Genomic DNA, 112,347 nt, shown 5'->3' with positions numbered 1-112,347 from the left:
GTAATAACACGCACTTCCCAATGGAAGCTGTAGGAGGCTTTAATTAGAAGTGAAGAACTCATTCCAGCTAATCCAGCCTCCTGTTTATTGACAGCTTTTTACCAAGTGGATGACAGGTGTATAGAGCTGTCTTTTCAGACTTACGTGATGGCAGCAGAGACCACGGGAAAAAGTGGTTCGAGTGTTCCCCACTAAGATGCTAAGATCTAGAGTGTTTGCCATGGCAAGTTGGCTGACACTTTCCGAGATAAGTATTCCTTTGGCAACGTGGGTAAATCTGTTGAGAATATAAACGATTCTGTTTGTTGTAATCCTTGATGGAGGGTACCATGAATCTGACAAAATGTGCAGGTCATTTGTCACAAATGCTAATATAACCATAAGAAGATCGTACGCAAAAAAAAAACGTGTTTTAATCCGTGGCAAAGTGGCGCTGAGCCTACAGTTTATTTTGGTAATCCCTTTGTCGGGCTCCAGGTGTACCCGCCTTACCGCCCCCCTAAATTTGTGGGCTCGAGGGAGGCAATCGAGTAGTCAACGAGACCACGTCTTTGTTTCTCTTACTTTTGACCTGTAATGAGGTGCGCGCGCTGTGCTGCAGATGCTGAAGGGTTAGTTCGCTTTGACGTCACAGGGCGTGGCCGTGACGCTGTTTCTTCCTTTGCGCTCCACGAGAAAGACACTGTAAGGTCATGTTTTAACTGTACAGTTTCAAGTTCGGTGGATGAGGGTCTATTTCAGCAGGTGAGTCCAAAAGATGAATCTGTCAAGAATAATTTGGCAATTGCAAATAACTAAAGTGTACAGCGGGAAGGGATTGAAGGAAATACTTAATTAAAGTAAAGACACGGAAGAAGAAAGTACGCTGTGGGATCTGCACCGCCCCGCTGTCCTAGCAACTGAAGCTGCGCGGCTGTGCGCTCACGGCGACCGCGCTCTCGTCCACCCGTAGTTGGGGCATTTCTTCACTCCACGGCGTCTGCAGCCGAACTTTCCACACCTGTAGCGGTCCTAGTAGCTGTAGTGAGGGAGGGAGAATGAACATGTGTTGCAGACAGTATTTTCGGAGTTTTGAGTTATTGCAAATAATGCCGGCGTCGCGTGCTAAAGTAAAATAAAATAAAGGCATTTGGAGCGTCTTGAGTCGACGCCGATACTTCATGGAGTTGTCAGCTACAGAATGTCTCATGCAACACTGTCTCTTGGCGGCACAATTCTGTGCTGCTTGAATTGAGTTAGCGCGCCTATTTTGTTTTTTAGGCGACTTCTTGATGTGACACCGTACAGTGCTGTAACGCGAGGTAGCTCGTCACCCTCGCCGAACCCGACTTGTTTAAGTCTAAACTCGAGCCCGCATTGTTATAATAATGGTGATGTTACCGCGGTAGAAGTCGGTCTATTGACGAATGACCTGCTGCCTATGTTATGGACGACAGAGCTACTGCACACTGTACGTTGGACTTAGTATTTCGCAATTTATCAGCATGTACTGCCTTTTGATATACAAGTGACACTACATGATTTTGGCTAAGGTGCCACATGAGAGGTTGGGCATCAAATTAAAAGAAGTGGGAGTTCAGGGTGATGTTTTTAGATGGGTGCAGAATTGGCTCAGACACAGAAAGCAGAGGGTGATGGTGCGAAGAACCTCATCAGAACTGGCTGATGTTAAGAGTGGTGTTCCACAGGGGTCAGTGCTAGGGCTGCTTCTATTTTTAATATATATAAATGATTTAGATAGGAATATAAGTAACAAGCTGGTTAAGTTTGCAGATGATACCAAGATAGGTGGATTAGCAGATAATTTGGAATCCGTTATATCATTACAGAAGGACTTGGATAGCATACAGGCTTGGGCAGGTTTGTGGCAGATGAAATTTAATGTCAGTAAATGTAAAGTATTACACATAGGAAGTAAAAATGTTAGGTTTGAATACACAATGGGCGGTCGGAAAATCGAGAGTACACCTTATGAGAAGGATTTAGGAGACATAGTGGACTCAATGCTATCAACTTCCTGACTGTTCAGAAGCCATTAAGAAGGCTAACAGAACGTTAGGTTATATAGCACAATGTGTGGAGTACAAGTCCAAGGAGGTTATGCTCAACCTTTATAATGCACTGGTGAGGCCTCATCTTGAGTACTGTGTGCAGTTTTGGTCTCCAGGCTACATAAAGGACATAGCAGCACTAGAAAAGGTCCAGAGAAGAGCAACTAGGCTGATTCCAGGTCTACAGGGGTTGACTTATGAGGAAAGATTAAAAGAGCTGAGCCTTTACAATTTAAGCAAAAGAAGATTAGGAGATGACATGATTGAAGTGTTTAAAATTATGAAGGGAATTAGTACAGTGGATCGAGACTGTTATTTTAAAATGAGTTCATCAAGAACACAGGGACACAGTTGGAAACTTGTTAAGGGTAAATTTCGCACAAACATTAGCAAGTTTTTCTTTGCACAAAGATCGATAGACACTTGGAATAAGCTACCAAGTAGTGTGGTAGACAGTAAGACGTTGGGGACTTTCAAAACTTGACTTGATGTTTTCTTGGAGGAAATAAGTGGATAGGACTGGCGAGCTTTGTTGGGCTGAATGGCCTGTTCTCGTCTAGAGTGTTCTAATGTTTCTCTGTACGCTGTCACAATAGATTTAAAATTAAGCAATCATTATGTGATTTGGTGCATGTATAAAAAAATGTCTTTTCTAAACAACTCATGCAATATTTTATTAAACCCCTTGACTTAGAGCTTGAAGTCTATACTTTTCACATCTTGACTGCTTTGTTTCAAATCCATTGTGATGGTTAACAGGGTCAAAATTGTCTAAAAGGCAAGGTTTAACGGTCTATTGCTGTAACAACCACAAAACATCTGTATTGTCTAAAATTGTTAATGTCTAAGATAGTAGATAATCTTCCCAGTTTTGGCTATCCAACTGAAATCATGACTTAAAAGAACTCAAGAACAACATAAATGAATCAGTCTCTGTTGTCTTTACTCAAGTAATTTTAGTAACTCCCAGAAAGGTACTGATAAAGTCAGGTGAAAACTGCTAATCACTAATAAAGACTTAAGTGTTGACTGAAGGCATCCCAGAAAAGTGCCTGGATGACCCTCAAGACTAGTGAAAAAATGTTGTTTTATGGACAGACAAGATTTTGGCTTGCGTGGATTCTAGTGTATCTGCAGAAAAGTCAATACAGTATTCTTCAGTAATTTCTTAATGCAAACACAGTAGTGGCAATATTGAGGTTTGCGGATATTTTTCTGCATCTGGACGGAGATGGTTTATCTTCAGTGAAGCGACTGTGAATTGTGTATCGTAGTATTTTTTATGCATCAAGGCTGGGTTATGTAGTGGAACAATCATCTTAAGCACACAAGTATACGTTACAGTGGTGAAGTAAAAAAAGGAATTTAGAATTGTTTACGGTCTACACTAAAATCTCTTTGAGATTCTGGGACAGGACCTCAAATGAGCAATTCATTGTCATTTGACTAAAATAAATCTGAGGTGAAATTATTATGGAAAGAGGAGTAGGCCAAAAGCACCAGAGAGCTGTGATATTCCGATTAATAATTGACAAAGACACCTATATGTACAGTAGTTCCGAGTACTAAGACTGACTTAATTATTGAGGCCACAAAGACAATTATTTTTTTTATGTAAATCTCATGTTTGCACCTACAGTATATGTTAAAATTTATATTGATTAATGTTTTCTCTAATCCAGCCTTGTACATACTAATTGATGACACTGACATTTTGCTTTCCTTTAAATAACTGTATTTTAATTATATTTGTTATTTTTATGTTTATATTGTTTTTCGTTTTGCATCTAATTATATTATTTGTCTGTATTCTTCATTTCTTTTTTCCTCCAGTAACTGTTGATTGAGTTCCTTGTTTAAAACATCCTGATAACTGTGTTTGAGAATAGTGAGGTTTATATTATTCACTTTGGTTGGACACTCAAAATCACTGGTGTATTTATTATTTAATATTTTTCTTTGCCACTTATTGTCTGTCTTTTGGAACATGAAAGGACTATTTTTTTGCCAATATATTGCACATCTGGAGCAAAATGCATTGTTGTTAATGTGATATCAATTTTTTAATCAATTTATCCTGTAGTGGGATGGTGGCACAGAGGTTAGCTCTTGTTACCTCACATTCACAGTGCTAGGTGCTTTAATCATTATTCATGTAAAGTTTGCTTGGCTTTTTCCTGTAATGTACTCCAGTCTTCCTCATTTTTAGTACAAGTGTATAGAGAAAAAGTCCAGGAGGTTACCCCATTCTGACTTGCAAAGTTGCCTCTGTCATTTTATGAAAGCCTTATGTGGAGTAGTGTGCTGTATGGGAGTGAAACGTGGCTAATGAAGGCAGAATATGAGGAAAAGCTGGAAAGAACAGAGCTAAGAACAATCGGTGGAATACGTGGAGTATCTCAGAGTAAGAGTTATTACAGAAATGGGGGGTTTTCTGCTGTAGAGAAACAGAGTAAAGTAGTTTGTACATCTGGAGTAAAAGGGTGAGGATGATTGGGTGAACCAAATTAGAAGTGTAGGGGTTTAGACACAGAGGAGGTCCAGAGAAATAGGATTGGAGGTGTCCCTGGTTGACATAAGATTAATGGTTCTCGCCACAAAGGATTCCCAGGACCATGATTGGAGGCGATTGGCTAACCGGGATCAATAAATAAAAACAGTGATTAAACAGATGATGCTGACTCCAATACCACAGATATTTATACTTTTTAGGTTAGTGGACAATTGGACTTGGTGGTGTACTGGTTTTCTAACCAAGGTTATTTCCTGCGTTGCATATTCATACTAAAGTTGGATTAAGCAGCTTCAAAAATGGATGGATGGATGAATGGGCCATTAAATTGTGTGTTTTAACATGTGGGTTGCAGAGATATGTCACTGTTACCGTATATATTTGTGTGTCATAAAATCAAACCCATTCAAAAATGCAACACTTTTATTTTTGTATTTTTATATTTTCTTTCTTCCTCCAATCTCGCATCAGTTTCTCAGACACATCAAATTTTGTTGCAGCAGCACAGCTACCAATTTCTTTCAACACTTCAACGACGTTTAATTTAAAACCAGCTTCATATTTTCTTCTGATCGAATGCTCCATTGTAGATAAGGGATGCTCTTATGATAAAGGTGTGAGATACACAAAACAGTGCAAACGTCGCTTCGGAATAGTTTGGGTATTACCATGTTGTCACGTAGGCACAATACATAGAAAAGAAAAGGCAGTGTACTCCGTGGTTATTTTTTCAAGTGGCGGTTAGCATATCATAATCTGTTGGACCAATAACGTGAATTTTCCGTATTCGACTTATATGACCGACATTATAAAATACCGGAAATTATATGTTAAAATCAAGCCCGACTTATCCACTGGAGAACTTGAATGCTAGTATACATCTACTATATATATATATATATATATATATATATATATATATATATATATATGCGTAAAAAGTGCAACGATTTTATGTCACATTTTTTGTCACTTTTTAAATCTGGCTTATTTTAAAACCTACTTACAGTATATATGTTTGGTATCATTCTTTTCCCATTGTATAACCGTTTTAATACGGGGTTTCGGAGGAGTGACCGTGTCTCCTTGGGGTGGGTTCAGCCCCCCTTCTTCATAATGCGACTGGCAGACATACGAAAGTGGCAGGCGCATAGCGCAGGCCGGGGGTTGGCGAGTGAAGAGAGCAGGAGGCCAACTCCCTAGTGGTAAGTATAAAGTGCCTGTGATCACAATTTGTAGTGTAACTGCTGGACACAACATAAATACATTCCAATTTTATCAGGCAAAGTGCTAGCCTCTTGAAATGTACAACAGTACATGTATTAAAAATTACCACTATGATTTTTAAAACACTCAATGAACATGCGGTGTGATCTAATGCTTCAGTAATTAAACTACTTTCATAAAAGTGCGTGCCTCAGAATTACGTATGGTGTTGGTGTGAGAGGAGCTGTAACAGCTGAATAATTGATCCCCTCAAATCTATACTTAGCATAGCACTGGCCATTTCATTATACATCAACTCAAGAATGATCTCCAAATTATTAATTTTAGTGTTCCTCCGAATAGCCTTCAAAGAAATGTGTTAATCAGAAAAACATCAACATATTTACATCAGACAAGCCCATTTGCACATTTGCTGAAATTCTTCTGTATCTGTTCTTAATGTGGCAGTATTAGAAGCAATCCATCCTCGAGTATTCCAGTGAAATGTTCATTTGTGAGATGTCACAAGTAGAGTAGAGGCTTTTATTACATACCAAAAGCACAGCTTGTAAATATTCCTGTGCCAAAGTGTTCACTTGAACAAGACCTACTTTTTTGGTTGTTTAGAAATAAACTTAACAATCACATTTACAGATACAGTGCACCAACATTGTTTTGATCAATAAATTAAACCACCTAATTAAAATTCTGATATTCAGCCAACTTTACTTTAAAGTTATTGGAGGTTTCTGTTTGACTTCTTTTCATTGTTAAATGAAATTGCACCCAATAAAAGTGCATCTCATACAGCATATTAAGAACTTGCTTAACCCAGTCTAGTGTCATGGGGGGCTGAACCCTATCCTGTCAGTATCAAGTGCAAAGGAAGATGGCGTGTCGGGTCCAACACACCCAAACTCGCTCATATAAGGCTAATTTACAGTTTCTAGTAAAGCTAACCTTCAGGAGTTTGTGATATGTAAGGAAACCAAAACATGTTGAGAGAAATCTATGCAGACATGGGGAAACTGCAAATTCTGAGCAGGCTGTGACTTTGAGGTACTGTATTTGTATTAGAGCTGTGAGATAGCAGTGCAAATTCTAGTGCTACTGTGGTGGTGATTTATTTATGCCTGAAAAGTGAAAATTCATTGCAATTTAAAGTGGAAGTTTCCCTCTTTCTTTTTCAGTAGAGAATAAAAAAAATAGTTTATTTTTACATTTCTCATGTTTGTTTATTTCAGTATTTTAAGTGTTAAACTGAATGAACCTAGTATATTAAATACCCTGTTACTAGTGGTATATTTATCCACTCTTGTATACAGTATTTCCTAATTGCCTGCAGACTATAATTGTAAAAGTTACATCTGGGCAGTAGGATTGACTTAGAATTTAAAATTGAAGTCATCCTCTATAGATCTGTGTATTGGGTCTAATTGGTTCAAATGAATTTCAACCTTTTAAAATGTGTTATTTTTCTTATTGTTGTAAAGCAACTTAGTTTTAAATCACAATTTTTACAATATCTAGACTGTAATAAAGGTGTAAGACATTTTAACTACTAAAATTGAGACAGTTTAACCATTACATTTTTTTTTTGGTAATCCTATTTCAGTATGTTATTTTTATTACAATAATGTGTGATGTGCAGGGGGCACTCCACCTCCCCAAACTCGACACAAACACTGGCTCAAATTTTGCACTGCACAAATGTTTTATTTACGTGGGAAACACTTCCCAAATCATTTTCCTCAATACCAGTGCAATAAAAGTGTTCAGCACTGTCTTCTTTCTCTTCTTTTTCTCTCTCATCTCACTGCCTTCACTACTCCTTACTACACCTTTCTCCTCCTCCTGCATGCATTGTCTTCTCCCTCCCAACTCTGGCTCCAGGAGCAGTGGCCATTGGATCCTTTTATGTAAGTACTTCCGGTGTCCCGTAGGCTTTGCCTGTGAGCACTCCTGTGAAAGGTGGGAACCCGATGAAGCAGAGCTCTGCAGTCCCTGCAGAACTCCCAGGCAGCACCCCCAGAACTCCAAGTCCAGGCAGCTCTGTGGGGATCCGGGCAGCTGTAGCAACCCTGAGGGACTGCCATCTAGCAATCCAGAGGAAATAATGCCCTGAATACGCTTTCTCTTCTAGTCCTTCCATCAAGAAGGGCCGGGCAAGGGCTCTGACTGTCCACCACAAATATTAAAATTAAAATAAGTATTCTGATTGTATTAAATGCACTGACACATACAATGGACTTTTTCTTTCCTTAATCCCGAAAGAAATACCCTTTATGTGTTAATTGTGTTTTAAACTAAATAACCTATTACCAAAGTATTTTGATGTTAGAGGGAGTAATAGACATAATGTGGTTAGGCCTTCCCCAGTGAGTCTATTTTAAGCTTAATGTTTCCAGTGTGAATTTTCTTGTGTCTTAATAGTCCTCAAGGTCCAAGCATGTTGCAGGTGTTTTTTTTTTTTTTTTTGCAGCCCTTGTTAATAAACAATGAGTTAATTTATATGTGTTTGTACTTGTTTCTACATTCATCTGGAGGATTCAGTGTGAAAATTAGAAAAGATGGGTAATAATGTCATGATATGTAGTTTACAGGTTTACTCACACTTTCTGACTTGTTTGTTGATAAGATGCTGTTAGTAATGTTCATATTATTTTTAAATGAGTGTGTTCCTTTTTTAAGATGGGAATTTTTTTTTAAAGACCAGTCATAGGTATCAACTCTGTATTATATGTAGCTGTGTCAGTATCTGTAACTATTTGCATAAAAATCTAAAGCGTTTCCTTCTATAAACTGATTTTGTTGTGCACAATTCTAATTTAATGAATGGCAAATTACTTTTAATTAGTTAGTTGACAAGAGAAAATTGAAACATTTAACTTAAAAGATGCAAGCAAGTTTGACTTAATTTCAAGATTTGTAGGGAAAGACTACAGTGGTAATACCGACACAAGGAAAATACATGATAGGAAATCACATTGTGAGTAAACAACAACAACATCAACAACATTTATTTATGTAGCACATTTTCATACAAATAATGTAGCTCAAAGTGCTTTAAACATTTAGGAAAAGGTAAAACTGTTAATCAAACTCGTAATCCAGAGTCCTTTAAAAGAAAACCTATTCAGACATGGGGAGAACATGCAGACTCCCCACAGACCGTATCTAGGCTAGGATTTAAACCCAAGATTCTGTAGCTGTCAAGCTGCAGCAGTAATCGCTGTATTCCCATGCTGACTTTTGTTCATTTACAATTTTCACCTGTAACTATTAGTCAAAGTTTATTTTCTATAGGAAACTGCTTTACAAACCGTTGAATAATACATTTCAGATCAACAAGATGCATTAACTTTTACAATGGTTTATTTCATTGATTGAATATATAATAGTCATCTATACATCTTTGACTATACATCTTTGTTAATAAATTAGTAAACACAGGTTTTTTGTTTTATCACAAGTTTTCACCCATTTCTGAGATTGTGTATTTCCATAGTTATGTAACAGGGAGCGGGGTCAAATCTCTGAAGCACTGTAATCTGAGGCCCAGTCTCCTTTTATATGTTAAAACTTTAGGATATTTGTAGTATGTATCACCTGACAGTATAAACACCTCTTTATTCTGTGTCTGTCTCTGTTTAATGAAGAAAAAGCTGAAGATTTATGACTTGGCAAGAGTCTGTAATAATGATAGCATTAAACTAAGTATGTGAATACATCATATCCAATGTCAATATTAAGACTTTATTAAATTACAGCTTGCTAATAATAAAGCTACAACACTCTTAGTTGGTACAGTTAATGGAAAGAGAGCATTATTCAAATCATAGTTTTTATAGCTAATGTAAAAGGTTGTCATTCTACTGTTTAGCCTGCCTATTTTAAAGGGAACATATTTTTTTAACATTTAACATGAGATGATATTCTATGGTATGTCACTTGCAACAGCTGTGAACACTGTGTTAATGACTAATGTGGATTTCATCACGGCACAGGGCATCTGTACATCAGCCTATGACCACAGACACAAGCCAAAAGCATCATTATTTGTTGTACACAAAAGTCTGTGATGTGCACATAGTTCAAACTTTGTATTCTGATCTGCTTTTTTCTCTTGCAAATTTCCTGATCTGTGTCAATAACTAATGTAATTGATTTTTTTGTTCTATATTCCATCATATAACACCCACATATGCGATCTTGAGTAACAACTTTAATATTTGATTTCCTTGGTGGCACAGTGTTTAGCGCTGCTTATTTAAAGAGATTGAGAAACTAGGTATGATTGACAGACTAGTCCCTACTTATGTGGTATTTGCACTTGTTTGGTTTATTGGCTGATGAGTCTGTATAGTGAGTGTACCCTGTGATAGGCTGATACCTCATTCAGGTTTGGATTCTGCCAGTTTTCTAGATTAAGTGGGTTCACTAAGTGGATGGATGGCTGATCATTCTCAAGTTTCCTGCAGACTGTTCTCTGATTTCTTGTTCCCATCTGTTGCAGTCGACTAGGCAAATTTTAATGTTAGGGTCCACAGGATTCATATAGGGATGTAGCCTTCTAGGTTATGGTGACAACTGCAGGGTACAAGTTAAGCATCATATTGTAGCTCTTACCTGGGGATTCCCAGGTTACCTGTAAGGTTTAATCCTCTAGTGTGTTTACAGTTTGACGTGAACTATTCAAAATGATCTTTGTCTGGCATGCCAACTGTGGGAACCACTTATGGTTATTCTCACTAGTTACCTACTCCAGCTCATTTGGCTGCACCGTATTCAGTGGGACAGCTATGTGGAGAAACCACATTTCTGCTGATTGTACATGTGGTTTTGTGCTTTCCATTAGTACTTGTACTTTCCTTCCTTTCCTTCTTTCATCTTTTTTCTTTTGCTAAGAATAAGTTGAACAGTGTGCTGCGACAGCCTTCTTAACATGCATCTGTTAAGGCTTTCCAGAAAATCCCTACTTTTGGCCATAGCTTTGGCCTTTGCTTCATTTTAAGTTCTGTTTCAAATATTAACACAAAAATAACATAACAAAATACAAGAAAATCAATATGTACACAGAAATGTATGTATGTGTATATACACAGTACTGTACATATATACATTTATATATGTATATATTGTAGTGCCCCTGGGTCCAGACCTGACAGGGACATACTTCACAGCTGTCTGAGACCTTTCAGAGATGGCGGGACAGCCTGTAGAAGATGTTATAAAAGTTGTTCTGTGAGTGGCGCTTTGTGTATGAAGACACAGCACTTGGAGAGCACTTAGGACATGGATAAAGAATCAAAGCAGCTGGGAGCTAATGGAGCTACAGAAACACCTGAGTGGTATGGTGGAAGTTGCTGCTGAAGTAGTTAAAGGTCTTTTTTAGGACCACTTGCCAGCAGTTGGTTTAAAGTGGCTAATTCCATTCCTCAGCCTCTTGCACACTATGCATATCTATAGAACTTTTAAATATGTGTTAGTACTTTGATGTGCTTAATAATACTTAAATAAAAAGTATTTGGCAATGGAAAAGAAAAACAATTTGCAAAGTATTAATGAACAGATAACAACAACACATTAATCAATACAGATATTTAGTTAGTAGAGTCCTTATATATAGTATTCTTAGTCTTCAAAGATGATTATGATGATAAGGATTATGATGCCTGGAGGACAAAAAAATCAAGAAAAAACCTCTAGTTAAACTGGAGAAAATAAAAACAAAATCTGGAGTTCCAAAGGCAAAAGACTGCCCAGTCCCCCACTGGTAAACATAGGATTCAATCCAAGGTATCAAAGGGCAGCCAGACTCTTGCGTAATACCTGCCAATTAATTTAATAAAAAAATAAGCAAATATTCTTCAAACAATTTATAAATTTCTAAGCAATGTACATTTATATTTGCCTCAATTCTACTGTATATAAAGTAATAGCTTTTTTACTTAACTTCCAGAGGATGCATTCTGCTGCCATTGTATGCTAAAGTGTTAAAGTTTTGGAATATCAGTGCTCATCATCTACACAAGAACTGTTTTTGCTACCATACTAGATTCATTTTAAAAGATATGACAGAAACTGGTCACTGTTTAAAGTAGGCAATGGAGAAAGAAGCAGTTTAGAATAGGGCAGGTTTAAAAATTAATGTAAATAACAGCCAGCTGTAAAATGTCTGGTCAACATGAAATAAATGTGGAATAGTATCAGTAATAACAACAATAATATTGCTTGTCCTAATGCTAGAAGTGTTCTAAATAAAACAAATCAATTCAGGCTATATATAGTAGTACATAAATATGATGCTGTACCAGTAACCAAAGCCTGACTTAGTCCTAGGGATTGGAGCGAGTATAATATAAATTAATACGTTATTTATAAATAAGAAAAATTGTAGACACAAATCTTCTTCAAAAGAGTTATGTATCACATCTTTTTGAGGGTATCTGGGTTTTAGTAGACAGGTTCAAAAACAGAGACATGGTACTCCGAGTATGTTATAGACTTCCTAAATACAGATAATGTTGTCAGTGTACAACATTAATGCTGTAACAACATATAAAAGAATCATATTTAGATGGAGATATTTTATTAATTGCCGTTTTAATTGTTTAAATACATAAAAAGTGTGAACATCCATTGGTTAGTTGAAAAGGAACAGGAGTTCATAGATGTAATCAATGATTGTTATAACACAGTAAGTCAAAACAGCAACTAAAAAAATGTAATAGAAAATGAAAAAAAATATGTTGTAATAATCGGGACAGAACACCCAGAAAAGCTCTATAACATATACAAGCCAAATAACTTAAGATCTAACTATAGGGGTTAGATAGATAGATACTTTATTAATCCCAAGGGGAAATTCATATAATCCAGCAGCATCATACTGAAAAACAAAAAAAAAAAACAATATTAAAGAGTAATAAAAATGCAAGTAAAAACAGACAATAACTTTGAGTAATGTTAGCATTTACTCCCCCGGGTGGAATTGAAGAGTCGCATAGTGTGGGGGAGGAACGATCTCCTCAGTCTGTCAGTGGAGCAAGACAGTGACAAAAGTTTGTCACTGAAGCTACTCCTCTGCCTGGAAAGGACACTGTTCAGTGGATGCAGTGGATTATTCATGATTGACAGGAGTTTGCTTAGTGCCCGTAGCTCTGCCACAGATGTTAAACTGTCCAACTTCATTCCTACAATAGAGCCTGCCTTCCTCACCAGTTTGTCCAGGCGTGAGACGTCCTTCTTCTTTATGCTGCCTCCCCAGCACACCACCTCGTAGAAGAGGGCACATGCCACAACCGTCTGGTAGAACATCTGCAGCATCTTATTGCAGATGTTGAAGGACGCCAACCTTCTAAGAAAGTATAGTCGGCTCTGACCTTTCTTACACAGAGCATCAGTATTGGCAGTCCAGTCCAATTTGTCATCCAGCTGCACTCCCAGGTGTTTATAGGTCTGTACCCTCTGCACACAGTCTCATCTGATGATCATGGGGTCCACGAGGGGCCTGGGCCTCCTAAAATCCACCACCAGTTCCTTGGTCTTGCTGGTGTTCAGGTGTAAGTGGTTTATATGAGCATGAGAGGAGTGGTTAAAAAATAAATTAGAAACCGTGAAAGGCAGTTAAAGAAGAACATTGAGAAAAGTGCAAAAATCAACAATAAGTTGCTTTTTTCATTATTTTGCCAGTCAGAATTTGTTGAAGAAAGCATTAGTGTGTGTTATGATTGGTAAATGTTAAAGACAAAAGACAACTGCTTTTAATTGATTCTGATTTTTGTCAACGGACTCAAGCCTTCTAGTATAGGAAATATTAATGAAGTGCAAAATCATTTGGAGATTACAGAGTGGGAATTATTACAAGGATTAAAAAGGCTGAAATGAAGTAAATCACAAAGACCAGATAACCTATAACCAAGTAGGCTAGTCATAACATATAATAACCTTTAAAGTATATTTACTAAAATTTTTCCCACTAAGCAAAAGATGAAAATAAGTTAGCAAATGTCATCTCATTACTGTATATAAAAAGTTGATCAGACTGATCCTTGTTAATGTAGGCCAGTGTGCATAGTGTGCATCACTGGTATGTTAATGAAAGCAATTATTAAATTTGAGTGAGGCATGAAGTACCCAAAAACATACTGTGGGCTTTGACAAGAAAGGTTGAGTTTCACTAATATGCTGGAATTTTAGGAGAAAGCAAAAAATGTATTTTAATAATAGTGGTGCATACAATATTATCTACCTTGGATTTAAAAAAAAATGCTTTTGATAAGTTACTAAGTAGAAGGCTAGTGCATAAAATAAAAGTTCTTCAATAATTTAAGATATTTTTCCAAGTGAGGTGATGTATAAGATTAAGTCTGCAGATCATACTAAGCTAGGTGGATTGGCTGAATCCTTGCAGATGGACCCAACAATTCATACACAGACACAAAGAATCAAATGGCTACAGCCTAGGTTGGCCAAAGACTCTCAGAATGTATTTCATATTTTGATAAGTGATATTGTTTGCCTGACACAAGCAATTATGCTTACAATTTTATGAATTTAAAAATGTCTCATGGCCAAAAACAAATCATTTGATTTTTCTGTGGTTCTTTAGGTGCCAGATGAAAAGTTGAAATTTGGCATTCCTTCAGTAGGTGAAAGTATGGTGTCAACAGGAGCTTTTTAGTTTTTTTTTTTTTCAGGCATTGGAAATCCTTTAATCATAAATTGCCTTCCTTATCATACGAGATTACATCTACAAGAAGAAGAGTTTGTTTGACATGGGTTTTTAGGGAGGAGTACAAGTAAGTCTGTACGGAGAAAAACTGATGACATACAAGAAAAAAAAAATCTATTTAAATTAAAATTTACTCATAATAAAAAAATCCTGTTATAAAATGCTTACATCTAAATGCAAGGAGAGTTAGAAGCAATAAAATAGTAAATGTAAGAAATATATGAACATCCATCCATTCTCCAACCTGATATATCCTAACTACAGGGTCACAGGATTCTGCTGGAGCCAATCCCAGCCAACACAGGGCTCAAGGCAGGAAACAAACACCGGGCAGGGCGGCAGCCCACCGCAGGGCACACACACCCAAGCACACACTAGGGACAATAGGATCGCCAGTCCACCTAACCTGCATGTCTTCGGACTGTGGGAGGAAACCCACGCAGACTCGGGGAGAACATGCAAACTCCATGCAGGGAGGACCCGTGAAACAAACCCGGGTCTCCTAACTGTGAGGCAGCAGTGCTACCACTGCGCCACCGTGCTGCCCCATATGAAAATCATAAAAGTATAATGTCTGTGAATATGCATCATTGCGGCCAGCTGTGAACATTAATAATACATTACTATGGATTGTGAGTCCAGTTTCTCTATTTGCATGCATGCTCAGCTTACATACATGTCCATTTATTTTCTAACCCACTCTGATACCACAACTTGAAGCCCTTATTTGGAGAGAAAAATGCAGATAATCTTTGAAAAGGGACAAAAGACAAATGAAGGATTAACATGTTGACAATAATAGTAATTCCCTAACCATGCATTTTCTCCTCTTCCTTTTTTAATTGTTTTATTTAAATTGCATTAATTAGGATGTTTTATACAGTAGTTGATTTCTAGCCCATTTGCACATTCCTGAATGTTCTACCTTCCACAAGTGTCATGTGTACAATGTAAACCAAGATGGTGAAATTCATTACTTTAAGCAGTAATTGCAAACATTTTTAACCTTTTTATGCAATTTAAATTAAGTTGGTGTAAATTGCTATTTTGTTTAATCACAATACTGATGTCAATGGTGTAAAGCTGCTTTGGCAGGTGTTGTTTGTTTCCTTGATGATGATGTGCATTCAGTCATCCATTTTCTAAGTCAGTTTTCTCATAATACTGGGTTGTTGTGTTCTTCTTTTTGAAGTTTTCATTATTCTTTGCTCAGAAGCTTACTTCCTTCTCTTCATATGGGAGGCTTGTAAGGATGGAGCTTCCCCAGGTAAGAACTCTTCTTGCAAAGGATACCATTCCATCACAAGGCATGCTCAATCAGACTGGATCATTTTGAAATCTTCAATTAATTCAAAGCAGAAACATCTTTGGGATCCAAGAGGAAACTGGAAGACCAGGAGAACAGCCATGGAGATCGATGGGAAATGTGCAAGTTAAGACAGTGAGCAGCTCAGTATTTGTAGTGCTAATTACTAAACCATTCTGCTGCTCATTTTCAAACATTTACCAACTATAATCACCTTTGCTTGAGGTTCATGTTTTGGTGCAAGTGTCAACACAAAAATAACAAATGTTCTGTTTTTCACAAGTGTGTAGCTGCATTTGCTGCCTGGTGTCCATTGTGACCCAGGACAAAATGGTGTATTCCTGAACTTCCATTTTCACAAATTTGCAGGTGCAATGTTGAAGACTCACAAGAAAAGAGATGTGACACTGCTTAGTGAGGAAGACACATTGTGTTGCTGTGAGTATGTTGATCAGCATGGTCAGAAGAACCATGTAATGGCATGCTGCTGTGATTGTGAGGAACTTGACCAGGTCTGTGACAGGTGAGTACATGCTTCATATTAAACCAAATTAGAGTGGTCACCAGGCTATTAAATGGATAGCTTTACAATATCTGGTGCTCTTCAGTTCTTTGTAAACATTATTTTTTGTATGGAGTCGTAGTGCTTGATTGAAAATTGAGCTAATGTCAACAATTTCACAAGCAGATTTTTGCATGCAGCTACACTTACTTATTCTTCTTGCTTTCATGTTGAGTACTTTAAAAACTGGGTAAGTTGAGAATATTCTTGTATTCTGGTATAAAAAAAAAAAAAAAATTACCCAGACAGGTTTTGTGCCTTGTCTTTTTCAAATTGCAACTATTTCCTAATTGTATGTAGTGAGTTTTACAAAGTTTGTCCATAATGTATTCTGCTGCAACAGTGTTTTATTGCCACTAATACCATATAAAATAACTGAATTCAAATAAGAGTATTGTATCTTCAGCTGTAAATAAAATTTGAAGTTTCTCTACCTAGTTTGTAGTAGAAGTGGCAAAAAATTAGATGTGTCCAGCACTTTATCAGTTACATAATGTAGGCAAATAATTGATTATGCAGAGAGAAATGGAAAAAATCACAATGTTGGAATTGTTTATAGTCTCCACCAGTTGTTACGTAGTTAGGGCATGAATTTATGAATATACTGTAATTCAAAGCCATTATCTCTGTACAGTGAAACCTACTTGAGTGACTGCTCAAAATTAATATGTGTGATGTATATACATTACTGTATCCCAACATACCTGAACTGCTCATCTAAGGGCAATCAGCTATCCATCCCTCACCTACAGAGAGCAATCCACTCTTCTGCAAGAAAGAACAATGACCTCAGACTTGCAAAATACTCAAGTTTCTGTTGAAGGTCACAGTCAGACGAGGCAAAGGGAACTACATCACCTACATAAAGCAACAATGCTACTCCTGGCCTTCCCAACTGGACACCTCCACATCCTTGGTCATGCCTTATTGTCCTGTCCATGAAATCCACAAACGGGAGCAATGACAAAACACAGCTTTTCTGGTGTCCAACACCCACACTGAATGAATTATATTTAATGCCTAATATTCAGGCACAGCTTTCACTATATTCATATAGGGAACAAATAGCATGGAAAAGTGGCCCCCACTACCTCATATTCCTGCCACGCTTCCAAGAAAACATGCCAAGGGAGGAGAAACATGTTCCTTTTTACTTACTAACATATTTTCCAAATACTTTCCAAGCTGACTTTAGATCTGTAGCGGTAACAGTAGAGAGGATTTTAGTGGCTAGCGTTCTGCCATTTCAAGACAGTTCTGTGCATTGTATGGAATGCTATATATATATATATATATATATATATATATATAAAGACTTGATATTGCACAGCTGTTAAGAGATGTCTAGGATAATTTCTTTTTTCTAGAGAAAAAGAGGAACAATGAATTAAAAAATTATTGCTAAAGCATTCTTTCTCTCCAGTCCTATTTGAAGAATTAACCTATTTAAAATGACTCTTGACAGCTCACTGCTTCTGATTAGTCTGGGTTTGTTCCACATAAATAATGATCATAAGCTCAACTCTTTTATTTCTGTTCACTTTGCAGGTGGCTTAAATGTGAGGCCCTGCCTCCCAATTCCCTAAACCGTGTTTTTGAAACACTGGCAGACAGATGCCGTGTACCATGGATCTCGGGAGCCCAAAAATTGGATCTGACCGTGTTGCCTCCCCTGTTACTGCTCCCTGTATCACTGCACATTGCAGCCCTACATTTCCTGCTGGCTCTCATTATCCTAACAACACTTCCAATATGTATACTGTGGTATTATTACGTTACACATCGTCAAAAGGGCCACACTCTGTTCTTCTTGAGCCTCGTCCTTTTTTCTCTAGGATACATGTACTACCTCTTTGTTACTGAGGTTGTTCCAAGGGGTGATGTCCATCTGATGCAGTTAGCAGCAGTGACTACTGGATTAATCTTGACATTGTTGGCTCTTGCACGGACTAAAAGGGATCCTGGTTACCTCCGAACTATCATGCATGCTAATGTTCACAGCACAGTAAGGTACTATCAAAAGCAGTCAGAGAGAGTTGGCAACACAGCTCCTAATGGCATTCATCATAACTTTCAGTTGTTCAATGAGTCACTGACACCACAGAACAATGGCAATAATGACAAGAAGAGTTGGTGTCCAGCATGTAAAATGTCTCGGCCTCCCAGGGCAGGGCACTGTCGGATTTGTGCTTCCTGTGTACAGCGGCTGGACCACCATTGTGTCTGGTAAATGACAATATCTTCTATATGTTTGATTTATAATTTCCCCTTACTTTCACACTGTACTTTTAGTTTCTGCTGTCTTAGAAAGCTAATTACTTGGTAATAGGGTGAGCACTGTCCAGTTATTAAGCTAATTTCAAAAAGCCTTAAGGTTCCATGCAGTCATCATTAACCTTTCAGTTTTTTGTCACAGAGGTTAAACAGCAAAATGGATTATTGCAGACTGAGCGAGCAAATAGCGTGGAGTTTGGGTGGGATAGCATGTAGCAGTTATTGAGTGGTTAGAAGCGTTTCACGGTGCCGTAGTTTACTGGCATTATTGGCTAGGATGGTATGTACATTATGTCCATTATGGGCACTTCACAGAATTCTTCCTTCTTAAATTAAATACATTCGCATGGTAGAGTGTAATGACTACATTATCCACAATCACTAGCTCAGGGAGAAAACAATTCCTTCTTTTTAACAATCATTTAATCAGATGGAACACATCCTCTTTTTTTTTTCTCCTTCTGCAAGTCTTAGGGGCATTTCTTATTACAACTAATAATAGCTGCCCATATTTCAACTCGGCATCTTACATTATTTTTCATTACCCCACTATTACTTCATAAGTAGATACACAACTGAGGTCTTTCTTTTGTTTGTTTGACATTGTAGATGGGGTACATACATTTTTGTTAAGTGGATTATGTTATACCCACCCCTTCCTTTTTTAGTGTCCGTTCCTGAGGTCAGGTGGTTTCCATGCTTTCCTGCTTATAACTAATTCAACAGATATTTTTTATGGGACAAATCAACCCCTTTTCTTTGCTACTGATTGGGGATGGGTGAGAATTATTCATTCCTTATTTTTATAGTTTTCTCATTTTTGAGGATACCCTTAGACAGTGTGGGGTAAAAGAAAATAATGAGTAACGTCATGCCCTATACTCTTCATTTCATATTAACTGTCATTTAGTTGTGTATTTTCTGTTTGCAGGATTAACAACTGTGTTGGACAAGCAAACCATTGTGCCTTCCTGCTTACTTTGTTTTTCTTCCTAATGACCTCGGTGTATGGAATCATTTTGACCCTTGGCTCCATCTGCAGGGGACAGTCTGTGTTGTTTGCCCTGTTTTACTGTCCCAGAGTATATGACCAATACAGGTAAATAAGCACAAAACAGTTAAATTAAATAAAAAGCTTACTTAAGGAGACCAAGTGTGGAGTTGTGAATGTGTGACAGGGGACTATTACAACAAATAGAAACTGGCCTCAACTGTGATCAACCACTAGGTGTGAATGTTGGCAGCAACAATTTCCAGTGTTTGCATGATTTTAAGAATAACAGAAGCTGTTTACTACTGAGGTCTTGATATGATTCTATTAATAAAGCAGAAGTGTTTTAACATTAGGCGATTTCATGATAACAAGGTGGGCTTCTAGTAAATTAAGGGCGGAAGTTGTAAACAGTCTGTTGGAAAATAAATAGAGACTACTGAATCAAGATACTGACAAAGAGAGAGTGGATTGGGGCTGGAGTCAAACCCAGCAGCTTTAAGCACAAGGCAGGAACTAATCCTGAATGAGACAGCAGTTTATTGCAGTGCTGATGTACACACAAATTCATTCACACAGTCTTTAGTTTCACCTTTTCTTTCCTGTGACATCTGTTTCATTCCTCAAGTCTTTCTTCTCCTGCACCTTTCTGCTGTTCCTCTTACTCCTTTCCAGTAGACTGTTCTCTATAGGCACTGCTGTCGTCAAATTAGCCTAAGCCTATTGATGGAAATCTTAACACTCAATTTTTGGAAATCTATCTTTCTTTTTAAGTTATTACTGGTCAGTGTTGTGCTTTGCTTCTGTACATGGTAGTCCTTTTTGTGATTTGTTCACACCCATAAGAAAAGTGCTTTTATTCTTATAATATTTGTTATGGTTTTATATTGGTTAGAACAACTTTGTATTGGTTTAATTTTAATAATAATAACAAAATTTATTTATATAACACCTTTCCCATGTTTTTTTTACAAATAAATACAAGTCTTTGAGATGCAGAAGAAAATGCAGTGTACCAAGGAAAAAATCTTAGCAGCAACACTTAAAACTTCATCAGAGTGCTGTCAGGTTGAGGGTTTGAAAGCCTCTAAACTTTTCATTGTGTTCCTGATTCTCTTGTACATTTTGTGATTTTTGCCTTCTTAACTTTAATGTTTGCATTGCCTGTGTTACTTGATCAATCTGTACACCAAATGTCATTATGCGTGACAATATTCTGTTCTGCAACCCACGCTCTTTTGTGAGCAACTTAACAAAAGGGATGATGATGATGCAAGAGTTACAAAGTATAAAGGATCTAACTCATGGATAGAACTTTTGTTCATTTACTTTATGATGTAACTTTTAAAGATAATTTGATACATTAGAACCCACCTAAGTTTGTCAAAAGGGAAGAACAATTATGTATGAGATACCATTTTGTATATAAGCCATTCTTACCTGTGGATCCGCTGTATACTGAAATGCTTGCATTGGTGTCATATTTTTACATTATACACAGAAACGCTTATACTGAAATGCATGCACTATATAGTGAAGCATATACACTGCATCCTAAAACCCTTAAGCAATTCATGTGACAAAGTGCACGTAGAAAGAAAAAGCCATATAATCCACAACAAAAGTGGCTCCATTTTGAAACATACACTCTGCTTGCAATCAATATGAATGATGTAATTAAATTAAATGAACATGTTTCTAAGAAACTTACAATACCCTCCATACTGTTTTGGGCAAAGACACATTTTTCTTTTATGTGCCCCTAAATATGACTGCTTTTAATATACATCGTTATGTCCCAAACATTATGTTGCCCCAAAATGGGGGGGACCATGTATAAAAAACGTCATTTCTACATGGTGTGACTGAAATGTATAAAAATACTTTTAAAGTCTACAATAATAAAAATAGTAATGCATTTTATTTATATAGCACCTTGTGTACTTGAATCAAGTTTGAATTGTTTGATTTGTAATTTTAAACTGTGGAGTGGAGGGATAAATAAAGAAAAATTGTGTCTTTTTCCCAAACATTATGGAGGGCACCATGTACCGTAGATCCCGGAATACAGGCCGACCCGGTATATTAGCCGAACCCCTTCTCTACCTACTAAATTACATGTATTTGCCGATGACCGGTATTTAAGCCGACCCCCTTCTCCAAGCAAAATTTTCTAAATTTCCTTAAAAGTGTCTCTTCAGGTATATTTATAACTAGCAAAATACCCGCGCTTCGCAGCGGAGAAGTAGTGTGTTAAAGAAGTAATGAAAAAGAAAAGGACACAGTTTGAAAATAACGTAACATGATTGTCAATGTAATTGTTTTGTCACTGTTGTGAGTGATGAGTGTTGCTGTCATATATATATATATATATATATATATATATATATATATATATATCTATACATATACACATATATATATATCTACATATATACACATACATATACATACATACATACATACACACACATATATATATATATATATATATATATATATATATACATACACGCACACATATATAAACATATATATACATATACATACATATCTACATATATACACACACAGCTATTTCAGATCAGTGCAATACGCTGCTTGTTAAAACGGATAACTCCTGCTCTTACGCAAGTCTGCGTGGATATTATGAACTATCGTATTTGTTCAAGTTCTATTTAAATTTTAAATAGAAGGAATTTTTATTTAGTCGACAGAAATATCTTTGGTAGGAATGGTAAAAACAGACAGGAATATTATTCGTGAATAAATCAACTCAAACCTTAAATAACTTAAAAGAACAAACATTCAAATTTCTTTACTCTTATGTAAATTTATATAAAAATAAACTTAGATTTTAAATATCCCAAAAGATTTTGCTCTCCATAAAAATATATCCTTTCAAAATTATACAAATTCAAATATGAACATGCTGCATAACAAAACCTGGAAATATAAATAAAATGTGTTCCTTTCAGCAATAACAAATCAAATCATTAAGTTGTCTTTGCTCATATGTCATTTTAGAGCTGGACGCCTGGCATCTATTTTTGGCAACAGGTTCGTTTATGTTTGGTGTGAGGTTCTGTGTTGTGGAGATTCTCAGGATGGATTGCAGGTGCTCATCAGTGAGGCGACTCCTGTGTGCTGTTTTGTTATTCTTTATCACTGAGAAGAGCTTCTCACACAGATATGTGCTACCAAACATGCACAAGGTTCGAGCCGCATGTAGACGGACTTTTTTTGTTCTTCAAAGTCACCAAAGCGCCGTGCAAACTCAGTGCGCCGGTTTATCAGCAAAGTGCTATTTGGGAACACCGTAGTGACGACTTGGTTTAACATTACTTGGCAACAGGGAAAGTTGCACTGGTGCATTTGTGTCTCCCATAAAAGCAACTTCACTTGAAATCACTTTGTGATTGTGCACGGTAAAACGTCCGCTGAAGTGTCAGATTCTTATTTAATTCTTCTGCTTTCTGTATCTTCTGCATTGCATTCAGGTCTTTCAGCCTCACTGATGAGCACCTGCAATCCATCCTGAGAATCTCCACAACACAGAACTCCCTGATGTTTTGTCTCATAGTGCCGTCTTAGATTAAATTCTGTAATTACAGCCACATTAGCTCCACAAATGAGACACACGGGTTCAGTAAACATATACTCAGCCTCCCATCGGTTTTAAAGGCTCTATTTTCAGAATCAACTTTTCTCTTCAGCATCGTGTGAGCTAGCTTCGCAATAACTTGCAGCATCATAAGCTAGACTTGATTAACGCGTAAGTGTTCGGCAAGGCAGCTGAAGCGCTGCATTATGGGATCTGTAGTTTATTGTGTTACCAGCGCTTCATATACCCGGGCTTTAATAACAATAATACAGTATATAAAATGATCTTGCGGGCGGATGTGGCCCGCGGCCCTTGAGTTTGACACATATGGACTAAATAGAACTTGAAAAGATATATTTTTCAAATGTGATCGCGCAATTCAGATAGAGTTGACGCACTACAGCCTGCATGCCTCAATAAGTCATCCTCCCTCGCTCTTACTTTTTACCGCTCATCTAATGAATACACTGAGTATGGCTTTACCAAAACAATCATTGATGGCGAATAAAGTATCCATTATTCGAGTATGTAGATGGGGATGTATATATTCTTATATATATATATACCCGCGAATTGCAGCGGAGAAGTAGTGTGTTAAAAAAGCTAGAAAAAGAAAAGGGAACATTTTAAAAATAACGTAACATGACTGTCAATATACAGTATTTGTTTTGTGAGTGTTGCTGTCATCAAGGATTTGATTATCATTATTTCTTTCAATCAGGTTCGTATTTGTAGGATGTGTTGTGTTCAAGTTACATTCCGTGTTTGTCAATCGCTGTAAAGATGACAGGTTTCATTCATCGATTCGCTTCTTACTGCATCAATAAACAGCTCGCTTCTTCTTTATCTGAGACCTGACACACTGCATGCACGGGTTTTTTACACTGTCTTCCTTTAGCGGACATTGACTTTTTCCAACGTGTGCTTTGTTTCCGCAGTAGTTGGATTTATGAATATGCTTGTATGTATCAACGCTTCATATTTTTGCTGCCTTTTCAATTGTGTAATTCGGTTTTGTTCAGCTTTTGGAACTGTTGCTTTTATCTGTGCACTGCGTCAGTTCACGTGAGCCACTGGTGTACATGCATCGAAGGTTCCCAGCTGTGCTGGTGCCATCTCGTGCTATGTCCATGGCTGTATTTAATGTTACCTTAGTCCTGGCACTTAAAACTTTCTCTCGCAGTTTCGCTGAGTTTGTGTCAAACACCACCCTGACCATCTCATCTTCCTCTGCATAAGCACAGTCCTTCACCCGTGAATATTTACCCGTGGCAGTTTGCTATTGGATTGCCGCTGACGGACGGCCTTATATGGGTGGGCACTAAATTACAAACGCCAGCGGCAGCCTGTCTATGAACTTAATTTAAAGTGTAGGTTTACATCGTGCTTTGTTTCCGAAGTAGCAGAACTCATGAATATGGTTGTATATGTCACTCGCTCGCTTCTTATTGTTTCGCTGCCTTCTCAATTATATAATGCATGTTTTCTTAAGCGCTTTTTTGAGGTCTTCCTGGTTTTCTATGTACTGCGTGATTACGTGGGAGGCGTGATGATGTCACAGAAACTCCGCCCCACGGCGTTGAAGCTCATCTCCATTACAGTAAATGGAGAAAACTGCTTCCAGTTATGACTATTACGCGTAGAATTTCGATATAAAACCTGCCCAACTTTTGTAAGGAAGCTGTAAGGAATGAACCTGCCAAATTTCAGCCTTCCACCCACACGGGAAGTTGGAGAATTAGTGATGAGTCAGTGAGTGAGTGAGTGAGTCAGTAAGGGCTTTGCCTTTTATTAGTATAGATGTTTATCGGCGAGAATTTGAGACTGACGGCATTTTTGATATATAATATAATGTGCATAATTTACCAAAACACCAATAATTTTTCTAATGTACTAACTAAAAAGTTATAAAAAGTGCCTAGCCTACTTCAATTAAGCTAGGAGCATGGCGGCCGCATGGTCGCAGCGGCTCAGGACTCTCCTTTTCAGTGCACTTTTTTGTTGTTTTTGTACTTTTTTTTTGTCCTTGTTTGTGCACAATCGGTTCGGCGAACATCCGCAACACCATTCAGAACCTTATAGACATCGGTGTCCAGAGCCAGACATCTGTTTCGAGTGTTTTTCATCACACGCACAACATCCCAGACAACATAACGAGACCAGCGGGCTCTCTGTGGATTGTTGTCGGGTCTAGGAGACGACACAGACGGAGGAGGGAAAGAAAGCAGAAGCGGGCCGCAGATCCGCGTTATGCTAAAGCTAAAAACAAACATACAAGCCCTATACAGAACTTTTTTCTGCACTGAAGGAGCTGCTTTTAATCTCATTGTAGATGTGTATAGTGACAATAAAAGGCATTCTATTCTAGAAACAATTTCATACTGTACTCACCATTTAATTTGACATCTTTGGGCTGCAGGAAGGGAGGAGATATTTCCACACAATGTCCATCTTCGCTTCGATTCGATCGCTTTTTACCTTCTCTTCCTTCCTTAGCAATTATGTGTCTTGCTTGCATGGTCTTAATGAATTATATATATATATAGGTAAATCACTGCAATGAAGGAAATTACATCCACAAACACATGTATCTGGCTCCGACTGACGCTACTAACGCTCTCGGTTGTTTGTTTACAATCGCGCAAGCGGATACACGTGACCGCATTCGTTTCGTAACGCAAGATGTTGATCGTAAATCAAAACAAAAAATTTCATTTTAAACTTCCCGATAATTTATTATAAATTTTATTAATAAAATCAACAACTAGAACACTTTTTTGAATAAATTCTTTATTTAATTTAAAGTACCGGCATGCAAAGTTACTTCTTCATCTGAAAGATGGCTCTGTGGTTTCGTCATTATTTACTTCCGTATTCATCGGCAAAACCGACATTGTGCTGGAAATCTTGAATCTGAAACGATACTCGTTGTATAAACCGACCCCCAAACTCCAAGCCAAAAATCTAGGACGAAATTCTCGGCTTATATAACGGGATCTACGGTATATGCTAAAAAGTAGATATGAATAACATATGTGCAGATTCAAAATGGATGTATTCTTTCAGAGTGAGATGAGGGTGGTGGGGGAGTTCTCCATAAAGTTTAGAGTGCCACAAAAGCAACTACACATAATGATGATCTGGTGGAACTCTCATGAAGCGTAGAATGCTCTGGGGAAATGAAGCTTGATAATGATAATGGGGGGACCATTGAACGCCACTAAGCAACAAAGCACAGTTAATGGGCTCTGTCCACAGTAAAGTGACAGGATAACACCTATGTTCAAAAATGCTGCATAGCACTGTTAAAATTGCAGATGACTTGTATGTTGTTGGAATGTGACTGCTTAGGGTTAGCAAAAGCAGCTTCCTTTTCACTAGGTGCCCTTTTTGCAATATGAGCACAGTAAATAGCTCTGATTGTTAGGAAAACAGGACAATGCTGCAAATTGCTTTCTTATGTTAGCAAAAGTGAACTAAAATACAGTTTATACATCATATTCATCACTTTTGAGGTTTAATACGTTGGTCATGTCAACGCACATTATAATAAAAGCTAGCTGATATAACAGAATTATACTCACAAGTCATCTTTTAGCTGGTTTTCCTGCATTTCTGTATGTGACATGGGGTACCAAGATATCTCATTATGTATATGCAAATGCTCCATAATCCCAAAATATTTCAAATCCAAAATACTTCTTTTACCAGGCATTTCAGATTAGTTGATACACAACCTCTATTATATGAACCTGACCTCTTAATTAATATATAAAGCAAATATCCTAAAAAGGACATCCAACATATGAATGGGGCTTGAGCTCATAGATTATTAGACTGTGATATTTAACAAATGACCAGATAATCTTGTGTGCAAAAGTCAAAAACTTTCACACAAAGTGAATCACTGATGTTTTTTTTCTCATTCCTCTTTAGAAAAATATGTCAGCTCTGTGTGGTTTCAAGGTTGTTACATAAACGGTCTCCTTCCACTCCTGCTCCAGTATTTCAATAGAAATTAGGTCAGGACTATGGTTTGCTCATCCCAGAATCTGACGCTCTTCTTCCAACTTTAGTGGAACGTATTTAAACAGAACAGATCATTGTCTTGCTCAAACATCCATTTAGTCCTCAAGTTTTCTCTGAATTATTCTTTGACAGTTCTCAGAATTAATTATTTCCTCAATGATGTCTACACTTTAGTGCTAGAAAAAGTCAAAAGAAGAGCGAATATGCTGATTCCAGGGCTACTGGGAATGAGTTATGAGGAAAGAATAAAACAGCTGAGCCTTTTCAGCTTAAACAAAAAGAGATTAGGTGAAGACATGATTGAGGTGTTTAAAACTGTGAAGGAATTTAGTACAATGGATTGAGACTGTTATTTTAAAATGAGTTTAGCAAGAACATGGGGACATAGTTGGCAACTTGTTAAACGTAAAATTTGCACAAACATTAGGAGGCTTTTCTCCACACAGAACCACAGACACAAGGAATAATTTGACAAGTAATGTGGTAGACAGTGGGACTTTAGGGACCTTCAAAACTAGACTTGTTATAATTTTGGAAGAATTCAGTGGATAGGACGGCGAGCTTTGTTGGGCCGAATGCCCTCTTCTCATCTAGATTATTCTAATGTCAAGTTGTCCAGGACTACAGTAAGAAAAACAGTCTCATATAAGGGCTCTCCTACCACCATATTTGACAGTCAGAATCAAGTTTTTTGGTGGTAGTCTGTGTTGGCTCTTCACCAAACATTGGGACCTTTGTTGTGCCCATGAAGTGAAATTTGGACTAATCTGTCCAGAGAATAAACTTTCAGAACTCTTGAGGTTTGTCCAGGAGTTTTCTGGCAAAATTCAGATGGGTTTTGTTCTATTTCTAACACAAGACATCTTAATGGTGATCCTACCATAGATAACATTTCTATTCAGAGTTGTTCTTATTGTCAGAGTTGTAGATCTCTGGATATTTATTTTAGGATTACCTTTTAACTCTTTTATTATTGTCCATGTGGCTTTTGGTCAGATTTTAAGTGGTCATCTGGTTCTTGGAAGGGTTGCCATTGTTTTAAATGCCCTCCACTTGTATACGATTTGCCTTGTCCAGGTTAATGAGCAACTGCTAACCTTGTCCTAAACTCTGATGAAGTTTTCTTAGCAGTAGAGTGTTGTACTGTGTTAGCCATAGATTGATAACAGGAGAAAGCAGCATGAAATGACACCTTTTATTGGCTAACTAAATAGATTACAGATGCAAGCTTTCGAGGCAGCTAAGGCCCCTTCATCAGGCAAAGTGTGAAGTTTCCTTAGTAAGGGAGGCATGCTATACTATTAGGAAAATGTAACTTCTTGGGTTAACTTCTTAGATGTTTTCTTTCTAGAAACACTCTAAATTTGTGAATAATTGTATTGTATTAAAATATATTATATGAATAAATATATCATTCATTCAACTATACAAAGAACCATTTTAGATGGGCCACTGTATTTGGATAGTTCTCATGTTTTGGTGGGGGCTTGAATGCCACATTTCTTGGATTGTTTTCAAAGCATACTATTTGCAATGTTATTTGATTTGGTTCATTGAATGGTGTTGTTGTGCAATGTTTAGTTTTGAAATAAAAGGAATTTTAAAAAGAAGCTCCACCTATATTGCTAAAAATAATAAAGCTTCAGAAAATATTACATGTGTTTGTATGCATTTTTGGTGAACAAGACAAATTAAAAATAAAACCACAGTGCAAAACTTGTGAACCTGGTAAAGAGCTTCTGACTTTAAATTTGCAGTGTAGGCTATCAGTCTGTACATAGTCAAATTTATGAGCTATTTTAGCCCAGATCCATAATGGAAATGGTCTCTTATCATTGATATGTGGAGATAGACTTGTGACTTCTATGCTTGGCCATTTCACTGGTCATGTGTTCAACCATAGAAAGACCTGATCTCAATTTTTTTTTTCTTTCAGCTCTGCACTCTGCTTCACTTGTACCTGGTACTCCACCATTGTGACGGCAGGAGTGCTGCATTTGTTTGTCATACAGCTTATTAATGTGAGCTATAATGTGACAGAACGGGAAGCTCGCATTGCACTTAGGCAGAAAACTGCTCGCAAATACCTATGGGGACTAATCATCGACACAGGCCTTTATAACCTGGGCTTTAGCCATAACTGGCGTGAGTTTCTGACCATGAGTGTCTCTGCTTTTCCATCTAAACTAAGCCTGGAAGATGTTGTATAAATGACAACGAGACTTTTCTGGGGTACTATGGTTTAAAGTGGTCTTAACTCATTTAACACTACAATGTAAAGCTACTGCAGACGTTTGCTTCTGTTGGGAGCTCTGCCTGACTTGTGTAGCCACAGCGATACAGAGTTTGTTTGGGAGAAAAAAAAAACATGTAAGTAAGGGTACAGAGTGCACTATTGAATGTTTAGATGACAGAAGTACAGTATTATGAAAATTGTATCTGCCTTGCTCTACAGAGAAATCTAACTAAGAGGTTATGGCTTTATAGCAATGTGAAAGCAGCAAACAAGGAATTGGGTAGTGTTGCCTCATTTCATTGCTAGACTTATTAAAATATCACAGAATTCCCAGCTGCAAATTACTTCTGAAACATCCGCTTACCTCTCATTTTGAAGTACTGGTAGTGAAAAGTGTGACTGTGTTATTTTAAAGGTAAACTGCAACATTTATTTATTAGGCTAGAAACCCAATGAAACACTAGCTGAAGAAACAGCAGAGGCCTCGTTTCTGAGTGGCGCTACAATCAATTGGAAACTACACATTTTGAACGTATTACATCTGAAATGCAATATTTCCTAGATATGTAATGTATCTTCATTGTCAATGCAATATCACTGTATCAGTGAAAACAAAGAGCAATACTTGTGCTATTCATTCGTATTTTGTGGAGCAGACTGACCATTTACGCAGGCTTTTATGTAACTGCAGAAAATGTAAGGAGAAAGCATTGATTGCACAAGTCACCCAGACCTTTATAGAAGCCACCTGTCGAGCACTGAAGCTTCAGGTTTGTTAAAACGTTCTGCCACTTATCAAACAGTTTTTAAACTGGCTCACCTTGTGTCTTTCTCAAGTTATGTCAGTTTTTTTAGTTAATCTGTTTTTTAATTATTTTTCCAAGTATGTTTTTTTTAATCCCATAGAGATTTATCTTCTTAACCCAAAGAGCCCAATGGCATTTTAATGTGTTCTATTACAGTACAGTATGTCAACATTTTACAATTCTGGACCCTGAGTGTCTGCTGGTTTTCATTGCTAATTACTAAATAATAAACCAATTTCATATTAACAATCAAGTAAAAAATGTTTGGACCGATGACCAGCATTCATCTGTGCACCTCACCAGAATATGTTGTCATATGGAAGGAAAAAAAGTAAAGGCTCAGAGACTGTCCAAGTGGCACTGTGTTAAACGGAGACCGCGGGATGAAGGAGTCAACAGGCATTTTGGTTACTCACTTGTAGCATTACACAGTCAATTTGGCCCCCATACTTGAGCACAGATGTATCTGCTTTTGGACAGTGAGCAAATTTCATTCCATTTTAACAAAAGAACAGACAATTTTATATTCAACCAATTCAGATGGTGACTGCTGAGTATTTGTACTGGAACATAATTATACAATAAACTGTGACATAAGCCAGTTGTTTTAAATCAGGAGATTATATGAATTTCACACTCATTTGCAACTTAAACCAGAAACAGTAAATTGCTAGAACCAGAACTGTACAATACTCATATTTGTAAGATTTCATAATATTGCAGGACAATCATGACTATTGCAGGTTTTCTGGGATGTTCCAAGTCCCTGAAATGCATAGAAACCCTTGTCATTTGAAAATGGAAATGTAAAGCACTTCTAAAATGAATGACTCAATGTGTTATTTAAATCAACTACTGTTTAGCACAGTTTTGAAAGCTCAAGCTGGTGGCAGAGGTTGATTCCTTTGTCATCAGACAGCCTCTCCTCTTCCAGCATCTGTTCAATGCCAGTCAAGAGAACTGTACTCTAAGTCTGTTTTAACTTGTCACACTGCATAAATTAAACCAATTTCTGCCTTCAAAAATTAATGGAAGTAGAAACCACAACCACTTTAGGGATCTAAATAAAAGCAGAGGAATTCCCCAACCATAAAGTGTACAGATTAAAAACTCTAAATGCCCCTGACCCAAGAGAGTCTCACTTTCAGACAAATCCCCCTGAAGTGGCAGCAGGAGGAGGGCTTACAGTAAACCTTTAAAGAGCTGCATCTTGCTACCGTACACTGGCTTGGCTGTTACTCAGACTTGTATTTGATCAGTGAGGTTCAAAGTAGATTGATCTCTTTCCAGTTTTATGCTCAGTTGTGAATAAAGATCAGTGACTAAGACGCTGGACATGAAACTAAATGTTAAGTGATTTATTGCACAATCACCTCAAAGTTGTGCCTCTCCACTCCATATTTAACCTAAAACTGAACTAAACTGCCCGAGGTTCAGATACAAGATAAACAAGTGTGTATTGTTTGGGCTGTTAATCATGAAAAGCACTGTATAACACAGACTGACTGAAGGAGCTAAATTCGCAGAATCTCCATGTTTAACTCTAAAAAAGAAACTTAGAGGGATTTGATTGTATGTATATTTCTTGTTTAATTTTTGTGAAATCTTTTCTCAGGTGCTATTTCTGTGAATTTGTACAGCATAATAAAATGTAAACTTTCTAGGAATTGTTTTGGAGCTTTTTTAGTAAAGAGTTGAGAATAATAAAAGTCATATCTGAATGATATAAACTAAAAAAATTGTGTGTTATAGATAATGCAATAATCAACCTTTATAAAGAAGTATGGTTGCTAATTAGTGATTAAAAAAAAAAAAACAACATGGAAGACATCTCATAGCCACATACCCTCTGCAGGTCAGAGGCAAATCTAGAGAAAGACAAAGTGAGTCTGTGATCTCTTAGTGTCGCTGAAGACAGCCGTGAGGGAAGTTTGTTTAAATCTAAATGGGAACAATCAGACGCCTCACACAAATGTGTGCCGCATGTGCAGAAAGCACATGTTAAAAATAAACATATCCTGTTGCAACTGAAAAAACGATTATGTAAAATTAGATTACACACTGGCATTTGAAGACATAAATGGACTAGTAGTAAAAGTGAATATGTTGTTGCAGGGGCTGTGAGCAACACTCTGTTGTTTAGTTTTGACGATTGACTCCAAGACTATGTAAGTTATAAACTGACAGCAATGTTTGTGAGAATGAGTTGCAAAATATGCATTTGCAGTAAACAATGTATCACACCCCTTCAAAAGGAGTTGATAATGAAGAGCCACAGCAGATGCAGATTTCAGCACTCAAAACACCCGAATCAGTAGATGTGCCTAACAATACGAGCTGAACCATGAACACTACAGCTCAACATCCACCTTCTGACTGCACATCTGTAACTAAAGGAAGTTAACGTTACTGTTAGAGTGCAAATGCAAACATGCCATGCCCTGCCAGAATATAGCCACAGCGTTTCAACACATAGTATATCCATAGACCACAATGCTTATCTACACTCCACTTGCTGTTGTTATGCCATGTAATGATGCAGTAGTCAAAATGACAGAAAGAGATCATAGTAGACAGAAGCACATTTCAAACATGGAACCAGGTAGCCACGGTGGTCTACGTGTGTGTGTGTCTGTCTGCCTCCACGCTCATTACAATATACAAATTAACCATGAAGCTTCAGGTACTTTGTGCTACTGGGCTCCTGAAACTTAGTTTTTTATTTTCTTTTAGCATCAAGTGGTTTGTTCAGTTTATTTTGCTTTCTTCCTGAAACCCCAGCGGTTCTAAGTACACAGACTGGAGAGACTGCAGGCGGATGTTCTAGGAAGAAGACCTGTGTATGGTGTTTTTGCATTAGCCGACTTCACTGCTGTTCACTACAGACTTTTTAACAAGTTGTTCCCAGGTTTTTTAAGAATCATGTCTGCCCAGCGGGATAAGTGCTTTTCTATGGTAAAAACACAACATATAAATTACTGAGTTTAAAACAAAAGAAAAAAAAAACTAGAATTTGATTAATTTAGTGTCATTTAAGAAGAAAGCACTACTGTAGACTGAAACTGAACAGAATGCAGGAATGTTTTCCTTGGTTTCTATTAAAGAACATCTTGGATCAATCAGAAGAATGGCAGGACAACAATTCTGTGATATGTGTGAGCCAGTTACTATTATTTCTTGTTTTGCTGATGTCTTTATCCAAGGCAACTTGCACCATTTGAGATATGTTTATTTTTTTACATTTCTTTTCTTGTTGCAGGTGAAATAACATGCTCATGGTCACACAGTAACAGTTGTAGGATTTGAATTCACCATCTCTGGGTTTAAGTCCAAAACTTTAATCTCTAGCTGCCTACAGTTAAGGCAAATGTTCAGTTACCATGTCAGACAGAGTTCATTAATAAGTTCATGAAAAGAAACCCGTTCTGGCTCATATTGTAAGGCTTGCTGGACACAGACCTTTCACGAGCCAAAATCCGGAAGAATCTCTGCCACCTTCTTACGAAGTTTTTCTATTCTTTCTTCCTTTTGTCTTTCTTCTTTTAAAAATTTAGGAAACCTTCGCCAGGCTCTGAAGGGAGTAAGTATTTGTCTCCTGAAAGATTGCAAGCAGATCATAGTTAGACATTCTCATTTAAAAACAACAAAACAGATCTCAAGGCAGTCTGCATTACAGCAGGTGAAATAATTTAATAAAAAACACTTAATCCAGTTTAGTGATGGGGCAAGGCAGCAATACAAATATATGTTAAAATTTGTGGGGATAAAAAACAGAATTGCACGAGAATAAGAACATAAGACATTTGGCAAATAAGAATGGACCATGCATTCCATCAAGCTCAGTTGTTCAGCTAATAGCTAAACTGTCTCAGTCTCTAATCCAGAGTTTTCTTAAAGGTTGTCAGAGTTTCTTCTTCAACTACATGTCTTGGTAGTTTTTTCTAGATTTCCACAACTGGTGAGTAAAGAAGATCTTCCTTGCTGTGGATCTAAATGCACTTCCACTTTATCCAAATTAATAAAAGGGTAAGTGTCAATTTGTGTGTCTTGTCTGATTGCTACAACTCTGTTATTCCAACAGATGACACATCGCAAACATTCTAGTAATAAAATGCATTGCATCTGTCATTCCAATAGATGGCGCATAACAAACATTAACACTTCTTTTGGAAATGTTAACACTGGGGGCTGCGTTGTTTACTTAGATATCAACCCATCTTAGTCTGGTAGCACAGCTAGTTTCCAAATGCCACACCTATAAGAATCAAATGTGGGCTTTGAACCCAGGAAAGGATCAATGACACAGCAGTGCTAACGGATTAAATCATAATTGGAAATGATAGTGTTGAGGGAGAAGAAAAGACTTTGGGGACTAATTCAGTGAAAAGTAATACAGCATGTTATCTCAGTATGATAAATGAACTCCTTTGTAAATTATGATAGATAAATGAAAAAGGGGTGCTGTTTTGTATCATTTCTTTATAGATAGATTACTGAGTTAAAATGGCAAAAGACCATCTCTATACTCCAAATGAGTGAATTCACCTGAGACAAAAATAAAATTTTTCTTGCAATTTATATAAACTTTCTCCAGTTTAACACTAAGAAATGGCTCAGTAAAACAGGCTTCTTAATGATTCATTTTACATCTCCTTAATATTCTACAGAGAGCTAGTTTATTTTTAGGCCTGTTTATCACGGATTGTATTTTTTGCTCAGCTTATTTTCAGTTCAGTTTATGTCATAACATGTAACATGATACACCGATACACATTTATTTTTATACAATTCACTTTTCAGTGGTGTTTTTTTTATTAGGGTTACACTGAATTTGCTAATTGAATTACAACATTAATAGCACACTCAGAGTTCTTGTTCACAACTTCACATAAGGTGCTGCTGCATCACACCATATTACAACATTAACGACACAGTCATATGATGAACCCCCGCTTTAAATATCCATTATTAATCCTTTACATATGCTGGGTAAAAAATGATTTTTTCAATTACCTGAAAAACAGCAACCATGATATTCTTAACTACATTTCACTCATTTCTTCTGCAATTAAAAAGCCTACAGACTGCAAGCAGCTTTTAGTTCTCAAATAAAAAGGGAAACCCAAGCAGACTTTGGGTGAGTCTTCCTTGAGATGCACCATTCCGTACCTCCTTGATGTCAAATGACTGTGAAGGTTCCCTGTAATGGTGTTTCTGTTTTTATATTGTGATCTATAATCAATGATAGGTCATTCTTTGGTGACACTCAAGGAGGACAAAGTAGGCCCTGACCCATTCTTTTAATCTTTCAAATGGCACACAAGGTGTTCTGTGCTAAAATAACAGTTTGATGAAAATGGAGAAAGCCAGGTTCCTCTCCCTCACCTTATTTGAGACGGACATGAGCCTGAGTGGCTGAACTGTTCTACTGTTGCCCAACATTTCATCAGCTTGCTTTCTGAACTTCTGATAACCAGAGGTGTTAATCAAAGATATTCATCTTAAACTTGTAACTTCTACCTAAATTCTTGCTTAGCAGATTATGTAAAATACCTCTTGGTAATCAGCAGTGTCCTGTTATTGTGCCATTTTGGCTGAATGCTGAAATCTTTCTGTGGTATGCTGGAATATACATTTAGCTATATATTTATTCTGCAAATAAAAAGCTACACACAAAACATACACCTCCATGATACATATGCACTATACATTATGCACTATGTATTAATCGCACATGGTTGTACTTGTATTTTGTGTTATTTATTGGTTTTATAGCATAGAAAAATCTAAATGTGAAAATTTCTAATCATTCCCATCCCGTTCTTTGTTTATGCAACTCAGGAGATGTGTCACATGACTGTGATTGTCACTCTCCTTTGATCACAGGTTGTCACAATACAAATTTGGAGACCGTCTGTTTATTCTGTTTCAGACAATATTACAAAAACTGATCCCCATGCTTATGACAGATGCCGTTCAGGAGTCACCAAATGCAATAGTATACTAACTTTTTCACATGACTGTACTAGGGGGCTTCACCCCCTGCTCACTTCACTCGCCATCCCCCGGCCTGCGCTATGCCCCAGCCACTTCACGTCTCTACCACTTGCATATGTGGATTTCACTTTCACCAAATAACAAATCTTTTAATTCTTGCGGATACCTTTCTTCATTGGGAAGAAACACTACTTTTTCCTGATGGTAACACGAATTAGACGATCTACAAGTTTCTGACTTAATTTTTAAATCCAAACAATATCTACATACTTCTGTCATATCACCTATGTCCATTTATTCGATCTCTTTTCGCTGTTCTATTATTTCATCGACTAATAATTTCTGTTTGTTAGCACTAATGCGATCTTTACTATCAGTTTTTTGAGACTTTCAAATTTTAGTACTTTCATAATGCCTAACCTCTGCTCTGCATGTGTATCGCACCAAAGTTTTTGAACCTCTTTACAACGTTCTACTTTGTCATCTACTCTTTGTCTTTTACTTCCGGCCCCGGCCGTGGTTAAATTTCTTGGCTCAAAGTCTCGCCTCGCGGGACTTGAAATTATGTCTGTGAAAAAGTCGCGTCTCGTACCAGGATTTTTTTATACAATAGAAAGATATATAGTTGCATGTTAAGTATATTTTAATTAATTTTTTCTGGTGTATTTTTATCAACTGTTTGATATAAATAAGAATTTTATTGTAATATGTATGTATTACAATAAACTTGACTTGACTTGGATCTGTACCATCTGGAATCCCCCAGACTGCCTATGGAGTGGAAATCACTTGCTCTAAGATCCACTATTAGAATCTTAAGCTGTATCAGAGACCAAACCTTATCTGCTTGAAGAAACCATCCTTTAAGAAAGGAATCTCAGCACCTTGACTCTTGCACGTAACTGGTCGGAGCCGCGCACAACAGCAGGAGGCCGGGAATAGAGCCCAGCCTGATGTTACAAATATACAAGTGCGCTGCTTGCAGGTCAAGGGCTGAAGTCATCCATGTGGGATGGAAAAATTCTTCACTCTCTCAAAGAGATGGCAGTGACTTATGAATGCATAATTATAACCCAAAGGTCGCTGGTTTGCAGCTAGCAAGTGACAATACCACTGGGGACATGGACACTGCCAGAAACTGTTATGGTTTTACCAAGAAGTTGGAGAAGACACAGCAATAAGCCTAACAACCAAATTAAGTTGATCAAGAGATTGCTACACCAAGAACAAAGCATCACATGGCAAAGACAACAAGCACGTGCTACATTACAAGGAAATGCCATATCTGTGCCAGGATAAATGAGAACTCTTAAGTAGACAGTAAACACCTCCTTTCTTATGTTTGACTGTTGCTCAGTAGAAAACTCGTGATTAACTGTGTCAGGTAAGCTTTTAGCTTTTACATGCTTTTAACTACTGTCTAAACAAAAGAGCCTCAAGTCACAGCCTAACAGTTTAGCTTTGCCTCATCCATGGCTGTGCATTTGAGGGCAAGCTAATTGAGACAACATGCTAAAGTTTTAGAAGAGAAACATTAAAAGATAAAGCTTAAAAAACCAAGAAATTATAGAAAACGTCTAAACAAACTAACTGCAGCCTCGTCTGTGTTATGTGTTTGTCTGGGCTGTCTTGCATCATGTGTTTCATGTCATTATAAGCAATCATCGTGTTATTTAGTCCCTGTGTATATCAATAACTTATATTATTCTTCTTAAAATGAGTTTGCTTCAGTTAACTTGATATAAGTCTAATAGCTGGGAACCCATGTCTACAGAGGAAGGTAAGAAAAAACAAAGTAGGAGAATTGTAAGTAATTACTGGCATTACCAAAAGCAAAACTTGAAAGTTAATTAATTGAATCATAAAAATCAATTATTCCATTCCCCTTTCATTTACAAGGATATATTTTCTAATGCAATTTTAAGGAATTGTCAACATACATTGAAATTTTAGGCACATCCCTTGCTAATGTAAATGTCCTTTAACATGTTGTCTGGAAACATGAAGCATGACTATCATTTGACCTGGCACAGCAAGTGCTCTGATACAGCTGTCATTACAACTGGTTTTCACATGGAAAGACCATCTGTCCATTTTCTGAATACATTTAGCTCACTTACAGAGATGTGGACAGCTGGAGCTGATCATGGCAGTAGGAATCAACCCTGGAAAGGGCACCGGGGCCTAGGATTACTGATATACATCACCGGTCCCACAATCAAGATATACTAATCCTATAATACTGAAAGTGTGATTGCTATTGTACAACATACATGAAAAGTGACCTAGCAAACCTTTGGATGGAAGTGCAGTGGAGAGTAAATGATGATACAAATTTCAATTGCTTCCTTCTGAAGCGTCAATACATAAAAACTCATTTTTACCCTTCCTAGTCAATATGCACTGATAATCTTTTTCTCACAGCCAATACCTAGTCCGTCAATGTCAACAGCAAAAACTTATTTTTCCTTTTCAAATCAATGGATAGTTGTATACAAAATTTTAAACAGATCTGATATAGCTGACATTCTTACTGCTCATACAGTATTCACTTAGGCAATACTAACCTACTAAAGAAAAACAATTTCTCTCTCTCTCCAGCTAGTACAGGGTGAGTCAAAATTACATTAACACTAATGGTACAGGGTGGCACGGTGGCGCAGTGGTAGCACTCCTGCCTCACAGTAAGGAGACCTGGGTTCACTTCCCTGCGTGGAGTTTGCATGTTCTCCCCGTGTCTGCATGGGTTTCCCCCTGGGTGCTCTGGTTTCCTTCCACAGTCCAAAGGCATGCATTTGCAATGGTGACCCTAAATTGTCCCTAGTGTGTGTGTGTGCGCCCTGCAGTGGGCTGGCGCCCTGACCGGGGTCTGTTCCTGCCTTGCGCCCTGTGCTCCACCAGACCCCTATGACCCTGTGTTAGAATATAGCATGTTGGACGATGACTGACTAATGGTACTGCTATGTATATATTTATATACAATTTTTGTGGACAGTTTATGTGCCACAAATGGAAAATGTGTTGAACATGACGGCGAACAGGTCGAGACATTCCTGTAATCATCTTGCACATATCTTCTCATATAATACGCTACCGTGGCTGTTCGTTTGTCTCTCCAGGATTTTAAATCACCTGTAGCTCACAAACCGTTTCACCTATTGACTTGAATCTTGGTACACATATACTACGTGACATCTATTGTCCGCTTTCGGGGTGATGAATTTTATTACTCTTTTTATTTTATTTTATTGTAGAATCAACTCTTGGCAGCGCGCAGTAGGGCGGCCGTGCGACACATGCGTATGGGCACCATTCTCATTCCCTACCACCGTCACTAATCGTTCTTGAGGCAGATTGAAGACTTAAGTGCCAGCTTAAGTGACAAATTAAAGAAAACGTACTAAATAATTGCAACACAAAAACTAACTTAATCAGTTTTAACGCAAAAAGATGCAGACGAAAGAAGAGAAGCAGCGGGCCGCTAGGGTGGAGAAAAGAAGAGCTACTCAGGAAGCAGCTAGCACATCAACCTTTGAGCAAATGAATGCTAAACAGAGACAGAGAAAAGAGCATGAGAACTAGGAATGTTGAAGTTACGTGTATTCACTGCACGTAATCGTGCAGTACGCCGTTACTGGTGAAGTATGTTTTGTGAATAAATTGTTTCCGCCATTCAAATCTTAACATAATTTTGACTCACCTTGTGCAAGATAAAACTGAAATGATTTGATAATAATGGCATATAGCATTCTTTTCCTCATTTTCACAAAAATATGAACTTTATCTAAAGTATAAATTACAAAACAACATACATTTAAACTCTCACACTCATAACTTGTTTAAAAAACCTGAACATTTAAAACAGATACAAATGCCAGTTACAATATAAAACGAAAGTAACTGATTAATATTCAAATGTAAGCTTTCCTTATTCAAGTTAGAGTCTCTTGAGTTGAACTTTTGTGAGCATACATCTTGCCTGCCCCAAATTGTAAGGAAGTGTCAAACGCAATGTGTCTGCTTTCAGGCCAATGCCACTTTTTGTTTTGTCTTTTTATTTTATGAAACAACCTGATAAATGAAAGCAAAATACTGATGTAGTATAAATACATGTATATAAATCATTCCAATTACACTATATGTATGCATCCAAATCACAATATATATCAAAGTAAATCAGGGCTCATTTCATGATATTAATGTTATCATGATGTTTCGCTTGATGCTAACTCACAGCATGTACTTGTTACCTAGCAATGCTGTATGTCCAATTTTTTTTGACACATTATTTTACTATTACTATTATTCCAACTCTTTTTCTAATATAAATACCATGTTACTTTTAGTCTCTTTGCTCTTAATTCTAAACAAATGAATCAACTATGTAATTTTTGCCACTCCTTACATTTTGTTTCCTGCTTATTCTCTCTAAGAGGTGTCTGTCATTTAAAGGATCATTAAAGGATTTTAAGATCAGCAATAAGTAGTTACTTTGGTGCTAAGTAACAGACCAGTGAAAACAGTTTATGGAAGAGTCCAAACATAAAATGTAATTTAGTCCAACCTGTATATGTGCCCTGCGGTGGGCTGGCACTCTGCCCAGGGTTCGTTTCCTGCCTTGCGCCCTGTGTTGGCTGGGATTGGCTCCAACAGACCCCTGTGACCCTGTAGTTGGGATATAGCGTGTTGGATAATGGATGGATGGATGTATACGTGCCATCTAAATGACTGATTGCTGTTAAATTTTCTTTATATATGATCAAATCCCCTAAATCGGGTTTAGCGTTGGTAGAGGCATAGTCTCCGAGGTACAAGACTGAATAAAACCCTGGACAGGACGCTAGTCCATCAAAGGGCACATTCACACAAACACAAAATCATAGGTGGGCCAGTTTAGAGTGAATGAATAATTTAAGTGGGCACAGTATGTGGAGAGAAACCCACACAGTCACAGGGAAAAGTAACAGGACTACAAGTCAAAGCTCAGGATTCTGGAGCTATGAGGGTACAGTGCTAACCACTGCCCTACTGTTAAACTGTTACATTCTCAACTCCACTTAATTAACTTTAGGGAGGTATGGTGTAGTGCTGAAGCCTATGCCAGCAACATCAGGGGAACACAAGGAACCTGCACTGTAAGACATTTCAGTCCCATCTTACACACACATCCACACTTACAATCAGACAATTTAGAACTAACCCAACACACGTTTTTGGCACATAACAAGCAGACTGAATAATCCAGAGGAAGCCAATATAGATAATTACAAGGTTCTGGATTTAAACCTGGAACACTGAATTCCTGACACAGTAGCACTGACCACTGTACCACCATGCCACTCCCTGTTAAAACTACATATTGTAAAATATACCACTATGAATGTATTTGTTCATGAAAGGCTGCCACAGAAGAAGAAAATCAATAAAGGTTTAGAGGCAATTAATTAATGATTTCAACCATTTCTATCCCTTAGTAATATTTCTTCCTGTAACAAATGTTCATAACACTGTTGACATTCCAACTTCTGTAATACTCTAAACTGTTTCTAACACACAATAAACAGAAACAAGAGAAACAGCAACAGTAACATTTCTTCTTCAAAAATATTTTGTGTATGAAATGAGGAAAAAATAAATACACACACACACACACAAAGTATTTAATTAGTTTCACTCCTTCATTATCAATGCCTGCTTTGGCTAAATTAATGATGTATCATCACCATGGCACTTTAACTACCACATTCACTGCATTGATATTGATAACAAGTCTTTTCATGTTGGCTTTTTTAAATAGAGAAAGGGTTCTGGCATCTGTTTGCTTTTGCTCTCATTATCTCTCTTCAAATTAAAACAAATCTTAAAATTCTTTTCCAGGCTTCCATGCCACCAGAATGCTGCCACTGTGGCACTCCAGCTTGTGTTAGCCTGTTTTTTATTTTAATTTTTTTCTGCTAAATACATTTTTGCTTTTTAATTGGATAAGTCATTTTCATTTTGTATTTACAATTTGTTTGCGGCCATGTTATTTCATTGTTTATATTGCAAATTCCCATGATTTAATTTTGTTTTCTTGTGAGAGATAGCTTTTTGTGACATGGTTGCTATGGAGTGATGATGGTTGCTTGGGGGCGTGGCCCCAGAAGTTGCTTCACGAGATGTCATCAGAGCAACCATACAGTATATAAATAACCCTTATTTCATATTCGTCATGTATTTTACTGTGTATATTTCTCCTGTATATTATGTCACTGAGTATTGTCCTATACTCCACAGTAGTGTTGGGAGGTATACCGGTTCATACCAAAAAACATTTTTTATTTTTGTTATGATATGAATTTTTCTTATACCGCAATACCAGTTTAAATAGCCTAAACGGAACGTGGCATAGCAGGAAACTGTTTAAGCGGGGACCTTTTTCACAGCTACACCACTAAACACGCATGCAATGGAGTACATGTGTTAATGTAGGTATTGAGCGGTGAAAATGGACAGAGAACATTCCGAAACAGAAGCTGTAGCAGACAATAAAGTTGAACATGATGACACAGAAGAACTTTTGCAGAAAAAAGCAGCCGTGTCTGTTGTCTGGAGATTTTGGTTTTAAAAGGTCGGATGTGGACCAAACAACTATTTACTGCAAATGCTGTGGAGCTAAAGTTGTTGCCGGAGGCAGCAACACAAGCAATTTGCTGCACCACCTTGGCCGCAAACATACTTTGGAGTACCATGAATGTATGGAACTAAGATTGGCACCCTCCACGTCCTCAGGTAAAACTGAAAAAGCTAGAGGACACTCGAGTCAGATGTTACTTGTAGACACATTTGCTAGAGGTACTGCCTACTGCGGTGGATCGATATAACCAACGGCATTACAATCCATATAGCTAACGTGTCAGTGGACAGACATTGTTAACATTAACGGAAAGTGTAGTTAGTTTACAAGAAATATTTACTATTTATTCCTTTTCTAAGACATGTTCAGTGTAATACAACTTTTGACAAGCACCTCTAAATGCCTCTGTGGATGGTTAAAAATTTGTTGTCAAAATTATAGTTTAAGTTGTTTGCAAAATCTGTTCAATAAAAAGGTTCTATGTTTTGACTGCAACTGTCATGCAATGTGATTCCTTCTCTTCATTAGTGCCACCCCCTTGAAAATTATCACTTTATGGGGCCATGCAAACCCGTATTAATACTTGTGTGCACATTTAAATTTGTACAATGTACAATTCTCATGACAGTGGAATAGGTTATTCTTGGCCAGTCTACTGCAGTAATTGCAGTGGAAAATGTGGTTAACATCCACTCATGCATGGGAAAAAAATACCGTTGAATACCGTGAAACTGGGATAAATTTAGAAAAATACCGTAATATAGACTTTTCGGCATACCGCCCAGCCCTACTTCGCAGCAACAGACACATTTTAGGATGCATGCAGGAAATATTCATTCAGCATGTCTCAAGTCTGCCATCTCATGCAGAAGGTCTGATTGCCTTTTTGCTTCAAAGCAGTGTAGAAATTCAGCAACAAGACATTCAAGTCCTATTTCCACGGGGCTCCCTATTTAATGTAGTTATTTAGGTGCGCCCCAGGTAATTAAAATATGCAGTGTGAATATGCATGCTCATATACTACACAGGAATAGGATTTCATGGTTTTTAAGGAACTAATTTTAGTGTTCAGACTTTTAAGCAAGTGTATGCTGATATTCATTTTAGGTGATGAATTCAAACAGGATTAACCAAATCTTAGAATGTGAAGTGTTTTTTAATTTTTTAATAAATTCAGACTGATCTTAAAATTAAGCCATATTCACATGGAGATGGCCAACTCTAGCCATTTATGATTATTCAAAAGATAATAATCTCTACCTTATGCAATTTTTTTTACATGTTCCAAGTAGCATACTAACCTTTGACAATATTTTTCTGCAGCTTGTTGCTTTTGCCACATGGCAGTTGACTCGTCCTTCGTGAACTCAACCCAAATTTTCAATGTTTTCTTTTTTAAAGATCGATTGCAGTATCTGGTTGCTTTCTCTTCCAGTATCCACAAGTATGTCTTATACTAAAAAAATAAATTATTATATCATATTTATGTATTAATGCAAGGCCCATAAATAAAAATTGCAAGCACTGCTGATATTAAGGAAGTCATATATACATTACAGACTTCACAAAGGCTAAGGGCTCAAGGAGCAGAAATGGGAGGATGAATGCAGTTTTTTTCCCCATATAGTTTGATTTGTTCAGCCTAGAGATGTACATAATGAAAACCTATAGAAATGTGGTGAAATATCTGTCATTAATTACCCTTTTCCAATTAGTAAGACTTCTCTGCAGCAGGAGATGCTCATAAAAATCATTTGCTCGAGCAACCTTCTCAGCTATTATGTTGTTCACTACCTGCTTCCAGTACTGAAAATATTTTTGAAGGACTACTGAAGTGTAGTGATTCTTTGCTACCTGCAATAGACAAAAAAAACAAATACAATAGATTAGTAGTGACAAAGACAAACTGGAATGGAGGTGAAAATATGTCATTATGCTGAGCTCAGTTCTTGAAAGAAAATCTTGCATAATTTTTGCAGTTTTTCTAGGAATTATAAATTATTTACAGTTTGAATAATGAGTAAGTATTCATATAAAACACTCACTTTCACAAAAGACATTACAAACCAAAAAGAATTCAATGCACAGACATATAATTTAGAAAGACTGTACTAGTAATGACCATCACCACCCATTTTTTAACCTGCTTATTCATTTCAAGGTGGCATTGATCTGGTGACTTTCTTTGCAGAACTGAGTGCAAGGCAGGAACCACCAACACTTACGAGGGGGGACCCAAAAATAACCAGAATTTCGTTGTAGTTAGGTTGGTACTTGTAGTACGTGGTTGGGCCGCTAGGGCAATCTAGTTACACTCCTCACAAGTCAGTCTGCCAAGTGCCATCAGTCTGGAAGGTTGTGCTTGTGTTCAGTGAATTTTGTAAAAGTAGTTTTGTGCAAGCGTCGTTTTTTTACGATGGCCGATTATCGTGAGCAAAGCGCGGCAGTGAAATTTTGTTTTCTTCTTGAAAAAAGTGTTGCAGAAACTATTGTTAATGAAACGGTATGACAACCCTGAACCACCCACCCTACTCACCGGATTTAGCTCCGTGTGATTTCTGTTTGTTCCCTCGGATGAAAAAAAACTTGAAAGGAAGGTGTTTTGCTGACGTCGAAGAGGTAAAACAAGAAACGACCAGAGCATTAATGGGCATTACTTCAGACGAATTTAAAAAATGTTTCGAACAATGGAACAAACGGTTAGATAAGTGTATTTCCGCCAATGGAGAGTACTTTGAAGGAGACTAATTGTAGTTTGTACAGAAAATTAAATTAAACGCATTTTAAAAATATTTCCGGTTATTTTTGGGTCCCCCCTCGTATATGCAGAAAATTTATAGTCACGCATTACCTAAATTACATTTATTTTGTTTGTGAGAGGAAAACACAATCTGACACAGAAGAACATGCAACCTCCACACAAACAGTGCATGAGCCAAGATTCAAGTTCAAGGCTCGGATGCTGTGAAACAACAGTGTCAACATGCTGCCACTGTAGTAATAATTATATAAAACAAAGTAATTAAAATCCTGGAAGTGTGTGAATGTGACCCTTGGCCCTGTTCATACTACAGTTTCAAAACAGATGTAGAATGCATTCTCCAACATGGATTTGGCAAAATGCACTTTTTTAGTGTAATGTGAAAAACGTATACAACCAATGGTAACAAAATCATGTAGATCACTGGCACCGTTTCAAAAAGGTTTGAGCAGCTTATATGTACTTTCATGAGGCAAACTGTCAACAGGAAGTGCTGTAGTAGTTTCATCACACACCAAGGCACTCACTTTTTAAAAGAAGCACCAGAAGTATTGAAATGTACTGTATTTCTGCTAATTTACAGGTGTAAATGCAAGTAACTGTCAGGTAAGTCTTTTAAGAAGAACATGCTATCATCATTCATTATTCTTCTACTCTACCTAAATTAACTAAGCCATGGCACAAAAACCTGAAACTAGCCAAAAAGACATCATTTCTGCTTGTAAAGAACAAAACTGGAGCATAGTCTTCTTTGTAATTCAAGGCCTGACTCAGCCAGGTTTTTGTAAATATACTGTGTATTTTGGAAATTAACAGTGAAAGAATTATAAAGTAAGACCTATGATCTTACCATTTCTAGTATAAAAATTGATAGAATCCGATGAAAAGTTTTTGTGCACTGAAATTCAGAATATTTTTCTCTAGACCATCAGATTGGTTTGTCTTTCCCCAGATAAAGTGACACTGAAACCCTCTTGAACAGTAAAGTTACACAAATGAAAAGTACTGTACAACCCTCACCTCTTCATTTTCCTCAGAGAGTTCCAGGAGTCTTTTCCATGGCTTCAAACCTTTGTTTTTTAGAAGACAGTGGTGATAATGCTCTTCTGCTTTCTCTTGCAGTACTTGCTGCATCTCCAGCCTCTTTTGTTTTTCCTGTTCTTTCTATATATAGGAGAAAAACAGAAGTCAATTGTTTTGAAAGAATCATTTTAATATAATAAATATTAATATTGATATTCACCAAAACCTGAAGGAAGAAGAGAATGTGATGTGTGTGGTCCCCGGCCGGGACGCCCAGGAGGACCGGAGGAGGGCTTGTGCCTCCTCCAGACCATGAGGGGGCATCCGTCCTGGTTATGTAGGGGGCCTCGGGTAAAGGGCTTGGAAGCCCAGCCCTGTAGGGACCCGTGGCCACCACCAGGCGGCGCCCCAATGCCGGAGTATCCCGTGTGGGACCCAGTCGGGGCTGGAGCCCGGCCGGGACGCCCAGGAGGACCAGAGGAGGGCTTGTGCCTCCTCCAGACCGCAAGGGGGCGATCGCCCTAGTTGTATTGGGGGCCACGGGTAGAGGGCTTGGAAGCCCAACCCTGTAGGGGCCCATGGCCACCGTCAGGCGGCGCCCAGGTGCCTGAGGAGCCCTGGAGCCTAGCACTTCTGCCACACCAGGAAGTGCTGGGGGGGAAGAGAACAGGGGACACCCGGACGGCTTCCGGGTGCGCAGCCGGCACTTCCGCCACACTGGGGTGTGGCTATGACTGATTGCCGGGAAGCAGCTGGAGCCCCTCCGGGTTCCCATTTAAGGGGCCGCCTCCCTCCAGTCATGAGTGGATGTCGGGTGGAAGAGGACAGAGCTGGAGAGAGGACGGGAGGCGGCCAAGAGAAAGAGGCACAGTGACTAAGAGGCCTGGACTTTGGGGAATCGGTGCTGGAGGCACTGGGGTGTGAGTGCACAAAAAACTTGTAAATAATGTAAATAAACGGTGTGTGGTAGACCTATGTTGTCCGTCTGCCTGTGTCCGGGTCCAAGTTCACATGTGTTATACATCAGCAACACTTTGGTAATGAAAAGTGCTGTGATGTTTTTGCTTCTCATATTCTTGGACCCTTTTTGAACCTAAGAGCCAGCTCCTTTTTTAAAGGCCGTTCTCTGCTGTTTGTATTGTCATTTCATGGACACAAAGAAAACACCTCAAGATCAGGAATTGGAGTGTGGAATGACATTTTCTACTTCAGGCTTTTGCATTCAACAAAATACCTCTTTTGATCAAATACACTCTTCCAAATACATTTTATAATCATTTCATGAGATACATAGTAAGTGGGCTACATGACTGTTACAAAGGTGTAGATCAAAGACCAGTTTTCCACGTCAAAGTAAGAGAAATGTCTCATGTTGTCTGCACTTTTTAAATTTCGACAAGGACACTGCATCACTTTTGGAACATGAAAACATTTTGTTAAGTTATATTAAATTAAGGTCAAAATAAAAAACTAATATACAGTTGTACCTTGGCATACGTCCTTAATCTGTTCCAGATCCTTGGACTTATACCAAACGAATTTTTCCCATAAGAAATAATGGGAAAATGATTCATTCGTTCCCATGAAAAAAAAATCCTATTGTTATTGGCATATTATACATTGATGGGGTTGTATAAAATAATTTAAACACTGCTTAATACTAAAATACATAAATACAAAAGCAATTAGATGAAATAAATGAAAATGACTTGTCCGATAACAATGAGTTTAATTTTACTGCACAACAAAGGAGAGCGTTACAGCTCTTCCAAAGGAGCCTCTTCAGGCGATTGTGAAGCACTGCCGTTCTTCTTCTGGCAGTCTTCAATCCAAATCCCTAAAGCAGATTCCATCCAGACTACTGCCTTATTGCATCCACTTACAACTCGTTTTGCACCCTGGTTAAAAGGACACTGCGGCCGTAGATCTTATATTCCTTTCCGACTTTTTAAATAAAAAGAATCGTAGCCTTCAACAAATCCAAAACGTTTACCTTTTCGGCAATCATTAACATCTTCCGTTTGCGCTTGGGCACGGCCCCTGAAGCAGTAGCAGATCGTTTTGGAGCCATAATGAAGGGCTTGACTATGCGCAAAGATAAACACAAAAGAGCACAACTCTTTACACAGTGAAACACGTCAATGCTGAATGAGCGAGACGAGACTTCCTGGTTAACACCGCATTCAGCAGGCAGGAACTTAACTGCGTGCTCTGATTGGTTAGCTTCTCAGTCATCTGTCAATAGCGTCCCTTGTATGAAATCAACTGGGCAAACCAACTGAGGAAGCATGTACAGGAAGTAAAAAGACACATTGTCCACAGAACCCGCGAAGCAGCGAAAAATCCGCGTTATATATTTAGATATGCTTTCATATAAAATCCGCGATAGAGTGAAGCTGCGAAAGTCGAAGCGCGATATAGCGAGGGATTACTGTACAGGTTAAAACTTTTTTTTTTTTTAAGGCGCGCGCCCGGTATACCACACGTGTTGTTCTAGCACACAAGTCGTATTCCAAACAAAGGTTGTATACCAAGCAAAATATTTCGCCTCTAAACAGGACGTATACCAAATTGGACTTATTCCAAAGCAGACGTATACCGAGGTATCACTGTATATCTTATATATAAATGACTACTAATGGAAGTGTGTGTGTGTCTGTCTTGCCCAGAAGTGAGAGGTGTATATGGGGTAAGGGCTCCTACTCCGAGGAAACTCATTTAACTGCTAATAACACAATAAGCATGTCAGCAAAATGAAACCTCAGAAGAAAGACAAAGTCGCTTAGCCGCTAACTTCACCAAACCGGTATCCCATTAAATTTTCCTCCTGCAGCTAATGCACAAAAAATGCGAGAACGTCAGCAAATCGAATCCTTTAGGAGACAGACGCCCAGAGTAGTTAATTTCAATTACGTGACATCTGTACACTAGTTTTTTTTTCTGACGATTTCAATAGTTTCTAGGACCCCGGGTTTATACACAGCTAGTAAGTATGTGTATGTGTATATATATATATATATATATATATATATATATATAGGTAGGATTGAAAAGTAATGAGCCTCATTTTGTTCTGACGAACGCATCGCCGACACCCCACTTGCCAGCGGGCGACGGTGGGTGTTGGCTTCTAACGCAACAGAGCTCCTACCGCTCGAGCTTTGGAGCTGTAGGACCGCCTTGACGGGAACCCTGTGCGGTAGTGCGTTACACAGCGTATATATATATATATATATATATATATATAGAGCATAGTTTTACTGCCAAGTAATGCAAAGAGTACACGACACGTGTTTCACCCTAATTTTGGGCTCATCAGGCGTACACAATCACTGCACCCCCTCTCTGACTATGAATGCCAGAAATGTAATTACCCTGATCTACATGCTGTCAAATAAACAAACCACACGCCATGGTGCAACGTAAAGAGGCTTCGCCTCTGACGCTGACATCCGAGGTTTGATCCCCGAGAGGGGGTGAAGTGGCGGATGTTTGCCGACTTGCAGACTAACCATAAGTGTTACCTGGTAGGTTATCCACCCATACAATCAGATTGTGATTCAGACTACAAATGCCATGAAAAATATATATATATATATATATATATATATATATATATATACACACAGTGGGATGCAAAAGTTTGGGCAACCTTGTTAATAGTCATTTTCCTGTATAAATCGTTGGTTGTTACGATAAAAAATGTCAGTTAAATATATCATATAGGAGACACACACAGTGATATTTAAGAAGTGAAATGAAGTTTATTGGATTTACAGAAAGTGTGCAATAATCGTTCAAACAAAATCAGGCAGGTGCATAAATTTGGGCACCACAAAAAAGAAATGAAATCAATATTTAGTAGATCCGCCTTTTGCAGAAATTACAGCCTCTAAACGCTTCCTGTAGGTTCCAATGAGAGGAAAATACAGGAACATAATGACTATTAACAAACTTTTGCATCCCACTGTGTGTATATATATATATATATATATATATATATATATATATATATATATATATACTGTATATATAGTGCATCCGGAAAGTATTCGCAGTGCATCACCTTTTCAACATTTTATGTTACAGCCTTATTCCAAAATGGATTAAATTAATTTTTTCCTCAGAGTTCTACACACAACACCCCATAATGACAATGTAAAAAAAGTTTACTTGAGGTTTTTGCAAATTTATTAAAAATAAATTGCCTCACCATAATCCATTTCTTGTCATACCTGTTTCTTCAGTCTTTTTTCTTCACGTCTCTTTTCTAACTGGGCTTCCTTTTCTGTTTCCTCCTTCTGCCGTCTTTCTTCCTCTGCTGCCTGCAACTGGGCCTTCAAGAAAAAAAAGTAAAGCAGTCACTAGTTAACTTCAATTAACCTGATCTACATGAGTAATTGTGAAAAAGATTAAATGATGCTGTAGATATAAAGTCAGCCATCATATAGTAGAGCAGGGAGGTTCAGAGTGTGACTGTGGGTTTAACCATTCCACTAATAAGAAACAACTGAAAATCACAAAAATGCCAGTTCAGTTGCCACCTCTGTCAATTAAACCTACTTGGGCTCTGACTGTAAAAATAAATACTTGCAAACAGTTGTACTGATTATCTCAAACTTATAAAGACCCTTACTGTGGTCTTAACTATAAAAAGGTAGTATAGTAAATAGTGAGGATGAGGTTAGGAGCACGCACTGATACAGCGCATTGCCGCACCCACCACATGACAAACCAACTCAAGACCCCAGGTTAGGACCCAAGTGCAGCCATGGAACAGGTGACACTTCAGCACCACACTAGCTCAGATGGAATGGAACCAGTGTGAGGTTTTTTTATGGTGGCTGGAGTGCCAATTCTGCCACCAACCCCTAGGTTTTTCCGTACAGGTTAGAGGGCCTACCTACAGGGCTGGGTGCACATTAACGTCATACCCAGGATGGATCAACTACACTATGACTTTATTAAGAATGCTTCGAGCTACTGTTTGAAACATTGTAAAAGAAAAGTCAAGCTTAGAGTACAGCAAAAATAATTCTGAAAACAATGTAGACTTTCATAATTTAACTTCTACCTAAAGCTGCCTTGTAATTATATCTCTCACCAACTTTTCATCTTCCTTTCTTCTCTTCAGCTCCTCTATTTCTCTTTTTCTTATGGCACGCTGTTTTGCTCTTTCTTCCATAGCTGCAACCAGAAGTTTGAAAATTCATTAGGGTTATTGAAATGTATAATATGATTAGTAAAGAGGTTGAAATTACCTTTAACCACAGGATGAGTTGGTGCCATATACTGGGTTGCCACTTTCAATTGTGGTGAACCACTCTTAGCTTCTGTGAGGAGCCCATGGTTTGAAGCAGGAGAGCTGGAAATGCAAGTAATGTTGTTTAAAACGGTCTATGAGAAATACAGAATACAATTTAAGGGCTGATGTGTTACTAACGTGAAATTGCAATTATTATTGAATGAAAATGCCAAATAAATGTCTATCACAAACTAAAACAGTGTGCACTACAAATGTCCAAATATACCTACTTTATCAAAATTCCTGATCTTTGGGTTTGATTCCCAGCCCCATTTCATACCGATTCTTTTTCATATTGGGTTTTCCTGAGGATTTCCTTCCACAACTCAAAGCATGCGCATGTTATATTAACAGGCAAAATTAAACAAACTTAGTGTTAAAATATGTACGGTCGGGGGCGCAAAACTACCCAAAATCAGTCAATAGCACGGGTGTAAGGTGAAGTTATTAACTATGCTGCCAGATATCGAATGGCTACAGTCTTGTTCATCTGCCTTCCAAGTGGCACTGTGCTGAATTGATCGAGATTTGTATTTCTGACATTTATTCTATAATTGCGCAAGTTTTTTTTTCTCCAAGTCAAAAAAAGCAAGTCAGGTCATATCAAGACAAAGACGATCGTGTTTTTCTGCATTAATGGACTTCTTAATATAGAGTTTCTCTATGAACAGACTGTTAATCAGTGACATTACAGTACACTGAACTGCTGAAGTGGCGGTGGGAAAGTTTCAGGAAAAAAGTACCCTGAGTAGTGCCACACACAAAGTTGCATTTTGCACTGTGACAGCTCATCTACACAGGTCACCTTGTCAGTCAAGTAGTTTTTGACCAAAAACAATGTGGCTGTTGCTTTCTACCCCCTGAATCCACCAGGATTTTGCTCTCTGTGATTTCTTTTTGTTCCTACAATTACAATTAAGACTGAAGGGAAGACAATTTGCTACTGTGTTAGAAATATATGAAAAAAATTGTAGGAGGCACTGGACAAATGAAGAGTACAAGAAATGTTTGTAGGAATTCCGGAGGCAGTTTTTGGGTCCCACTTGTATATGTGTGTTGTTTTTCACCTTACACCAAGTGCTGCCAGGAAAGATTATGTCTCTCTGTAACCGTGCAGTGGAAAACTAGGTTCAGAAAATGAAATGATCGTCTCATGGCCACGCAAGTGCGATATCCAAGAAAGTGTCTCTGCATAAGACAAACACAATAGGAGTGTACATCTATGTACAGTTTTACTGCTTGTCGGAGAATTAATATGTTCTAACAATTTACTTACTATCATATCACATGACTGTAAAGCTGTATTAGTGGAAATGAAATATGAAATGTAGGTGAAGTTCTAGTGAGTTTATTATTTTACAGGACAAAAGAAGCAAAACAGCAGAAAAACAAACAGTTCTCACTGAATATGTGAATTTTACCATGTCTGCAAATTTTCCTGGTATTTAAAGCAAAATTTCAATTTTTATCATCTTAAACATTAATGTGTCAGACTAAATCTACAACATTCTCAAAGTAATTCTTGTAGATTAACTACCTATGGGATAAACCTTTACGGCTTTGGTTTAAACTTAACTAGACTGATCTTACAAGTTACTTTTCACAATGACGACTGTACTACCGTCCTACAACCTTCTTCGCTTCAAAGGTGCTGGATATCAGAACTGAACAGTACTTGTAAATAGTATAATGCCATTAGTAAATTATATAATGGAAATTAGTAATGTATGACCAAAATATTCAAATATTTGCCATCAGCATGAATTTACCTGGTTTCATTCAAGATTTTTTCATTGCTATTCTGGATATTGCTGTGAGGAACAGGTTTGCTGGCAGGGATTTTTGCCATCCTTGGCGTCACTAGAGCATTTGTCACAGCAGTGGCCCGCTCTGCCTCCTGCCTAAGCATAATCAAACGTTGGTTTTCCTGCAGCTCCAAGATCATCTCTTTCTGTTCATGGAGTTGTCGCTTCTGCTCTTCGATCATTTGTCTTTGAAAGGCATGTCTGTTCTCAAAGTTGCTGCCATGTAACTCCACCCGTTTTATCCCACTGCGAACTGTTGTTTCTGCCGTTTGCTGTGCCTCAGTCTGACGCAGATCAGCCACAGTAAGGCCTGCATGCCGTTTGGTGACCTGCCACGCTTGTTGAGGCTTGTTTGGAAAGGTGCCATGTCTGTTGTGTAACAAAGGTCTTGCAGGAACCGGCAGAGGCTCCTCTTTTGTTATATTTGGGGGCTGCTGTTCATTCTGAGGAAGAAGCACAACACAGTTGTTTCTTTCTTGTAACAAAAGCAGCCTTTCTCTACATAACTTCAATAAACTAATTATTCTGTATTTTTTCCTTTTTTTGGTTGGAAGGATGGCATCTAATTTGATTTTGGTTTTTTATTAATATTAAAATTTTGTTGCCAAGTAAAGTGAATTATCTTAAGCTCACCAGTATCAGAAGTAAATAGAGTGAGCCAAGATGTGGTCTTCATTATTCACAACCACCTATTCAAAGTTGTTGTATGCACAACATTTTCTTAAAAGTTTTACTTACTGTACATGTTACTTACATGACTATGTGTGCATTGAATTTTCTAACTCAACAACTTCAAATGAATGAGGTTTTTAACATCAACAATTGCACGTATGATTCTGATACTGAGGTCTGAGCAAAAAGATGGCAAAAATAACAACAGATGTGGGGACATTAATTTTAGTGGTTGAAACAGTTTACCTAATCCTTCTATTTTCAATCCTCGTCCACACACGCCAAGGTAGAGAAAATGTATTTCGTGGATACAGACAAAGTCACGACTTACTGTCAAGTATTAGATTATTACACAGCAGTCAATTCCAAATATGGCAGTAAGAATGACTACTAGACATAGGGACTCTGTTGTTTGAATGGGTCATCAGGCTTCCAGTCGATCTGATGCTAAAAATCCTACTTGTGAAAGCCCCACGTTTACCTTAATTTGTTAATGCCTCATATCCAATACAGTATGATCATAAGATACAGGTCCTCTAAACCTCACAGGTCAAACCCATTATTATAACACAGCACTACATGTTTTCATTAAAGTTGCTCATCATATTGCTTTTAAAGTCTTGGATAAATTGCCATTGGCTGTTTACAAATCTTTTCTGTTTTGATCAGATTATCTGTTCCTGCTGACATTGCAGGGTCGGCTTGGTATCAAAAAATGATAGCTCCTATGTGAGAACTTTCAATTGTTTCACCACAATAATACAGGTTTCTTCGTGTCACAGTGTACTGTGGAGTGCAGCTGGGTCTACATGGCTTTTCCTCCAGTACTCTGGTTTTCCTCTCACGTCCCAAAGATGTGCAGGTTCATTTTTTTGCCAATTTAAAATTAATTCAAATTGAAAGTGTGAGTGCAGTTATCTATGCGAGATGGCCCTGCGATAGACTTGCATTCTGTCCAGGACAAGCTGTTGTCTTCCCTCGAGTGCTACTAGGAAAGCCTCCTTGACTCAGAATTAGGTTTGATAATGCTATGTTAACATTGCATCACAATACTTACAGCTGGAAGTGTTAGTTGCTCGATTTCATCAGTAGCAGTTTCCACATAAAACTTTCTTGAAGATGCAGCTTCAAGAAAAGCTGCCATTTTCATTTTAGTTTCTTCTTTCCTCTTCAGCATTTCTCTTTTTTCCTGCTCAGCTTTGCACCAGATCTGCCAGTCATTTAGGTATTGTCTCAGGATGCGTTGACGATCATTTTCCACAGCCATCTGCAGCTTTCTTAAAAAAAAAAAAAAACACAATGACATCCAATGTATTTTCTAAGACATAAAGACATGGATGACTCACAATTTTCTCCAAATAAACAGCAATAAAACTGAGGTACTCCTCATTGGTTCTAAATCTACACTTGCTAAGATTAACCATTCTTTTATTTTAATTAACAATATTAACACAAACATCGCTTCCCAAGTTAAGGGCCTGGGCATTATTCTAGATAGTACTCTCTCTTTTTCTTCCCATATATGTACCATTTCTCAGACTGCCTTCTTCCATCTCCGAAACATTTCTAGACTTCGCCCTGTTCTTACCCAGTCGAGTACTAAAGTACTGGTTAATGCCCTAGTCACCTCACGTATAGATTACTGTAACACTATTCTATCTGGCATTCCACAAAAACTTATTCATCACTTACATCTTGTTCAAAATTCTGCTGCCAGGATAATAACCCGCTGTTCTAAATCCACTAAACATATTACACAGACTCTCTCTCAACTTCACTGGCTCCCTGTTAATTACAGAATATAATACAAAATACCGCTCTTAACATTTAAAGCTCTCCACAACCTCGCTCCTCCCTACCTCGCTGATCTCCTACAGACTGACACTCCTCTCGCTCACTCAGATCCTCATCTGCAGCACTACTTTCTGTACCACGCATTAAACTATGTTCTATGGGACCTCGAGCATCTCTCATAGTGCTCCTCAATGCTGGAATCCTCTTCCCTGTCATATTCGTCAGTTTGATTCAATAGCACACTACCCTCAAAACTTATCTTTTCAAGCTGGCATATCAATTGTAAATTCTACACGGTTACTGCCTGTCATATTTGTTTGTTTGCTAATTATTGCTTTGTGATCTATCATTTTCTTGTTTTTATTTTATTAATTGTTGTTTAAGTTTACTGTAAGGTGACCTTGAGTGGTAAGAAAGGCACCTATTAAATAAAATGTATTATTATTATTATTATAATAAATGTTACGACAAACACAAAATAGTGACCCCTCACCTATTATCATCACGCAGCTGAACTTCAGTCTGCTGGGATTCCTTTTCTACTTTCCTAGTCCATACGTATGCCCTCCAAGCCCGAAATGTACGTAGCTGTCTTCTCCAGTCACATAGTGCTCCTGCTTTTCCCATCTTCATTCGCTGTTGTAGAACGAGCTTATACCATGCAGAAAAATGCCTCTGCAAACACTGAAAAGAAAATTACAGTCAAGCACTGCCTTAATATTTAAGCTTTAACAGAAGAGATCTAACTTTGGAATCTTTCTCACCCTCAGATTTCGAACTTCAATTTTCATTTCCACCTCTCGCTGTTTTGCAGCAGTCACTTGAAGGTATCGGACACTATCATTGGACAAGGCCTGAGAAACCAGAGTAGTCCTTTCCTGGGCAACTTTTTCCATGGCAGTCTTTTCCATGCGACTTCTTTCTCGTTCTCTATAAACAAAGTAGGCAGTTAAGCTCACTAGTCAACCAAGCAGGCCAAAATAAAGGAAACAATGAAAGTAATTGAGCATAAAAAGCAGTAGTTCAAGTAGAAATCTGAATTATCTTCATGAGAATACCAAGGTTACGTAAGAAAAAAAAAAGCTAGATTTTCAGCACATTAGTCACCAGAAAAATCAGAAGTAGCATATATGTAAATGACTCAAAAGGTACATTTGGCACAACTGCTACTCAAAGTGTTTCCTAAGATTTTGGATACCATAATCCGTAACACTGTCATAGTGAGGAGTCATATTGAACATAATTAAACCTTTAATATCAAGACATAGGATTTACTTTGGTGCCTGGATTATCTAGTATAGAATATCATTTGTGCCAAAATTAACTGCAATACAATATGTCAACTACACTACTATGGAGTGCATATGCACAGGACACATTTAATTTTGGCATAATATAATTAAAACATTTTACCCAAATTATCATTGCTTTTCAGTTTGGCACAGAACTTTCATGTCAGTTTGAAATGCAATACATATTCAATGTTGCAAATGTTACATTCTCCATTAAGGCTATAAACTGTAATACAGTACTCATTTCGTACAGGCTGAAGCTGCCTGGATCTTTAAGTGCAATACATTTTCATCCCAAGGCATTAATGAGACCGATGAATTAACCCGCAACCTATACACTATTAAGACTAGGGGGCTATGCCCCCTGCTCACTTCACTTGCCAACCCCCGTGCTTGCGCTACGTGCTAGCCTCTATGTGGATCTGCCACTCACGTATGGGGATGCGGATGTATACTTTACTATTTTACATTACAGCCAGTAATTAATCATATCAAAAAACAGTAAAACGTAATAATTTGAAAGTAAATTATGTTTAATGTTGCGTTAGTTATTCGTTGCGTAATACGATTTTATTCTGTTTGGCTTTGAAATTAAAGAGCAAAACTTTTTAAACTTACACTTTTACTGTAAAACTTCAGTAAAAACAATTTTTTGAATTCAGTTTTCATCAATATCGCATTGAATTGTGTTTCTGTGTTTGGATTTTCATCGTGACAATGCAACGTATAACTGCCCGTAATTGAATTTTGTTTCTTTCTCTCTATTAAATAAAATGACTTTTTTAATGTTTAGCTCAAAGATTTGTTAATCATCTTTACAAAAACAAATTTAAATGGGAAACTTAATATTTTAATACAAATGGCATATCAAGATCTCCTTTGTTGTCTAATGTTATCCTCTGAAAATGTACTACATTACCTTTCTTGGACATCCTTCTTTCTACAGTAATTTGTGTGGTGGAAGACTGGACGGTGTTAATGGTTGTAGATATTCTTTGGGATAGTGTAAATTGATGTTTTCATCTTCTGCACGATCACCACCAACTGTTTCAGCATAGTCTATTGATACGTATTTAACCAATTTGCGCTGTAACCGATCGACATTTTTGGTGTTAATTCATTTGCTTTCATCGTTTCTCAGTGCTAGGATTGCCTGTATACTCATTTTTACTGTTGATAACCCTTCATGATGGAATTCTTTAATAAAATTTGGACATAATACTTAAAATGATGAAAACGTTAAAATTTATATGAGCTGAGAGAGCAAGAACTGTGTCTGTCAAAAGCATTCACACAAATGAGAGGTGAGAATATACTGTGTGCGTGGTTTTCTATGGTTGAGAGGAGGGCATGACTTGAAAACATCTCATGGCCAAAGTCTCGACTCGTGTGACTTGAAAAAATCATCCAGAAAGTCTTGTCTAGTCGCAGGATTTTTTTTATATAATAGAGAGAAAAACAACTGAAGGTCAGTATATACCAGGGTTGGGCAAAACAGGTTTACAGTTGCGAGTATGGCAATTTGAGTACCACGAGATTGTACCTAAATGCACGGTGTGCCATTATTTTCATTAATACATCTATTTTAATAATCATAACCTGCATATCTTTTTCCAAACAAACAACCATAAACATAATATTACCAACCCCTGGTGCAAACTGATGTTGGTGTGAGCACATCTTGGCCGATATTTGGCTAGTCTTACTTCTTAAAAATGTGCTACTTGAGGAAATTCTTTTTTTCTGTTTTACGTTTTTGACTATTACTAGTACTATTGATCCTAAATTGTTAAATTATTTATAGGTGTTTATGTGGTCCATTGGAATATGGTTACCAGTGATCCACATTCTATTTTATTCTGTGCAAAAAATATGAATAATTAGCATTAAGAAAAACAAAAAAAAGTGTAACTATTATTTTACACTATATTATCATTATTTATTTTAGAACTTTTTCCTGTTTTTTTTTTGTTTATAGTTGTTTAATGACTTGTAGAACTACACTGCTTTGCCCGAAAAAATGACAGTTAGCTCCATAACACACATGCCATTCTACTTTGTGGTTGGCTTCTCAACTAGCTCCAAAAGGTTTGAAATCCCTGAGGCACTCTTAGGTCTTTTGAATGGCTATCACCTACTCGGTCAAGATCGAACACCATACACTATGACGAGATATACTTCTCCTATTCACTTCAATTCTTCCTGGAAATTAAAATAAAGATCATGAAATTATTTGTAAATGAAGTTTACTAAACTACAGGACTGCCTGATTAATTGTTGGTCTATATAATTGTAAAAATAATTGCTGCACCATTCAGCATGTTTGTGTTTTGCTTTAACTCTCTTTGGTATCAGATTTCTAATGATGGTAGTGTGAAAAATACAAACTTAGCACTCAGGATACTTAAAATGCTTTTTTCTTAACATGACATACTCAAACCAAGTCACAGAAGAAGGGTGTCTATTGCAAAGGAAAACACCCCTGGATATGCACGTTCATGTACATACATACCTCCACTCAAACAGGACTAATTTGGAATTACCTATTAATGTAACAGCCCCATTTGTGGTGATGCGAGTACAAAACTGTAATATCCAGAAGAAAACCCATGCAGACAGCAGGGAAGTGTATGTAAATTTTATAAGGACAGCAATTAGATTTAAATTCTGGATTCTAGAACCATGGGGCAGCAGAATTAGCCACTTTAACCCCTTGCCCTTAGATTTACGCATTTTTTAATTTTGTTCATCTTAGTAACCTCTAAACTAAATGATATAGAAGTCCACTCACTCTTACATTCTCAAAAGGAGTAGTGCACTACAATCCTAAATTTAGCTCTACTGACAGTAACTGAAAACACACCCTCTTTTCTTTATTAATAATGCAACAATATGATTTAAAAGCACACTGTACTTAATCTGTCTAAGCTCTGACCCATCTTAAACACACATTGGAAGAGAAGCACCAACCTCCTTTGGAAACATGTGATTGCTTAGTCCTCAACCGATTTCCTGCTGGGTGTTTGTTTTTTATATGCTGTCATACACCAGGCTCTGATGCTGTGATCACCCTTTGGAAGTTATGCAGGATAGAAGCCCCTCATTCAATGAATTATTTAATGTGCCTCACCTTGTTCCATTACCACCTGATTTCTTAAATTTCTTTTACCTCTCTCTGCTCGAGAATTGTTTAGGAAAATCTTTTAACAGAGTCAGGAAAATAAGTAATTTATCTGCTGGATGTGAATATAGCTATTCCAGTAAGAACATCAGCTTTTCTTCAATGCAGATCACTTTTTCTCACCATGCTGGTCTTAATAGGCAACCTCTTCTCTTTTTTGACTTTTATTTTTGGGGGGCAAGAAGAATATTATGGATATACACAATATTAAAAATAAAGACTGTGATACTAATATATGGCAGTAGTATTGTAGTACTCCTCTAAAATCCAATAAAGATAAACAAAACTGGTAAACATTGGCTAAAACTGCTCACAATACATGAAGGACCTATAGTTACATTTGCTGCCTATAAGAGTTGTACTAAGAACAAGTTAGAAAGTGTATGCATGGATTAAACATTCAGGTTCATTCTGGGGCTTAGTTAACTGATTAGAGCATTTAAAAATGTTATTTACTTCATTAATGAGTCAGTTATCACATTTTTGCTTTGCGCCCTCCCCCAACATAACCTATCGTCAATAATAATAATAATACTCAAGGACACCGAACAATAGATAAGACACAGATTATAAACAAAAGTAAAATACAAAAGTTAAAATCAGACAGAGCAATTGTAATTAATCAGAAAATGCAGTCTTAAACAAATGAGTTTTAAGTTTAGATTTGAAAAGTGAAAATGATTCAATATTTCTAAGCTCAGGTGGTAGTGAGTTCCATAGCTAGCATAGTGGTAAGACGGACAAAAGGGACAGTCAAGTGGATGGAGGAAGAGGATCTAAGGGTACGGGAGGGAATGGCAACATGGAGGAGGTTGGACAGATATGGAGGGGCAAGGATTTGTAAAGACTTAAAAGTTAGTAGAAGTTTGAATTGAATTCAGAACTGAACTGGAAGCCAATGAAGCTGCTGCAAAACGGGAGTGATATGGTAAATAGATAGGGTTCTAGTAATGATGCAGGCTACTGAATTCTGGACCAGTTGAAGCTTATAAAGAGATTTGCAAGAAAGACCAAAGAAAAGGGAATTGCAATAATCCAGACGAGAAGTGACAATGCTATGAACAAGGATAGCAGTGGTGTGGGGAGTGAGGGAGGGGCGAATACGATTAATGTTATGGGTAAGTGTCTGTCTGTTTGTGTGTACGTATGTATGTATGCAAAACTTAAGCCTGTTATGAGATGACGATGTGCTGATGTTTTTGAGCATCTGCATCGTGCAAGTGATAGACGTACTCTAGAGGAACTCTCATACCGTAATTCTGCAATTAATTATGAATTCTTCTCATCAGTTGCTATCGTAATGACCTATTTTATGATCAGAAAGATCAGCATCAGAGCAGTAAATAATTACTGAAATTTTATAAATAGGTTTGGGTAATTTGGTTCCTAGGGCACAAAGCCTACTGACACTCACGTCTGAATTTTTGTTTATTAAAAGCTTTTGCAACAATGAGACATATTCAAAAACAACAGCAACAGTAGAATGCTATTACATGCATTAATAAACTACATTAAATTCATGATGTATAACATCATTATCATGTAATTAAAAAACGTAGCCCAAATAGGCTTCAGGTTGCTCAAAGGCATTCATACACAGCAATTTAGTTGATGTAAAAATGGCTTTGATTGATGTTCTGTTATTAGTTGTTGATTGTGGAAGGTAACTAATCATCGTTCACATTTCTTAAACATGACATTTTTAAAAAAAAGTAACTTAGAAATGATTTAAAATCTCTATTCTACTTCAGACCATGATGGACAGGAAGTGTGGAGCTTTGCTAATACATTATACAAGTCAAATCCCATTATGGCAAATATTGAAGAAAGAAATTTTCAGAATAACAAATACTTTTTGTTGATCCAGATAAATGTTCATACAACATCATGTTTAAAGATTTCGTTTTCACGAAATATAAATTTCAGTATAACCAATGTTTTTTTGACCAAAAATGGCCACCAAAGATAATGTGATGCAAAAAATACTTAATGCAGCAGAGACAGTCTGTTGTGAAATTTATGGTCACGGCAAGAGTGTAGGCATGATATTATATACAGGTGCCGGTCATAAAATTAGAATATCAAGACAAAGTTGATTTATTTCAGTAATTCCATTCAAAAAGTGAAACTTGTATATTAGATTCATTGATTACACACAGACTGATGTATTTCAAATGTTTATTTCTTTTAATTTTGATGATTATAACTGACAACTAATGAAAGTCCCAAATTCAGTATCTCAGAAAATTAGAATATTGTGAAAAGGTTCAATATTGAAGACACCTGGTGCCACACTCTAATCAGCTAATTAACTCAAAACACCTGCAAAAGCCTTTAAATGGTTTCTCAGTCTAGTTCTGTAAGCTACACAATCATGCAGAAGACTGCTGACTTGACAGTTGTCCAAAAGACGACCATTGACACCTTGCACAAGGAGGGCAGGACACAAAAGGTCATTGCTAAAGAGGCTGGCTGTTCACAGAGCTCTGTGTCCAAGCACATTAATAGACGAAGGGAAGGACAAGATGATAACCGCACCCTGGAGAGGATTGTGAAACAAAACCCATTCAAAACTGTGGGGGAGATTCACAAAGAGTGGACTGCAGCTGGAGTCAATGCTTCAAGAACCACCACACACAGATGTATGCAAGACATGGGTTTTGGCTGTCGCATTCCTTATGTCAAGCCACTCTTGAACAAGAGACAGCGTCAGAAGCATCTCGCCTGGGCTAAAGACAAAACTGCTGCTGAGTGGTCCAAAGTTATGTTCTCTGATGAAAGTAAATTTTGCATTTCCTTTGGAAATCAAGGTCCCAGAGTCTGGAGGAAGAGAGGAGAGGCACAGAATCCACGTTGCTTGAGGTCCAGTGTAAAGTTTCCACAGTCAGTGATGGTCTGGCGTGCCATGTCATCTGCTGGTGTTGGTCCATTGTGTTTTCTGAGGTCCAAGGTCAACGCAGCCGTCTACCAGGAAGTTTTAGAGCACTTCATGCTTCCTGCTGCTGACGAACTTTATGGAGATGCAGATTTCCTTTTCCAACAGGACCTGGCACCTGCACACAGTGCCAAAGCTACCAGTACCTGGTTTAAGGACCATGGTATCCCTGTTCTTGATTGGCCAACAAACTCGCCTGACCTTAACCCCATAGAAAATCTATGGGGTATTGTGAAGAGGAAGATGCAATACGCCAGACCCAACAATTCAGAAGAGCTGAAGGCCACTATCAGAGCAACATGGGCTCTCATAACACCTGAGCAGTGCCACAGACTAATCGACTCCATGCCATGCCGCATTGCTGCAGTAATCCAAGCCAAAGGAGCCCCAACTAAATATTGAGTGCTGTACATGCTCATACTTTTCATGTTCATACCTTTCAGTTGGCCAACATTTCTAAAAATCCTTTTTCTGCATTGGTCTTAATTGATATTCTAATTTTCCGAGATACTGAATTTGGTATTTTCACTAGTTGTCAGTTATAATCATCAAAATTAAAAGAAATAAACATTTGAAATACATCAGTCTGTGTGTAATGAATGAATCTAATAAACAAGTTTCACTTTTTGAATGGAATTACTGAAATAAATCAACTTTGTCTTGATATTCTAATTTTATGACCGGCACCTGTAGGTATAGCTGAATTCTGAGTCTGTGCTCCACTGAGTGTCTGTGTGGGTTGTTGTGTCATGTACGGATACTGTACTGATCGAGTTTCATACTGTTTCTCAGAGTTTTCTTTGCAAGGAACAAAAAAGTGAGAAACAGAAAATGCAAGTATTTTATTACTGTATAAAGAAGGCAAGTACAGTCTCAAGAGTTCATTCAAAATCAGAGCCATTACTTCAGCACTCAAATACACGAGATAGCCCATGTTGCGGCTCCTATCGTCCTGTTTTACTTCCCATCTTAGATTAGAACACCAGCGGCTCAAATTCACTGCTGTAGCAGACCAGGAAAATGTGAGGAAGGAAGAGCAGGTCAAAGTCCGGTGTTAAATGTTCTGAACATCATGCGACAAGCACATTAGGTGGTAAGCCTGATCCTGCAGAGGACAATCAATTACCTGGCCCTGGGTTTAAGGTTTACCAGATGCAGCAGAGGAGCTATGGAGCCGTCATTGCGCCACTGCCTTTAGAGGTGACGAATTGCCGCCAACCCTGGTCAGAATAGTATATGTATTTTCCCCACATTTGTTATAACGAAATTTCCATTATAACAAAATATTTTACGGTCCCACCTGTAGTGGGAGAGAAATCTGTAGTGTGAAAGAAACACTGAATCTTTATAATGTGCAGGTAATGCAGCACTGAGGATGGTCTAAGTGCAACGTAAATACTGAGAACGTGTTTGTTTACTCAATGCTTACAGAGGACCACTTACATAATTCCTTTCCTTTAACACTGATTTCTACTTGAGTGGGTTTTTTTTTTTAACTTTGACAATTAACTTACCTTAAAGCAGGATGAAAAGTGATCTGGTGTGGAAGCAGCTTTGTATTCTGTGGGTCAGGTGGAAGCAGGTGCCAGATGTTAGCATAACAAAATCTACCTTTGCATTCTGCTAGAGTTGAGGAGATTTTAACTTTTATGGTGATGAATAAATAAAACAATATTTTTACTACCCAAATGAATACTTATTCATTTAACATCATACTTTTTGTATATGGTAGCATTCAGAAATTCAACGTCGCCTACCCTACCCTGTCCCATACCCCTCGGTAATGGGTACTTGGTCAACAGGATGAGTAAAAGAGGAAAATATACAAAATACACAAGTAGAAGTGACCCATTTCAAAGGCAAATTTGAAACAGTAAGCTAATCCATAATTAAAGTCACAGAATGTGTTTCCGATTTAAGATAGAAGAGTTTGGAAATCAATGGGAGATATCAAATTGTGTACAGCATTCTCTATTCAATATACCTCAATGAAAATTAAACTGGTCCTGACAAATTTCCCTAAAGAATTAGTGTGCATATTTTCAACAAAAATCACTTCACTGGGGGCTGAGTAGTTTCATTTGAACACACCACAAGACAGACATAACAGCTGCAGTGGGTGCTTTTCGCACCTAAAAAGACATTCAGCACTAGGTCAAATTATTAGTCAGGAGAAAAAATAAAATAAAAAATCAGAAATTAAAGTGTGTGTTGCTCTTTGCAACTCAAGAACACTTTGAAAGTACATACTGCTGTTTGGCCTTCTCCATAATCCTCCTCTGTTCAGCCATCTCTTTACGAAGCCGTACCACTTCTCTCTGGATGTCTTCCTCCTGTTTGCGTGCTGCCAGCTGCTTTAGGCGCTCTTCCTCCTGCAACAAACGCTGAGCCTCAGCATGTGCTTCTTTTTTCATGAGTTTCTCTCGACGTTGCTGCTCAAGCTCAGCCTGTCGTCTTTGTCGACTTTCCTTCACCTACACAAGATTTAAAAAATAAAGAGGACTGATTCCAACACAATCAAATTTGAATAGCTACCAAAGAAACTAACATTTGCAAAATTTAATTTAAAAAAATATGTCAGCATAACAAAAATGTAGTAACTTTAATGTTTGGAACATTGTCTGAAAGTACTGTGCTGCTAGATATCATGATCTTGGTATTACTACACACATAAACTATGAAGATAGTGCAACTAATGTAGAGCCTTGGAGGGTAAATTTGATAATAAAAGAATCCCCAAAATGAACTTGCCTGATCTGGGCCTCAGGACTTTGTAGTAAAGATGTTTTAACACCAACAGGAAGGACTGAATGACTAGATATGTTGAGGAAAATACTGCTGGTTTTAGTTAGGTCTTTTAATTAAATTAGTAACATAACCTGCATAATTTACAGGAATAAAATATGTTTTAATCTGTCTGATTAAAGGTGCAATCCAGAATAAACTCAGCATCATGGCAACAACAGTTTCTTTGATTGAGAAAGCTTGATTTTTGACTATATTGCACTTGATAAGGTCTGATTTTTACTTAACCTGCTGATGCCTCAGTTCCATTATCAAGCGGGGATCTTTCTTTGGCTTTTCTTCCTTATCCATTCGATGGTCATCCAAGATACCAGAAGTTGCCACTTCCTTTGCCATTAACTCCTGTAAGAAACTGTGTACTGTAGCAGTCTCTGCCTCATGCTCTAAGTGGCTGTACAGATCTAGGTTAAAGAGGAATAAATGCATAAAGGTTACTGGTAGAAAAGTAGTCATCTGTCAACTTTGCACTCATAAAGATGGAGAAAGACTGATCTCATTCGGCAGATGCTACAGTTATGCAGTAGGTTGCTTGTATGTTACATAACCATAAATGAACAAACTGATCACAAGAATGTGAACTTCACTCTGACTCCAAATGCTTAGCTGCTGAACAGTATAACATACAGAAACTATTAGGAAAAGAGATCTTGGCCTAAAATAGAGATTATGAATAATAATATGTTATCTTTTAGGTGGACCTTTATAGTAAACAAAGATATGTAAATATTATTTTATTAACAATATATTTCTTTTCTATCGTGAAGAGCTAATATACATTACAAAAAATACTTTATGTCCATACCATCAAATTTATTGTACTGTTGGAATTGGGAAGCTTTCTCTGTGAGAAGCTGGCTTTCGGTCTCTAAACTGTGATCTTTAGAGCTTATGGCCAAATTCTCATCATCAACTTCAAGATCCAGCCTAAGTTTAGAGGTCATCCAGTTATCCAGCAGATCTCGTGCTGTCAAGGTATAAGATGAAGATGTCTGTAAATTAGGTTTCATGTTTACCAACCTTTTCTGTTTATGTGACAGAATAGATACCTTCAAAATAAGCATCATCATGATCATGCAGCTGCTCGGTGCTCTCCAGAGCCATTTGATGACTTCGTAACTTTGCAGAGGTAGAGGGCTTTTTGACTGAAAATACTTCAGACACAGCAAATTCAGAAGCCCGCTCCACCTTCTATAAAGTGAAAAATAAATGTATGAATACATATATACAGAGCAAGGTACAGCTGTTACCTCCTTGAAAAATTAGTTCATGTAAAACAGTTTCCAAATAATACAATTAACTTTGTTCTCGTTCTTCATAATGCTGCATTACTTAAGCCAGTGATTGTCAGAGAAAACGAACAGCAGCTGATAAAAAATATATCTATGCATGTCTGTGTGGGTTTATTATCAGTCTAAATGGCCCTCCATGATAGAGAAGGAGTGTGTGTGTGTGTGTGTGTGTGTGTGTGTGTGTGTAAGTGTCCACTTGCAATATAGTGGCACCCAGTCCAGGGTTGTTTCCCGTCTTATTTCTGATATATTCAGGTCAGGCTTCAACCTTTGTGACCATGATTTGTACTTAAACTGGTTTGCTAACAGAAAGACAGGTTGATGTTCTCATATGGCTCTTTTAAGAAGGTCTTATGCTAGGAAAACAGGCCTAACAGAGATTATTACTAGTCATTGAAATTCCAAGTAGGCATATTGTACTTATGCAAATACTAAGTAAACATAAAAACTTTCTTTTCTAACTGTAGTGACAGTGCTTCACCTGGCACAAGGAAGTCACTGAGCATTTCTAGACATGTGGCCATTTTGCACTGTTTATTCTCTCTTTCTGTAGCACATGTCCCAACAGGTTTGAAACGTCCAGTAAGTAACACAGTATAACATAACCTCCTTAATTCAGAAAATCTATTAGTTTATTAGGTAAACTTTAAATAGTTTAATTAGGTTGCTAAAATCTTGCTGAGACTAAAAGGTTGCCCATGTTTTACAACACTCAAATAACAACTTGCATTACCTGTATCCAGTTCTCAACATCATCATTTGTTAAATGAGGCTGTGAAGAAGAAAAAAAACACATACTCATACAACAGGAAAATAAAACACAATATTATGAAGAGAACAGAATAGAATATTTAATATGTCTTCCTGCTTTTCAGTAATATTCTTTAATACTGTTGCACTCAGATATTTGTTATTTGACATCACGATTATATTGAGTCCAACAAGATTAACGTCAGACCCGGGTCTTAATGGTGCTTAGTGTCTGGTAGTACTGATGCTTAGCTTACACACCGACTTTCACAATGTGACCCTGTGAATGTCACTTAACTTGCCTGTGCTCCAAATGTAAAATATATATTGCACTGTATCTTTGTACTTGTAAAAATACTCTAGGATGACGTTTCACTGTTATGGGGGCAAAATATAAGTACATAAACAAACAAAATAAATACATTTTTTATATATATTTTTCTTTATTTTTTTGCCTATCATACAGCATTATCCTGCTGTTATGTTTTAATCGGTCACTAACAAAGTAAGTCAGCTGCTACTTCAGTAGCCTACCCATTACTATTTTTATTTATTTGAACAGCAAATATTTGAATAGAATTTAGGCATTTGTAAAATGTGCACTAATTTCTTGGAACAGAATTTTACAGGGACTACATGCATCTCCCCTCTTTTCACTGATTATATGATCACACAGCCTCTACTGCCTGATGCTGCTATGGTTAGTAGTTCACAAATTTCTCCTGTATGTAATGAAAAAACACATTAAAGAAAAATTTACGGAATAAAAATGTATTCTTAGATATGATTTTCATAAACCAATGTCAAGAACAAACCAGATATTACACTACTATACATACAGGCAACTTTTGTTAGAATGACAATATCATACACCTTCAAACATGTCTGAATCTGATGTGTTTTCTTGTGCTTTTAATTGAACCATTATAAAAACGTAATAGTTCAGTTGCTTCTTAATTTAGCTACATGCATCCTGCTGTACATTTTGGACCAACACTATATAGCCAAAGATTTATGGACATCCATCCCATTGCAAAAGCCATACAACTATACTCTTCTGGGATGGTTCTCCTCAAGATATTGGAGCAGCCAAATGAGTGTTTGTGAGGTAGGGTACTAATGTTGAATGACAAAACCTGGCTTGCAATCGGCGTTGTAGTTCATCCAAAAGGTGATGCCCCAGACCATTATCCACCAAACTTTATAGCAGGAGCTAAAAAGTCCAGAAAGTAGTGTTTCTCTTGGTATTGGCCAAACCCAGATTAGTCTGTCAAACAGATAGATGAACAGTGAATCATCACTCCAGGTAACAGGTTTCCACTGCTCCAGGGTCCAATGGTGGCATGCTTCACAACACTCTAGCTGACACCTGGTGTTGTGCATAATGATCTTAGACTTGTGTGCAGCTGCTTGGCCACCAAAACCAGTTTCATGAAGTCCCTGACACACAACTCTTGTGCTGATGGTGCTTCCAGAGGCAGTTTGGAACTCTGCTCTGAGTGATGCAACACAGGGTAAGTGACTTTTTTACACACTATGCTCTTCAGCACTTGATGGCCCCACTCTGTGAGTTTGCTTTGTCTACCACTTTGTGGCTGAGCTGCTGTTGCTCCTAGATGCTTCTTCGTCACAATAATGGTACTTACAGTTGACCGGTGCAGGTCTAACAGAGCAGAAATTTCACATATGGACTTGTGGCCAAGATGGCAACCCATGACAGTGCCATGTTTAAAGTCACTGAGCAGTTCAGTATGGCTCATTTTACTGCCAATGTTTAAAGACACTGGAGAATGCATGGCTCTGTACTTGATTTTATGCATCTGTTAATATCGGGAGGGCTGAAACACCTGAACTCAATAATTTGGAGAGGTGCCCACATACTTTTATCTGTATAGTGCGTATTATAGTATAAGTAGTGAAGTGCAACTCATTTCTCTTATTTCAGACTTTCTTTTGGCAAACCCTCACATCTGTCTTGTCCACATTCATTACTAATGTCCATTTACAACTGAAAGGAGAGGCAGCACAGTAGGCACAGTGGGTAGAGCTGCTGCGTCGTGTATCAGGTTTCCTGGGTTTGAATCCTACACCCTGTGTTTCCATGTAGAATCTGCACATTCTCACTATGTCCATCCATCCATCCTCTTCCGCTTATCCGAGATCGAGTCGCAGGGGCAGCAGTTTGAGCAGAGATGCCCAGACTTCCCTCTCCTCTGCCACTTCTTCTAGCTCTTCCAGGGAAATCCCGAGGCGTTCCCAGGCCAACCAGGAGACAGTCCCTTCAGCATGTCCTGGGTCTTCCCTGGGGCCTCCTCCTGGTTGGATGTGCCCAGAACACCTCACCAGGGAGGCATCCTGATCAGATGCCTGAGCCATCTCATCTGACTCCTCACGATGCGGAGGAGCAGCGGCTCTACTCTGAGTCCCTCCCGGATGACTGAGCTTCTCACCATATCTTTAAGGGAAAGCCCAGACACCCAGTGGAGGAAACTCATTTCAGCCGCTTGTATTCGTAATCTCGTTCTTTTGGTTACTACCCATAGTTCATGACAACAGGTGAGGGTAGGAACGTAGATCGAGAGCCTTATGGCTCAGCTCCTTTTTCACCACGTCAGACCGATGCAGAGCCCGCATCACTGTAGACGCCACACTGATCAGCCTGTCGATTTCACGCTCCATTCTTCCGTCACTCGTGAACAAGACCCAGAGATACTTAAACTCCTCCACTTGGGGCAGGATCTCGCCACCAAACCTGAGAGGGCACTCTATCCTTTTTCGGCTGGGGACCATGGTCTCGGATTTGGAGGTGCCGATTCCCATCCCAGCCGCGAACCGATCCAGTGAGAGCTGAAGATCACGGCCTGATGAAGCAAACAGGACAACATCATCTACAAAAAGCAATGTCTCAATTCTGAGTCCACCAAACCGGACCCCCTCAACGCCCTGGCTGCGCCTAGAAATTTTGTCGATAAAAGTTATGAACAGAATCGGTGACAAAGGGCAGCCCTAGCGGAGTCCAACTCTCACTGGAAATGGGTTCGACTTACTGCCGGCAATGCGGACCAAGCTCTGACACCAGTTGAACAGGGATCGAACAGCCCTTATCAGTGGGTCTAGTACTCCATACTCCCGGAGCATTTTATTCCACGTGCACAGGCACAGCGTTTATGCATGTACATTCGTTCGAATTTCCTCCAACGGGCCAATGCGTCCTGTTTACTGTTTCGTTAGCAGTTAATAAAGATGGACAGAGAAATGCCGTGTCTGGGTGGATTTTCTCCGGTTTCCTCCCACAGTCCAAAGGCACGCTGGTTACGTCAACTGGCGATACTAAACTGGATCTAGTGTGTGACTGGGATGGGTGTGTGTGATTGTGTATTTGTGCCATGTGATGGACTGGCGCCTACTCCACGGATTGTTCCCGACCTTGCGCCCTGTGCTATATGGGATAGCCTCCAGCAGTCCCCCGCGACCCTGTTCAGGGCGGAACGGGTTTGGAAATAACTGCATGGCTGACTGAACGCAAAATGCATCCTTCCACCGCATGAGGAAGCTATGGTTTCTCGACGTCAATGCTGTAAGAATGCAGTTCATAATTTGTCAACTCCGAATCCTGGTAGCGCGAATTATTTACAGGATAGACATCCAACGAACCGTAAAGTTAAAATAACCTAATCTGAAAATCCAAAGCACCCCCCAACCAGCAACTGCTTACCAACACAATGTCACACATAAACTTCGTACCTTCGTTTTGCCAAAAGTGCTCGGCGTCCGCCTCTTCCAGCGGTAAAGCTCTCCACCGGCTAAGGAGGGCGACCTAACTACGTTGTCCACAAACATTATTTCCTCTTAGGACTTGTGGCAGTAGAAAGAAACAATTATTTCCATAAACTTGAATACATTTTAAATAAACCTTTGAGACAGGTAAAGTGATGACAATGAGAAGGAAAACTCTGTTAACAGTCGTTGGTTCACACCGAAAGGGATGCTGGGTTTCGTAGTTCTTATAAATAAAAACAATAACATTTCCGCGCTGCATTAACAGCTGTACCAAACTCCAATTCCCATGCACCATTTGAAACGGGTTACGTTGCTATAGTGACCGCCAGCGTCTTTCCTGTTCGCTTTCCAAACCCGCAGCGAGGACCTTCTCTGCTTTCTGCCAGACAATCACTATCGAGTGAGTCTTCAAAAGTAAAACAACAAGAGTTGATTCTACAACATCCGTGTTGTGTAAAACACAATTAATGTTACAGATACCGCTTAGGCAAACAACGGATACGTGGGGTAAAATAAAATCGAAGAAATCAGACCAGGAAATGTTTAAAAAAAATTGGGCGCAGGAACTAACACTGGATTGGATAGGAAGGCACTAGCACCACAGTATCGCCCAACAGTAAATTAGTAAAATGTAAATTAACAAGTTTACAAAATCAATCATTCAATCAACATTTATTTATATAGCACATATTCATACAAAAAAATGTAGCTCAAAGTGCTTTACAAAATGAACAGAAAAATAGAAGACAAAATAAAAAATAAACATAAGTCAACATTAATTAACATAGAATAAGAGTAAGGTCCGATGGCCAGGGTTGACAGAAAAAACAAAAAAAACTCCAAAGGCTGGAGTAAAAAATAAAATCTGTAGGGGTTCCAGACCAAGAGACCGCCCAGTCCCCTCTGGGCAATCTACCTAGCATAAGTCAAACAGTCCTCTTTGTATTTAGGGTTTTCATGGAAGGACCTGATGATGATGGTCACGTAAAGAACATTTCAATAGAATATTTTCACAATACAGGGCTGCAATGATCTCCAACTATTTGAAGATAAATTCTGAAAACCATTATGACATATAATTAAAGGCAACAATAATACTATATGACTGTGAAGACACAATGGGCGAGCATCCATACATCCATTATCCAACCCGCTATATCCTAACTACAGGGTCACGGGGGTCTGCTGGGGCCAATCCCAGCCAACACAGGGCAAAAAGCAGGAAACAAACCCCGGGCAAGGCGCCAGCCCACCGCAGCGTTCACATACACAAAGAGCAATTTAGGATCACCAATGCACTTAACCTGCATGTCTTTGGATTGTGGGAGGAAACTCACGCAGATATGGGGTGAACATGCAAACTCCATGCAGGGTGGACCCGGGAAGCGAACCCAGGTCTCCTAACTGTGAGGCAGCAGCACTACCACTGCGCCCCCCATGAGTGAGCATATGAAACGATATTTTAAGTTACATGGTGATTGTTTCATAATGACTATAATTAAGAAGTTTCCCTTGCAGGTCCCCATTCATTTTGGATAATGTTGGAAAAGACTCTGTTGATGATATTTCAAACAATGAAACGATACATAAAAAACCCTCCCAAGACATAATATTTTTCAGATCCAAAATTATAAAAACAAGTAATAAGCTGTAGGTGTGCTAAAGAGACCTTTATTAGCCCCCCAACAATTCTGATACAGAAGGCTCAAAAATTTTGTCATCCACATCTGCTGTTTTTGTTTTCTCTGTTGGTCCCATTGTTCCACTCGCAACCTATTTTAGATGGTTTGAGGACAATTTTATAAAGTTATACAAAAGGTCCAAGAAATCATCAAGTATTATAAGAACAGCTTGGCCTCTTTACTTCAAAACATCACCATTACCCTTTCAACCTAAATAAACATGTCTACATTAAATATTAAGCAAACCAGTAACGGCGGACTGCCTGTAACGTGCAGTGAATACACTTAACTTATAGTTCTCATCATCTTTCTCTGTATGTTTAGGATTCGTTTGCTCAGAGGTTGATGCGCTTGCTGCTTCTTGAGAAGCTCTTGTTTTCTCCACCCTAGTGACCGCTTCTTCTTTTATTCCATTAAAACTGATTAAGTCAGTTTTTGTGTTGCAATTAGCCTACTTAGTACGTTTTTCCTAATTTTTCACTTAAGCTGGAACTTAGGTATGAAGAGGTAGAGGGAGTGACAGTGAAGGTGGTAGGGATGAGAGCGGCACCTGTACGCATGTGCTACACGGCTGCCCTGCTGTCCGCTGCCAGGAATTGATTCTGCTCCCTTAAATAGACGATTTTAGAAAAACAAAAACTATTTAATATTGCCAAGCCTGTAGAATAATTAGGCATTTTTAAACATATGCCAGATAGCACTAAAAGGATCACTTAAAATCAAATGATACCACAAGATGTTTACACAGTTTTGAACACCAGTGAAGAACAGAGCTTGCAATATGATTCCCAGATTTGTGGTGTGAAAAAGGATATTATTTTTATCTGCTCTGTGCAGTTCAGGGTTGGAGCCTCTCTACGTGGGACTGACCCTAATGGGGTGCCAGTATAATTCAGTCCATCTTCAGACACACACAAACACACAATCACTCACTAAGAGCCAATTTAGACTTGTGAATCAGTCTAACATTGCTCCAGAGGACACTCCTGACTGTTCCAAGTGGAGACGTGTTTGCCGGACAGCGGACCCTGCATCGCCACAGGATAGCTTCTAGAAAGGAGAAGCATCAATCTAACATACAAGTGTTTAGGATTTGGAAGTAAAACCAGAGTACTAGGAGAGAAACCCATTCAGATCCTGACCCAATAAGCATTGGCAGACTTGCCTCTTGGAGCTATGAGACAGCACTGCTAACCAATATTCCACTGAGAAACGCTAAATTAAAACACAGATTAGATTAGATGACAATTTATTCAACTTTTTAAAAAATATCATGTCTCATTTTACAAAAGCTCTGTTGTAAAACAGAAGTATTATGATAGATGTACATTTAGGAAGGTGGATTTTCTTTAATTTCATTATGTATTTTCCACCCACGTCTCTAGACATGTATGTTTTCCTGTATGAGTGTGATTGTGTGTTTGAGTGTAACCAGTGATGAACTGACCCCCTTTTCAAAACCAGTTCTTGCTTTTAGTGCATGCTGCCTGGATACTCTATGCCACTTGTTAGATTACAAAAACTTTATTAATCCAAAAAGGAAATTCAGATGCATACAGCAGCAGATACATAAAACAACACAAATATGGACTCACAGAACAAATAATTCAATCTATTAATATACAGACAGACAGACAGACAGACAGACAGACAGACAGATAGATAGATAGATAGATAGATAGATAGATAGATAGATAGATAGATAGATAGATAGATAGATAGATAGATAGAATCATTTTGTCTGGGATGTTGGGAGGAAGCATTGAATTGCTTGATAGCCGCAGGCAGAAAAGATCCCCAGAGGGACCTCTTAGGACACCATGGACGAATGGCCTTTTAGCTAAAGGTTCTCCAAGTGTGCGCCTCCTGGAAGGGCTTTTTCTTCATGGCATCCAATTTTGCAGAATAGATTCCAGTGTGTCAAGGGTTAGCAAAGTGATGGAGCAGAAATTCCTTAAAAGTTTGTTCAGACATTGTGGATATTCTGAACTCAAGCTGCTTTTCCAGGAAGCCATGCGTAGAACAGCACCCTGGCTACTATGGACTGATAAAATATATCCAGCAGTTTCCTGCACAAATCGAGAGACCTGAGTTTCCCAATGAAGTACGATTGATTCTGACCCTTCTTGTGCAGCCTAAGTTGTCAGACCAGTCCAGTTTGGTGTTTATAATTTTAGCTGCTTTTACTTTTAGTTTTGCACCACTTTCACATGGTGACTGGTCCTGGAGGCATGCTGGTAGCCCACCACCAACTCTATTGTCTTGCTAATGTTGAACTGTGGGTGTTTCTCCCTACACCACATGGAAAAGTCCTCCACAAGCTTACTGTACTCTGACTTGTCTCCATTATTAATGCAGCCTATAATGGAGGAGTCATATGAGAATTTCTGCAGATGGCATCTGCTAATATTGTACTGGAAGCCTGTTGTGTAGAGGGTAAATATGAGGGGAGACAGGACAGTTCCCTCGGGCGCGCCTGTATTACACACCACCATTTCTGACACACATTCCTCGAGCATTACAAACTGTTGTCTGTTGGTCAGATATTTCATGATATAGATTGTGGGGGCATCAAGATGCATTGAAATAAAACAAATTTTATAGTAATTTGTAATACTGAATGGGACAGATAACAAATCAATAAAATAAACAGAAGTAACAAATTTAATTTAGTATGGTGTGATCAAGTGATCAAAGTACTAATATGTTACCAGCAAAGACTGCCTACGATACCGTCCAAAGTAAAGCTGAGAGAATAGACAGAAACCCTATCCACGTGACAAGGGATCACGTTACTCTAGTTGAAGCTTCATCGCATGTTGATGACGTTTCACTTAGCGAGTGGCTGTTGCATGTAGCTAGAATTCTACTTTAATCAGACCGGTAGAATAGAATATTTGAGATGCTTGTTTGTCAAATACAGTTGTAGCCACGGATTTTTATATTTATTCCGAAGTTGCGTTTCTTTAAAACGCAGACCACTAGGTAAGCATATCGCTGATCTGGTGTTCATGGAGTAAAAATGACACGTGCACCGTGGCTTAAGTTGCGGTTCGTATGTGTACATTGCTGCATGTACCAGTAACGTATTTACTTATTAGCTGTTTCTTGTGTTTACTTTTATCATAACTTATTATAAAATCGCATCGTGTGACTCAAGTTATTCGCACATAATGAGTTTAGTGTCCTAAATGCTGTGGTTTGAAAGTCATTGTGGTAAGAGCATGAGCACAACTGGAACAATTGGGAGTAAGTTATCGTTTATTACACCTCCCAGTTTCAGTGATCTAAATTCTATTTTGATTGCGCCGACGAGTGAAAGATATATAAATCAGGAAAAAACAAGAGCCTGATATTAATATCTGAAATAAATAAACCGATGAGATAAACAAAGTAGCTCAACGGAGTGGAATCCGCTTCACAGAATGATCGATATCAGAACATTACAATATTAGGAAAAACTGTGACAAGAACAGGCCGTTCAGCCCAACAAACTCCCCCATCATGTACAAGTCGATTGTTCTAAATAGCATCAAGTCGAGGTTTAAAGTCCTGCTGACCATCACAGTAGTTAATAATTTATTCCATGCGTCTATGCTTGTTTGGGTGATCTAAATTATATTCTTGATTGTGCATTAGTTCTGTTTCTATTATGAATAACTTGCATGTAATGTTGATTGATGGCTTTGTGTATGTCTGAACTTGGGCTGTTTCATCCTATTGTATTTGACCCAGTGGGACTCTGCAATAATCGAACTTTGAAGCATAGCAGTGAAAAAAGTCGCTATATAAATGCAAAGAATTATTATTATTATTAATTGGCTACAGATATGATTTTGGAATTGGGGCATGGAGCAAAAAGTATAATTAGGTGTGGGACAAACTCAGTGGCCTTCTATATGTAATGGGTAACAATGTAGAGTAAGATTTCTGCTAAGAAGAACTTATTGAAAGTGTGCATTCATCCCTACCTCCTCTGTATGGAATATGGAAAACGTCAGTTTCCGGAGTGTCAGCTAACTCTCTTTTTTTTTTTTCTTTCTACTTCTAAAATCTAAAACTTCATAACCTCTTCTGCATTTCCAGATTTTCTACTCTTCCTTCTCTCAAGAAATGCTTTGTAAGAGGCAGGCTTCTTAAGGAAAGTGAATTTCTCGTGTCTGTTAACAGATGTACTGTAGAATGGAAGCACTGAAGAAAGTTGTCCTTTCTTTACGAAACATTTGAAGATCATTGCATCCCTTACTCTGAGTAAGAAACCTTGTGGATTTCTGATATTTTTTAAATGCTCTATGCATATTTTTGACATTAGCAGTCACAGTTGTGTCAAGTGAAAGGAACTTCTTCAAACTAAAATCTTCTCCAAAGTCAAACATGCAATCCAGGCTCTCTATACTTAAAATGTTACCCTTAGAATATAATAAAGCAAAAAAAAAAAAAAACAAACTCCATGAACAGAAAGCCAAGACTATTCATTTTCAAGATAAATGTGATTTCAATTAACTGTCAAGCAGGTTATTATTTTTTTTAATTTCTCTTTCAGTCCTTAGGTTATTCTACATTTTGTTTTGTCCAGGTGGAAGCCTGTTCCTAGAATTGGCAGCATACATGAAGCTGGACATTTCCAAAGTTGTGAATGGCTGCCGGCTAGGTAGCATACGACATTTGGGCAAAAATGCAGACCAAGTCCTGGATGTTCCAGGATGTATTCTGTACACACGCAGTGGAGCAGCACCACATCTCACCCAGGAAACTCTTGAGACCATTGAAAAGATGCCAGCAGTGACTCAAGTAACACTAAGTACATTGTGAGGAAAAAGCTTTTTTTTTTTTTTTCTTTTTCAAATTAAATCCTGTACTTTCTAAAAAAAATTGTTATTGGCTAATTGTAAAAATATTTTACTTGAAAATCATCATTTTCAAAATGAATATTGCTCTTTCTTTAATATTTAAAATTTATAATCTTATCCACATAATGGTCCCTAATAAATTAAAAATCTGTGGAATTTTTGTTCAAGATTAATAGGTGTAAAAGAAATAGCTTTGTAATGAAAACATTTTGTCATACTGTGTTTTAAATAACAATATTTGTGCAGTATAGACTGAGTTTGCATGGTTTGCTCTAGTTGTTGCTACTTTAGGTGAGGTGTGGGGAATGTTAAGGGTGTGTTATAATACTGTTTAGTCATAACTTAGGGAAATGTGTGAGGATTTCAGATTGATTCCAGTCATGAAAATATTGTTTAATTAAACAAGGGATAAACAAATCTGTTTCAAACGTATTCTCAATTCATTATTCTGTCCTTTTTGCTTTAAAAGGGCAGAGCATCAAGAGGTGTTGGAAGATTATAAAGCAGGCGCTGCAAGTTTTCTAGGTGCGTTTCTGGATTTTATGAGATTTTAATATCTTAAGTAACAGTTCAAAATGCTGCTACCATTGACTGATGTTTGACATGTTAACCAAAGTCGACTTTGTGTTTATTGGGGTTTAGTAGTTTTTGTAATATCAGTAAGGTCAGTTAACCTTTATTGTCAGTTAGAGCAAGCAAGTTTACACCAATTTTGATAGAACGTTTGCAACAAATATACCCAATTCCTGTTTGTATGTATATTGTTAAGAATACATACATAAAATGAAGGAAAAATAATACTTGTATTGTCTCTAAGGCCACTTAACAATATATACACTGGATATATTCATATTCCTCAGTATGTGGCCTTCAAGACAATACGAGGTGTGGCAGAAAAGTAATGAGCCTGATTTTTTATCTACCAAAGTTTTTATTTTTTTCAAACATCAATGATATCCCCTTCAAAGTAGTTCCCCTGGGCAGCTACACACCGATGGAGACGACGTTCCCACTGTTGGTAGCAGAGCTGGAAGTCTTCAACCGGTATGGTCTTCAGCATGTCCGTTACACTCTTTTGAATGTTTTCTAAAGTCCCGAAATGACGTCCTTTGAGGACATTTTTCAGTTTAGGAAAAAGGAAAAATTGCGCTGAATTGTAGAATGATGTACAGATATACCATCTGCAGAAAGATGTTCTTGCAGGTCTTTGGAGGTGATCTGTGAGTTGTCTGTAACCTCACAATCCTGCGCATATGCCACTCCAGTATTTTTCTTGGCCTACCAGACCTGGGTTTTAACAGCAACTGTGCCTGTGGCCTTCTATTTCCTGATTACATTCCTTACAGTTGAAACTGACAGTTTAAACCTCTGAGATAGCTTTTTGTAGCCTTCCCCTAAACCATGACACTGAACAATCTTTGTTTTCAGATCTGTTGAGAGTTGCTTTGAGGATCCCATGCTGTCACTCTTCAGAGGAGAGTCAAAGGGAAACACAACTTGCAATTGACAACCTTAAATACATTTTCTTATGATTGGACACACCTGGCTATGAAGTCAGCAAAATTACAAGGGGACCCACATTTTTCCACAGCCAGTTTTCACATTTGGTTTAATTTCATACAACTAAATACTGCTTCACTAAAAATCTTTGTTCGGAAAACACCCCAGTACTCAGATGTTCCTAGGAAATGAAAGACCTACCGCTGTTATCTTTTTTGTTGAAAGTAGAGTAAATTATTATGCAGTTATTATATAACGTTTTCATATGACTGTACATTATTGCCAGTCCTCTGGAGTCCTGGCTTTGTGTCTCTGGGAGTCTGGGAGGCAAAGAGGCTCCCTTGCATTTCATTCTGTTTTCCAAAATTTCACATTTCAGATGTAAGGTTGCATATTCATTATACACCTTGTAATATCTTCTGAAAGTAAAAATACATGGTCTGCTATATACCTCACAATTCTATTAACCTTACTTAATCTGTTTAGATTATGGTCTGGATTTAGAGAGCGATAAGTTTACTAATATTCTGAAGCCTTTTTCATAAAGTTCTTTTTGTGTAGCACAAGGATTTTCTTTGTTAGATTAATTTTAATTGATAATCTATTAAGCAAAGTTTTGATGCAAATGATACAGCTTAATATTTTTGTAGGGTTTTTTTTCTTTATAATTTTTATGTTTTTTTTTTTTTCTGTAAACCTCAGGAGTACCCAACTCTGTGCTATACTGTTCACTCCATGACCCTGCCTCTCCTTTTCCTACTGGTTTTATGACAAATAAGGTAGGCTTGACATCTCAGTCTTCCGTTCAAGGCCCTGTTTTACTAGATGTGTTTTGTTATTGTGATGTGTTGGGGAGGATGGTGGGGAGGAGAGAGAGAAAAAGAAAATCTTCAGGTAATTAATTGATTAATGCAGCATGCATCAATGCTGAAATGAAATAATTTGATGTACATGTATATTAAATTAAAGTAGCAGCCATTACAGGAAAAAACAAATTCAAAATGTCTGTATTTTTACCAATTAAAATTGATTTGAACATCAGTGAAGCCAATATTAAATGTCTACATCTGCCAGGTACCATATTCTGTACTAATGGATAGTTTCTGCTTTACAGTGGGTTGATTAGTTAACCACTTTGGCGTTTCTTTTAAAGAAAAAAACAACACATATCTAAAATTATGCTTTAATATTAATATATAGATTGTTTTCTTTAGTTATTATTATTGATGGTGTCATTTATTACATTGCTATAGTGGCTTGTGTTTATTTCAGATATTTTAAAGTACCACACATAATAAACATGTAAATTAGAAGCCATAAAATGTTAGGTGGTCGTGAATAACTTTAATAAGGAAGTAATCCATAGATGAATTGGAAGCATCTTCTACAGGCTACCATATTCTTATTTCAAATGGTAGCTTGTTATTTAATCTAATAAGGCATATGCAACGAAAAATATCTGTTGATTATGGGAGATTTCAGCCTTAAATACTGACTAGGAATTTCCTCGGCAATGTAGGAGTGTGACCTGAAATTATGTTCATGGCAAATCACTAGTCGCTACATCTGTCTCAAGTTTAACACTTGGTGGTGCTTTTTCTTAGCTATTTCCTTTTTTAACAAAAAAAAAAAAAAATGATTACATCTTGCCTGAAGAAGGGGCCTGAGTTGCCTCGAAAGCTTGCATATTGTAATCTTTTTAGTTAGCCAATAAAAGGTGTCATTTTGCTTGGCTCTTCTCTACTTTTTTAACAATAAAGATGAAGTAAAAAGGTTGATCCTTTGTGCAACAGAGATTGCAATATGGTCAAACTTAAATCAGTATTTGGAAAAAAAACAAAAAAGCACATCAAAATGAAGACCTGCAACGTGTGAAGAGAATAGTTTTTGTGAATGAGGAAATCTGTTGAAAGATGTTGAGAATGGGAAAATCCATCCATCCATTTTCCAACCTGTTGATTTCGAACACAGGGTCACGGGGGTCTGCTGGAGCCAGTCCCAGCCAACACAGGGCGCAAGGCAGGAACCAATCCTGGGAAAGGCGCCAACCCACCACAGGAATGGGAAAATATGAAATATTTTTTACCATAAATTATAAATTGTAATTTTAGAAAATTTGTAATGCTTTTACAAAATAAATATATTCTAAAACCAAAATAAAAGTATTAGCAACAGACTTAATGATCAGATTAAAACATAAAAACATTTAATATAAATATACATTACCGGTGAAAAGTTTTAGAACACCTTACAGCACAACAGCTTCAAGCACAGCTTAACAACAATTGAAAAACAAGTCTCAGTTTCTACTGTGAAGAGGAGACCTTGTGCTGCAGGTTTGACAGGACGAATGGCAGGAAGAAAGTCATTCCTTAAAGGACAAAATAGGGCCTTGAAATAACAGCTGTGGACTGGAAGAATGTCTTATGGATCAATGAATCATAATATGAAATCTTCATCACGCAGGGTGTTTGTACGCCGTTGAGTTGGTGAAAGGATGGTTCTTCAGTGTGTGACACCAGCTGTCAGACATGGAGAGGCAAGTGTGATGATCTGGGGCTCTTTTGTTGGAGGCAGAGTTGGTGACTTGCACAGAGTAACTAATTCTAAATCAGAAGTGTTACTACAGGTTGGCAGTTATCAGCAAAGGTGGCTACTTTGATGAATCAAAGATTTTAATAAAAGTTTGTACACTTAATGATTGCTTGACTTATTTTTTTATTTGCCAGTGTTTATTTGTTCTATGCCTTGATTTCATGAGGCATTGGGACATTAAACTGTATGCATTTCCATAAAAACTGAAAAACAGAGGTGTTCTAAAACTTTTGACCAGTAGTGTATTAAAAAAAACAATCACTACAGAAAATAGAAGTAAAAAAAAAAAAAATAAATGGGGACCAAGATGAATACTAAATTCTGCAGCTAGGGATACAAAGGCACAATAAAGGTTAAGAAAGACCAGCTAAATAACTGCAATGTAAGCTGCAAACATAAATAAAATGAATCTTTGAAAAGGAGCAGGGAATAGTAAGTAAGCTAAATATATATATATATATATATATATATATATTATTATTTTTATTGCATTCCATACGAATCAATCAAGTTTTACATAAAGAAAATTTGAGTTAAGAACAAATTGATCAATACCCCTAAGAGAGAGAGCAAGCCAAACAGCATGAAATTTAAGACCTGTAGACATACATAAATTAATGGATTCTCTGTGCTTTATGAGATTATTTTAAAATATTACTGATTAGATCCTGCCATGTTTTGAAAAAAGTCTGTACGGATCCTCTAACTGAGTATTTGATTTTTTCCAGTTTCAAATAATATAACACATCGGTTTCCCACTGACTTAAAAGAGGAGAGTTTGGGTTCTTCCAGTTTATCAGAATGAGTCTGCGTGCCAAGAGTGTAGTGAATGCAATCACAATTTGTTTGTCCTTCTCCACTTTAAGCCCCTCTGGAAGAACCCCAAACACAGCTGTGAATGGGTTAGGAGGGATTCTAAATAAATATTTAACACAAGAAAGAAAATATGAAATGTTAGTTAGTTTAAGATTTTAAAATAGTCATATTTCAGGCACTATTCAACACCTAGTGAAATCCATGAATCTGATGGAATTTTACCAGCAGCATGCAAAGTAATAAAAGATGTTATTTACTGTACTGTATGAAACTTGGGTAAGCGAGTTCCAGTGATCACTTCAGGTTAGAGAAGTACCTGTATCAAGTTAACAAGAAGATGGCCAAAATGAGCCTCATTAATTACTGAGCAATAACTATCATTGCAGAATTATTATGTAATCTCAAAGTCCAGTACTGTTTATTTGAAAATAATATTTTATCTTATTATAATCTTATTTTATCAGAATTTACTTGCAAGAGCAAGATTTACCAGACTAGTCAATTTGCCTTTGTTGAACAGGCAACTGAAGCAGTAGAGAGCCACAAAGCATACAATGTAATGCAGTTGTACTTAAAATAAATAATTCGGTATAATTTTGCAACAAAGGTTAAAGTTGCAGGTTACCCTTGTGAAATGCATTGTGATGCATGTTCTCAAATTATTTCACTAAAGACATTAAGTCAAAATGTTTTTCTTTCTGTAGATTATAATGTTTTGTTTTTCTTTAAAATGCCTATGTTATAATTTGACGTTACAGACCGTCTCAGTGTGGGGTAGTGGAGGTCGAATTGAGATGACTCCCTCAAAATTCATGGCACTCCAGGAAGCAGTGAAGCCAGACTGGTTCCAGAGTATGGCTGATGGAGATACATCAGGGCAGCACACCTCCTGGAAACGAGTCAGAAAGTCTGTGGATCGCACTATAGTTTTCTTAGATGAGTGTTTGAAATTGCAGAAGGAATCACCGGTAAGCACAGTCAGACTTCTTTTTTCACAATTGAATATTAAAAAAAGTTACAGGTACAGGGTAAGCTTATTTCGGAACAGCATTAATTCATTCTTGTCAAGTACTAAGGAAGCTGTAGACTGATCCTTTTTAAAGAAAAATGTTTTTTCTAGTTTCGCATAAGACATTGGAGTAATTGTAAATTCAATGTTATCTGACAGATAAGCAAGTATTTATTCCCTAGAATGGTCTAAGTTTGGGGCATCCCCAAAGCATATAACCTAGTGAGGCTGGTGCCTGTTGGCATGATTCACAATTTAGATCCTGTCCCTGGGTTGAGATAGATTTTTAGATATCATAGCTGAAATAGCTGAATTATACCATGCGTTGGACATATTCAAGAAGTATATTGTGAATGACTGAATTCAAATTTATTACGTTTAAAGAGTCTAGCAATACTGCCAGCTTTGTTCATTACTGTAAAGTTTTGTTTCAAGCATAGATAAGACTTTCCCAATTTTCCTTGATTAAGTTCCTTAAGACATTTTCTGACTTGTACATAGAAAAACTAATGAGATACTAGTGAATTACTTTTGATGCAGAGTAATTTTTTAAGATGCACCCATATTGTCAAAATAGAGATACCTAAAGGTCTGAGTACCTTATGACTTCCATGAATTAAATACTTCCTAATTTTAAGAAGATGATTGTTTGTTGGTCCATTTAGGAATACCTTCTGTGCCTCGGATTGTTTCCTGTATTGATATCCTTTGTTGAGTAAATATGCACCAACAGATTACTAGTACATTATAACCAGTAAGGCCTGGAGCACACAGAGCAGTGAACAGAAAAAGGAGTGTGTATATTCTAAATAACATTAGAATTGTATCTATTTTTTAAAAAAAGGGATTGCTTATATAAATATTGAAAATCTGAGAAATATTCTTTTCAAAAGTAGTCTAATAGCCAGAGTGAGGTAAAGATGTTATTATGTACAGATCTCTAAGCGTTTTAATCCTGGACATTTTCCAAACCGAGTACTGTATATGTTTGAGAAAACATATAAGAGTGCAACAGATAAGAGCTTCTTTGTCTTAAAGTGCTTCCTACATTGGTGTATTGATGATAATTTGTATTTACTTGGACACAGACCAGGAAATATAAAGAAGTACTGCAAGAATTTAATTCTGTTGCAGACCAATCTTGTGTATATTCATCGATTTGTGTCAATGTGCAGGTCTTTATGCCCTATATATATGCTGCACAGTAATAAAATTGAAAGTTAGGTAGTGCCATGCCCCCTTCTGCTGTAGGTCAGTCCAGAGTCACCCTTTGAAAATGTGGATGTTTCAAATCTATACTAATAAAAGGCAAAGCCCTCACTCACTCACTCACTCACTCACTCACTCACTAACTTCCCGTGTAGGTAGAAGGCTGAAATTTGGCAGGCTCATTCCTTACAGCTTACTTACAAAAGTTGGGCAGGTTTCATTTCGAAATTCTACGCCTAATGGTCATAACTGGAAGGTATTTTTCTCCATTAACTGTAATGGAGTTGAGCTGGAATGACGTGGGGGGGCGGAGTTTCGTGTGACATCATCACGCCTCTCACGTGAACTGACTGTCAGCGCGTGCGTAGAAAACCAGGAAGACCTCCAAAAAGCGCTTAAGAAAACATGCATTATATAATTGAGAAGGCAGCGAAACAATAAGAAGCGAGCGAGTGACATATACTACCATATTCATGACTGATGCTACCTCAGAAAGAAAGCAAGGTGTAAACCTAAACTTTAAATTAAGTTCATAGACAGGCTACCGCTGGCGTTTCACATGCCCACAGGTAATGCGGGATACAAGTTTAATGAGAGGGCGAGGATATAAGCGAGAGTTTTGATCACTTTATAACTAAGTTAAAATTGTAGGTGAAGGGGTGTGCTTATGCAAATTCCGAGACTGTGTTTGTGGGGATTGACAGTTAAAGGCGGGTGGGGAGTCACGTCATCATCTCCCCTCCCATTCATCTCATTTGGCTCTGAGCTGAGCTCCGCAGCCCCGCCGTCTTCCGAAGCAACTTCGTCAGACTGCCACCAAATACTCACAGAAAAATCCACAAGTTAATACACACGCTGTCTCTATAGAGTTTCTCCACACTGAATCCTCCAGGCACTACTTACAAAAGGTTACATTGACAATCGTGTTACGTTATTTTTAAAATCTTTCCTTTTCTTAGCACAAGCACAGCTGAGAAGCTTCGATGCATGTGCTCCATAACGTTAAAAATAATGCATTTAATCACACTTTGCATTACAAGCAAAGGGGAGCTTTTGTCAATGCATGATTTCCTGGTACACCGATTACTTTGATCAGCGCATCCCGATTCATTTTACCCTCGCACCACCTTAGTTTGAGAAGAAGTATGAAAAAATATGAGGTTAACACATTAAGACAGATCACCAATTCAAGCTTTATGAATAATCGATTAAGCCATCAATAATTGTTTTGGTAAAGCCATCCTCCTTCCATTTTATAATTTTTCCGCCACTAGCCATGATTAAATGAGCGGTAAATAAAGTAAGAGCAAAGCGAGGGTGACTTATTTAGGCAGGCATATATATGACAGCAACACTCATGACAATGTCAATCATGTTACGTTATTATTAAAATGTTTCCTTTTCTTTTTCATTACTTCTTTAACACACTACTTCTCCGCTGCGAGGGGCGGGTATTTTGATATATATATATATATATATATGAATGACCTCCAAAGAGCTGAGACTTTTGATATCATGAGCGTGTCTGCAAAACTGTGGTCTCCTGCCCTGCAAAAGTCGAGCAGCCAGCGCGCGTGCATAGCTGTGCCGGCCTTTGAGACGCTGACTGCGCTTCTGCCTTAAGTCAAAGTGAGCACTTTTAATTTTTTTCATCCTCCCCCTGCGCTATAGCCCAGACAAGTGCAAACACGGGACCCCTTTTCTACACCACAGCAAAATAATATTAAGGCGATTCACACTTTCTTTTGCACGTATCGATTATGAGGTTCTCACCGGATTATGAAGACACGCACAGTGGAGGACTGACAGTGCCATCACAGCTGATTAATGGCGGGGCGTCTCACCAGTCTACACAAGACCCACCGCGACTGTCCCCAAAAGGCGATCATAGCGTCAGCGAACACATCTCTCTATACTATATAAAAGAAAAAGGCAACTTTCCTTTCTTTACACCTTTTTCCTTTTATCCCAAACCAAAGCCTTTCTCTTAACACTGCAGAGGACACAAAACTAATTTTCTTTAAATGCCGGTAAGGCACATTACCAGAGGCACAAATTTGAACGTTCACATAGAAAATGTAATTTCTATACCACAGCCGTCGTGTATATATATATATATATATATATATATATATATATATACACACACACACACATACGTGCGTGCGTACATACATACATACATACACACATATATATAATTTGTGTGTGTGTATGTATGTATGTGTGTATATATGATGTAGATAGGTATGTGTATGTGTATATATATATATATATATATATATATATGTGTGTATGTATGTGTGTGTGTGTGTGTATAGATATGAAGATATGTGTGTGTGAAAACTTTGTGACGCTGCCGACAAATACACAAAACAATTACTTTGACAATCATGTTACATTATTTTTAAAATGTTTCCTTTTCTTTTTCATAACTTCTTTAACACACTACTTCTCAGCTGCCAAGCGTATATATATATATATATATATATATATATATAGAGATATATATATAGAGATATATATATATATAGAGATATATATATAGAGATAGATATATATATATACTGTATATATATATATAGAGATAGATAGATATATATATATATATATATATAGAGAGATATATATATATATATATATATATATAGAGATATATATATATATATATATATATATATAGAGATATATATATATATATATATATATATATAGAGAGATATATATATATATATATATATATATATATAGAGATATATATATATATATATATATATATAGAGATAGAGATATATAGATAGATAGATATGAGAACAACACTCATATCAATGACAAAACAATTACATTAACAATCATGTTACGTTATTTTTAAAATTTTTCCTTTTCTTTTTCGTACCTTCTTTAACACACTACTTCTCCGCTGCGAAGCGCGGGTATTCTGCTAGTTCCAAATAAATGAAATAATGATTGAATCTAATTTTTATAAAAAATGAGTTGTTAATGTATATAGGGATGCTTTGAAATAGAAAAAGAAGCTTGGGAAGGATGTTCGTCTTGACAGTGTTGATTCTCTGCGCTAATGTGAGATGGAGGAAAGACCATCTATTCATGTCTTGTTTCATTTTTTCCATGTAGACAGCAAATTTGTTTTTGAAAAAGAGCGTTATATTTATCTGAGATGTCTACCCCTACATATTTAAATTGATCTGTTAATTAACATAAATGGGAAGGTGTCCAGTCTAATATTGTATACTGGAGAGTTCACTGGAAAAAGCACAATTTTATTTTTTTAATTTTGTTGTCTCCAGCTTCTCTAAATGTTGCTAATAATAGTGGAGCTACCTTTATTTGAAATTTTTTTTTATAAAATTCCACTGGGTAGCCATCAGGGCCTGCTGCTTTCCCACTTGGAAGTGGATTTATGGCATATAGTAATTCTGAGAGTGTGAAAGGTTTATCCAGTTCCACTGCACTAAGACAACCCAGCTGTGGTATCTGTAATGAATCAAAAAAATTCATCAGTTTGTGTCTTATCATCTTTAAAATGAGTAGAATATAAGGAATTGTAGTACTCTCTAAATGTGTGAGTTATATTTTTATGGTCAGTGATTTTATCTCCGTCTGTGTTGGTAATCACTGTTGTTGCTTTGCAGACTTTCTGTTTGTGGATTTGTTAGGCTAAGATCTTATTGGCCTTTGCGTATTCTAGATCTGTTATGGTAATTTTGCTGATGAACTCGGGTGCCTTCTTGGTTTCCAGTTTATTTGTGTGAGAAAGATATGTAATGATCTGATCTCATAAAATGCCTTCAGAGTTTCCCAGTGTATTCCTACAGAGACCTCTGAGGATGCATTTGTCTTAAGAAAATAATCAGTATGCTTGGATATGAATTTGGTATATTTTTGATAATGGGGGTTCATATGCCAGCTACAAGATGATTGTGTTAGGCATAGTGATTTAGGCTCTGTGATTGGAGATAACAATAGTGTCGTATTTACAAGATTTGATAATGGGCAAAATAATCAGTGAGTAACAGTGATGTACTGATGAGAAGAAGGAATGTGCTCCCATGTTTGGATTTAAAAACCTCCATGGTTCGATGAAGTTATGATCAATTACAAACTGTGAAATTATTTTGCAGTATTAGATGTTATTGCCACTTTAGCTCAAGACCATTCCAAGTCTAGATTTAAAACAAAATTTAAGTCTCCGTTCACATTAGATGCAAATACATATTGAATAAAATCTCTGTCATCCACTCTTCACAATCTAGCAGCACTCTAGGACTTTCTTGTTACCTTTTTGAGTATGTCCTGGGTCTCCAGTTTCCTATTGAGGGAGGTATACTGGTCCTTGCACTTAGTTGAATTATGCTTTCAAGTACACTATTCATCACATTTCTCAAGTGTGTTCAGTGTGATTAAGCAATATATAGATTGTGACAATATTTACTTAAAATGCTTATTGCAATTAGTTGCAAATATTTTTGGAGAGGTGGTGTGGTTTTCTTGGTTCGTTCTGTATATAAACAAAAGGTGACCGTTCATTGCCTTTTTTTTGTTTCCTGGTCCCTTTCTAGGTGTTATTCCCACTATTTATATGTAATAAACATCCATCCTTGTAATGCCAGATTAAATCTTGCTTGCAATATTTAAACTAAACATTTTTTTTCTTTTCTTGGTGGACACTCCCTATAGAACCTTAAAAATGCCCAGGTGTTTGGAGTGGTAGAAGGGGCTGATGATCTGGAGGAGAGAGTGCGATCAGCACAGGAAACGGCCAAGCGCCCAGTTGCAGGCTTTGTTCTTGATGGCTTTCAAAAGCATACCATGTCCAAAGAGCTCCGGTCAAAACTGATTTCCGCAGTTATGGCAGAACTACCAGATGACAAACCCAGGTAATAGTCTCTGTGATTGTATTTAATATATTGAGGAAAGTAAATGTGTTTTTTTTATTTTTCTTCTTCTATGAGTCATGCTATTTTTAACTTCACTACGCCAATATCTAAACAGTCATGGATTTTGAAAGATGAGCTTATGATTTCTAAATGAAACGTCTGCAGGGAGCATAAACATCTGACTTAATCCTGAAATTGTAGATGCAATACAGATTTAAATGGTGATGGTAAGAGAATTTTTTTTTTAAATTGTAAATCCTAATGCGTAAGTATGGTGGAAATGTTATGCCTCATAAAATGGCAAATTTATCCTTATAGTCATATTCTGAGAGAAAATACATGGTTAGTTTTATGTATTTATTCTTGCTTAATGTGCCATTTTGCTTATGTGCAATATGTCTGTCAGTGATCTAACTAATGAAAGTTAAATTGTATTATATTGTACCGAAATCGCTGTGTCTAACATTTAATTAAAACTAGTGCTGTTACCTGGCATCACCCAAGAAATTTCATAAGACGATGGAGCGTCAGTTATAGTACTGTCAGTTAATTGGATGTATCAGAAGTACAGTGTAACTAAGTGCTTTTCTGTACACAATATTTTTAGTGTGTTACCCCATAAAGTTTAATATTTCAAATACTCTACTGACAGAGTGTGACCATGAGCACATCACTTCACCTTCCCATGCTCCAATTGGAAAACCAAAAGAAATGTAGCCAATTGTATCTCAGATGTTATAATTTGCCTTTGATAAAGGCATCAGTAAAATAATAACAAATAAATTATTTGGTCACTTGAGTTGCTTACTCTGGAACATGCTATACACCGTTGTAAATGAGTATAACATTCCTGCATTAGATCACTTTTTTTTTCCCCCCTTTGCCTAGTGACTTGGCATTTGTTGATGGTCATTGCAAAACAGAATGTTTTGAATTGAAATCAGTAATCCATTAGGATTGATATGAAATTTGAGTATATATTTATCAAATGTTTACAATTTACATTTGTTTATGCTATGTTTAGCTAGTCATATGTTGCTCCTGTTTAAAGTTCACAGATGTGAATATATATGCAAAACAATGCTTGAAGTGGATATACATATGTGCTGATACCTTATGTCAGTATTTCTCAACCACTAGGTTCTGGGTTGCTTTTGCTGGGTAATGAGTATGAGTGGCCATCAGTGGGTCACAAGCACACAAGGTGGAAAGAAAAGCTGTTTCATGTACTGAAACTCTGAACCCCCAGGACCTGCCTACTGCCATGTTTGTTTCACCAAAAGGGACTGACTCTCACCCTACACTTTTTTTACACTCACCAAGGGGGGTTATTCCACTCGCACTACTTACCTCTGGAACAACAGATATACTAAAAAAAACTCCCTAGATCCCCTCACCACGTGACCTACTTTGCCCCCAGTTGCAGTAGTGAAAGCCAAGCCACTGTTAGACAACACTAAAAAACAGAAAATACTAAACATTTTGCTTTGCATTTTCCTCGAGATTTGCCGACTTTTCTTTTTTTATTCACAACACAATCATGTCTTTTTTCCTCACCTGAACAATTTAGTATTCTGTCCACCCTGTTGGCTAACGGTGGTGTTCATGTATTTCATCAGTCACTTCTGCTGTGTCCTTCATTTGCATAAAGCATACTCGGGGCAGTGAAGCACACTGTAGATAGCATTGTATTAATAAATATGCACGTTGTGGTCATTGTGAATTCCTCCTTCGCCCATTGTGTATGAGAGGACCTGGCCATTGACTGGTAGCCTTCCCAGAGCGGCTTGGTATGGATTAAATGGATTTAAGTATATAGTGTTGTTTTGCTTCATTTTTTAGACATGGAAGACTTTCTTAAACATAATATTTAAAATGTTTCATTTTAAATGTTTGTTTGGTGTTATGGCAAAGTAATATTGCTTCTTATTATGTGAAGTTTCTCAGTACTTTTAATTTATAATGCAGCAGTGAATGACTGTCATCATTTGTTTACTCAACTATTTCATGTATATTTTGAAAATTCTTACAACTCTTCACTCATCTCATTGTCCCTTCTACCAGGAATCTTGATCTTTCTGAATGAAACACTTAAGACTTCCGAAGTAAATATTAATGTGGTTCAGAACAATGCTAATTTTAATCACTGCAGGTCTGCTTTGGCATCATTTGCAGGTTGGTGACATGCGCCAACCTGTTCCAGCAGATTTGTCAATGCATTACTGTAGTATATTTATTACTATATTGAAAATGTGAACCTGTTTCACTACAGTGACAACATTGCTTCTGTAGATAATAGGAATTATTGGTGCCATAGGTTAAAGTGTTGTCCTTCTCTGGCGTTACCTGCTAGATCACTGGTACATCAACAATTCTGAAGAGTTGTAAACGTATGGAACAGAATTTAACACTTGAGTATTTTAGATGAGCTTTGAAAGATTTGAAAGAAAATACACGTTTTTGTTACATTTAACCAGATTGAAGAGACATATAGACAAGTCGTGTCCAGATAAACTAATGCATGGCCCTCCAGCAACTATCCACTGTCACTTGCTTCATTCTTTTAGTTAAGCTACTTATAGATAGAGAGAAATCAATAGACAGATATTGGTGAGTTTTATTTTTCAGCCATAATATAAAAAGGCAATTAACTTACTTTTTACTTAGCCTCCAGGAAATAATCACTGTGTAATAAACATAAAAATTGAGACTGTCCTATTAGTTATTCACTTAAAACATGAATGAACATTGTCTTTCACTAATTAGGACTTTCGTAACCTAGTATAACGATAGTTCTCTTTCAGAAATTGGCCATAGAACCATTGTACTTAAAGCTAAAAATATGTGCTTGTTGCATATTTGACATTCTTACTGGTTGTTACGCAGGCCATCAATGTCCTCTGTGTACAGGTGTACTAATTAATTCAATGCTTTATTAGTTTATGTAACAATTATATTTTTAATAACCTACATTTCTTCAGTCTAGCATCTTTCTCTCATCCAGTCCTCTAATTTATTGACATCTAACCAGACACCTTCAGACTTATGTACGTTCAGTGACTTGCACTGCAGATTTGTATATTTTGTCCCAGGAGTTTAGATAAACAGACATTTTACAACATTCTAAAGAAAAAAATTTTTTTTCTTTTATAAAATTTTGCAGATTATACAGTTGGCATCTGTTTTATAGTTATCTCAAATGATTTTTTGTGTGTCTATCGATCTATAGATCATCTATCTATAGATATATAGTGTGTGTGTGTGTGTGTGTGTGTGTGTGTGTGTCTGTATATATCAATGATCAGCATTAAGCACTTTTTGAAGTAAAAAAAAAAAAAATAGGTAGCACCCATGATACATTTTATTAACTAGTTTATTATCGTTTAAGGCTCGTTCAGGGAATTGGCAGACCAGATGACGTGTTGGACTGTGTGGAAGCCGGAGTGGACCTTTTTGAAAGCTTCTTTCCGTATCAGGTGACGGAACGTGGATGTGCCCTGTCCTTTAACTACAGCTATCAGATTGACCCAGAGACAGAAGGTAGCCATTTAAAAAGAGGTGTTCATTAATATTATTTGCTAAAATTCATTGACACAAATATTTTTCCAAAATTCTTTGACAGATATCACATGAAGTTTGTATAAATTTTATGGATGATTCCACAAGTAGATTGTTTGTATTGTTGTCAATAGACTTGTACATTGGAACATGTAGTTTTATTAAATTGATGAGAATGATTTCCATCTCAACTTAGATGATTTGTTTTTTATTCAACTTATTCCATTGTGATATGGTGAAAATAACCTGCCTCATGTCCTATTTGTTTATTATCTATGCAGAGCTATTTCTTTGTAAAAACAATACAAGGAAAAAATACAAACCTTTGCCATTGTATTTGTGCAATAGGTAATTCCATTTTAATTTAAGAAATTGCCTTTTCATTTTTGACTTGCCATATGACTTACACTCAACCTCCAGGGCTCTGGAAGTTATCAGTATAAATAATAACTTTGAGTGTTTTCTTATTGAGCTGTAACTATTTTTCCTATAAAAGCAACATGGCTCAGCTGTAGGTCTTTGGAAATTTCACTGTTGAAGTTCATCTTGCAAACTTAATTTTTTACTCCTTTTGACTATTAAAAAACAATGAAAGGCTTTATTTTATTGCAGTGGGATCCTAGAGTGACTTTGTTCTCACTTTCAGACTCCTTATTATGTTGACCTGAACAGAGTGTCCCAAATATTACCCTTGTGGGTTTACTCTTACCAGCCTCATCACTGTCAGGGTTGACTCATACTGTAGCTAAATACTTTACTTTTCCCTTTATGTTATACCTATAACTCAGGCAGCAACACAGAGTAACATCAACAACCCAGAGACTAAGTGAAGGTTCGTAAATGAGTGTAACATCATAATACCAGTTCACCTGAATATTTAGAGGTTCATCTTGTTAGGAGTTAAATATTCAATATGCTTAGGCAGCCATGTGGCTCTTTATCTTAGCTGGTTGGTCTATGGATGGATGGAATGGCAGAGACACTTTCATGGGCTGCTATTTTAGCTTGAATTTATGTGGGTCTTGTGCTTCCTTAGTGTACCTCTTGGACCAGTGGGAATTGTACTGTAGTTTAGTTACCCCTCACTGAGCTTTTTCGCTTTAGACTCCAGCTAGGACTTGTTTAACATTTTTTTTCCCCAAGATATTATCTGTACTAGTTCTGACCTGGTGTAATGCAAAAAGTTGTTTCTGAAAGTATTTTTTTTTTTCTGAGTACATATTTTCTGCCATACTAGATTACAGTATCCTCAAGGCAGGCTTAGAGAATCAGTTCAAGGAAAAAAAAATCAATTTTTTACATTTGCTTGTACAGTGGTACCTCGGCATACGTTCTTAATCCGTTCAAGATCCTTTGACTTATACCAAACACATTTTTTCCATAAGAAATAAAGGGAAAATGATTAATCCGTTCCCATGAAAAAAAAATCCTATTGTTATTGGCATATTATACATTGATGGGGATGTATAAAATAATTTCAACACTGCTTAATACTAAAATTCATAAATACAAAAGCAATTAGATGAAATAAATGAAAATTTAACCTCAATTTACTTTTTAATAATGTCTTTGTTTTTCACAATCGTAGATACCGTCCTTCTCGGCATACGGTATGCAGCAGCCATGTCCCAGATACAGTATGCATGCCACCTTCATACTCTCCATACAGCGTGCCTTCTAAACCACACCCCTCCCTCCGGCAGTCATACGTCTCAAAAGACACAGACCATAGCAATCAACACCCGAACATAAAGCAATGGACAGAAGCATCATTGAACAATCATATACAAAAGGTAGCACGTGAGTTGTTCACTGAATGCTAGCAATTGCCGTACTGACGCTTGTGGGCAGTCGTAGCTTTGTCTCAAGAGAGAGGTAAACAAGGGTAGCACGCATGTCGTATTCCAAACAAAGGTTGTATACCAAGCAAAATTTTTTTATGTCCAAACAGGGCGTATACCAAGTTGACTTATTCCAAAGCGGACGTATACCAAGGTATCGCTGTATATGAGATTTAAAACAAAAATTCGGATGCGAGTGTCAATAGGCTGTACGCCCTAGGAACCAAGTTACCTGAACTATTCTGTAACATTTCAGTAATCATTTACTACTCTGATGCTGATCTTTGTGATCATTAAATAGATCATTATGATAGCAATTGACAAGAAGAATTCATAATTAATTGCAGAATTACGGTATTTGACGGTTCCTTTAGAGTGTGTCTTTCTCTTGCACGATTTGGCTCAAAAACTAATCAGCACATCGTCCTCTCATAACAGGCTTAAATTTTGAGTTATTTTTCCATCCAGCTGTTTTAGCTGTAGACCGTCCTTAAGAAACTGTGACACTCTGCCAGACATACACCCATCTTCGAGATATTGATATTTTCAGTATTAAAACGTTGAGATCTGTGGAAAACGAGATTGAAACTTTTGATGATTCTAAAGCTTTCGCTCCTCCCTAATAGACATTAGGTTATGGTGGGGTAAGGTGCAAAGCAAAAAAGGTAAAGACAACTGAATTTTACAGTTAAAAATAAATACACAGGTGTATCTCTAGTTGTTTAAAAGCGATGATGTCATAGATTTGGCCTAATTCAACTGGCCACAGTTCTCCTCAAAGGCCTTCTTTAATTTCATAAGCATATTCCGAATTCTACAGAAACTGAATTTAAATAAGTTAGTCTGGTGTTTTCTGGTACTATGACCATTGGGTGTTAAGGTTTCTAACGATTCAGACATTTCTTTGTGGTCAGGAGTAACAGCATAATAAAGAAATAGTATATTAAAAGAAAACTCTACCAAAGAATTAAACTTTTGAATCGAAGACCGTTCTGTACCCTCATTCACGGTTAAAATGTCCTGTCTTCAATTTCAAAGCTTAATCCAATTTAAAAAGAGCCTCACATTCATGCACAACTCTCATTTTCCAGAAATATTTATTTAAACAATATTTTAACAAAAAATGTAAGTGTTTTGGATGTTCTGAGCAAACAATGGGATAACTCATGTATGGATTATGTAACATGAGTAACAAGAATTTTAGTATTGTTTGCTGCTGTTCTGTTTGCCCCCATTGAAAGCCATTGTAGCAGAAACTCTGTTCTCCAAGAAAACATGAGATTCAAAATTTCTCTTAGTCATTATTATAAACAACATAACAGATTTAAAAATTGTATAATTTTTGTATGGAGCTTTCATTTAAGTGGTACAGCAGGATATTAGGAAGCAAAATGAAACTGAACTGGTTCAGTAACAATTTAAAATCTTTATTTTTGAGCAAATCGGGAATAAACATAAATGCAGTATGAACTGCTATTCAGAGATGACTATCGGGCTGCTCTAGACCAGTGTTTCTTAAATATGGGTTGCATGACATGTCCAATTGTGTCATGGTGAGTTGTAAACGACAAAGGGTCGCAAATGGTTTGCGGAAAGCCTTGTGTGATGATTTGCTGCTTACATGGCTGTAACAAACCCCCCAGATGCCGGCCAGCATGCTGTTCATTACAGTACCTTACTATCCAATTAATTGAATATTGTAAATAATGTTGTAAAAGTTTACTTTTCTGTCAATTTATGTATTAATATCGTCTTGCATTATTTATATGTTCCAGAGTTAAATTTATTATGTTTCATGTACATTTGATAAGGTTATTTTCCCTGAAAGAATGTAATTACTTTATGTACAGAAAATTGGGAATTAACATGATTGCCTTGTAATATGTCAACAGAGAGTACATTGTTGGAGCAATGTTATCAGCCTTTAGTTCTAAGATGCTTATTGATTCTCATTTGTTTAATCTTTTTAGTGCTGAGAAAAAACAATGCTGTAAATGATGAAGTTACTGGAGAACGCTGTACTGAAGATTTAGAAGGGCAGATGACGTCTTTTGAAATGGATCTGAAAGATAAAAGGTGAGTACTGTGAAAAATACATCTCATCCTACAAGATGCTTGAAAGACCGATGATAGTGACTGGAGGACTGAAGTATCATTCATTCACTATCACTCATCACTTCCATCCGCTTTTTTTCTGGTGAGGGTTGCAGTGGTAACATCTCAAGATGAATAGAACTGGCCATAGTATACCAACAGTCTCCAAGTGCACCTGGGAAATACATAGTTGTTTCCAGATCAGCTGAGGAAGAATCCTTGGGTAATGGGAATGAAATGTACAAGTCTTGATTTTATGGTTTTAGTCTTTACTGTATGTAGCTTTCCATACTCAAATTATGTAATAAAGTGCATGCTGTAAGCCATAATTCAGATGCCCTTCATAAACATTGACTATTAGGCTGCACCAAATCTTAGATGCTTGTTTTGGTTTCACAGGTACTGTGATGATTTCACTCCCCTGCTCCATGACTGCTCCTGCTACTGTTGCAGAAACCACACCCGTGCTTACATTCATCACCTTCTGATAACCAATGAACTTCTCTCTGGGGTTCTTCTCATGATTCATAATTTTCACCACTACTTTGGATTCTTTCGCTCTTTGCGCCAGGCATTGCAAGATGGACACCTGGATAAACTGAAACAACACCTTGTTGGACACAGGTGCCTGGATCCCCAGAAAACATGAATATAGTGCTGGTTTATAAAGACGTAACAGATTTTTAACAGAGCTAGTTTTCCAGTTTCACACTTGTCATGTCTTCCATTTTAATCTGATCAATAGTGACATGATGATGCAGTGTCTTTCCATATAGAATGGCCTTTTCCAATACTAGCATTGTTATTTTCAAATTAGGGGTAATGTAAGAGTTTATGCAAATAAAAAAATATTTTTAACCATTGTATTCATCTAGGTGTTGTTGGTTAAACCCACCATTTCTATTTCTGATCACTAAATCTTTTTCTTCCTTTGACATTATATGCCAAACTGTGGGAAATGCTAATGTTTGTTTTTTTTTTAAAATACTTTACTTGAAGGTATTCCATGCAGTTTAATTAAAAACTTACCCAGAGAGGCATCCTTTTTATTATGGAAAAAGACTTTCAAATCTAGATATGCCTGTTTCATAGCAACGTTAGATATAATTGTTTGGAATTCTACTGCTCTGCGCCAGAAATGTGTTACTCCTTTTACTGACTGTTAGTGAGGGTTTAGTGTACATTTGGTTTTGTTTTCTTCAGCTGTTCAATTGTTTTTTTAGGTATATTTTAACATTGCATTTCTTTATCTACTCCCATCAACAGATGATCTCTCTAACTTTTTAATGACATAAAAAGGAAGTGGGAAAGGATGTTTCATTTAGTTTTTGTACATCTCTTGACAACATGGCCAAACTGGCTAAATGCGTCATTTACAAGGAAACAGAAAAATGGGTCTCAGCAGGCTATTGCTTATATTCATTTTTAAAGCCATCTTATGCAACATATATATATATATATATAAATTATTTAAATATTATATATGTGTTTACTGTATATTACATGTGGCATCTTTTATAATTGACCAACAGTGATTTGCCTGCTGCTTTGACATTTCAAAATCCACTCAGCTTTTATATGCATTAAAAAAAATGCAGCCGTGGCCATTAGTGCTAACTACTCTGTCCTATCTGTTCCATGGTCAGTCAGTAGGATGATGACAGAAGGCAGCAAAAGCAGTCCCAGGCAAAAGTGTCTTTTTATCTTATCAGAATCTACTGCTTGATAGATGGCTTATTACAGAATTATAAGAGTTTAATCTTACTTGTAGAATATTTGACAGCTTTCATACTTGCTGTCCCTGAAGGCCTCTAGTTCAGTGGTAGGATTAAATCAGAAAAAGGCCATGAGTTGCAAAATGTTGCAGTGCAAGGAACTGTTAGATTTATGACACTATATATGTAAAGCTAGTTAGTATCACCAATCAATTTAATTTTGAATTTTAATTTTCCCTATGCAGTTGAGGATTACTAAGGTGTTACTAGTCATTTTATGCAATGGTGTTTGTAAAATGAGAAATCTGTCTGGTAGTTTTTAGATAATCATTTTTCATTAGATCTTCTCCAGGCATATTCAGATTAGATGACCTTTGAGATTCCAGAATGACAGACTCACCATTTCACTGTTTTTAAAACATGATCACGAGAAGGAGCCCTGCACTTTTCAAGGATCCAAATAATTCATGGGTTCATAATTCCAGATAGCTGTTCCGACTAGGGATGTTAAAGTCCAAGAAATTTTGCTAAATGTTATTTTTTAAAGAAATCAGAAATGCATACATGTTTATAGGGAAATGGAAACTTAATGCCAATTTACCGCAGCTCAAAGTGTTTTTGGTGTATTTTGCTGAGCTCTGGAAGATATGTGGACTTCACCATGGCTCCAAAATGTCTGCTGTTTTATGCTTACGTAGGTGGCTGGTGCTTAGATGTTGGGAGTGGGGTTTCAGATGAGCACCGTGCTTTCTCCTGTTTGCTACTAGAATGCCTTTCTATTTCCCTCTCTTTGTGGTACAGAAGATGCAAAATGAGTTATAGAACAGCTGATTCTACCTGTTTCCGTTTTGTTTAGGGAATAAAGTCAAAGACTAATTTCAATAGTAGACAGGGTGAAATTTGTTCAACTAGATAAGAGAGTACAACTTTTATTTGTTGCCTCGTATATGTGCCCACTTCCCTTACAGCAAACACCAAGAAGTAACTGACCTGTATAAGGAAGGAGTACACTTCCAAAAGCTGATCATTCCTTTTCTGAAGAATTTCCCCATACTCTGAAATGGAGGGGCAGTCCTGCACACTATTAATGAATTTAAAATAGCAGTAACTGCAATCACATTAAGTCACCAGAAAATTAAAGTGTAAATTCATATTAATCTATAAAAGAAAACTAAAGTGCTAAACGACAAAATACACTGAAGGGATTATAGTAAAAGGTCTGAATTGTGCCACTGTGGTCTCTAATGTTTATTCTATAGTACATTATTTTAATCAAAACAGATAACTAAGGCCATGAATTGATCGAACTGAAAACATCTAAATCATGCAAACCAGCTGATAGCAAGTAAACATTACTGCCATATAAGCAATCTAAAAGGGAGATGGGAGTGACAAATGGAGTCAACTCAGACTCCAACTCAGGCTATTAAAGAAGAGTAGGAGTACCCCGTGGTCTGACAGGCAGTTTATGGTCAACAGTTGCAGCATTCAATTTCCATTTAACATATGCCAGCAAAAGATTGTTTTGAAACCCGAGAAAAGTATAAAGCTCTGGCAGCTGCACAGAACATTAGGCATCAGTCCTGCCCATACCTAGGGGACCATACCTCCCACACTCTCAAAATGGTCACTGCAGGAATCCCATGGCTGCACGCTTTAGCCGGGAGCTCTCCTTGGAAAATTTCATTATGAGTGTCCAGCCAATATTAAAAGAAGCTAAGTGTATACTTTGTTTAGTGTTATTTTATCTTTCTTTATCTTAGAATCACCACTGTACGACTAGGGAAAGATATAATATTTTATAATATATAGACATGTGGTTTAGTAAAAGCATCAATCTCTGGCAAATAAATTCCAAGGGAGCCAGCAGGGATCCTGGAACCTTGCATTTGGAAACCCATGACCCCTGTCACAGCTCCAGTCAGAACAGACAGAGAAACTGTAAAACCTCAAACCCATTAGTTTTAAATGTAACATTTTTAAAATCTGAATTTTCTTTTATGAAATTTTAAAATGTTCAACAACATAACGCTCTGTGTACCTGTAAGCAGTTAAAGCAGCCCAGCTGCAGGTAATACCACTAATGCTTATAGTGGTTAAAGCAGCAAGAGCTGATTAACATTGACAACTGTTATGTATGATGTGTGGTAATGTGCCTCACTGGCATTATCAGCAATTAAATAAAATTAGTTTAGTGTCCTCTGCAATGTTAAGAGAGAAAGGCTTTGGTTTGGGATAAAAGGAAAAAAGGTGTAAAGAAAGGAAACTTGCCTTTTTCTTTTTTTTTTAGATAATGCAGAGAGACGTCTTTGCTGACGATATGAGTGCCTTTTGGGTAGCGTCGTGGTGGGTCTTGTGTAGAGTGCCATTGACTGGCTGGGATGGCATTGTCTGTCTTCCACGACCTCATAACACCAGAAGAGTGAGAATGTATGGAGCGCCTTAGTATTTGTTTGCCGCTGTTTAGATAGATAGATACTTTATTAATCCCAAGGGGAAATTCAAATAATCCAGCAGCAGTATACTGATAAAAAAAATATTAAATTAAAGACCAATAAAAATGCATGTAAATACAGACAATAACTTTGAATAATGTTAGCATTTACTCCCCCGGGTGGAATTGAAGAGTTGCATTGTGTGAATATGTGTTTAGAAAAGGGATCCATTACGGGCAGTAGCTCGGGAAGAAAAGGAAAACAAATGCTTATTTTCACTTTTGGGAGAAGCGCAGTTCGTGTCACAAAAGCTGGCACAGCTATGCGCGCACATGCTGGCTGCTAGAACTTTTATACTATGTGCTTATGCTAACTGTATGTGGTCAGGTAGGTGAAGCAGAATGTTGTCAAGTCCATATGTGATCATCTCAACACCCTTCTTTAAAAGAGTGATGGAGCTTTCTGTATTCTTGGTTTGTCCCCATGTCTGTTAAAATGTTTTGTGAATCAATGACAGGCTTTGAGGGTATTAATAGTTTTATTTTTCCATGCCTGGTGTTCATGACACTAGATATCTCTGAAGGTTTGGTTTTGAACTGTAGCACAGTAGTTCCATGGAAAACATCTGATAATGCAGTGTATATTTGTGGATCCTGCGATGTCCCTGCCTTGCAAATTATGGAGCTGGGAAAGACCCTGTTCCCCAGGACCCTGAAATGTACTGAATAGATCCGAGATACATCATGTCATGCTGTATCTAATGCTTGAGCTTAGCAGCCATGTCCACTACTAATGAGACTGTTCAACTTCAGAAGTGGCTAGACTTCAGGTTTGTCAGAACAACATTCTTATAGTTGTGAAAAAGTAAGTACACCCTATGAAACGTTTTTTCTTTTTTTTAATGTATGTGGACATATCAAGATCTTCATTTAAATAGTATCTATGGATAATGGTGATGCAATTGGGAGAAAAAAAGAAAGAAAATGTGACTTTACAATATTTTTTCAATACAAAACAAACCGATGTACCATTTCTGTCTGTGGAAAAACTTAAAAGTACACCCCTGACTGTAATAGCTGGTATTTCCCCCTTTGGCAGGAACAACCTCAAGTAGGCATTTCCTAGAACTGTCTACCAGTCTCTAAAATTGACTGCAAGAACATTTTTGTCACTCCTACATACCTAACACTTTCAGCTACATGTTGTTTGAGAGGTGTCTTGCTTGTTCAGTCCATTTCAAATCCCCTCACAGCATCATAATGGGATTCAGATCCAGGGGTTGGCCTGGCAATTCCAAAATGTTCCCTTTCTTTCTTTTCAGCCATTCCTTGGTGGATTTACTAATATGTTAGGATCATTGTCATGCTGCAAGCTGTGGTGGGCTGGCGCCCTGCCCAGGGTTTGTTCCTTGCCTTGCGCCCTGTGTTGCCTGGGATTAGCTCCAGCAGACCCGCGTGACTCTGTAGTTAGGATATAGCGGGTTGGATAATGGATGGATGTCATGCTGCAAGGTCTACTTTTAGTTGAGCTAAAATATTTTGACAGATGATCTTATGTTATACTCGAGCACCTTCTGGTACAAGAGAGAATTCGTAATGGATTCTGTGATGGTGAGCTGTCCAGGTCTCGAGGCAGCAAAGCTGCCCCAAACCCATAACATTTCCACCACCATGGTTTACAGTTGGCATCTGGTTCTTCTGATCAAATGCTGTGTTTGGCTTTTGCCAAACATGTCTTCTGGTACTGTAGCTAAATAACTCCTTGCTTCATCAGTCCAGAACACTGTGTCAGAAGGCATTATCTTTTCCTAGGTGTTTATGGGTAAACTTCAGTCTTGCTCTAATGTTCTTTCTGGACAACCAAGGTTTTCTCCTGGAACACCTTCCAGGTATTATAAGCTACCTTAGGTCATGTGATGAAATTGTGGGGTTCTTAGAGATTTCTTTGACCGTCTTGTGTTGTGTAGTCAAGCTGAACTTGCTGGTTGGCCTGACTTGGACATGATGTCAGTTTTTTTAAATTTTCTGCACTTGTATATGATCTTGCTTTCAGTGGCAATTCCTTTCCATACTCCTAGGCATCTGTAATCTTCTTTCTGTAGGCAGTCATGGAGCTCCTTTTATCTGGATATGGTGATATAACACACTTTAGAACAAACAGCAAACCAAATGAAATTGCTGAGGTTTAAATAAGGCTTCTTCCTCCAAGATCTTCTGTATTTGATGTATTCTTTATTCAGATCTGGTGCACCTGATTCTAATTTTAGATATTTGAGGTACTGATAAATGTAGGGGTGTACTTACTTTTTCGATATGTGAAATTTAAATGGACTACAAAATGTAAATGTGGCATGATTTTTGTCATATTATATCACCATTATCTATAGATACTGTTTAAATGAATATCAAATCTCGATATGTCCACATATGTTAGAAACGAAACACTATTTCATGAGGAGCACTTGTGTGACAGGAATCGCCACACTGTATATTATATAAAGGCTGTGTTAAAGCTGAATTGAGAACATACTTGTTCTGCTTGGTGCAGCAATAACAGATCATGCCAAGCACTACATGACAAATATGATTTTTATCCAAAAGCTGAATTATTTGCTTCCTCTGCCTGACTTTGAGATGGCCGAGATAGCAGAAGGCGAAAAGTGCAGAACAGCACTTCAGGATGGACTGTAATGGAATTAATATTTGACATTGTGTAAAATTAAATAAACAAGAACAATGAAGCTGAACCCACTTGAAATATACAGTGTGACATGTTGACAGGGTGTTTAGGTTGGGAGTCCTGAAAGAGGCTACAGGATACAAAGATTAAAATGGATCCAGGAAGTGTGAAAATATAGGTAATCTTTGAAGAGTAGTCCTTACTGAACTAGTTATATAAATCTTCCTACTCTCTATTTGAAGATATTTTTATATAATGGTACCTCCTGACTGAGAGGCCTTTGGCACTGTTGTCAGAACTCATTTTTCAGTTCATCTGCTTCCTGTTAAATCTGACAACAAGCATGATAAACTCTTCTCCTTCTCCCTTACAGCTCAGTGTCCAAAAGGAAAAGAGAGTCCGTGGCCCGATGCCTTCAGGGTTAGTGAGCTAAAGTGATGGCATCTGTGTGTAATGAATTCCAGAAACCCTCGGGTTAATGAGATGTATCTCATCCTGGCTTAAATGATACCTATACACTGTGTGCACAATTATTAGCCAAGTGAGTATTTTGACCATATCATCATTTTTAATGCATATATTCCAACTCCAAGCTGTATTAACTTGAATGCTTATTGGATTTAAGCACGTCAGGTGATGTGTATTTGTGTAATGAGGGAGGGTGTGGCCTAAGGAGATCAACACCCTATATCAAGGTGTGCAGAATTATTAGGCAGCTAGTTTTCCTCAGGCAAAATGGGCCAAAAAAGAGATTTAACTGACTCTGAAAAGTCAAAAATTGTAAAAAGTCTTTCAGAGGGATGCAGCACTTTTGGAATTGCTAAGATATTGGTGTGTGATCACAGAACCATCAAACATTTTGTTGCAAATAGTCAACAGGGTGCAAGAAACGTGTTGAGAACAAAATCATAAATTAGCTGCCAAAGATTTGAGAAGAATCAAGCGTGAAGCTACCAGGAACCCATTATCCTCCAGTACTTTCATATTCCAGAGCTGCAACCTACCTGGAGTGCCCAGAAGTACAAGGTGTTCAGTGCTCAAAGACATGGCCAAGGTAAGGAGGGCTGAAACCCAACCACCACTGAACAAGAAACATAAGTTGAAACGTCAAAACTGGGCCAAGAAATATCTGAAGACAGATTTTTTTCAAAGGTTTTATGGACCGATGAGATGAGAGTGACTCTTGATGGACCAGATGGATGGACCTGTGGATCAGTAATGGGCACAGAGCTCCACTCCAACGTGGAGGTGGGGTACTGGTATGAGCTGGTATTTTTAAAGATGAGCTAGTTGGACCTTTTGCATTGAAGATGAACTCAAAATCACCTCCCAAACCTACTGCCAGTTTTTCAAGACACTTTCTTCAAACAGTGATACAGGAAAAAGACCATGATTTTTATGCAGGCCAATGCTCCATCACTTGCATCGAAGTTCTCCACTGCGTGGCCAGCCAGTACAGGCCTTAAAGATGAAGTAATAATGACATGGCCCCCCTTCCTCATCTGACCTAAACCCTATCGAGAACTTGTGAGCACTTCTTAAACGCTAGATTTACGGGGGAGAAAAACAATACACCTCTCTGAAGAGTGTCTGGGAGGCTGTAGTCACTGCTCCACAAAAAGCTGATCGTCAACAGATCAAGAAACTGACAGACTCCATGAATGGAAAGGCTTATGACTGTTATTGGAAAGAAGGGTGGCTATATTGGTCATTGATTGATTGATTTATTTTTTTTGAAATATCAGAGATGTTTATTTGTAAATTTTGAGGTGTTTGTTTATTATTCTCACTATAACAGATGAAAATAAACAAGTGAGATGGGAAAATTTTCATTTTTCCTTTAGTTGCATAATAAATCTGCACACTAATAGTTGCCTAATAATTAAATCCCTAACCCTGATGATGTTCACACTCACATTTCCGTTGTGAAACATTCAGGTTTCAGGTTTATTAACATTTTGGATTGACTGATAGCACTGTGTTTGTTCCATATTAAAATTAATCCTCAAAAATACAACTTGCCTAATAATTCTACACTCCCTGTATATCCTACATGTCAGTGAATGATCAACTAGAGCTGTGGAACTTTCAGGAAGAACTTTCAGAATTCCATCTGTTGTCTTAAGTTGCTTATCTATCAAAAGTTTGAGAACATGATCTGGTATAAGGTAAGAGGCAAGTCTGAACAGGACCAGAACATGTGCACTTACACTGGGCCAATGAAGAGCTGCAAATTACTCACAAATTAGTAAATTGTTAGGAACATTAATACTGGGAGTGGCCTCTTTTTGCTTTCAAAACAGCCTTAGTTCTTTGTGGCATCGATACCATGAGATGTTGTTATAAGCAGTTTGGAGAATGGGACAAACTGCAATGTGAGCATTGTGCTATTCCTGAGATGAAACTGAATCCTTACGTTCCTTGTTTGGAGACCAGAGAGGGCCCTGCACGTGGAGAAGACAGTATAAATGCATGGAACAAGCAGTCAAACCCTTTGAAGCTGTCGGGTGGAAGATTATGTCATCCGTCCGGAAAACCCTTTCAGTGTGGTGATGAAAGATGGCAGACTGCGTAGATCAGGACTCCCACACCTTGACAGAGTCTGTCATAAGCTTCTTGTCTGTAACCATGTAAAACCGTCAGTAAAGTAAGCTAAAGTATATCTTTTTCTCTCATGTGATTTTTGTACCGCCGTAATCACGATGGGAGGGATATTACCTTTTCTGTCATATTTCTATTTTTTTCGGTTAAAATTTCAAAAGAACACATTTCCGGAGAGCTAATGCCTCCTAAGGAAACAGATGTGGAAAATGTTTCTTTGAGGTTCTGGTTCATTGTTTTCTGACATGGTGCATTATAATGTTGAAAGTAGCCATTAGAAGATTGGTCATTTGTGACCATACTCAAATAGGCTGTGGCATTCAAGCAATTATTATCTGGTATTAACAAGCCCAAAATGAGCCAAGAAAGCACCACCAGGTACGATTAGAGGACACCGGAAGTACTCCCGGATTTCATATAAAAGAATACTCCTGCCTCAACTCCAGTGTTGGGAGGCAGAGGGCAATGCTTTCTGTGAGGAGTGGAGGTGCTGAAGAGAGGAAGAAAAAGAAACAGTTATAGAGTGCTTGCTGTACTGAATTGTACTTGTACTTGTGGTGTGGGAAATGATTCCCTGAAAGAATTTCCCACAAGTAAAATCCTGTTGTTTATTTGCAATTTGTGTCCAAGACTGTGTTTTTAAGGTGTTGGGGACCACAAGAGATAGACAGATAGATAAAACAACTGTATGTAATATTTATAATAGAATCTGTACCCTGACGACGACCACTCACCCCCTAACCAGCTCCATTCTGAGTATTAGTAAGCAGCAGGCATCTAGGATGTAAAAGACTGAACATTGGCAGACCAGCCCTCAATAGTTTTTATGGATGTTTTGTTAATACAAGATGCAGATAACGCCATATGTAATAAACTGTGAAATGTACTACCAAGTGTGATAAAGTGAGGTCCGAGGCTGATCGGCACCGCCTTAAATAAATAATTGCCACACTTGCAGCTTTAAAGAGGGGCGCATGGTAGCGTGGCACAGGCAGTCCCGCACTTAAGTTCAGTGGCCGTAATTAATGCTGGTAGCTGCTAATCGTCACACCTGTGCCACATCCCCATTTTAAAAGGGAGAAGCACAAGTGTTAGGAGGGAAGAGAAAAAAAAGTAATAGAACAGAGATTAGTGGAGAGAAGAAGAGGGCTGGAGACGGAAGGTGATGGGGGTGATGGAAGAGATGGATGTGAGTGAGTGAGCGAGCGAGTGAGTGAGCGAGCTGAGCACAGCAAGCTCATATGAGCAAAGGCAGGCAGCTGGTAGGAGAGCCCTGTAAGAGTGTTTGGCCGACACTTGGGGTGGATGGATTAGGTAGCTCCATTTCAGAGAAGCAGGAGTGACCTGGATTATGGATGGCTCTGCAAAGGTCAAGGAGACTTTGGAGGTAGAGCCCCATTGTGAGCATGTTGGGGACCCAAGTCTCGGTCCAGCGAGGGAACCTGTACGTACCCAGGGCGACTGTCCTGTTGCAAGGGGGAGCCGCCAGTTGAAACCGAGAAGGCACCGGCTTTTTTTTCTTTTAAAGGGTAGATTCCAGCCAGTATTTTAACCTCATATTACAGGATTTATTTATTAGGGATTTTTTCCTCCCCTAGTCATTTATTTTTAAGGATTACTTATTTATGGACTATTTTTGTACACTACACTTTATTGGGGAACATCTGTTTTGATTTTTTGTTACTAAAAGCACAGGACACTTTTACATCATCTCCTTGCTACAAGTGTGATTTTTTGCCAATGAATGGATGGCTCTGTGATTTGTTAGTTTACTCGTAACAGGTGTTAATCGTACCTTCAAAATTTTGTGTATTTTCTTGAGCGGTTAAATTTGAATGTATTCAAGATTAAATGGAAAGCAACAAAATGACTGAGCAGTGGCTTAGGTGACAGCATTAGACCCCCTCCCAAACATCTTGCTGACATTTTATTATAAGTCATTGCACCCAAATAATAATAATCTGCCATGTTGCTCAACTAAAGGATCCTAATGCATACTGCAAATTCCTGATAATAAGAATTTTAGCGGCACTGTGTTATTATAATTAATGTTATTGAAATCACTTTCTGAATTTACAAGCTTGTCCCATGCCTGATTTAAAGGTTTGACTTATCTAACACACACACACACGCACAAGAACACTCTGGAACATTTCAGGTTATGCTGCCTTTGACAGTCTAGTTATGCTCGTCCTTGGAGTGATTTGTCACTGACATATTAGTGTCAACGAAAGTCATGCTGGTTGGGATTTGGAGCAACAATTTTCTTCCGTTAGCTGTTCCTGGTTTTCATGGGGAGTCACTCGTGTCAACACAATTTAAATGGAGGGGACACTCAGACATACTTGCCTCTCATCAACCTATCAAACATCCATCCATCCGTTATCCAACCCGCTATATCCTAACTACAGGGTCACGGGGGGTCTGCTGGAGCCAATCCCAGCCAACACAGGAAACAAACCCAGGGCAGGGCGCCAACCCACCGCAGCCTATCAAACATGTAAAAGATATTTGACCCATTGGACTTTATGACATTTCTCCGTGCTGCAATTTTGGATGCTAAATTAACTTAATTGGAAAATTTTTGCTTTAGTGTTTATCCCCCACTGCTTCGGCAGACTGGTTTTGAATCCTGGCCCAGTTTCTGTGTATGTGAATGCTGTGTGTGTGTGAATGTTATCTGTGTTCCCAATGTTTTTTGAGGGTTGCCATCTGGGTGCTTTACTGTTCCTCACAGATCCCAAAAAATAAATTAGAGTGCGTGTGTGCTCTATAAATAAATGACACTCTGTTTCAAGTTTGTCCCTGCCATGCACACAATTATGCTGGAATACTTTCAACCCTCCCATGATCCAGAGCTGGATTACCCCTTATAACTTTTTTTGAGTCATATTTGGTCAGTAAAAGCCTCCTATATTTCATTTTTTTGTGACTTTTCCTACATTTCCCCATATAATAAACAGTTTAAAAAAAGAATGTATTTTTAATTTGTTCAGCTTTAAAAAAGTTTTACCTTGCCATGTCTTTGGGGTCAGCTTTGACCCTCCATTGACTTTAATGGATTTTCCACGGCATTTAGGGTTGGTTGTTTGTTCATCACCCACAAAAACATCCTGAATATCGTCTTTTCAGCTTAGAATTGTAAAAGCTTTTAGTAAAGCACCCTGACTTTACAAAAAAAATTTAAATGTCACATTTTTAACAGAGAAATGTCCTTTGGATTACCACTGACTTTAATGGATTTTCTACTGAAGTGAGTACCCATAAAAGATCTTTTCACCTCAGTAATGTTAAGATTTCTAAGCAGCCAAACCACTTGACATACAACATGCACTTTAAAACAGGTCATCCCCCCGAAACTAAGCATGTTTGGGCCTTGTCAGTTCTTTAATGGGAGACAATCTAGGAAAAGCTTGGGTTGCTGCTTGAAGAGGTGTTGGTGAAGCCATCAGAAGACCCTGTGGGTTGTGTGTGGACTCCAATGCTCCAGTGCAGTGATGGGGGCACTATGCTATAAAAAATGGCAAAACTGAGATCCTGACTCTGTGTGGTCATAAAAAATCCCAGGGCATTTTTTGAAAAGAAAAGGGTGTACCCCCAAGTTCTAGCTACATTACATGCCACAGCTTGGTCATTCCAGCCCCCTAATCATACCCTGTCTCTAACTAGCTGTCTCTCTCACCCATTCAGCACCTAGTAGCTAAAATCTGGTGAATGTACAGGTGCAGAAATGACTGCCATTGCATTGTCCAGGTGGACGCTACACATTGGTGGTACTTGGTGGTTCATTGATTATGAGATGAACTTTGAGTAGGTTAGAAAAGCACTATATACATGTAATTAATATTAATTATTATCATTACCATAAAAAAGTGTTCCAACTTTATAAAAAACAAAAACAATTGTAAATGTAATTTTTGTACAGCTGCCACACACTTTAACACTGCCACGTCCTTCAAGACAATTTTGACCCACCATAATTTCATATTTCTCGAACTTTTATTAAAGTCGCTCTGAGAAAAGAGTAGATTGCTCTCTTCAAGTGATGGGGAACAACTGTCCTTTGTGGAGCAGTTCAAGAATTTCAGGGTCTTGTTTATGAGTGATGGAAAAAGAAGCATGAGATCAACAAGTGTATAGGAGTGGTGACACCAGACATGTGGGCACTGTACCCTTGTGTGGTAGTGTTGTGGGTGCTGAGTCTAAAGAGAAAAACCTTTGCTTTACTGGTTAATATTCGTCTACATCCTCACCTATGGTAATGAGCTGTGGGTAACAACCAAAGATTACAAGTACAAGCATCAGAAATGAGGTTTATTCATAGAGTGACTGGGCATGACACTACATGATAGGGTGAGGAGCTCAGAGTACAGTCGTTGCTCTTCTGGTTCAAGACGACCTAATGGTGGTTTGGGTATATCATAACGATGCCCTCCGTGGTGGCTTAACCTAGAGCTGCTTTGGGTGCATCCCCCGGACACAGACCCTGTGGCAGACAAAAGATTCATTCGAGGAATAGCATTTTTAGGCTGGCTTTGGAATGCGT

At 37.6% G+C, this 112,347-nt stretch overlaps 3 protein-coding genes across 5 annotated transcripts; 2 read left to right on the top strand and 1 right to left on the bottom strand.

Annotated features, from left to right (window-relative positions):
* Positions 1-619: 619 nt before the first annotated feature.
* Positions 620-31,975, top strand: zdhhc23b (zinc finger DHHC-type palmitoyltransferase 23b). The gene is made up of 5 exons (XM_039744097.1): positions 620-744; positions 16,182-16,335; positions 17,923-18,600; positions 19,580-19,747; positions 29,209-31,975. Exons 2-5 carry the CDS (start codon positions 16,187-16,189, stop codon positions 29,480-29,482), a joined length of 1,269 nt encoding a protein of 422 aa, XP_039600031.1. The 5' UTR covers positions 620-744; positions 16,182-16,186; the 3' UTR covers positions 29,483-31,975.
* Positions 31,976-32,356: 381 nt separating this feature from the next.
* Positions 32,357-72,506, bottom strand: ccdc191 (coiled-coil domain containing 191). Its single transcript, XM_039744096.1, has 17 exons — positions 72,284-72,506; positions 68,523-68,561; positions 67,547-67,688; positions 67,303-67,464; positions 66,729-66,901; positions 65,946-66,169; positions 57,052-57,217; positions 56,781-56,971; positions 55,551-55,770; positions 53,786-54,264; positions 51,973-52,076; positions 51,816-51,898; positions 50,947-51,048; positions 46,709-46,852; positions 44,629-44,781; positions 44,229-44,383; positions 32,357-33,909 (listed from the first exon to the last, which is right to left on the bottom strand). Exons 1-17 carry the CDS (start codon positions 72,377-72,379, stop codon positions 33,777-33,779), a joined length of 2,766 nt encoding a protein of 921 aa, XP_039600030.1. The 5' UTR covers positions 72,380-72,506; the 3' UTR covers positions 32,357-33,776.
* A 4,320-nt stretch (positions 72,507-76,826) lies between these two features.
* qtrt2 (queuine tRNA-ribosyltransferase accessory subunit 2) lies at positions 76,827-99,237 on the top strand. 3 transcript variants are annotated; one of them, XM_039744094.1, is made up of 10 exons: positions 76,827-76,986; positions 78,172-78,252; positions 78,578-78,809; positions 79,321-79,376; positions 81,054-81,130; positions 84,521-84,730; positions 90,679-90,878; positions 94,267-94,418; positions 98,248-98,353; positions 98,771-99,237. In XM_039744094.1, the coding sequence occupies exons 3-10, from the start codon at positions 78,610-78,612 to the stop codon at positions 99,018-99,020; spliced, it is 1,251 nt and encodes a 416-aa protein (XP_039600028.1). In that variant the 5' UTR covers positions 76,827-76,986; positions 78,172-78,252; positions 78,578-78,609; the 3' UTR covers positions 99,021-99,237. The 3 variants fall into 3 exon arrangements, with proteins under 3 accessions (XP_039600028.1, XP_039600027.1, XP_039600029.1); XM_039744093.1 differs by having other exon boundaries at positions 78,088-78,252; XM_039744095.1 differs by lacking the exon at positions 78,172-78,252.
* The last annotated feature ends 13,110 nt before the right edge of the window (positions 99,238-112,347 follow it).

This window comes from Polypterus senegalus, chromosome 2 (assembly GCF_016835505.1).
Source record: "Polypterus senegalus isolate Bchr_013 chromosome 2, ASM1683550v1, whole genome shotgun sequence".
In the NCBI taxonomy this organism is placed as follows: Eukaryota; Metazoa; Chordata; class Cladistia; order Polypteriformes; family Polypteridae; genus Polypterus; species Polypterus senegalus.
This window is presented reverse-complemented; position numbering and strand designations above follow the sequence as displayed.

Coding starts and splice junctions, on each gene's coding strand:
- ccdc191 (XM_039744096.1), bottom strand. CDS start 72,379: ATGTTTGTGGACAACGTAGTTAGGTCGCCCTCCTTAGCCGGTGGAGAG. Junction 56,972..57,051: donor TTGAAGTTCGAAATCTGAGG/GTGAGAAAGATT, acceptor TTTTCTTTTCAG/TGTTTGCAGAGGCATTTTTC. Junction 55,771..56,780: donor CAGCTGCGTGATGATAATAG/GTGAGGGGTCAC, acceptor TTTTTTTTTAAG/AAAGCTGCAGATGGCTGTGG.
- zdhhc23b (XM_039744097.1), top strand. CDS start 16,187: ATGTTGAAGACTCACAAGAAAAGAGATGTGACACTGCTTAGTGAGGAA. Junction 16,336..17,922: donor CTTGACCAGGTCTGTGACAG/GTGAGTACATGC, acceptor TTCACTTTGCAG/GTGGCTTAAATGTGAGGCCC. Junction 18,601..19,579: donor CTGGACCACCATTGTGTCTG/GTAAATGACAAT, acceptor TTCTGTTTGCAG/GATTAACAACTGTGTTGGAC.
- qtrt2 (XM_039744095.1), top strand. CDS start 78,610: ATGAAGCTGGACATTTCCAAAGTTGTGAATGGCTGCCGGCTAGGTAGC. Junction 90,879..94,266: donor CTACCAGATGACAAACCCAG/GTAATAGTCTCT, acceptor TTATCGTTTAAG/GCTCGTTCAGGGAATTGGCA. Junction 98,354..98,770: donor ATGGATCTGAAAGATAAAAG/GTGAGTACTGTG, acceptor TTGGTTTCACAG/GTACTGTGATGATTTCACTC.